The sequence below is a fragment of the Talpa europaea genome (assembly GCF_964194135.1).
Source record: "Talpa europaea genome assembly, chromosome: 5".
Taxonomy (NCBI): Eukaryota; Metazoa; Chordata; class Mammalia; order Eulipotyphla; family Talpidae; genus Talpa; species Talpa europaea.
This window is the reverse complement of record NC_140071.1, coordinates 113699687-113843865: the sequence shown is the minus strand read 5'-3', so window position 1 is coordinate 113843865 and position 144179 is coordinate 113699687. Positions and strand designations below refer to the sequence as shown.

At 41.2% G+C, this 144179-nt stretch overlaps 1 protein-coding gene across 4 annotated transcripts; it reads left to right on the top strand.

The window, feature by feature from the left end:
• Positions 1-44033: 44033 nt before the first annotated feature.
• On the top strand, positions 44034-124794 carry KIT (KIT proto-oncogene, receptor tyrosine kinase; the record flags this gene model as incomplete). Of its 4 annotated transcripts, none has more annotated exons than XM_084233839.1 (21): positions 44034-44109; positions 80639-80908; positions 83589-83870; positions 85151-85287; positions 89812-89980; positions 94069-94258; positions 96849-96964; positions 109817-109931; positions 111631-111812; positions 112935-113041; positions 113131-113257; positions 113561-113665; positions 113744-113854; positions 115148-115298; positions 117149-117237; positions 117961-118088; positions 119460-119582; positions 122843-122954; positions 123070-123169; positions 123490-123595; positions 124666-124794. In XM_084233839.1, the coding sequence occupies 21 exons, from the start codon at positions 44034-44036 to the stop codon at positions 124792-124794; spliced, it is 2925 nt and encodes a 974-aa protein (XP_084089965.1). The 4 variants fall into 4 exon arrangements, with proteins under 4 accessions (XP_084089965.1, XP_084089964.1, XP_084089963.1 ...); XM_084233838.1 differs by having other exon boundaries at positions 117146-117237; XM_084233837.1 differs by having other exon boundaries at positions 111631-111824.
• Positions 124795-144179: the final 19385 nt, after the last annotated feature.

Here is a 144179-nt window from a genome sequence, read left to right as displayed (position 1 = left end):
ATTATCCTCTGCTCTCTGAATCCATGACTGAGAACTAGTGTCAGCCTTAAAAAAATAATGAGCAGGGAGTTTTCCAAGTTAGAAGACTGCTGTAATTCTCCCAATTTTCAGAAGACGTGCATTTTAGTAAGACAAGCATTTATTCATTGTCAACTGCAAGAGCTCTACATGCAGTGAGAACAAAGAAAATACTTTCTTGCCATTCTCCCACCTCCCCTGAATCAAAAGCTCCAGTCACAAATCTTACAGTTTTTCCAAACACATGACACTGTTTTATACCTCAGTACCTTTGCACCTGCTATTCCATGTTTAGTTTTAAAATTTGTGATTGTCTTTCCCTAATGGAGTGTTAATGCCAATCAGGGGAGGCTTAGAAAAGTGTTTGATGCTTGGTAGGTACACAATAAATATGCACTGAAAGAATGATTCTGTTCCTTATGTTTGGAATACACTTGCCCCCTTCACTGCCTGCAGAGGGCCTAACAGCTTTCAAGACTCAGCTTTTGCATTTTCTCCTGACAAATATTCCTGATTCTATCTGCTTCCCACCTCTCCTAAATCACTGTTGTGTGGATCCTTTGGAATTTGTCAAGGATCCTCTAGGATTATACTTGTCCTGCCATCTGTAATGGAGTCTATATAAAACTATCCTCGCTAGGAAACCATAGCCACAGAGGGCAGGGGACCTGAAATGCTGACTGACGGCCCAGTTCCTACCATAGGGACAGCCACTGGGTAACCTTCATAATGAATGTTTAGAAAAACAGAAAGGGGAGCACCGGTTCCACCAGGAGGTTGGAGAAGGTGGGATCAGAGGAGGATTTCCAGGAGGAGGAAGGTTGGCAGAAGAGAGATTGGAGAAGAGTCTTCCAGGGAGAAACAAGGACAATTCCAAGAAAGAAAAAGACACTCCAAGGTCTATTCTTGTGTCTCTTGAGAAAAGTGCTACTGGACTGGACAACTTGAGTCCAAAAAGTGGGAGTCTGTAGGGTGACGCATTGCCTACAGAGCCTCCCATGTTCTCACCTAGTGCCAACAGCTGTCCCCAGCAGGCCCAGGCATCACAGCCTGGGTCAGGAGAATGGAACAAGAATATGCAAATTGCAATTCCAGTGGCAGTTCTGCCTGCAAGCAATTTCTGAGACCACACAATAGAAGTTTTCAAATAGATGGTTCCAAGTAGCCACAGTGTAATGAGATCAAGATTCCAAGACTGCCAGCATGTAGCACTACAGGAAAAATATTGCTGATGGCAGGCTCATGAATCCATTTGCATAAAACTTATGAACCCAAAAGCACACACTCCCCAGGCAGCAAAAGTCTAAAAGACTTCTCCCCGTTGTTTGTTTTCCCTGGACGGTGGCAGCCGACTGGGCACATGAACCTTAGTGGTAAGAGATTTCTCTAAAGCTGAAGGAGGCTGCTTGCAATGGATTCCAAAATATGTGAGTGCATTCATTCAGACATTCCTTTATTGCTGTGTTGTAGTAAATAAAGCCTTTATTCTGTTTTATAACCCTTAAATCTCTGCATACCAATGGAGGACACACCCTGAGCACCCCACCTTCATATATACCCTCCCACCCAGGCACAAACATTCACAGGGAGGAACCCCAGAAATGCAGAGCGTGCACCCACCCACGTCTTAACCAGGCTGCTATGTGTTTTCTGAATTACTCCTTCTCCTGGCTGATCTTTAAGTTCACAAGGATATGGCTCTAGTTCATTTAGAGGAAACACACCCTAACCGGGTCAGGGGAACTTTTTTACAGGTAAATTGAGAGAGTTGAATTATATGAAGTCTAAAGTCCCTTCAAACATCTAGAACTCTCAGTTTTCTTATATCCCCTCCCTCCATGCTTCTGAACCTTACAACATGGCACACAGTCCAGCAGAGAGTAGGTGTGGATTTATTGTGCAAGGGCCCTCCTAGTCCTTGAGAGCACAGGCTTTTCAGCAGCTTAGAGTGCCCCAAGCCTTGGCTTTCATGGGTGCCAGCTGCTACTCTATTCATTGAGCTGAATAATATGAAATGAATGGAAATCCCACTCTGGTAATACCCTTGGTGGGGTGTATTAGCGTCAATGTGTCACCATTGCCCCTTGATTTGACTGACTGATGGTGAAGACTAGAGGGATCCAGTGTTAAGGTGGGGTCACATTTATGGACCTCAGAAGTGGTTAGGGAAATTTTTGGCTCTAGTTGGGGGATGGGAACTCTGAGGGTGAATTGGGACTTGCAGAAGGTGAGAAGACCTGCAGAGCAGAGGAAGGAGCCTGGGAGGGCAGAGAGGATCATGAGAACCTGAACTTGGCATCTCCTGTGTCAGAGTGCAATCCCGCCTGGCCCAAAGTGAGAGCATGACTGAAAATCCCTTGGCCTCCTAGGGGCCAGAACAGGGGTGGGATAGCCAAAAGCCTACAAGGACTATGGCACAGTCATGTGAACCTTGTTCCTCAGTGTTGACAAGCAAGTGGGAAGAGAAGGAAATGCCTTACACAGTGGTACCTGTTCCAGTTGACTGTTGACTTTAGTGCCAAGGGGCTCACCTTTGCAAGGTCTCACATTTTATGTGAAACTTGCATGTTTTAAATATTAGCAACTAAATCAAATTGAGAATATTGTGCATGTCAAAAACAACGCCTGGGTGGCTGAGATTTTGGACCTCCAGGGGGATGTGTGCATGAGGCCAGAGTGATCAGACATTTCACTGGTTGTGGGTCAAGAGAGCGTGGCCTGGGGAAGGGGTCTGGGGACCCTCAGACAGTCCTTGAAAGGAAGACAGGTCCTAAGGCTCAAAATACCCAGAAGTGAGGAAGATTAAGAATTTCGGGAATGGGGCCTCCCTGGTGTCATAATGGGTTAAGACGTAATCTATGAAGCTGTTCTCAGTCTCTGCAGCACAAGTTGGATCCCTGGCTGGTCTGGGAGCAACCCACATGGCACAGCAGACCTCTCCTGTCTCGCCCGCTGCTCCCCTCAGCAGTGTATTTCAGTCCGTCTGCCTGTTCTGCTCCCCACTCTGTCTCTGGTGAATCCTCTCACCCCACCCCCACAACTCTGGCCTGTACCCCAGCTCTTGTATGTATAAATAAATAAATCTTTAAAAAAAAAAGAATATCGGGAATAATGGAAAGGCTTGGCTTCCTCAGGAAGGTTGTATGGTTGGGGTCCAGGGACATGGGTTTCCCAGGATATATATTCCTGTGGCCAAGACTGGTATGCCACGAGCCACTCAGGAAACAAACAAGCAAGCAACCTCCCTTCTTCTGGAATACACAAGCTTAGAAGAAATTGCTCCTGGTTTATACCAGAAAAGGGAAATGAGGTCAGAAAAAGGTGAGAATAAATCAAAATACTGAGTTATAGGGAGAGCCAACCTACCTATTTCAGAATTGCAATGTGTTTGAAGCTTTCAGGAGACCAGAGTAAAAACCACAGGCCTGTTTAGTAAGTCTTGATTACAAGTAATTCATGCCCTGATATTACAGGCAATTCAAGTCCCTCTCACTGTAGTTCAAGATGTGTGTCCTTTAAATGGTGGGCTGAAGATGCTGTGTTATCATGAATTGGGGAGGTATATTACAGGTGAAGTGGTACTGGGAAAGCAATACATCTTAGTACCCACTCTGCACCAGGCCCTGCATATATGACCATGCTTTTGCTGCTCACAGCATCCTTATGAGACAGGTAGTCTTTATCATCACCATTTTACAAATGAGGAAACTGAGGCACAAAGTGGAATGTGACTTATCCAATGTAGAGAGCTAAAAAAAAAAAAATAGAAGAACTGGAATTGAAGCCAGTTCAATATAATAATAATAGCAGCTAGCAGCTAATACTTCTTTTCTTCTCCCAGGGAGTTTGTGTGCCCTCTGAGTTTGACCTTCCACTATTAACTCCAGTCTGGCTACAGAGAATTGTGAAGATGAAATGAGATGGTTGTGTAGGCATTTTCCCCACCGAGATACCAATAAATGCAATTAATAGTTGTTGTTATTAACAGAGGTAACTGGATCTAGCATTCAGAAGGCTCTAGTGACTGTTGGGGTGTTAGGCAGGAGGGGGGATGGGACAGATTGCAGGGGACTGAGAAGAGACTGGGACATGAAAAAGAGGAATCACAATTGCAGACTCATCTATGGAAAAGTTTGTCATTTTAAGTTCAGCCTTAAAATAGTTGACTTGCTTCCCCGGTGGCACAAGTGGTTAAGTCTCAGCACTATGAAGCTATCCGCAGCCTCTGCAGCATGAGTTCAATCCCCAGCCAGCAAGCTGACCCACATGGCACAGCAGACCTCTCCAGTCTCACCCGCTGCTCCCCTCAGCAGTGTATTTCAGTAGATCAGCCCGTTCTGCTCCCCACTCTGTCTCTGGTGAATCCTCTCACCTCTCTGCACCTCTAGCTTAACACCAGCTCTTATATACATTCATAAATAAATCCTTAAAAAGAAAGTGACTTATGACTTCTGTGTATTGAATTGTATACCCTACCCCTGAAATTCCTATTTTGAAGGCTTGAACTACAAGGTGTGTGCTATTTGGAGGTGAGTCTTTTGGGAGGTGATGATGTGAAGGCAGATCCCTCTTAATGGGATTAATATTCTCATAAGAGAATATTAATCACTGGAGGACACAGCAAGAAGAACGACTACAAGCCAGGTCAAGGGTCCTCACCAAAAAATGAATCTGCTGGTATCACGATCTTGAGCATTTCAGCTTCCAGGACTGTAAGAAAAAACTGTGTTTTGTTTAAGTCATCCAGATGTTGGTGTTTTTTCATAACATTATGAGCAACTAAGAGAATGACTCTTAGTGAAAGAGGAGCTGCCAAAGGAAAGGGATGCTGATAAAGAAGAGTCCCCAGGCCCTAGAAGGAAGGGCATCAGGAGCCCAGATGAAAAGCTCAGTCTTAGAAAAGGACAGGATGCTCTTCCCCTGAAATGGGAGGAAGCAGAATAGAAGAGGTGGAAGTCTCTGATATATTTTGATATAGAAGGAAGAAAATTGAGACACTAAAGCTTGACTTAATCCTTATGAAAGTGGACCAGTATGAGCGCTGACAGTGAGGAGAGGAGAGGTCCTGAGGCTGGAGCAGAATGGGAAGGGGCGGGCACATGGATCTACAGCTATAGTGAGGACACAGCCTAACTGCTGTATCCTCTTCCACACATTCCAAGGTACAAATCTTACAGATGTGATACTTGTCAGAATTTTGTCCAATTTGGACAAAAAATAGTCCTACCAACTAGGCCTGCATAACAGTACCAAAGAGCATCTTAAAGTAGAACTGAAATTAGACTGAGTGACTATGCACTGAATTTTACCAGAACTGGCTGACTCTCTAGCACATAGAACCATCCAGAGAACCAGGGAGGACATTGGCAAGGGACCATAGTGGTAAACCAAAGGATTGTAAGATCTTATGGCAAAGGTGGGAAGGTAGATGTTGGGATGGGAGCAACTCTTTCTCCTGTCCTGATTCAAAGTGAAAAAGATTTAACATATACCCAATGATTTCTCAAAATGTATTCCCCATGGTCAAACAAACTTAGGAGGATTGCATATTATATTTTCCACAGAATTTATATTACAAGTCAGCTCTGAGAAGTTCTGCAGTAAAGAAACTGTCAAATAATGAAAATGCGTTTTAATATAACTGCTTTCTTCAACAACAGTACAAGTAGTTGGAAGGAATCCTTCAGTAATCTACTAAGGATTGGGATGCTATTGGGTCTGTAAGGGACCTGCTTAAAAAACAATGGATGGTCCCTAAATGCCCTCTATAGCCAGTGGGGCCAGCTATGTATAGGGCTTTTGATTATAATATGCAGGCGTGGGGTCGACATGAAAATTTTATGGACAATGAAGAAGCAGCAGAATGTGAATAAGGGAAGGACGAAGAGGACTTCCGTGTATTCCTGGAAAAAGGAGATCTTTGAAAAGAATTCTATTTAATAAGGTTATTTAAGCTAGCTTGCTATGGGTGGGAGGGACCAAACTTTAGTTTCCCAAAATAACTTCAACAAAAACTGAAAAAAATAAAATCACAAAATGGTTGTAGGTCACTGAAGTTTCTTTTTTTTAAAAGATTATTTATGTATGCATACAAGAACTGGGGTACAGACCATAGGTGTGGGGGTTGGTGGTGGTGAGAGGATTCACCAGAGACAGAGTAGGGAACAGAACAGGCAGACTGACTGAAACACACTGCTGAGGGGAGCAGCGGGTGAGTCAGGAGAGGTCTGCTGTGCCATGTGGGTTACCTCCTTGGCCAGGGATTGAACTCGTGCTGCAGAGGCTGCGGACAGCTTCGTAGTGCAGTGACTTAACCCCTTGCGCCACTACGGAGGCCCCATTGAAGTTTCTTGTGGAAACTGGTGGACTCATGCTGAGCTTGTTTCTTGTGGGAGATGGTGCAGGGACTGAGTCGCGCTAGGCATGGAGCTGAGATGGCATCAGCATATGCCATCGGTGGTGGGGGGTTCTGTCTAACCAGGTTATATCTGTTCAAACCAGTATTTATCAAACTAACTAAGTTGTCCAAGAACCTGCTTTCTTTCTTTATAATGCCTATTAACATCCCAGAACTAGTATTCCTCAGATCCAAATTCGGGAACACCCGGGTCTTACTCATTCACTAGTCACATAATCTGACTAAAGCAGAGAGCTTGAGAAAGTTCTTAATTTGACTTCTGATAGAAATAACCAAGGATGATATTTAAAATACCTAACAAGTCCAGCATGATTCCAATAAATGAGAGTGGATAAGTGTCAATTCAGAGCATTCAAGCTGAATATCAGCCCTACACAGTCCGGCTCTCTTCTTAAACTATGTTTAATTCTGGCACTGAAATTTACACTCATCTCTTAATAGAACTGGAAGGAGTTTGGGGCACTTTATTCTTCAATACCCTCCTGTACAGAAGAGAAAAATATATGACTGGCCATTGGCATGGTATAATGAAACCCCAGCCCAGTAAAGGTGAGGCATACCCCCATTTACTCTCAAATGCAATGTATAAATTTCTGTTAGACTGAAATCATCAGAGGCTGCTATCTTCATTCTTGTCCCCTTACCTACTTAGCATCTGTCTGGGCTCTGTAGTTGGGCATAAATGCAGTGTTTCAGGAAAAGACCTTGGTAGTTGGAGATTGCTTGCGTGTGGAAGAAGGAAGTCTTGGGGCTTGTGTTAGTTTGCACAGGATAGGCTATGGTAATAAATAGACCCAGCCTAGTTATGGCTCAACAGAACACAAGCTTATTTTTCACTCATATGACAGTCCAGTGAGGCTCCTGTCCTGGGGAGTAGAAAGGACGGGAGTTTTCAGTTTAGGAATCCAGGTGGATGGCAGTTCTGCTACCTCTGGCTTGTAACTTCTCAGGCTGCTCAGGGGGTGGCCAGCTCAGTGTGGGGTGGAGGAAGAAGCTTATGAACCAGACTGGAAGCGAAACACATCACCTCTGACTTCTGCTCTGTTCCCACTGGCTAGAACTCAGTGGGATGGCCACAAGAAAGGCTGGGAAATGAAGCTCAGCTGTAAAACAAGAAGGAAGAAAGTCATTCGATAAATAGATCCTTTGATCCTCACCATCCCATGAATTTATGAAGCAATGGATTTAAGACATCAGCCTCTCCATCTGTAACTGTTGAATAAAATGGAAAGAAATCACAATTGGGTTCATTGGTATCTATCTGTATTTTTCACTTCCTAATGTTCTGGTAGCCTGGTTTGTATTTAGGATCAAAACTGGAAAAACATGATGTTAAAATTTAGAGAGCTTCTTCAAAACATTATAGGCTCCAATAGTCCCTCTCTCCCTTCTATTCTATAAATGAATTTTAAAAGCTGGATACTAGAAAGATCACTGTTCTGACAGGAGATTTGGGTTCCAACCCTTCCACTTCCTAGTTTATGACCTAGGGCAAGACAATTAACCTCTTGGAATCCCAGTGTCCCTAATTGGAAATTAAAAATGCAAATATCAGCTCCAAAACATCTGGTCCCAGAAAGTATGTGTCTCCTCCATCTTTTCCCAAATACATTCACATTAGGATCTTTCTTGGAGGATTCATTTCAAGGGTGAATTGGCATTGCTCACACAGGTTAGCCAGTGCTCTGTTTGGGGGCCAGGGTTGGGGGCTGGGGGAAATGAAGGCTAACTCAAAGAGGCCATCAAAGCGTCACACTTGAATAGGGCCATTTCAGAGAGTCATCTATCTCTCCTTGAAAGTTAATAGAAAGAGACTTTTTTCTATAAACAGTGTTTTTTTTTTTTTTGCCATATCCAAGTCACTGGTAGTCTATCTAAATTTATACTCATTTTGTGTTTGAGTCAGTTCCTAAAATAAGGTATAGTATAGGGCATAGACTTGGAGAACAAATTATGCACAGAAAAATCAGTGAAACTGTTGACATATCATGGACTTGGGAAATACTTTTATTTTCTGAAATATGGCAAGTCTCAGAATAAATTATTTTGCACTAGTCGCTATCAGTGATTTTTTCTTTGTATTAAGAATATAGCACTGATTTAATAGGACACGAATAAAAACTTTAAACATTATTTCCATACCCTCAACTATCCTAGTGGGAATTGAAAGGAAAGGGTATGAAAAGGTTGTTGTACTAGTGCGGTTTTTTTTTTTTTTCAAGAGATTCTAAGAATTATGTTAATAATGCAATTTTTCCTGGACAAAGTGATATCCCAAATGTCTCAACTTAATAAATAAAAAACACTGAGGCCAGAAGAGGTATGTTCACAGCTTGTCAAATATTATATACAGAAAAGCCGTAATATAGATTCAGATTTCCTGGCTTTCATCCTGTAATTTCAGATTCATTTATTCCTCCACACACTCATTTATTCACACATTCTTTCATTCATTCAGTGCATATTATGGACACAGCAGTGATAGGGGCTGTGAAGGATACCAAAGAAATGAAAACAATTCCTGGAGTCAAAGAGCATAATGTAGTGGAAGAAGCAAAACCAACACAGCAAAAGCACACAGCAACAAAAAAGGTCCCAGGAGCCTCTCTGGTGGTACAGGGGTTAAAGACAGGGGCTATCAAGTGATCAGCAGCCTCTGTAGCACGAGTTCGATCCCCCACTGGCCAGGGAGCTGACCCACATGGCGCAGCAGACCTCTCCTGTCTCACCTGCTACTCCCCTTAGCAGTGTATTTCAGTAAATCTGCCTGTTCTGTTCCCCACTCTCTGGTGAATCTTCTCACCCCTCACACTGTTATAGGACAGGGAGAGGGGCAGCACAAACCCCGCAAACCTGCCTATTCTAAATGGGTTCTGCCATCCGCCGCATCAACACAAAACATAGGAGACTTTAATGGGAAGGAACTTTAATTAGGAAACAATACAGGAAAGGCAAAGTATCTAGTTTCTAAATCAAGCACCCAAAGTTACCCGTCCCCTCGTGGGTAAAAGTCCATCCATATGGGAATGGCCCAGAGCAAGGCCCCAAAGCCTGCCACAAGTCTAAAGCATCTTCCAGTGGGGACCCACAGAAAAGGGCCAGAAACAACCAGACAAGCCCAGAAGGAAAAGAGCAAAATCAACATCAAGATAAAAGCTGCCATTGTCACCTCCCCACGGGTCTCACCCACATCTGTGTCACCCAGTCCACGACCAAAAGACAAGCGCAATTTCTTCACATGTCTCTAGGCTCCACATGCCTCGTCCAGGTCTCCTGGCTCCATCCTGCTTCCTTCCTCAGTCTCTTCTGCAGCTTCTCCTCTTCCTGCTCAGCTCCACCCTCCCTTGGGTGGGGCAGGGAACCTCCCCCTTTCCTGGAGACCACCCTGTTACAACACCTCTGGCTTATACCCCAGCACTTGTATGCATAAATAAATAAATTAAAAAAAAAAAAAAAAAACAGGTCCCAGTGATTTGGTGGCTGGCTCTGATCTGAGAGGTGCTTTAAGAGCTCGGAGGTGGGTTTCCTGCAGGGTGAGGTCTGTCAAGGGAAGTTTTACAAAAGTGGAACTTGATCTCAGAAATGAAGACTGGTGGTGCAAGGGGTTAAGATGCAACCTATGAAGCTATCCACAACCACTGAAGTACGAGTCCAATCCCCGGCCAGGGAGCTACCCACATGGCACAGCAGTCCTGTGCCAGCAGTCCTGTACCCACATGGCACAGCCAGTCCTGTCCTGGCTCACCTGCTACTCCCCTCAGCAGTGTAATTCAGTAGATCTGCCTGTTCTGTTCCCTACTCTGTCTCTCACACCCCGCACCTCTGGCCTGTACCCCAATTCTTTTTTTTTAATTTTTTAAAGATTTGTTTATTTATTTATACAAGAACCGGGGTACAGGCCAGATGTGTGGGAGGGTGAGAGGATTCACCAGAGATAGAGCAGGGAACAGAACAGGCAGACTGACTGAACTACACTGCTGAGGGGAGCAGCAGGTGAGACAGGAGAGGTCTGACTCGCCATGTGGCTATCTTGCCAGCCGGGATCAAACCTGTGCTGCAGAGGCTGTGGACAGATTCAAAGTGCAGCGCTCAACTGCCTGTGCCACCAGGGGAGGCCCTGTACCCCAGTTCTTGTATGCAAAAATAAGTAAATCTTTCAAAAAAAAAAAAAAGAAATGAAGACAATTTGTTTCTTTTTTAATTGGGGAGGGGGGAGAAGGGGAAGGGTTAGACTTGACAAACAGGAAAGTTATGAGAAATACAGTAAGAAGACAAAAACAAATACAGTGTATATTACATGACAGTGGATATTGGTTTGACTAATGAACATTTCTTTTGTGAGAGAATCAGGGAACAAAGGTTGAGGAAGAGAAAGAAAACCTAGAAGGGTAAAGAAGACGAGGGCCTTTTGCAGATATACTTTATTGACACTCAGAATCCCTTCCCGTTGCCTCTTTGTATATATTGTTCTGTAGAAGCTAGAAAGCAATAAATGACATTTCCCAGACATTTCCTCTTACCTTGAAAGAGGGGTTGTGGGTGTTAATTGGGTTCCACCAGCAGGGCCAGCTTCCGGGCATGTAATCTGTGCAGTTGCATAGGCCCTTCACTCAGAGGGGCGCCAAGTTTGGGTAAATGCTCTGCTATCGTACTCTTGAAATTTTGAATAATTTCAGTTTTGAATTTGTGTTTTGGCAGTGAAGTGCAATGGAGCAACGGAGCCTGAGCATGAGCAGAGAAGATACATACTCTGTGGATGTCCACGGCTGTTTCGGGCTGCCTCATCCCCATGTTGCTTTAGGGGTGTCCCGTGAGCTCTGAATCTGGTAAGCCTACACTGTGTGGGGGTACATTTCCCCCTTCTCCAATCCCCTCACAAGCTCTGTGCTATGTTCTGTCTATGTCTGTGTTTTCTGCATATGTCATATACACAATTCAAAACTATGACACAGGATGTTACAAGTGTCACTCAAATGGCCCCAGGAGGCCATTTGAGACAGATCTTACTTGGAACACAAAAGAAGCATCAAAGTATCCTCATCCTATCTTTCCTTACTTGTTTTTTGCTTCTGTATAATTAGCCCACCACTTATGCTGAAAAGGAAAACAAGGAAGGAACCGTGGAGAGAGGGCAACTGACATAACCCGTTTTCTGTCCTTCCTTATCAGTCAGCTAAAGGCACAGTCTATGGCAGAATGCAAGCCTTTCACAAAGAGGAATAAAAACAGTTGAGTTAGTTGTGTGCAGTGTTTTCTTTGTTCTGATAAGAACAAAATACATATGCATGTACAAGCTACAAGCTACGAATTGTGCGATTTTGGTGATTCTACATGCAAATTAAATGCTGTTATATTTGTATTTGAAACTGACATTGCACAATGTAAAATGAATGGTAAAACTTATGCTAATAATTTAAATTTTTAACTTTTTCATACTGAGAAAGATATTAAATAAAATGCACCACAAGTTGAGAAAAAAACTATGGGAAAAAAGCTTCGTATTTTCATAGTGTTTGCAATGTTTTCCCATCTTTTTGAACAAAGCATGCAGAATTTTCATTTTCACTCAGCCCCACACACTATGTAGCAGGTCCTATTTTGATTCCCCAATTGGATCCCCTTGAGTAGTACGTAGAAGGCAAAAATGATTTGGACACCATTTGCTTTATCCCCACTGCATTCTTCAACTTAATTGCTACTGCCTGTGGCCAGAAGAGGTTCACAGGTTATGTTACTTTTATCAGAAGATGAAGATAGGGCCTCCCTGATGGCGCCAGTGGTTAAGCATCAGCACTGTGAAGCTATCTGCAGCTACTGCAGCATGAGTTGGGTGCTCCCCACCCCCTGCAAGGGAGGTGACCCACATGGCGCAGCAGACCTCTCCTGTCTCACCTGCTGTTCCCCGCAGCAGTGTACTTTGGTCAATCTGCCTGTTCTGCTTCCCACTATGTCTCTGGTGAATCCTCTCACACCACCTCCCACTCTCCACCTCCTACCCACCACCCCCGCACCTCTGGCCTACACCCCAGCTCTTGTATGCATAAATAAATCAATCTTTTTTTTTTTAAAGGAGATAAAGATAGTGGGACTCCTAGAATAAAGATTTAACTTAATTGTGGGTAAGAGTCCATTGTATATATATAAAATGATTAGTAAAACATGCTAAGTTAAATTTTTATTTAAATAAAAACTTTTTATTTAATAAAAACTACTTCTATATTTAAAATTAAAAAACTTATATGCCCTTTACCCACTCTTCCATGGACAGGCACCTAGGTTGTTTCCATATCTGGAGTACTACTCAGCTATGAAAAAAGATGAAGTCTTGCCATTTGGGAAGACATGGACAGACCTTGAGGGGATACTGCTAAGTGAAATAACTCAGATGGACTCACTACTCTCATAGTTAGAAGATAAAGAAACAACATAAAACAAAATCAAAAAGAAACGCTTAGATTCTGACAACAGTATGGTGGTTACCAGAGGAAAATGGGATGGAAGTGGGTAAAACAGGTAAAGGGGGTCAATTGTGTGGTGGGTAATGGAAATGAGACTTTTGGAGGTGATCACAACGTAGTGCGTACAGATGTTAAATTTTAATCTTTAGACACTAAACTTAACTTGTGGGGTTCCTTTTATTTCACAGGTAATTTGGGGGTTTGAGCCTACTTGTATCTTTGAATTAGTTTTTATTGAGGTAATACTTTCATACAATTTATCATTTCAAACAATGTGTGATTTTTAAAATTGAGGTATAATCACATACCCTAAAATTCACCTTTTCAAAGTGTACAGTTGAGTAGTTTTTAACATACCCACAAGGTTACACAACTACCAACACCAGTTCCAGAATATTTTAATTACTCCAAAAGGAAACCCTGTAGCTTTTAATGATCACTTCATTTCTCCGCCCCTCAAGGCCCTGGCAACCACTAATTTTCTTTCTGTCTCTGTGGATTTGTCTATTCTGGATATTTCATATAAGTGGAATGTTAGAACGTGTGATCTTTTATGTCTGGCTTCTTTCACTCAGCCTGGTGTTTCCAAGGCTCATCCCTGCAGGTCTCTGTACTTCTGTGCTGGCCATATAAATTGTCTATTGTAGGGATGTGCCATATATCATCTATTTATTTATAATTTTATATATCATTTTATTATAGGATCAATTTTTAGATATTATCTATGTGATGATGTGTCACTTGGGCATCTCTACCATACCTTTTCTATCTTCCTTTCTCTCACTGTAGTTCCACTGACAAGCTTTGGTTAAATCAATGTTAAGCAATTAGATTATTGTGACCATAATCATAAAAGTGTTCACTGCTGAGCCAAGAATTATATTACTGCTTTTGCTGTTCTTCCTGAATTTTTTTTTTAAAGATTTATTTATTTATTTATTTATTTATTTATTTATTTACTTATTTATTTATTTAATTATTTATTTATACAAGCACTGGGCACAGTCAGAAGCACAGGGAGGGTGAGAGAATTCACCAGAGCCAGAGCCGGGAACAGAACAGGCAGACTGACGAAGTACACTGCTGAGGGGAGCAGCGGGCAGCAGGAGAGGTCTGCGCACCATGTGGGACCCTCGCCCAGTGGCCAGGGATCGAACCAGCGCTGCAGAGACTGCGGGCAGCTTCTCAACCCAGCGCTCAACCGCTGCGCCACTGGGGAGGCCCTGTTCTTCCTGAATTCTATATGCTGGATCACCAAGGGCCTATGCCTTGGGTCACTTCTTTTCTCTATTATATTCACTCCCTGGTCATCCCCCTCATTTTCAATATTATCCAGTGCTGTGACTCCCATATTTTTGTTGCCAGCCTTGTTTTCACTTGAATTCCAGACTTGTATCGTCCACTCTGGCTGACATTTCCACTTGGATGTCCAGCAGGCACCACATACTTAACTTGTCTGAAAGAGAACCTTAAGTTCCTCTCCTCTGGAACCAAGCCTCTCAGTAAATGGTACTTCCATCCTTCCAGTTGACTAGGTCCCAAACCTTGGAATTATCCCTGTCTCTTCTTTTCACCCTTTTATACTCTACATCCAATCTACAGAAAATTCGGTCAACTCGACCATTCAAATATACCCCAAAGCAATCACTTCTCATTACCTCTTCTCCTACCATCCCAAGTCCAGGACACCATTATCTCTCACCTGCACTCCCTCAATAACCCACCACCATACTTGTCCCCCTACAGTTAATTGTTCTGCTCCCACAGCAGCCAGATTGTCCTTTCAAAACATGAGTCACACCAGGTCTCCCTTCTCAAATCTCTCCAATTTTTTTTTAAAGATTTATTTATTTATTTACACAAGCACTGGGTACAGTCAGAAGCGCAGGAGGGTGAGAAAATTCACCAGAGCCAGAGCGGGGAACAGAACAGGCAGACTGATGAAATACACTGCTGAGGGAAGCAGCGGGCGGCAGGAGAGGTCTGTGTGTCATGTGGGACCCTTGCTGGCAGCCAGGAATCGAATCCGTGCTGCAGAGGCTGCGGGCAGCTTCACAGCCCAGCGCTTAACCACTGCACCACTAGGGGAGGCCCTCAAATCTCTCCAATGTTTTCCCATTTCTCTCAAAAAGAGTACTGTAAGATCTTGCTCTGCAATGGCTTTGCTTTCATGTCTTTCCACTTCCCTCTAGTCTGTTCCATCAACATGGGCTTCCTGCCATACTTGGAATCCTTTAAGTTCATCCCAACCTCAGGTCATTTGCACTTACTGCTTCCTCACCCAGAGGCATGGCCATTCCCTTATTTCTCTATTGTCTCACTTGCTCTAATGTCACCTCATTGGAGTGATGTGCCTGACCAGCCTGTCTAAATCAGCACCCTCTACACTCTCTACACTATGACTCTACACTCTTTTTCTTATTTTATTTCTCCTCATAGCATTTATTGTCACCTGACATATTATGTATTTATTTATAGCTGCTGTCTTCCCCTAGCCAACTGTATTATTATATCGCCAGTATCTCGACTATGTCTGAAACACCCTAAGCACTCAATAAATATTTAATGACATTGAATTAATAAAAAAAAACAGTCTCTAAATGCATGGATTCAATCTATAGGAAGAATTTGGAAGCAGAATTTTTTCCTCCATATTAAAAATTCTATGTAGCTTCCACTCATAAATGCCTCCTTTATTGGTAGAACATTATGTTTAAGTCCCCTTCTCTTCTGCTAGAATGAAACTCCTCAGAGGAATTCTCAGTGTCTGGCACAGAGGTGATCATCAATAAAATGTAGGACTGTAAGCTCTTAGGGTTATACAGAACTGCTGGGCGTAACTGCTCATTAAGGCAACATGTTGCTCATCCCTCAGATTTATTTAGAAGTCAACTAAATACATCTAAGATATACCCATGCTTCCATTCACTCATTTCACATGCTTGTATTGAGCACCTTCTTTGTGAAAAGTTTCTAGACCCTAAGTACTTTCTATTGTCTCTAAACTACCCACTCTAACCTTACTGATGTAAAATACGTTTCTTGTTCTGACCTCGGTGGAACTGGGAAACAGCTGGGTACCAGCATCTGTCTAATCATTCTCCATCCCTTGGTAACAATTAAGACATGCCAGGATGCTCTTTGCTGATGCCTCTCAAATTTAAAACAGAGACACAGGGTATTCAAAATAAAGGGCCTTGACATTTAGAGAATTGTCCCTCTTTATTGAGCCTGAGAAAAATGCCTGGTTGTTGACTTTCAGGGTCGGGCTTAGGCTGGTCATACTTCCATTGGGCTCGTGTTTGGCTTGGTGGATTGATTTCCACAGACACATTTTCATAGTGTTATAGGACAGGGAGAGGGGCAGCCCAAACCCCGCAAACCTGCCTATTTTACATGGGTTCTGCCATCCGCCGCATCAACACAAAACATAGGAGACTTTAATGGGAAGGAACTTTAATACAACTAGGAAACAATACAGGTAAGGCAAAGAGTCTAGTTTCTAAATGAAGCATCCAGAGTTACCCGTCCCCTCGTGGGTAAAAGTCCATCCAAATGGGATTGGCCCAGAGCAAGGCCCCAAAGCCTGCTACAAGTCTAAAGCATCTTCCAGTGGGGACCCACAGAAAAGGGTCACAAACAACTGGACAAGCCCGGAAGGAAAAGAGCAAAATCAACATCAAGATAAAAGCTGCCATTGTCACCTCCCCACGGGTCTCACCCACATCTGTGTCACCCAGTCCACGACCAAAAGACAAGCACAGTTTCTTTACGTGTCTCTAGGCTCCATGCGCCTCCTCCAGGTCTCCTTGCTCCATCCTGCTTCCTTCCTCAGTCTCTTCTTCTGCCTCTCTTCTCTTCCTGTTCAGCTCCACCCTCCCTTGGGTGGGGCAGGGAACCTCCCCCTTTCCTGGGGACCACCCTGTTACAATAGGTCATCTCACCAGGAGGAACCCATGTTTTTGGGAGCAAAGTGTGGTAGTGTAATAAAAGAACACTAATATTTTATGTATGGAATTTGAGTTCTATTACTCATCTGCGATAGAGCAATTTATACCATATGGGGGGAGGGGGAAGAGATGAAACCAAATTGGAAGCGAAGCCCCTAAGTAATACACAATGGGGCTGTTTTGGAGTCTTTGGAATGGTATGCCCATTGGGGTTCACTCTAAATATTCTTCCAAACTTCTTGCTTTAGTTGGAATGAAAAGGTGTCCTTGGAGTGAGTTTCCTGAAACTCTGCTCACTGTGTTATGTAAATAAACCTGTTTATAATAAAGTCTTTTGGGGGCCTTCTACTGGGGAGCCTTGTTTTCAGGCCAGAGGTCAAGCAGAAAGGCAATTACCAACCAATGGTATTGTTTGGCAACAATTATTCACTGTTTTGTTAGCATTATTTTTATCTCCTGTAAGTAGAGCACTTGCTGGATAAAGGTAGGCTTTACCTGAAGAGATGAGGCAAAAAAAAAAAAAAAAAATCATTCTTTAACAAAGGAAATTGAACCAATTCTTAGCTCCCGAGAGGGGAGTCTTTAAGCAGCAAGCTCTCCAATTGTATTTTCAAATGATTCAGCTTGTACAGACCACTATGTACGCACACTCTTGCACACAATTTAAGTTACACTCAGCTTCCTGGTTTATTTCATTTGGTTTTTTTTTTTTTTTTTTGCCTCCTGCCATGTTTGGAGCTATTGTTAGAGGATTCTTTAGCCTCCCACCCCTGGCAAGTGGGACTTGAGTAGGGGGGAAGTGGGTTCATCTGCCTGGAAAGGTGAATTGGGATTTCAGGATATAAAACGGACAGGGCTCTGATTCCTATCAGGTGCATTTGCCTGTGAAGTGACCCATTCAACTGTAATGAGGTAGAGTTACTGCCTGTGGCTAGGGAGCTCTAGGTGGGGTAGAGGTGGGGGTGGGTCTGCTTCTGGGTTAAACTAGGGCTTCTTTTGTTTTCCTCTGGGAGGTTGACAGAATCCTCCAGAAACTTGCTGGTGGCTGTTTCACCTGCCAAGTGATTCTGCCCTTGGGCAGCTCTGGGCTGTGCACACAGGGACGGCTCAGGACACATAGTTTGTTATTTAACTGGTACTACTTTCCTGCAGATATGCACAACCTTTCCTTAAAATCCTTCTTTCTCCTTGGCCTCATCCCTAGAAGTTACTCCCTTTTGCTCTTCTTAAGCTATTTTAAGAACCCTGTGTTTATTATCTTAACTTCCTAGTTTTTGCCCTGCTCCCTATTTTACCCTTAAATCCCAGATCAGAGTTTCCTACCCACAGGTGCCTCCATTTCTGCTTATTTCCTCTTAGCAAGGGTGTAAGCAGATTTGGGTGTCTACTGGATTGAGTCCCTCAAAGCATGTGTGCAAACTCACCCATGTTTGGTTTTGATGGAGACAAGTTATCATAAACTGATTTTAAAAAAAGGAAAATTGCAGGGAGTTAAGTCACAGGTGACTGCAAATTTCTGTCTTAATTCTACCACCAACTCCGTGACCTTGAGTTTCTAAGACTTATCATAAGTACAGAGAAGCTCACATAACTTCCCAGAGCTATTTTAAGCAATTGACTAAATAATAAAGCGATTACAAATCATTTTGTAAATGCAAAGCTTTGTATACACTAAGTAATTCTTCTACGTGACCTAGTAAATGACTGGATTGCAAGGTGAGAAGACCAACTGTTTTTCCCTCTATTCTAATGAGAGCTGACATATATTAAGCCTCTGCTATGATATGAGCCAGGAGTTCACAACGATGACCTCATTTAATTTCCCAACAACCCAAAGTGGTCAATATTTTTCTTTTCTCCAATTTAGAGATGAAGACACTGAGGTACAAAGGAGTTAAATAGCTTCCCAAATTCTTGGAGCCAGAACCAGGATATGGACTTCTACAATTAATCTTTACTATTGCCCTTATCAATTCTGATATAATGCCCACCTGTATCTAGAGGTTTCTCAAACCACTGCAGAATAGTCTGGTAATCCTGTTTCATAAAATTGCCAGTCCCTCAGCTGAAATAATAACAAATAATTAACACTTATTGAACAATTACTGTGGGCAGATACACATATTAAACTGTCAAATTCTGATATCCACTCTATAAAGTTGGTACTAATTATTCCCAGCTTATGAATAAAAAACAGAGATGTTAAGAAGTAAGTCCACGGGCCTCCCTGGTGGCCTACTTTCAGCACTACAAATGCCATGGCGTGAGTTTGATCTCTGGCCAGGGAGCTGACCCACATGGCACAGCAGACTTCTCCTGTCTTGCCCAAGGCTCCCCTCAGCAGTGTATTTCAGTAGATCTGCCTGTTCTGCTCCTACTTTTTCTCTGGAGAATCCTCTCACCCCTGCCTCCACCCTGTGCCTCTGGCCTATGCCCCCAGTTCTACACAAAAATAAATAAAATCTAAAAAAGAAAGAAGTCTATGGTCACACAGTTGCAAATGGCAGAGGCTGCATTTGAATCCTGAGCTGTCTGGGTTCAGAGTTGATAGTCTTTATCAATAAGTAGACTAATCAGTGACTGCCAATGCACACAGTGTATAAATCCTGTTAGACTCACGGAGCAGACTTGGCCAGTAAATGACGTGATCTTGGACCACAGTTTTTTCATCTGTAAGATGGGTGCTGTCTGCGACCCTGCCCACTCTGTAATTCTGTACTTTAACAGGTCTGCAGTTTGTAATAGGAGACTGGACAACAGTCACTGCAACTTTAGGAACAAGGGTAAACAAACTTTCAAGTTTTAGGAATTTGAAGAGGCAAGAAATCTACACAGTTTGGGTTTTTTTATTCAGGAACCCAGGGAAGCTGGAATCCAAAGTTGCTTGTGAGATTTCTAGGAGGTAAAGCTGATCCTCCAGAGTATGGTATTTTGATTCTAGGGCAAGTGAAAGCTGGTGTAGAGTATAGCAATTGGGAATAGATTTGGGGGGTTGTCTAGAGAAGGTAGGTGTGGGGTAAGTGAATTAATCAGGCTTTTTATGCCACTAGCCTCTGTGGCTATCACCCATGTTAATGCAGAAGGCACTTGGGAGCATGCATGTGGGGCACATGTGCCTGATCGTGGACATCTGGAGTATGGGTGTGCACTCATGTATAAGTGTGCATACCTGAACCTAGAAGCCAGGGCTAGAAGGTCGGAGTCACTTGGACTTTAGCTGTGAGGGAATGAGCTGCGTGATTACAGAAGAGGCGATACAAGAGAGGACACCAGAGAGAGCCCAGAGAAAGAGCATAAAAGATTTGTTTTGCCCGTCTGCCTTGCCAGCCTCTGGTTTGCCACTACACAGGCCCTCACCTCTACTGCAGAGAGGGCTCCAGGACTCTCCTTTACGCATCTGCTCAAATCGATAGTGAACCTGACCTGTGCTTGCTGGCACTACAGTAGAAATACGGTTGAAAGAAAAAATTACAGTTGCTACTCTTTTTTGTGAATTTGGACATTACCTTAGGAAGGGACTTGAAAGGCAAGTCTAATGGTAATGGACCTGATATTGGGAAAGCAAGAAAAGTCACACTTTAAACATTCTTTAAATGCAAGTCTAATGATAAGAGTAACCAAGAGCATAAGGCCTTTGGGATGGGACAGATTTAGGTTTGCATCCAACTTCTGCCACTTTTCAGTCTGTGATCCAAAGTGTCTTAATTTTCTCCTTTGTAAAACGGAGTTCATACTAACACTGATGAGAGACTCAATACCTCAATGCTTCTTTCCAACAGGCCAGGATCTCTTCCTACTCCCACCCCAAATCAAAAAAAGTTAAACCCTCATTAACTTTAGCAGTGTTGATAAGCTTTGATCTTAAAGAGGAATAAAGATGTCATATTTGCTCCTATATTTCCTTTCAAGTTGCGTTAGACTTCTCAGAGAGCTTGACCTTGATCTCTGAGACAAAGGGACGGGAATAATGTGCTGCAAAGCAAGCAGACAGCCAGTTAGAGATCAGCTTCTCTCCAGGCACATGCAGTGTCTTTTTCTCTGAATTGCACCTAAGAACTTGTCTTACAAATCTTTTGTTTGTTTACATTATGACTTTTTTTTAATTTTTCAGTGATCAAACTTAGAGAAAGTATGACATCAGAGGTTGTAAAGTCAGATTGTATATTACTATACTGAGAAATGATAACACGGTAGTTTTCCAGGAGTTAGTTTCTTATTTCATCACAGGAGAAATGAAACTAAACTGACAACTAGCTTAAATAATTAAATAAAGTCCACCGAGGGTGGTTGATTGATTCATCAATGGTGAACTAAAACCAAACTGTCATTCAGATAGTTTTTTCTCTCTTAGGTAAAATTGCCTGATGGCAAATTAGTCTGTGGCAAAAATGTTCTGGGTTAAAACATTTACAGTGAAACGATTATAGTAGATACTGTCAGAAATCAGAAATGGGTTTGCCAGGCAGTGCTTCTTCCACAGGAGTCATTTCTGTGCTTTTTGACTCAGGTTTTAGGTTACTGTTATCTCTGTTTCTATCTTTTTTTTTAAGATTTATTTATTTATGCATACAAAAACTGGGGTGTAGGCCAGAGGCATGGGGGGGTGAGAGGATTCACCAGAGACAGAGTAGGGAACAGAACAGGCAGACAGACTGAAATACACTATGGAGGGGAGCAGCGGGCGAGCCAGGAGAGGTCTGCTGCACCATGTGGGTCACCTCCCTGTCTGAGGATCAAACTCATGCTGCAGTGGCTGTGGATAGCTTCCCAGTGCTGAGACTTAACCCCTTGCACCACTAGGGAGGCCCCTCTGCTTCTATCTTCACATCACTGATGCTGACCCTCCATCTCCTTACATAAAGTTCCATGTGATTACATTGGACCCCTCTGGATAACCCAGGCTGGTCTCCCATCTCAAGATCCATAATTTAATCATACCTGCACCAATCTTTTTGTCATGTAAGGAAACGAATACTCTGGTTTGGGATCAGGGTCTCATCTTTGTGGGCAAACCACTATTATCAGCCTACCACACTCCTTAAGCTTCAGTATCCAGAAACTGGATTTATATTCTTAATAACTCTGTGACTTCAGCCAACTCATTTCTCTTTAAGTCTTGCTGTCTACACCTGTAAAGTAGAAGTAGCAATATTTCATTTATTTCCTTTAGGGCATCAAAGGGTATTCCATATGAGATGAGGACTGATAGCATTAGTGTGCAGATTGAATGGCACCTCAGGTCCCCCAAACTTGCACGCTCTAAAGGGCCATCTGCTGCATAAAGGCAAAGTATATTCTTCGTGTGTAAGACCTTTAATAAAAAAAAGATCTTTAATAGGATTAGTGTGCATAGAGAGAGAAGAGGAGAAAGGATAATTACTTTTTCAATGAAACACCAAAAGCTACCTATCCCCTGTGCATAAATGCCCAGCCAAACAGTGTTGACCCAAAGTGGGCCACTGAGGCCAAAAACTCGCCATACATCTAAGGCACCTTTGGGTGGGGAACCACAGGAAAGAGGAAGAAGGCACCAGGTAAATCATTGTCAGTCTCCCCATGGGTCTCTCACCATCTCTTCCAAGTGTCTCTACATGTCTGACTCCATGTGTGTCCTTGCACGTCTCCCAACGCCCTGGTGCAAGTCCACAGGTGAGAAACAAGCGTGCCCTCCTTTATTTGCCCCACGTGTCTTCCTGCTTGTGTGTTCTTGTGTCTCTGCAAGCGTCTGTCCGCCAAGTCTACTCCAAGTCTCCCCTAGCTTCTCACCCCTCAGTTTTACCCTTCATTAGGGAACATGGAGATCCCGCTCTGTAACAATAGGAGTAATCTACAAAGCGGGGTGCCTACCCTGGCATATGGACAAAGTAAATGTTAGTTCCTCTCCCCTTTCCCCAGCACATGATGAAAGGCATTAGGAGAGAGCACTGGGACTCTTGGCAGCTGTTGCAGGCTGAATTCCTGGGTAAACAGTCTCTGAGGTTGAGATTTCTGTATAGGAATTTTCTGGGAAGTGGTCTTAGGATAAACACCTGTAGGGGTATGCAGGGAGCTTGATGGGGCAGAGGGAGAAAGTAGGTTTTGATGAAGAAGCCACAAAAACCTCAACCTAGCCAACAGGGAACTCAGAATTGACTCGGGTTAGGGTGAAGGGCTGAGCTTTTCCACCCTTGCCTCCATTACGTGTGGGCTGCCCAGGTCAAGGTGGCTCTCTCCCAGTAAAGATCTGCCTGGTCAACACTTCCCAGCAACCAAACACTTCCAGTAGGTGGGGGAATGCAAGCCTCACTCCTGCAGCAGGATCTGGGGAGGCCCCTGGTGTCCACTAGACCAGGGGCTCACACTTTTTGTCTGCCTGACAAGAGAAAACAAAAGGGAAGAATCCTAGTAGGCTATATAGTTCACAGGCTTAGGGGCTCAGAGCTTGCATGCTCCACAAGGTAACCATGATTTCAAACTTCAAATCTCACACTCTTCCCTGTTGTGTGATTTAAGGATGTCACTTAACCCCTCTGTGTCTCAGTTTCCTCATCTCTAAATTAGGGGTAATAGTATTCATTCTTTAGCATTGTGATAAGAACTAAATGGTTAATAAAATGTAGAATTCTTAGCACAGTGCATGATAGCTGGTGGGCCCCCTCCGTGTTAGATTTTGTGGTAAACACTATTCTCACGACCCCTTTTGACCCAAATCTTTATCCTTTTGGCTCAAAACCATGAAAAAGACATGAAAGGTGGAAAAGACATGAAAGAATCTTACAAGAATACCTATCATGACTTAGATATTAGGAAAGTGGGGGGGTGAGTTGTGGGGGGGACAGGGCTTAGAGGGAGAGGGGGATTAACAGTATTCATGAGGAGCCTTATCTAACACTGGAGCCAGGCTGCCTAAGTGAGGCTCCACTGGCTGGAGAAACTCGTAGGGTCACTGTGAGAACTGCATGAGATAATGCAAGCAAAGCTCTTAGGACACTGCCTGACATGTAATAGGCGCTATCTGTGTTTGCTATTATTCTTATACTACAGCTTATCAACAAAGGCAACATAGAGGGAAGAAGCCCTGGATTCAAATCTCGAAGATTTCCCCACTTAACCCACTTGGGACATCAGACTGAATTCCCACAGTTGGTTACATACCCTGTGTCATCAATTACCAGGTTAACCCTTTTCTGGCACCGATTACCTGAATGATGAGTTTAATCGTTCACCTTTTTGACAGGGTGGTTTTGTTTAGTTTGAAGTGGGACTGGGTGGAGAAAAGAGGGCTAGGAAAAATGATTCTGAGATCGGCTACAGGGATTGGTGTCCTCTGAGAATTCCTGGCCTCCATTCAAGGCAAAGTAAAGTATGGTAAGGTAGACTGAACTCTGCATTTTATGACCTTATCTTGATTTTTTTTCCACCTGCAAAGATAGAACTTAAGGAATTTTAAACATCCCAATGCATAAAAATCCACCTCTTTGTTTTATAGTAGATGATCTGCAATTTCTATCCCCCCAGCCTAAACCCATGCTGGGAAGGCATGCCAGAATGTATTCGAATAAACAAGATTAGAATAAAGTAGCTCTACATCACTTGAATTGGGACACAGAGAGAACATTCTCCTTGCAGAGGGCCCAGGCTCGTGGCGGAGAGCTCCTGCCCATTCCCTATACCCCTCTTCATGGCTGCCCCCACCCCCATCAAGTTGGAGAGACATCAGATATTTACTCTGATTTGCCTTTTCACATGTTCTTGATTTTCAAGTCCGGTTTGTTGGGAATACTGACCCACTGGAGCCAGGCTGGCTTCCCTGGCTTCCTAGCACATGGAGTAAAATAATAAATCAGCCGCAGGAATCCCAAGTCACAGAGCAAGTCAGTTTGTAGACTCCTTTAAACTTTCTCCAAGATTAACTCCTCATTACTTTTATTTGGTTAAGAGTTGCAGTGAAGTTTCCTCTGCAACTATGGTATCAGATATTTTTCTCTTTCAGCAAAGAAGCAATAAAACAAAAGTGCAAAGTATTTTGATAAGAAGGGCCCGTTGTGATGTTTGTATCTTTCAGTCCAAAGAACTCTTAGTGACCCAAGTTTTTGGCATTAAGGGAGATACTTAGCAGACAGGATCATGCCCCTGATTTTTATCTTTGTGGACTTAAACTCGGTGAAAGTTGGTTCACAGAGATATCATTACTAGACCAGAATGGACCGTCTGTTTCCCGCGCTGACTTTTCATATCAGAAGGCACAGTTGACTTTAAACCTTGTGATTTTTACTTTCCAGGGGGAAAAAAAATAATGGACAAACAGAAAAAGTCATAGGACTTGAGGAGAAATCCCCCCAATAACATATATCTGAAAACTGTGTCTTTCCTTTATCGCCAATACCACTCTCCCAGGGCACTCAGCTATTATTGCTAGCTGAGACTACCACTTATAGTGGCTTCCTAGTTGATCTCCTAGTGTCAATGCTTGTGCAACCTCTGTGTGTTTTGCACACACAGTGGCCAAGTTCATTTTCAAAAAGTGTAAATCAGATGATGTCACAAACTATCAGAAACTCTGTCATCACTTCCCTTGCACTTAGAATAAACCTTAAGTTCTTACTGCGGGTACATGGCTCTGTTTGTCCCTCCAGGCTCAACCCACTAGCCTCTGACCCCACAACATTTCAACTACTTAAGCAAGCTCTTTCAGTTCTCAGGACCTTTGCACATGATATTTACTCTATTTAGAAATTCTCCCTCAACCCTATCCCCTTGTAGGGTAAGTAAAAATATCAGGCTTTTTGGGCCTCCCCTGGTGGTGCAGTGGTTGAGCGCTGGGCTGCGAAGCTGCCCGCAGTCTCTGCAGCGCCGGTTCGATCCCCGGCTGCCAGCGAGGGTCCCTCATGGCGCACAGACCTCTCCTGCTGCGCCCGCTGCTTCCCCTCAGCAGTGTACTTCGTCAGTCTGGCTGTTCTGTTCCCCACTCTGGCTCTGGTGAATTCTCTCACCCTCCTGTGCTTCTGACTGTACCCAGTGCTTGTATAAATAAATAAATAAATCTTTAAAAAAAAATTAATGTCTTTAAAAAAAAAAAATATCAGGCTTTTCTGCACTCCCACCATTAGATTAAATGCATGCCTGATGGCAGACACCTGGGGAAGTGTGTGGGCATGCATAGGTGGGTGCACCTGGGCTGAGATGGGGCTTATAAGGGTGGTGTCGCAGAAAGCAACAGAGAGGAGAGAAGAGAGAAAAAGCAGCACCACAGAGAAGCAGAGATCATGAGAACACCAGAGAGCCCAAGAAGAGTGAAGATTTTCAGGGGGCTGGGAGGCTGCAAGCCTCCCAGCACCCCTACCTGCCATGTACCTGGTAAAATGTCAATAAAACCCTGAAAAAGCCACTGAGGGCTCCAGGAATTTCCCTTTACCCATCTGTATAAGGTCATAGAAAACCTGACCTGTGCCTTCCTGCCACTACACCCCTTTTTCCAAGTGACTCCCTTTCTTCTTTTGTTTTTTTCATACCAAAGTTTACATGTCACTTCCTCAAGCACAACTTTCCTCACTATTCTGTTTAAACTAGGCTTTTCATTTACATCATTAGTCCCCATGTTGGGCTTTATATTGCATTTATCAAGATTTGTCATTATTTTTAATCGCTATTATTTATTTTTCTTTTCCTGATTTCTTTTCTGTTTCTTGTGTTAGAATGTAGAGGGTTAAAATTGTCCTTTTCTTGTTCACCCTATATTCTCTCTGGCTAGTAAGGAACTTGGAACAAGTAGGGATTCAACAAATATCTGTTGAATGATAAAATTCTTGTTTTGATAGGGGGCTTTAAATATGCTTGTATTTTCTGGGAAGTTGTCCGTTTTTAAAGTTTTAACATTAATAAGTTCTATTTGACATGTTAAATTGTCTGTTAAAATCATTGAGTTCTAAATTCCATTGCAATACATCCATCCCCAAATTCCTCAAGTTCTGTTGTCTCAACCTTTGTGAATTCCGTGACTACGCTGTGAGGATTTAATCTTTATTTTGTCTGCTTTGTTCACTCCTGTATCTTCAGGATCTATAACAATGCTTGGCTCATAGACCCTGGTACTATACATGTACACATAAAGTTGATGTTATATATGTACTTTTGTCACATGAAAGCTATCCAGGGTGAAATTCCTAAGCTGATTTTGCATTAAGACAGTAAATTCACAGAGCAGTGGTTTTTATAATATAGGCTTTGCAAGCTGACAATACATTAGCTAGAAGTGTCTCATAAAAGTAGATTGTTTCACCTGGGTAGTATTTGAAATTATTTTTAATCAGTTTCCTATATTTAAAGTTTGAGATTTTAGAATTCCTGACACCAACTTTTCTTGACAAGTCAAATTTCCTCTGCCGCATAGCACATGGACTGAAACTGGTGACAGCTGCCACTTTTGGAGGTGCATGTGCTTGCCGCTTGCCTTTGTAACGGTTTGTATTGACAGGGATCCTGCCCCACTACAAGTATCCTGAAAATAATAATGGGGGATTCTTAAACTGAGTAATAGAGAATTTCATCAGAAAATCTATCAGAAATGAAAAACCAACTCAGGGAATATTTGTGCAAGATGAGATAGAGTTAGGCCTGATTAGTCCTTCAGAGATTTGTTGAAAGCTCTGCAAGTGGTGCACAAGGTAGTGGTTGGAATAGAAATTATTTACCCTCGAGAGCTTCTATGTTGTTAAATTCTGGGCATGGAGTATGAAGCTAAACTGATTTCTTCCTCTTAGGACCAAGCTAATTCAGCTGATAAAAATTATTCAAGGACACCATGCCCTCAACTTCCAGAAAAGAGAGGAAACAAAAAAGGCATTATTTAAACCTGTTACTGGGTTTAAAGTTAGACTTGAAAGTTAGCAAGCAAGTAGCATTTGGAGAAAATGAGTCAAAATGCTTATTCTAGCAATTGATGATGAGGTGGCAGCCACTGAGCACCAAGACTATCTTCACCATCATAACCACGACCATCATCACATCATCATGACCATCATCACATCATCATGATCATCACAACCCTCCCAATCATCACCACTGGTCAATTCTGAGTTTAAATCTGGGCATTTGAAAACAAGTTCCAAATCATGTTAGCAACTGTTTGAACTAGACATAAAGAGGCTCAAGTTACCTTTGACTGGGAAATACTTTGGCCAAGTTGGCGACACAGTCAAAAATAGCAAGTGGTATATGAGACCTAGAAATGAGTTATTGGTCTAAGTAAGTGTAGGCTGATTTCAAAGTAATTAAGTTTATTATAAGCATTTGGCTTTTAGAATTTTTTTTTGCCTCTATTCCCTTACTGTTTTGGTCACTTGTCGAAAAATAGGACTGATGAGAGTAAAAACATCCAAGTACTGCAGAGTATGATTTAGCCTAGCAATTAGATACATTTTTACAAGTGCTACTAATTGTCCCTTAAAATAAACTGGAATGCTATGAAAATGGATGTTGCAGTCTAAAATTACTCATCTATTTTGAAATTTAATTCATAGCTTCCACTTAAATGTTTACAGATTATAGTAAAAAAAATAAGAGCTATTAAAATTGCAAAATGTTTAAGTATAATTTATGAGGAATTTATCATTCATGATTTAATTAAGTAGTTCATTGCAGCTGTTCAGGTTCAATCCTGAGCAAAAATATCTTGTACCCAGCAGTATTATTGAAAACCAAAAGTTTTACCACAAGAGGGTAAGCTTTTCTTTTTTCCTCTAAAAGTGTGAGAAACTCTTGGAAATTGAAAAAGAAAACTTTTAAACCATGGAAAAAACTAAATGTAGTCACTCACTGGAAGAGTATATTAGTCCATATTCAAAGACCATACATTTGGATTGAAATTAATCTGGAATTACTTAGCTGATTCATATGGACTCCCTAGCTTAGCTTTAGAATCATTGATTATTGCATCATTGAGCTAATTAAGAATATATAGGTCCCTGGAGCTTCAGATTGCTTTGCTCTCGGTGGAAACCTGGAAATCTAAGATTGGTAAGGTTGCTCAGGTGTATCTGATAATCAGCCCCATTAGGATGCACTTGTCTAGTTCCAGAGGATTTGAGAGCCATTAGAGGGACCTGAAATGGATCCTTCATCCTGGTGTCCTTCAAACCTAAGCGGGCCTGGGACTCGTGGTCTGAACCAGGCCTCCGTCCTCCAGGTTGCTTTGATCTTACCTGTCAATTGTCTCAGATTCAATTGCCTGATCAGAAGTGAAAGATTTTAAGGGGTGTGGCAATCAGAAGATTAGGGTTGTGGTCATCTATTTGCTTAAAGCAGGAGAGTGAAATCTACCTTACCAGCGATAAAATGAAGGAGGTAAAGAAATGGTCCTTAAGCCACACACACCCCTGTGGCTCCAGACAGCATCCAGCCTACAGACGCATTTTCATTAGACCTACGTGATGTTTGAAAATGAATGTCAAACAGCTTTCCAATAAGGTGTCCCTGCAAAAATTTAAATTTTCAGCCTCCCTTGGAAAGTTGGAAATTCTGGCAACAGTGGGCCTCTCATTCTTACCTAGCAACTGTCACCTGGGTAGACAAATTTATTCCTTTTAAAAGGGCCACAATCTCTTAGTTCAAACAGTAGCCACCATTTTTACCCACCAGCCTGCTCCTCCATTTGTGTTTTCTGCTCCATGCCTGGAGCTAATGACTCTTGCCCTAAGGTCATTTTCAAAGCGAACACCTCAGATTCTCTAGATTGCATCTTAGGTGTGGGCCCTTTGACCACCTGTGACCTGACCAGCTTCTCAGTCATGGCTTGTTCCTTCTTAAGGAAATGCCAGGAAAGGCATTTCTGCTGTTCTTCTTTTTCAAGGCAGAAGGAGTCTTCAAGAAAGAAGCAGGAGAGTAGGAACCTGTAGGATTATGGTGGCTGCTTTTCCAGAAAGGATCCAAAGAACTAAAAGTTCTCTGTTTACAAATTCCTAAGTACAATATACCCAAGTGGGCCATAATTAGGCCAAATGTTTGTCCCACTGGTTATGTGCAGTTCCACCAAGAGTAAAGACATTACTAAATTGCAAGTTTTTTTGCAAATTATAGTGAAAATTGTATAACACTGAGTCCAAAATCCTTGAGCCAGCATAATAGTTACTGTATGAGCGGAATCATGGAAAGGAAGTGGCTTTTCTGGGAAAATAAAAAGTGGGAAAAATTCCTTCAGCTTTCTCAGAAGCATCTTCAGCCTAAAGGTGGGAACATTGGGGTCGTGGGACTTTAATGTTTGGGATGCTTGAATCTGTGAATTACTCAGATCTCACAATCACTGGGACTGACTTATTCGAGATATATTTTCAACACCAGTGCTACCTAACATCCTTCAAAGTATGCCAAAAGTAAAGAGTGGCCAGTGTAGGTATCATGTTCAGCTACCTACTGCAAATTGGTACCAAAAGCACCCTCCTGTGATCACTGTATTTGATTCAAATCAAACATTTCTTGGTCCCCAGTTATGTTCCAAAAGATAGAGAAAATTTAAGCCCAGAAGTCAGTGGATATTGCATATTTTCTAGGCAAGTGTCAGTAAGACTCCAGTGTTTTAAAGGAGTCTACCATTGAGAAACGGATAACAGCTAAAGGAACAGGAGGGTTCGTTGTAGTTGGGGCTGGAAGGATGGCTAGAGTTGGATGGTGAAATAACAAGGAGCATTTAGGCAAAGGGCCTGATGATAGCAACAAGTACAGACCCCTGAGTGATCTTCTCTGGCTGGCAGTGGGGCTTCCAGTGAGGACTGGAAATAAAAAGGGTGAGAATTGGCTAGAAATGAGGATTCTCAGTCAAACTGAGAAGGTCTTGAATGCCAAGGCTAAGGCCCTGGAAACATTTCGTAGATAACAGTGAGAGTCAGTGAAGCTTTTTGAGATAGGCTTGGGAATGATCATCTTTTGCTTTTAGAAAAATAACTCTCCCCGCATCATGCAGCAAAGATTGGAGAAGAGGGTGTGGGACAGAGTCAAAGTTATTTTGAGCTTTCTAAGATGGGTTTGTTATTCTGCTTTAAATCTGAAAGATAAAATTTCTATTAATTTATGCTTTGCGCGTGATTTAATGTTATATTAATGTCGAAGCTGAGTAAGAGCCCTCCCAGTAAACTGAATTATTAAAGTATATCATTTTATTCTAACTTACTCCTTCATTAAAAAGTAGTAGAAGTGAAAACAAAAAACACAGTTCAACTATTTAAGGATTCCCTCCTCCTCTTTATGAATTTCCTAGGGTATTTTCTTCTTTCTCCCTCTTTCCCTGTATTCAAGCCATTTTGCAGTACCTTCGGAGCAGTACTCTGCAGTTGGGGTGTTGAAGCAGCGAGCCAATGTTTCACATACGGTTTGGATGTCTGAATGATCCTTAATATCCCTGACTTTTTTTTTTTGCTATAGATAGCTGAGTGCCGTTGAGACATATGGAATGGAAACTATCAAGTAAAATGTGGTAAGAAGCCAATAAACAATAAATCTGATTAAGTCAAGAAGCAGGAATGATAAAGAAGTAGAGCCCACTGAGAAGGGAAGAAAACATACACACATACTAATGTATCTAGCCTGTTTTATATTGGTCCATTATATATGGAACCTATTTCAGCCTCATGGAAAATGGATGATTTTCAATAGAGTCCACCATCGACAGGCCTTTGGGGACTTTGAAGGGAAAAGAAAGCCCTTATGTGTAAAATACAATTACAACCATGTGAAATATCTTATTGCTGGGTCTGATATTATTGCACTGCACTGGTCGACATACTTAAATGTTCAATTCTCTTAAAATGTTCAATTTAAAATATGGAAAATGACAGCTGATAAGGTATATAAGGCTATTTCATGAATTTCACATAACTTAGGACACATTCTGCCCACTGATATGCATGAATGAGAAAAAAATTTCATGGAATGTGGAAAGGCTGAATTTATGATTTCATTATTTTACTAATACTTTTATTATTTTGGAGAACTATTCACCAACTGCTTTACAAAAATTGTTAGTCAATTTTACTAATTATAAATCAATGTTATGTATATAAGAACAATACAATTTCAGGCTATTTTTGTTGGAAACATGGTAAAAGCAGTAGTTCACTCAGAGTTAACATTCTGAGCATGGAGAAGCAGAGCTGAAGTCCCCTACCCCCATGTTACTGGAGGGTATTGGATCCGAGGGCCCTATGACAACAATTCTCTGTCAGGCAATCATAAAATCCACGGCTAATCCATGCATATCTGCTTCTTTCCCACTACTATGCCAAGGTCAAGAACTCCAGACTCAGACAGGCTTAGATTGGAAAGTTTCTCTGCTGCTGACTAGTATGTGGTTACAACAGGCTGCCAAGTCTTTCGATGCCTCAGTTTCCTTGCCTATAAAATGGAGACACAAACCACCTAACACTGTTTTGAGCTCTGAATGAGATAATCCACTTAAAGCCAATTTACCAACTATGGTGGTCTGGACATTTGAGGCTGGGTAATTCTTTGCTGTGGAGGATTGTCCTGTGCACAGGAGGACATTGGGCTGTGTCCTGGCCCCAACTCACTGCTCCCCTAACCCCTTGTCTCATATGGCCAGGCATTGCCAGATGCACCCTCTCCTTCCCTCCCCTCCACCAATAATTTTAGTAAAGTACTTGGTGCACAGTAAGTGCTCAAAATATAATGGCTATTCTTATTGTTTTGGTGCTGCCATAAAGGAGCAGGACGTGCACTTGTGAAATCTCTTTGTTTCTTTCCTTGGCCTTCGTGAAAATGTGCAGACAAATGGTCAAAGGCAGGGAGTTGGAAAGGATGCGCCACAACTGTGTAATCAGCTCCTGACAGTTAAACGTAGTGATTTTCTTTTTTAATTCCACTAAGGAGAAGAAGGTGACCCAACCCTTGGATCCTCCCTGATATTTTCCAGATTTTACCAGGCTCTGCAGATGCCCGAGTAAAGAGAATGTTGTCACTTTATCAAGCCTGCTGTATGAGAAGAGGGAAAAAAGATAACATGGTTAAATCACTTGCATGCTATTATACTAGTTGCGCTCTGGTGAGCCAAGCAGTCACCGAATGTAATTTCCGTGTATTTCTTCACCTCTCACCTTCCCACCATCACTATTACTTAACCCACTGACCCAGATAGCTGCTTATTAACATTTAATACATGTTGAAGTGTTAGTGAGCTTTGAACAAAACATGAAGTTTCGGGCTTGCTTTTAGCTCTTTGCCCTTGAACCATTCCATGAGTAATTCTTTAAAGCTTGCTCTGCCATTACTATCACCATGGTATGCATTTTCCTTAAGATAAAAATGATCAATTTACAAAAAGCATTTGCCTCTCTCATGCACGCAAGCTTTCATTCATTTAATGAATGTTTATGAGCTTCCAAGATGCTGGATATTCTATTTTTTTTAAGAATTATTTATTTATGCATACAAGAACTGGGGTACAGGCCAGAGGTGTTGGGGGGAGGGTGAGAGGATTCACCAAAGACAGAGTAGGGAACAGAACAGGCAGGCAGACTGAAATACTCTGCTGAGGGGAGCAGCAGGTGAGTCAGGAGAGGTCTGCTGCACTGTGTGGGTAGCTCCCTGGTTGGGGATTGAACTCATGCTGCAATGGCTGCGGATAGCTTCATAGGTTGCATTTTAACCCCTTGCGTCACCAGGGAGTCCTGATGCTGGACATTTTATACCAGGGAGGTCCTGCCAAGCGGGCATGGTGTAGTTTTCTAGTTGCCTTGGGTGGAGGGAGGTGGGGGTGGAGGGACCCTAGGAGACACAGTCGATAACAGTGACAAGTGCTAAGATAAAGGTGTTAGCCATCACACCAGTTGAGACAAATTGCGGGGCCCCAACTCAGCTCTCAGGGGTACAAATGTCACCTCCATTTAAAAACAAATGACCTGAAAATTATCCCCACTACCCTCTCCTACCAAATGAATGAATACATGCATACCTGTGCACATCCATCCATCCATAAAGTCACACTGAGAAAAATACAAAATTCAATCAAGGGGAAACCTAGAAGTTTGTGACAAATGAAGTGTATACCCCTGCATATGCAAAATGTGAAAGTATTTGAGGATAGGAATGTTAATTTGATATAAATATGTATTAATTCCTTCTAAGTTCATGCCAGAAAATATCTGAGGTAGCTAAATTTGGCAAATAGAAACTTAAGTTGTTTTTTTAAATTATAAAAGTAATATGTGAACACATATAAATAAAAGCTGAAACAGTACAGAAGAGGAAGAGGTGGATTCCCCACCTGCCTTCCCATCCCTAAGTCCACCTTCCTCATCACAGATGAACAGTTGACAGCTTGCTACATATCCTTTCAGGGACAGAGTTATATCTTAGATAGAACCGTATAAAGTTGTTTTTGTTGGCCAAAAATAGTTAAATTATCAGCAATTTCCTATGATTCAACCTACTATTTAGCGCGATTTGAATCATCCTATACATATTATTCTGACTTCCTCTTTTTAACAATATATCTTTAGATTCTGAGAACAAATAGAGATGAATTTTATTTCTTTGGCATGTGAATCTCTAAAAGTATTATTAAAAAATAATTTTGAGACGAGAAATAAATGCTGCAGAGATGGGGCGATGCTGACGATGGGAGAGCTGCTGAAAAAAATGACTCATTAATGCTACCATTTGCAAAATAAACCAGGTTGCCTGAGGTCAGCCTGTCCAGAAGGCCTGCTTTTTTCCATGGGCCCAGTGTACATGGTTTAGATGCTTTTCAGCTTGCAGACAAAAGACTGTCCCCATCTCCTTCTCTGTGTGGGCTGGCTCTTGCTGCCTCATGTAATTTACCTTTCAGCCACCCAGCGCTCGCTGACTGCACTGTGCAGGGCTCCAGGCTGTCTGGGAGAGAGGCTGGCTGGCTCCAAGACCCACAGGCCAGAGTCTGCAACTCAGACTAAGTTTTTGTGTTAACAACAAATGTTAACTTATTTTCTGATGACTGCCGGAGTCTTAGGACAGTACCTGATCTGCCAAGATAATTGTCTAGTATAATTTTTCATGATTGTTATTTTTCATAATAATGCCCTTGGAGGACAATTTGAATGGAAAGCAGCCCTGGATTTACGGTCAGAAAATGTGCCTTTAAATGTCTGCTCCACTGTTTATTAAACTGACAGACTTCGGCTAAATCACTTCACTGAACCACAATTAGTTTGAATCACTATAAATTTTAATAAAACATATCCATCTCTCATTGGGTACTTACAATAGAGGTACTGCTCTTACCACTTGACATCTATTAACTTATGTAATTGTCAGCATAGCCCTATGACAGGTTTGTGATTTCTACTCTTGCCCCATTTTACAGATAAGGAAAACTGAGGTGCCCAGGACAAACAAGTTCACATAGGTGGGCAGTAAGAGGAATGAAAACAGGAAGCACATATGCTTGAAGAAAGTTAAAGAAATGAGTGGTTTTAGCATTTCTTCTTGATCACAAGAATTGGTGATTTTTTTTTTCCCTAAGCATTGGCCCAAGTTAGAAAATCATAAAACCTGAGTTGGGTGGAAACTCAGAGATTGTTAAGGGCAAACTTCTCACTTAAAATGAGAAAGAACCTGGACTTAGAGCATTTAAGGGTCTTGAGCAAGATTGTTGCTGAGCAAGCTGGGACAAGGGTATTTCTGCAAAATGCCCTCAGTTATTTCCATGGTTTTTCTATATTGCAAACAATTTTTTAAAAACATGTTTATTGTGGAGAAAGTTCAACATCTACAGCAGTGTAATGGAGTGCCATGTCTCACCACCCAGTTTCAAGAGTCGTCAACCTCTTGGCCAATCTAGCTCAACTATATTCCCACCCACTCCCCAGCCCGGTACCCACTGGGGATTTTTATAAGGGAAACTCAGACATCATCCGTTGCCTCTAAACAATAAGAATTCTTCTTAACATTAGCACAATGCTATCACTACACCTTTAAAATAACAACAGTGCTTAATATCAAATAGCCTGACAGGGTTCCAATTGTTCCTGATAGGCACACTTTTTTTTTTTCCCTTGGTTTGCTGAAAGACACAGTTCAAAGACAGTTCCTACCCTTTGGCTCTGAACAGTCAAGTAAAAGGTTGAAAACCTACTATTAACTTGGAAAATCATGTGCAAGCAGCATAGTGTAGGGGTTTGCTTCACAGGCTGCTTGGCTCCTAAACTGACCTCGACCACTTACTAAGCAGGTGTCCTTAAAGAAGTCCATCACCTCTCTGTGCCCTCCCCTTGTCTATAAGATGGAGCTGGTCATAGACTGAGCTCAAATGGTTGCTTGGAGAAGAAATGCAATCATACAGGCAGACACTTAGATCAGCACATGAAACATCATAATTACTCAATAAATATTTGCTATTACGATTATTCCCGACATGCTTATGACCCATTAATAAGTCTTAAAGGCACTTTATAGTAGAAAGGTGGGAAGTTCTGGTTAGTAGGACACAAATAATAATGCATAATAATTATTATGTGTTATTGTGCTATTATTGTAATAACGATAGTGATTTTGGCCAGGATTTATTTTTTTACTTGCAAGTCAATTAAGATTGTTGACTTTGTCAATTTCAGTGAATGTACAAGTGATTTTGCACTCATTCTTGTTCTCTCTCCTTCCTTCCCTTTTTTTCTCTCCCCCTCCCTTTCTCTATCATGTCCTCTCCCCCCTCCTACTCACACTGATCCCAAGCTGATTTAAGAAGGATTCAATTCCTGTAGCCACATCTCCAAGCCATTTCTTTGCTAAAGGGCCTGAGGGATAGAAGGGTTCTGATTTCTAATTGAAATGGGGTACCAGCAGAGAGGTTACAATAATCGCTATACTCAGGAGAACCATTCATCCTGAATTGCCTGGTTTAAACCTGTTGTCCCCAATCAGGTATAAATGGACGATAAATTACATGATCACACTACCTATGCCCAGGTATGTTTCAAACTTAACATCAGGTATATTTTGAAAAGCTTACATTTTGGAGCCAAATGACCTCCCTTTGTCTCCCTTTTCCTTCACTTCCTAAGCTCCTTCCCAACACATACACACCCTGCCCCACATCTCCACAGTTCCTTTAACCACTGGAGGCCTGAGGACAAACTTTGACTACAGCCTGTTGGTGGGAATGGTTTACGCTACTGCAGTGTTGTGAGAAGGAGGGTCACGCACGCCAATATTGCTTTCCTTTCCACATTGGAGACAGATTTTATCCATCAAGAATGAGGGATGGTTTCTTAATCTGAGATCACTTAGCTGCAAATTTTAAGAATCGAATGTAAAAAGGTGAAAAGTTCCTACGAGATGGATGGATTTGGGCTTACACAAATTCATGACAATATTACTTGTAAAAAAAAAGAAGTTGGATTTCTTGGAGCAAAACAAATCCTAACAAAATAAAAATCACAAGAAAAAGCACCCAGATGCGTAATTTGTCAGTAATTCCATTTGCAGACTTGCAGTGCCCGCTAAGGCTTTGTTTGGGGCAGGCCCTTCAGTGACATGGATCCATAATTAAGAAACAGCACATTTTCCTCAAAGAATGCATTGTATTATTTAGTGAGCAGGCTATGACAAGCTTACAAATAATTTCAAATGAAGACAATGAAAGATAAATGACTTAAGAAACATCCAAACCATGTTCTGTGGAGATTTAGGCGACACGAATATGACTCCGAAGTTTAGAAGTACTCCAATTCTGGGAAGTAGAGGATTTAGATAAGAGGCCCTATCAAGGTATTTATTTATTTTTGTCCAGTGCCTCAGGCATAGGAAGTTCTCCCAAGAGTTCGTGATGATGACAATGTAATCTTTAAGTGTTGGATTTTAAATACTGAAATATATATCTATCTGCAGTGTTTTTAATGACCTGGCACACTTACTCCATTTCTCACCAACTTGCCCCTTATACTTTCTAGTACTCTTTCCTTCATCTTTGGGTTTAAATTCGGTTTTCTTTTCACTCATGCTGCCCAACTAGATCTTCAAAATTTCCTCTTCTGGGGACTCCCTGGTGGCGCAAGGGGTTAATATGCAACCTATGAAGCTGTCCGCAGCCACTGCAGCACAAGTTTGATCCCCCAGCTGGCCAGGGAGCTACCCACATGGCGCAGCAGACCTCTCCTGTCTCGCCTGCTGCTCCCCTCAGCAATATATTTCAGTCTGCCTGTTTTGTTCCCCACTTTGTCTCTGGTGAATCCTCTTACTCCCCCCACACCTCTGGCCTATACCCCAGCTCTTGTATGCATAAATAAATTAAAAAAAACCCCAAAATTTCCTCTTCTGGTGCTTTCACCTCAACTTATAAGCTGCTCACAGCTCCCCCATCTCCTTGATCTCTTGCTCTATCTCCCCCTTCTTAGGTCATTAGATTTCTCAAAATTTGTTAAGGAATAAATGGTTGGATCCATCTCTTCATTTATGTGTTGCTTAATTCACTTCTCTGTTGCTTAGTTTCTAGCCCCACAAACTCTGTGATTGCGTGCGTGTGTGTGTGTGTGTGTGTGTGTGTGTTTGTGTTTAGTCACCAAAGACTTCTAGGTTAACTAGGGAAGTGAGCTATCTCTTAAGCACATCTGCCTGCTGAGGGTTCCAATCAATCCTGGTGCAAATTTTGGGCAAGTTATTTAATTTCAGCAAATTTTGGGCAAGTTATTTAATTTCAGCATGCCTCAGTTTCCTTTACTGTCAAGTGGGGAGATAGAGTACCAACTTGGGGGAGAAGACTGAATGAGTTCCTGTATATAAAGAATTTAGAATTGTGCTAGGAGCTGTTGGCTCTTATTCTGATTACAAACTCCAATCAATGCTTTTCTGTGCTTATCTATTTATTTGACCTCCCTAAGAGATAGGAGGATACTTTTCCTGAAAGTCTACTTTCACCATAGCCCTCTCTTGTTTGCCTTTCTGACCCCTGCTTATCGGGATCCTTGGTGGATCCTCTTTTCCTGCTTATCCTTTAATGAAGATGTTTCCCAAGGTGCTGACCTCAGCCCCCTGCTTTCCTCGTGGTGAACACTCTCTGGAGTGACCTCATCCACTTCCCTGTCTCCCCGCCCTAAGTTGAGCTCCAGGCTTGTATATCTAGCTCTGAAGTCCATGAACACCTCAAACCCAAGAGGCTCCACTCCAAATTCTTCACCTCCCATCACAAATTTACACTCATGTCTTGCTGAAGGGAAGCACATTGAGGCTCATGCCAGATTAGGAGGAGCATCCCAGACTTCTACCCACTCACTTTCCATAACACTACTGTGGTGAAGGCCCACTGAGTCCACTGGGCAACCCTCTTACTCATCACTCTTATTCTCAACTCCATGAACTTAAGTGGAGTCACCACTGTGCCTATGAATCATTGTGTCAGACCCCTTACTATTTTCTTTTGACCTCAAGGTTGACCTCTTTTAAATTATCCTTCTCTGAGCTTCTCCACTATCTTTCCAAAATGTAAATCTTATTAAAGCTTAAAATCCTTTAGTGACTTTTCAAAGCTCAGTGGATGAAGTTCACATTTCTTGCCATCTCTGGTACTTTTCTATTGCTGTGGTCTTCCCCTCTCCCAACACACTTCAGACCCTAACTCCCCTCCCCATACGGCACTACTTGTGGTTCTTCACATGCTGTCTCATGCCCCAGGCCCTTTGCATAGATGCTTCCTACTGCTTAAACATCCTCCTCTTGCTGCTTTGCTGTCCTCTCCTCCTGATTCTTCAGATTCTAATTACCACCTCTTGGGGTGCCTTATGGGATCACTATACAATGTGATTTCAGTGCTCCTCTGTGTTCAAACTTCACCCTGTAGTTGGCTCAGTTGGCGTGCCTGGGCCAATTGAATCTCTGAGCCTCTATGGACCTCTCTTCTTTTACTGTAAATCCCAGGGAGGCAGCATCTGTGTCTTCTCTAACTTTGCTCTCCTGGAACCAAGTGTTGCACATCCAGCACATAGATGATTTTCAATAAATACTGAATGGAAGCTTAAATCAAGAGCATATATTCCCTTCTTTCATCCCCACAAACTGTGAGGTGGTTGCTGTTAGTATAACATCCACCAATAAGGATTATCTATTCATTTCTTCCAGTTTATGGGAAAAAGACTCACACATATTTACTGAAAAAACAAGGTCAATTAAGTAGCAAACTTTGGACTATGCCCTTGCTGTACTCATTCTGCTTCTAGGAATTTTTCCTAAATAAATAATTAGAGGCAGTTTTGTCCACCAAGATTTTCATCGCCAGCTAATTTGACAGTAAAAACAACAACAATAACAACAAAAACCTGGGAAGAAAATAGAGAAATGATCAAATATCCAGAATTAAGGTACATATATACAAATGAACATTATACAGCCGTAGGGCACAGTGCAGGTTTTCTGATCCAGCAGACCAGGTAAAGGAGGAGTCAGAGTCCTCAGTGGCTTTTGCAGGTCTTTTATTGGGGTTTAGCGGGTACATGGCAGGCAGGGGTGCTGTCTTCACTCTGTCTGCGTTCTCCGGCGTTTTCTCGCAGACTTGCTTCTTTGCTCTCTCGTGGTTCTCTCTCTCTGGGCTTCTGCTGGCGTCCCCGTGACGCGACGCCGCCCTTATAAACTCAGTCTCTCAGCCCAGGTGTCCCCACTCCAGGTGCCCATCAGGCATGCATTCAGGACCACAGGCTTCCCTCATCTATCCTAATGGCGGGAGGGCAGAAAAGCCTGATACTTTTTACCTTACAACAGCCATTATACATTGTATTTGCAAATAATTTTTAATGATCTGGGGACAATGTTTATTATGAGTGAAAAAATAGGATAGAAAACTAGCAAATATAAAAATCTTTACAATATAAAACTTTACAATAAGCAGAAAAAAAGATTTGAAAGAAATATCAAAATGAACTCTATAGTAATTATATGTTGGGTGATTTGTGTTTTGTTCTTTTTCTAAATTACCTATAATAAGCACGTTTACTTTTACGATCAGAAATATAAACATTTTTCAAGTTAGAGATTTGGTAGACGTGAGATTGTTGTGATTATTTTGTTCTACTTGGGCAGTATCATCCCCCTCCTTCTGGTAAGAATATCTCAATTTTTCTTTTCATTGGGGACATATTCCTCCCCAGTCTTAGTCCTTGTGGTGCAGATGGTGTATATCCCCACAACCTGACTCTGGGTATGTCACCCAGAGCTGGCTGACATCATACTCCCTCTGTTGATGGCTGGTTCTGGACGGGCATGTGACTTACAGCAGGTAGGTACTTTTACAGTGGGTGGTCATGGGGGCAGAAAAGTTCTGCTTACATTGGCACTAATGGGCAGGATAGGAAAGCAATACAGGAAAGTATTGCCAGAAGCATGGAGATGGAGAAAAATTCTTGTGTACACACACACACACACACACACCACCTTCAAGTCCTGATGACTTTGAGTTCTGGATCTAGGAATGTCTGGAATAATATCCCACTTATAAGAGCTAATAGACTGAAGATTTCTTCTTTGGCTTAAGTCATTTTCAGCTGGGTTTCTACAAGCTGCCATCAAGAGTCCTCCCTAATACAGTGAGGAAAATGATAAAATATATAAATTCTAATTCATGAAAGCTTCCGGGACTATCACAAAACAGTACAGAACTGGCCCTGTACATCTCACCTAAGATAGTAAACATTTTCGTCACTGTAAATGTTTCAATGGACGTGTTCTATAACGTAATTCATTCCTGTGGCTGTTTATTCATAGCACCCTCTGTCTGCCTCCTTAGAGCATAGAGCTGGCAGGGGTATCACTAAAAATAACTAATAACCCTAAGGACACAAGAACTGCAGGATCTCTGCTATGCCTGGCATTAAATCTTTTATAGCAGGTCTGAGATTTGGGTAGCTCAGGAAGGGGCTAAAGGAGCACATGGGTATTCAGGGGAGTGGCTGTTTTCCAATCAATGCAGAATGATTTCAATATTCTACCAGCCAATGTGGCCACCCTGGTATGTACTAACTGAATACATGCCCTGTCAACAGATATCATAGTTTTTTACTTGGGTGTCTGTCTTCCCTCCTGGACTACAGATTTTCCTAGGCTGGAACTTCTTCGTCTTACTGATTTTTGTAGGTCTTGTGCCTACCTAGGTGCTCAATAAATTTTTGTTGAATGATGAACATGAATGACAGCCTGACATTGTATAATTTCCTATTCTGTTTTTTTTTTTTCCTGATAGAGGTTTCCTGCCTAGAATTAAATTGCAATATGTTCTCTTTTCACCCTCTCTTCTGAAGACTTATTATCCTCTCCAATATCAGTTGATTGAAGAAGAAAATTGTAAATTTTCTCTCTGGCATAATGTTGATATTTTAACTCATAGTGGTTTTTTTCCCTCACTACAAAATGGGTTTTAGAAATAAATCAAGATCACAAGAAATTTATGATTGCTTTGAGTGGTATCTTTTATCTCTGTCCTCCTGAGAATAAGATGTGGTCCAATTGCTCAGAGATGCTTGAATTTCAGTTCTCCCATTGCTGCATGACTTGAACCATTAGAGAGCACATGGAGGTGGGGGGGGGGGTGAGTGTAGGCTCCACTACAAGGATTGTGGCAGGGCTCACATCTGTCCATCAACAATAGTACTCCCAGGGCCTGAGAGCTCCTCCTTGCTTCACAGTAGACTTTAAATAAATGCTTGTTGGAGAAATAAATTTAAAGAGAGGCAAGCACACATGCTGATCTAGCAGTAATAATTATTAAGTGATTAGCTTTAAGAATCATTTTTCTCAAACCAACGTTAGGTCCTATCAACATCACACAGGAGAATTTTTAATAGTAAATAAGATGGGGCGGGTAACTGATTTATTATAAATTTTGGCTGAATCTTTAGAGTCCAGGTGTATCTAAATTATTCCATCAATTTTTCTGAGGGGCATATTCCATTTCATTTCTTAAGCTTTCTGGTTTATTGAGATACACAGGGAAAGGTCAAAATACCCGAGGTCAGTCTTAAAATGACTGGGTCTCCTCTCTATTAGCTGTGAGATCTTGGGCCACCTTGAGAACTAAAATACTATTTCTACTCTGCCCTACCTACTTCACAAAGCTGTTCTTGTGAGTCTAAAATAATATTCGGTGTGGGGAGAAATTATAAAACCCTATATAGATGCTGTTGTTACCTTGGGTAAAGCACTTCCCAGGCAGTGAAACCTGGATAGGTTCCAGAATCATTTTGCTATTATTTTGCTCCTCATACAGCCTAGGGCAGCTAAGACGAACACAGGAACCCCCACCACGGCTTGAACTGTCTGTCCTCTGCTAGAGAGGCACAGAAACCATAAAGTGAAGGGGGCGGGGGGAAGCGCCCAGAAAGCTTGGCACAATGATTTAGACACAAGTGTGTTGAAAAACCTAGGCTCCCAGAGCAAACTTCTGAAACCCATCCCTCCCTACTCCAAACCCCCAATTTGCATAAAAGTCTCAGCAGGGGCTCGCTGGGCGGAGGCCTCGCCGACCAATAGAAACCAACTGTGTTATTACAGGTTGAAGAGCAGGTGTAGAAACTGAGCATAAAGAATTGCCTACACCCGGGCTCAGCCTTTTACCGCGGCGCCAGCTGGGTCCCCCTCAACTAACAAGAATGGAGAAGAACGTCAGGGTCCAATTCCTAGCCCTCCGTCCCCCAACTTTCCGTCCCTCCACCTCCTCCACCACCCGCGGGGTCCAGCCTGCTCCCCCCCGGGCGTGCTCGCGGAGCGGGCGGCGGACCTTCATTGTCTGGGAGCACCTGCCAGGTGGCGGGCCCGTGCCCTAGTGTGCGCGGGTGCCCGGCTTCACAAAGCGCGCGGGCAGCACCACCCTCGTCCCGGAGCCGCCCCCGGCGAACCCACCACCCCACCGGGGAGAAGCGGTGGAGAGGTGCAGGGGCTCCGGGGTCGCGAGCTGCGGGCGAGGGTCGGCGAGCCCCCCCCTTCCCTGCAGGCTCCGCAGCCCCGGGAGTAGCCCGTCGAAGGAGCAGGGGTCAGACGCCGCCCGCAGAGAGCGAGACCCGGGCGGGGAGAGGGAGGGGAGAGGCGTGGAGGGGCGCCGAGAAGGGGCGTGGCCGGCGCGCAGGGGGAGGGCGCTGGGAGGAGGGGCTGCAGCTCGGCGCTCGCGGCTCTGGGGGCTCGGCTTTGCCGCGCGCGGTGCACTTGGGCGAAAGCTGGAACGTGGAACGGAGCTCGGATCTCAGCGCAGCCACCGCGATGAGAGGCGCTCGCGGCGCCTGGGATTTTCTCGGCGTCCTGCTCTTCCTGCGCCTCCTGCTCGGCGTCCAGACAGGTGGGAGAGCGTGACGGGCGCTCGGGCCGCGCTCCCGGGTGCAGCCTGTGTCCCCGCGGGCTCGCACACGCCGGGGTGTGTCCGGAGCGGTGGTGCTGGCCTCCCGCGCCCGTGCGTTTCAGCCTCCGGGAAGATTCGAGGCGTCCCCGCGACCCTCGTGCGCCCTGCCCGGCTCACCTGCGCCAGGAGCCCCCGGCTGCTATTTCGGGGTGGAGGGCGCTGAGCTAGGGGTCTTCCCGGGGTGAGGGCAGTGGAGGATCTTAGGCGTGAGCAAGACGCAGGCTGCGGGTGCCGGGTTGCCTGCGAGTTTGGGGTTGCTTTTGCAGAGGGTGCCTGCGGGCAGAGGCGGCGATCGGGGTTTAGCAACCCGAGCGTTATCTGGGAAGCTCGGCCGTGGGAAGCTCGGCCGCTGCTGCCTTTTGTTAAAAGTTGCGCTCGTGTGACCGACACCCCGGAGGACCCGCGCACCGGGGCTCGGCGCGCGGAGGGTAAAGTTGGAGAGCCTTTTCTTTGCTCTGCGGTTGCTGCTTTGCAACCGCGGCCGCTCTTTGTGCCCCTGAGCTGGGGACTGACCCGCTGCCGTCTCTGCTCGAGGCGCCATCCGTGGCTGGAGTCAAAGGCTGCGGCTCCCCCAGCTCCCCTGGTTATGCTTTTCCATGCAGAGCCACGGCGTGCGGCTCTGGGGCTGGACCCCCAAACCTGGAGGTGGTGGCGACAGAACAACTTGGCCAAGGCGTGTGGAAAGCGGCCGCTAGGTTGCAGACTTTTTGCTTTTGTAAATCCCGTGCCAGAGGCTCGCCCCTCCGCCGAGGTGCTGTTTCTTTCCTGCCACGCGCCTCCGAGCGGCTGGTGCCTGCGTTGGCCGCTTGCTCCCCTGGGGGACGCAGGCACCGCGCGCGGGGACTTTGAGGTCCCCGACCCCGGCACCTCCTGCGCGCAGCCTGGATGCCCCGCTAGGCCGTCCGGGGTCTGCAGACCCTTCGAATCGGTGCCAAGGACCTGTAATCCCAGGTCCCTCTTTATCTTTGGGTATTTTGAAATCCACAACACCCCCACTCCCCCTGGTGAGATCTCTGTACTTGGCTGCCGAGGTCGGGGGTGATAGGAGTGGTGGAACTTTCTGCAGCTCTTTCTTGGATATTTAAGCAGTTGTGAAAATCCTGTTCTATCTGCGCGGGAACTTGGGTCTTGGGGGGAGGATTTGCAGACTTCTGGGCCCTCTCGGTCAGTTTCCTACCCCTTCTTGAGCGTGTGCGGGTCACCCCGCGAAGTCCTAAAGCCCCGCTCTCGCCCATGTTTTTAACAAACACACACACACACAACCCCCTTGAGGGGCTTCCTGATGATGTAAGGATAGAAAGTGAATCCGAATTGGATTTCAAGGTCTGGAAAGGAAGCACCGCAGTGAACTATTGTGGGACTTAGGACAAGTGGTCAGTTTTCACAGAAAGTCTCAAGAGGGCAGCCACCCCCCTCCGGGTCTCCGAAGGTATTGTCAGGGCTTTCCTGTTGGGGGGGGGGTGGGGGGCAGCAGGAGGCCTTGCTTCTGGACCCTGGTGAGTGTCAAATTCCTTGTGGGATTTGACTGAGCTTCAGTGACACCTTTGGTACCTACTTGGCGGTTTTTAATTTCAGTTAAGGTATGTCAACCCACCTGGGTAGAGAGCACGCTATTTCCCTTTTTAAAAAAGAAATGAATCAATCACTTCCTTATCATCATGATTATTCTGCTCCATCCAGTAAATTTCTAGCAAAGGGAATTTTAAGGTCTGGCTCCTGGGGGGAAGTGTGGTGTAGTGACTGACAGCGCCTTGTCCTGCCCTCCTGGTCTTCCTTTCTCAGCCATTGATTAGCTGTGTGTCCTTGGGTAGTCACTTAAATATGGGGGAGCCCTATTTCCTTAAGAGGAAAATTAGGCAGCTGTCTTTTGAAGGATTCCTTGGGTCCAAAATTTTCCTCTTTTTGAGTTCGGAGTGCAAACTATACTTTTTCTGAACATTTTCTCAGTTTCTGTCCACTGTCCTCCGTGCTCATATCTCACTGGTCTGCCCTTGCCAAAGCATGGACATATATGGTTTATGCCACCACCTTCTTCTCCATCCACACAATTTCACCTACAATTTTCCTTTTGAGAACTAGGAGGTGCCAGTTCTTCAGGGATACCTTCCTCTCCCTCCCCCTTTCCCCCCCAGTGTTTACAACTTCTGTGCCCAGCAGGATGAACTTACAAGCCCAGCAGGATGAACTTACAAGGAATAGTGAATCATACATTCCCCGTATTCCTGCAAGTGTGAGGCTAGAGTTATCCTCAGCAGCTGGACACAACATTCTGGATTATCCTGTTGGAAATATGATGGTCTTATAAAGGAGCCAAGATAATTCCTTGATAGCCATTCTGATTTTTCCACCCCTCCACATATTTGTCATTCTCAGTCTTTGTAAGTCATGCACGCTGTGCTATCACCACGTTTGCTAACATGCCTAAAATTACATATTATGTGTGTTGTACGTTGTCGTTTTGCTTTCCTGGAAATTGCACCAGGATGGGGTCTCAGCCTCATATTTCCAGTCCTTTCAACAGGCCTTGGTAGTATTGTTACTATGGTTCATTCCTACCATTTTATAGCTGGAGAAACTACTAAGAGTAAGTTACTTTCCCAAAATAATCCGTGGTGAAGCCTGGCATTGGCCCCCACATGCCCAACTGTATATCCATTCACACGATTTGGCAAAATTGCTTGTAAAGGGAGATTCGTTTGGAAATGTTTAGTGAATGCATAATATATGCCAGGTATGGTAGGAAGTTTTGGGAATAGAACATAGCTATTTGGGTGAGAAAAAAATAAACCAAAACCTAACCTTGCTTACCTTGTGATATCTGAGTTAGAGTGTTCTCAATTTGAGGTAAGTAGTTACTGAGGAGAGTCATTAAATTACACCTTCCCTGGAGGTGCAGAGGCACTTGACCTTGTGGTAGAAGGCTTTAGGTGTTAGCTGTACCATTCCAGTTAGTTCCTCAGAAATAAAGATAAGCCAGTTCTAAATTCAACTGTCTCTAAGTCAGTTGAAAATTTCCATCCCCCACTCCATAAGATAAAAATGGGTCTTAGCATCACTAGATACTTGCGGCATGCTTGTGAAAGAGAACATCCCCACCCCCAGTAGTGGGAAATACAATTGGCCATTTACCCTCCCCGAGCTGGATGAGCTATAATGACAGTTAACCACGCAAACCTTTCTTCTCCCCCAAACAAATTCTTGTAGGAATGTGCCAAGTGTATCGTGGGCTTCCCTTGGAGTGTGTTTATGTACAGATGTTGGGCTGATAGATTTTGTTGCTGTTGTTGACAGCCAGAAGTTGACCTGAGGATTTTGACTCATTTCCTCAAGCTTCCCTGGCTGATTAAAGGACACCGGGAAATGAACTGTGCTGTCCTGAGCCGAGTTCTTGAGGGCGGACAATACCAGGGATCCCTCAAAGCCAGCGTTCAAGACCACAGCAGAATTTTCTTCTGAATGAATTTTAGTTTAATGGTTAAAGACTAGGACTTGGGACTTTATTTTGCTGCCTTCATGGTGTGATAACTTTAAGAAAACAGAAAGATATTGGAAGGAATCTTAGGCAAAGTTTTCCATGCAGTTTCTAGAACTTGAGTAGATACTTTATGACTGCACATCCAGAGTGAAGAGGGTCAGGCAAGTCCAGTGCAAATCCTTGTTGAAAGGATTTGTGAGTAAGCCTGATGAGCAGCCGTGATTTCTAACAATTTGGGACATGAGACAGTTCATCTTTGACTTACGACTTTTTTTTTTAAAGATTTATTTATTGGGCCTCCCTGTGTCGCAGCGGTTGAGCGCTGGGCTGAGAAGCTCCCCTCAGCCTCTGCAGCACCAGTTCGATCCCCGACCCCCAGCGAGGGTCCCACATGGCGCACAGATCTCTCCTGCCGCCCGCTGGCTGCTCCCCCAGCAGTGTACTTGTCAGTCTGCCTGTTCTGGCCCCTGCTCTAGCTCTGGTGAATTCTCTCACCCTCCTGCGCTTCTGACTGTACTCAGTGCTTGTATATAAATCTTTTTTTTTAAATTTATTTATTCATGCATACAAGAGTTGGGGTACAGGCCAGAGGTGCGGGAGGGTGAGAGGATTCACCAGAGACAGAGTGGGGAACAGAACAGGCAGACTGACTGAAATACACTTCTGAGGGGAGCAGCGGGCGAGACAGGAGAGGTCTGCTGCACCTTGTGGGTTGCTCCTTGGCCGGGGATCGAACTCATGCTGCAGAGGCTGCGGACAGCTTCATAGGTTTCTTCAGGGAGGCCCTGACTTATGACTCTTAATAAGAGAAGTTTGTAAACTGATTATCCAGTACGTGTTTTGTTTGGCCCTTAAGCATTTTAGAAAACAGGTAACATTGAATAATCTGGAGAATTTATGTCAGGATCTAGGTATCTGGTCAGTTTCAATGGCATCTGTGCTCTTCAGGTTGCTCTGGGCAATACCCTCACCTCTGCCAGGCTTCAGTAGGATGGCATTTAACCTTGGGCCTGGTGCATGCAGGTGGAACCACTAAGGTACCTAGTGGAAGGAGCACAGGCCGAAGGCGTGGAGGACAGACAGCCTTATAATGGCCAGCTGCCTCCATGGTTAACAGCTTTGTGTCTTTGGAGTTGCCTAACCTTGCTGAGTTTCACTTTTTCATCCTAGCTTTGCTATTCGCTAGCTGTGTGTTTCTGGACACATTGCTTAATCACTCTGCGCCAGTAAATGTGTTGCTACATATAATGTTTTTAGTATGGTGCTGCCTGGCACATTCAGTACAAATTTGATACTTGTCAGCCATAGTTATCTATAAAATAAGGATTATTATTATCCCTAAAATGGGAATAATGCCTACTCTAATATGCTTGCCTGAAAAACTAGAAAAAGCTTGTTATAAAGTTTCTTGGCCCAGGGCCTGAGATGGGATAAGCAGCTACAATTGAGAAAACTCAAGAGTATGTAGAATTGGACTATTTCTCTTTATAATTCTTGCATGCAAGTACCAATAAGTGCTAACTTGACAGTCTCTAAAATCAAATAAATTTTTTTTCTTGAGTTTTAAATAGCCTTTGATAGAACTGTTTGGGAATCTCTAGTCTTAGAGATTGAACAGATCGTGGACCTTTTTTTTTCCCCAGGAGAAAAAAAATCTCAGATGACTTCTCCAACAAAAACATTTATACCTGCTAATTTTTCCATTTATCTTGTGCTTCAGCCTTCATGCTTACATTTTGGTCATGACACATTTTTGTTAAATATCTTCCAGTGCATACCTTTCTGACAGCTAGGTTTTCAACATTTTTGCAGAATTTAAAGTTTAAGAGAAATTGTTATTCAGGGCACGAGGCATCAGAGTTAAGAGCTTGGGTTCTGAAATTGGCAATCTGGGTTTTCCTCCAGTTCTGCCACTTGCCGGGTATGTGGGCTGAAGCAAGATCCTTTATCCTGTCCTCCTGCTTCATTTCCTCGTCTGTAAAATGGGGATGGTGGCATAGGGCTCCTGGGAGGCGTGAGTGCATAACATTGCCCACGCAGGCAGCATGCTTGGCACTTGTTCCTCACCGTGGACTCCACAATAAGGCTGGTTTTATGTTCCTCTTGCAGTATTTTCTCTTAGGAGAAAATTCAAAAGTGCTTTGCAACTTGATTATATGGATTTTCTTTGGGTTTTAAGATATTTACACATTTAATGTCTTAATTTTTTAAAAGTCCATGGCTAGTGGTAACGCATACTTTTCTATCCAGTTCTCCATTTGACTTTATTCTTAGTCTGTTTCTAGGTTACTGAAGATTTCTGTATAAAATTTTAGAAGGGGGCCTCCCTGGTGGCGCATGGGGGTGAGCACAGCGCTGTGAGGCTATCCGCGGCCCTTGATTTTGATTCCTGGCCAGCCTGGGGAGCAACCCACATGGCGCGGCAGACCTCTCCTGTCTCGCCCACTGTTCCCCTCAGCAGTGTGTTTTGATGCATCTGCCTGTTATTCTCCCTTCTCTTTCTGATGAATCTTCCCCCCCGATCCTGCGACTCTGGCCTGTACCCCACTTCTTAAAAAAATTTAGAAAGGGGAAAGTCTACAATTAGCCATTTTTTTTCAGGTGACTAAGGATTGAAGGTCCATGAACCTATTAACTTATGAAGCTGCATTGAAAGCTTCATTGGGTGGGAGTGGCAGGGTGGGGGGGGCACATTTCCATGACTGTCTTTCCTGGGAGTGAGGGGCTAAGCTGAACTTGGCCATTGCCACAGGTTGGACACGCAGCAGTGCTCAGTAAAGGCTAAGCTAAACTTGGCCATTGCCACAGGCTGAACACGAAGCAGTGCTCAGTAAACACTGGCTTAACATCGCTCCTCTTCTGCAGTGCTTAACACCAAACTTGAACATCGTAAGTGCTCAGTAAACATTTCAGGTTCAGTTTAGTAAGGGTTTGCCCGTCCCACCCTGTTTTGGTCCTTGCAGGGATTACAAGTAGGAGCTGGGGGTGGGGGGTAGCAGCAGGATGGGCACAGAGCAGGTTTTCTATGACTCCATGCAGATGTCCTGGAGCCCTCAGTGGCTTTTTCAGGATTTTATTTTTACCAGGTACATGCAAGGCAGGGGTACCAGGGGGGCTGGGAGACCTCCCAGCCCCCAGTGAATCTTCACTCTGTCAGCTCTCTGGGGTTCTCTCATGGTTTCGTTCTCTCTCTCTGCTCTCTTCTCCTGGTTGTTCCCTTCTGGTGGTCTCCTGGTGTCCGGTGATACCACCCTTATAGACCCAGTCTCAACCCAGGTGTAACCCACGTACGTATGTCCACATCCCACTCCAGGTGCCCACTGTCAGGCGTGCATTCAGGACCGCAGGGATCCATCATTAATCCTAATGGCGGGAGGGCAGAAAAGCCTGACATTTACCCTACAGGTGGGATAAGAGAACAGCCACCATCTTAAAAGCAGAATTTGATGTCATAAGAAATGCAAGGTGCTTGCGCAGGACTTTATTTTTTTTAAAGATTTATTTTTATACAAAAACTGGGGTACAGGCCAAATGCACAGGAGGGTGAGAGGATTCACCAGAGACAGAGCAGGGAGCAAAACAGGCAGACTGATCGAAGTGCACTGCTGAGGGGAGCAGCGGGCGAGACAGGCGAGGTCTGCCGCACCATGTGGGATTCTCGCCAGCCAGCCGGGATCGAACCCTCACTGCAGAAGTTGTGGACAACTTCACAATGCGGCGCTCAACCACCTGCGCCACCAGGGAGGCCCTTGTGCAGAACTTTAAAGGAGAGGTGTTTCTTGCTGGGCAGGTGATAGGGATCAGGGATCAATAAAAATGGCCATTGGAGGTAATATTTGAAATTAATTTCTGCACCTTAAAAGAGGTTATGTCTGTAGTTGAGGCTTCAGTTGGAAAAAAAACTTAAACAGGGAACAGGATATTTAAAATCTTATTTGAGGATTGCCACACCTTTCATTTGGTGTGATGGCTGGGGATGCACGGGTAGGGGTTTAGAGGAGTAGGGGGAAGAATTGGAGGGGAATGATACTCTGATTAGCCTCCAGGAGCATTGCAAGGAGGGGATATTTAGTGTTGTGTTTGGTTCAAATGAAAAAAGCTTTGAAGTCAAGGCTGGGGTGGACTTGACCCGGCAGTGGCTCTGCAGACCTGTTTGCAAGTCCAGAGCTGCTGGTGAACCATTCCATCCAGTTAAGCACATTCCGCAAACCGCCCCCAAAGCTTGGACACCCCTTTGCTGTGGGCAGCCAGAACTGAGAGAAGGATATGGTGTGTTTAAATTTTAGCAAAATATACATGACATAAAATTTATCATTCCAACGAATTTTCAGTCACATTGCTGGACACCGATGGTTGCTTCCACCATTGTATTCCCAGGACACTTTTCGTTTCATGAAATTTAAACTCTATACCCATTCAATACTAACTCCCTATTTCTACCTTCCCCTGCCCTGGCCACCACCATTCTTTCTGTCTTTATACACTTGACTGTAGGGACATCTTCACGGAAGTGGAGGCATACAATGTTTGTGATTTTGTGACGGCCTTATTTCATTTAGCATGTCTACAAGGTTGATCCCTATGGTAGCTATGTCAGAATGTCTTTGCTTTTTAAGGAAGGAAATGTGTGTGTGTGTCTGCATGTGTTAATGTGTAGGTGGATATAGATACCACCTTTTGTTTATTCACTCATCTTCCGGTGGATACTTGGGTTGCTTCCACTTGTTGGCAGTTGTGAATAATGCTCTGAATATTGGTACAGATAATCTCAGAACATTTTGGGGTGTGAGGGTGTTCTTCAATCTCATGGCTGAGAGATGTTGGTGGGGAGCTGGGCAAGCGAGAATCTGGCAGGCTCTTTGGACGGGCCCTGGACGGACTGAGGTCCTGGCTGTTAGGGTGCTTGCTCTGGAAATTATCAAGAGAGAACACCTAAGAGATTTCATTCACTTGACAGATTTATTTCTGAGCACCTTTGATATGTCAGGTTCTGATGAGATTTGGGAAGGGGAACAGGAGTTATGTGGATATTGCTAATTGGGAGAACTGGTGATGTTATGGAATTAACAGAAATAAAGTCAGAGGCGGAGAAGCCCATTTTGAGGGAGAGAATATGATGTTAGAGAACATGATTGTTTTGGGCTTTACTTGAATCTCAATTTCATAGACATGATGGTGGATTTAAATGAGATTCTGCATAGAGTCCATCTACCTAAGAAATACAACTAAACCCCACCTGTCACAGCCCATAACTGTAATATTATGGTCAGATTGGGGGATTATAAAGAAATGTGTATTAACTGTCAGTCATATAATCAAAAGTAAATGTTTACGAAAAGATAATCCTGCATTCTCAACATTAGGCCATTTTTAAAGTATGTTTATTGGCTTTCTTAGCGAGCCAGGTGGGCATGTTGGGTATAGATGATTAAAGCTTGGGAAATAGGCCCTTTGAAGGCAACTTAAAGAAATTGAATTTATTAAGCCCGGAGAAGATAAGGTGAAGGAAGCTTTCATGAATGACAATCTTCAAATATTTGTAGTATGTGAGTGTAGAATGGACAGAATGAGAGTAGTGTAAATTGCCCCAGAAGGAAATTAAGATTTTTTTTAGGGAATATTCTTTGATGGTAAGGGTTGGCAAAGACTTTATTGCATTACCAGCACTACTTCTAGGGATTTCACTGCAGGTATGAGGAAAGTCAAATAATTGTCATTTTGAAATGGTTAGGTCCTGCCCAACTCAATTGGTTTATGACCCTTTCAGGGCCTGTCTGAAATCCTTTCTAAATAAAATAACCAGTCGTTTTTCATTCCTCTCTGCCTTGGCTGTGGGTAAAGTGTTTCTCATAAAAGCTGGGTAGACTAACATGATTCACGAGTCTTTTCACAATTTTTGGCTATATTGAAAATAACGAATAAAGAACCCACAGCCTAAAAGTTGGGTTGTTGATCTTTTGGGGGGAGGGGGTGTGGGAGGGGGTCTAACCGCAGAAGGAATGGTGTTATCACATTGCTTAAGCTGAGTGCTAAATATAAGAAAAACAGAAGGAAGCTCAAGGTCTAGAGAAATCCATAATCAATCATCATTAGCCCTGACCTCAGAATGATCGTGCTCTGTCATTGCCCAACTGACTGACATTTTGAGACCCAGTGAGCACACTGTCTGTAGGCTGAAAGATTGGAAAGGACGGAGGAAGTTCTTTTCCCTTGATTACTCAGGGGTAGATTGTTAAGTCTGCGGTTTACCCACCACCCTAACTTCCCTTCCCAGATGTCCTTTCCCTTTGGCCACTTCATAGTCATGGCTCAATATGGCACGCATTAGAGCAGCCAGAAGTCCATTGGTAAAAAGGAACTTGCTCCCATATGATCCAGCATTCCACTCCTAGGTATTTACCCAAATGACACAAACATTAATTCCAAAGGGCACCTGCACCCCTATGTTTATAGCAGCACTATTTACAATAGCTAAGCTGTGGAAACAACCCAAATGCCCCAAAATAGATGACTGGATCAAGAAGATGTGGTACATATACACCATGGAATATTACTCAGCACTCAAAAAAGATAAACACATGCAGTTTGCAGCAACATGGATGGAGCTAGACGGGATCATGCTCAGTGAAGTAAGTCAGAGAGAAAAAGAAAAATACCGGATGGTCTCACTCATAGCAGGAATTTAGAAAACCTAAATAAGGGACCAAGAAAAAGACTAATTAATACAAAGTAAAAATCAGCAAGCAACAAGCAACTATAAACCAGAGACACACTACGGGGGGAAGGGGGTATGGAGAGGAAGGATTAGGGTCAAAACAATGGGGGGGGTGCAATTGTATGGGGAATATAACCAAAATGAAAATGCATACATTGTGCAAAAAATGAAAAATGATGTAAGAATTATATAAAATAAAATATTATAAAAAAAGGAACTTGCAATTCAATAGCTGCTGGTTAATAACGCCATTTTACCTGTCAGGTTGAGATGTGCGATAATGTCCGAGTTGTGAGCCCTGCCTGTGAAGAGCCTAGGGTGCTTGGGAAGATAAGTGCTGGGTAGATTGGAAAGTAACAAATCTGCAGTAAGTTTCAAATAACAGTCCTGCTCCAGAAGCTAGAGGGGTAGGTATCACTTCTTACAGGCGTATATCCAAGGAGAAAGATACATGAGTTAACTCTTTGGAGAGTAGGACGGGACTAGGTCAAGGTGTGAACAGTGAGTGAAAGCTAAGGGCTAGCATTAGCCAAAAGGCTGCCCTAGAAAGTGTTGCTGTGAAGACGAGCTAAAGATGAGATATCAGACACTTTTACAGCTGGAGGACATGGAGCAAAATCTCTATGACCCGAGCAGACGGGGTAAAGAGAAGTCCTGGAGCCCTTGGTGGCTTTTGCAGGCTATTATTGGGATTTACCAGGTACACAGCAGGCAGAGGTGCCGGGGGGGCTGGCAGGCCTCCCAGCCCCCAGCAAGTCTTCAATTTTTCTGGGCTTTCCGGCCTTCTCTCATGGTTCTCCTTCTGCTTCTCTTTTTCTGTTCTCATGGTACTGCTTCTCTGCTCTTCTGTTCGTTCTCCTGGCGTCCCTGTGATGCTGCCCTTACAGGCTCAGTCCTTCAGCCCAGGTGTACCCACTGACGTATGCCCACACCCTACTCCAGGTGCCCACCATCAGGCATGTATTCAGGACCGCAGGGATCCATCATCAATCCTAATGGCAGGAAGGCAGAAAAGCCTGATACCATTTTCACTTACCCTACACTAGGGCACCTGGATTTTCTTCAGTAGTCGCAGTGTTTCCTGCAATGCCATATGTGACGAGATTTTTGGAAGCGTAATCTGGTGAAGTAGCTGCTGATTCAGAAAAATGACTTTAAAGAACAGGCAAGTACACATCTCACCTTTGCATGTGTTACATATATTTACAATGCAGCCCAGAGTAGCCCCCCCCCCCCAGGTGTGCTTTTAATCCCAAGGCTAATTATCCTCTCCACCTTCTAAACTCCAGCCAAGAACACAGATTTTATAGACTTTAACATCTGATGGTATCAATCGATGCTCCTTGAGTCTTTGCTTATGGAAAGGTTTTAAATATTTAGTGAGATGATAAGCTGCAGTCTGCATATCCCTCCTTTTTTATCAGTTCATTCATAAAAACAGCAACAAACAACTCCCCAAAACCTCGGTAAGGGTCCTGTGTGGCTTAGGACATCTTAAGAGTCTGCCTAGGTTCCCCAGTCCTGCTTGAGAAGGTTATTAGAAGGTAACTGGGAGCTGGGAGCTTGGGAGGAGGTGACAGAGGAGACAGAAGTCTGTCACTTAAGGAAAGGCTGTGAGGGATGCTTTGCTGGGGATTCCTTGTCCTTTGACCCAGTGGGAAAAAGATGAGAAAAAACTGAGACAACCTTACTCCTTTACTTGTATCTTTAAGTTCTTAGTGAGATGAAACTTCCGTTGGGCTTACCCCGCTTGACCTGGGTTATTTCAAAGTGTATTATAAAATTCTTCAAAACAATCATAGGCTGCCAGTAATTTAAATATAATAGCAGACTCTTCGGCAGAGGAATTGCTTAGCAGAGTTAGAACAAAGGAGGGCGTTATCACAAAGAACTTTGGAATTATTTGGTGTCTCTTTTTATTGGAAGTATTTATAGAAAGGGATATAATGTAGGTTTGGTTTCTGGGAAAAACATTTACTGGCAGTTATAGAAGTGTGGAAGGTAGCTGGTGGCTTGACTATCTGTTATTCTACTTGGCTAGTGCATGTTTAAAAAAAATGCTCAAAATTTGAGAATTAATCTACTTGGAAAGTCGTGACACAATTTTGAGTTTGCAAAATGTTTTAAATGCAGCTCCACCTTCATTTTCACAATGTAGATTTCCTTTTTAATGGCTGACATCAAGAGAATGACCATTGTGAAGGTTTTCATTTTAAGAAAAGTCTTGGTAAAACACCGTGTGGACTGGTCTTGTCACTGTTAAATTAACCAGGATTTTTAATCCAAACTTTGCCATTAAAATAGCCACCTGAAAATGGTTGATTAGGATGTTTAAACATTTTTCTGCTTATTTTAGTATAGTTAGTCTATTTATTGCAGGGAAATTGTAGACAAGTTTCTAGCTCAACCAAAATGCATCACTTACATGGAAAAAAAAAAACAACTTCTTGTGCTTTTTAAAATAAACTAGCATATGTGGAAGGGTTTATGAATTTTTTAGTAGATCTGAATGTGTAGCCTAATTTACATTCCAGCATTTTCAAGGGATACTACTTCAAACAATCACCTTAGTTCCAGAATGACTGCTTCCTAAAGCGCGGGTGGCCAAGGAGTGACTGCCGCAAGAGCTAAGGTGAGGTGCCTGCTGCCAAGGGAGGAGAATCCAAAACAGGCTGGAAGCTTCTCTTTCCACCTGGGACACCTGAATAGCAGCTCCGGCAGGCCGTAAAGCTGTCGTGCTTCAGCTTTACAGCTTCATTCTGGGGTCCTTTCCAGTGTCTAGTAAACTGACCCTATACCAGGATTTCACAGATTTGGAAGTTTGGGGCAGAGAGGTGGGGTGAGGAGACTAGCAGTGAACACATCTGGCAAAAATTCTGGTCCTCTTGGATTTTATGTTCTAGTGAATTTTCTCTTTCCAATTCATACCCAAAAATAGCCCAGAAAGAAAAGAAGTGTAGGGCCTCTCATAGAAAGCAGCTTAATTTAGGTTTGTTTCAGTTCCGTATTATGGTCAATTAAGGAAGGAGGCAGAGAAAGTAAGGGTTTCTCAGAGGGTCAGGGGCCTGGGCTCCCAGAGTAGGGGAGGTCAGAGGCAGCAAACCCCAGCACAGGGAGGGGCTAGAGGGGGCAGGGGGAGGGGCTGGGGCAGGGGCACAGTCAGTAGGAGCTTGTTGAGATGTCTGTCCCTGGAGTCCTACCTGCCATCCGTCCCACCCTCCTCAGGGCTGAGTACTCACTGCTGTTCAGCTTTTCATGGCTCCCATCTTTGGAACTCCAGCACTTCTTGAGCAGGTGTCCCCATAAAGAACTTACCAAAGGGGTTGACAAAGTGTGTGCAGTGCCAGAGAACACAGACAGGTGTCTTCACTTCCAAGACTCTGGGGGAGCCTTCCATGTGCCAAGGTGCTTCGTCCTTCTGTAGGTTGGAACCGTTTTTCTTAAAAGGTACCAGAATGCTTTTTCACAGTTGAGAGAGATGCTTCAGGGGCCAGGCTGAATGAATGCTTCTCAGTATGTCTCTGAGGACTGGGGGTTCTGCACCTCTTTCAGATTCTTTCCTTTTTCTTGTTAAAATCTGCCCATCTTTAGCTTTAACAGTAACATGTTGGACAAAGTGCATTGAACCACCATCAGACCGTGCGGCCTTTCAGTTCTGTTACTGCAGCTGACCTGGGCTGGGTGCCAACAGGTTGACTTCATCAGACTCTCGCATTTTAGCTTGGAGGGGGGGGTCATTCAGAGGTCTAGGAAGTAATAAACTCTCCAGTTTCAAGGGAGCCTGCAACTCCCCCAAAAGTTCACTGACGTTGAATTATTTTTGACTGGAAAGTTTCTTCTCTGTCAGTTGTCAGGCATGAGTTAGGACTCCTGTTACCTTTGGTATTAGTAGTGTTGATGGATAGGAAGGAATCCCAGATGGAGACCCTAAGGACAGAAAGAGGTATCCCCTCACCACGAGTTATGGGCAAAAAAATGTCCCTAGTGACCACAGCGTTGGCTTTAGGCATTAACTTCCTTGACTGGTAGGATGTCAGTTATTAATTTGGATGAAATTACCAGCTTCATGTATAAGGCCGTGTAGGCACTTAAGCAATTGCTCAGTGACTTTAATTGCCCCAGGTTTGAGTAAAGACTAGTGATTTTAAGCGGTGGGACTCTTTTTATCCAAAATAATCATCTTTGGTTAGCACCAATTGGGTCCAGCGAGAATTTCAGGGTCTACATTGAAATACACCCTCTTTAAGTTTGCTATCATTTGACCTGGGGATGAGTAAAACAGAATAATAGAGGACTTTTGGCTCTACATTGGTTCATTGGAAAACTTATTAGCAGCCATTTTCTTTCAAATGGAGGAACTGAGCCTCACATTAACTTTAAATATTGATTTATTTTTTGTTTGAGTAATTGACTGAACCTTTTAGACAAGAGAATAGCATGATGAACTCTCACGCGTTTGTCATCCAGATTTAACTTATCAGAAACCTCTACCTAATTAGTCTTCTATGTTGAAGCCTGTCTCAAGCCTCACAGAATTCCATCTGGAAATATTTTCAATATGGAACTAAAATATGGACTCCCTTCCCTAAACATAAATGAGACCAGTGTGTCACCCCTCCAAATTAATAGGACTCCACAGTATCATTGAGTAGCCAGTAGTCACATTCCCCCTATTGAAAATAAATACACGTATGCAAAAATACATACTGTTTTTAAAATTCAAACAAGATCCATTATTATAATTGATTAATATCCTTTTTGACATTTCTTATTTGTAGGTCCTAGCCCCCCCCCCCCCATCACTGAAGAAACTGCATATTTGTCTTGTGCGATGTTTTACAGTCTGAATTCTGTTGATTTGCATTCCTGCTGTGGTGGTTAACATGTTCTCCTTTCTCTGTATTTCCTGTAAAATAGTGATTTAGAGATTTGATCCTATTTAGGTATCTTTTTTTGCTTATTTAACAAGACTGTTTCATGGATATTGTGTTGTGTTATTCTCCTTGCTTTCCATTATTTTGGTGTGCCTTTGGATACTTGCAAAGATTTGTGCTTTTTTATTCTAATCATTGTCTTTATACTGATAGCTTTATATAGTACACTGGGCTTGCTCTTTCTGGGGGCTATTTTCTGTGGGTTTCCTATTAAACCTGAGAATAGCCTGTTAATTTCCTTCCCCCGCCCCCTCTATGTTGGGATATGAAGTGATATCCTTTTTATTCCCTTACTATCTAAAGGCAATCAGCAATCATACTCTACTTTTGAGATGCTCCTGCCTCCCCTAATTGTTCTGATAGCTGTATTAAAATGACTCTATCAGAGCACATAGCAATCACATACTCTTTGTTTCCACCATTGGTCTTAATTCTACAAGTAGCCATTAATTTCAGGCTTGCCACTAGTCTTTCTGTCCTGTTTGTCCTGATATTTTGGTTTTCTGAAACTATTCCTTTAATAGATGCATCAGCAAGCACTTGTGGGAAGTACTTCCTGATAACAATTTGTAGTTTTTATACTTAAAAATTAGGTTAGTTGGTATAAAAAATCCGTGGCTCATCTTTCCTTTGCTTGAGTATTTTTAATATTTGACATAGTGCCTTTTGCCAGGATGTGTTGTCACAGTCTGATGATAGTCTGACTTTCTTTCTCTGATATTTAACCTGGTATATTGCCAGGATGTCCAAAGGGATGTTTTTTAACTTTGTTCTTTGAAGTTAAGTAGCTGTAAAATGTTGCTTACACTGCATTTTTTTTTTTTTTTGAAAATGATAAACCACTTTAATATGTAATTTCCCAGTAAAACTTTCTTGTAGTATAATTTCTGCTATGTGTTCTATTTCTCTTTGGCTTTAGGAACTCTCATTGTGTGTGTTAGATCTTCTTTGCCTGTCTTCTGTATCCATCACTTTCTCTCATTTCCTTTAATGTCTACATAACTTGTTTGAATTTTAAAAATGTCTTCCTTTCCATGTTCTAATTCTTCTATGAAACTTTCATTTGTTCTTGTACTCTTTATTTTCCTCTCATTTCAGAAATGATTTTTTTACTCTCACTTATTTGTTCTTGAGATCTTTACCTCTAAGTCTTCATTTATTCAATCAAGTCATTCCTGTGTTTAAAAAATTCTGATTTATCACTCTTTTAAGCTTCTTTTATGTATTTAATTTCCCCTGTCTCCTTTTGAAATATTAGGTCTTAGTTTTCATTTGCTTTGTCTCTTTCTGGCATGATGTTACTATCTGTATTGGGGATGTCATTCTGTTATTATTTTTTTTTTCTTTAAATAACCAATTGGAATGCAATTCTGATTCCTTTCTGTTTTTCACTATGAGTTTTCCTATACTTTTATTAGGACCAGTATAACCTTTCTAACTTCACAGTTCTAGAGTACTTTGGTTGTTTTCATGAAGTGCTAAAAAAAATACTCTCTCCATTCAGCCCTATATCTGAACACCCTCCCTTTCTTTTGCTCCTATTTTGCACCTCTGATTAACCCCAATAGTTTCTTCTAAGTATAGAGCTTTGTCCTAGTTTTCAGTTCATAGCAATTATCTCTCCCCCACCCCAGAACATTAGGCATACATGGGTCACAATCCCTTATGCACTCACTAGTGAAATTGGAACCAGAAAGTTCTCTCAGTTCTGTGGGCATTCTCAGAATGACCCCCAGTGCTTTGTGGTGAGTCCCTAATGGCAGTTCTTGTATCTGTTGGTAGTTTGCCCCCACTTCCTCAAATATAGGGTTTGTGGGGATACCTTATCACCCGGTTTTGTTGCAAATGGTGTCGTTGGGTTTTTGCTTCTGCTCTGTTTGCCTGTTTTAATGGTTGGGGTGACTGAATAATTATGCTGCCACCATCACCATGTTGCCAGAATCAATGTGGATTTTTAAACAAAAATTGGTAGATTTCAGGTCTACTAAATTGGGACCAAAGTAGCTAAGTCTTGAAACATTCCAACATTCCAAATCATTGGTGGCTGCCCTTAAAAATAATTTCCTTCCAATAAAAGAGAAAAGTTAGTGATCATAACTAACCAGAATTGAATAGCTTTCTAATTGTCATGTTTATAACAAAAATGTAATGGGTACAATGATCTGAGTACCAAAAAGCTAATATCTGAACTGTTTTTGAGGAAAATATGTTAAAAGTCACAACTTTTGCCATTATTTGTTTGGTATAAAATTTCTTGTGTTCTGAAGAAGATACTGCCATCTTAGAGTTTTGAAAGCATTAAACCACATTTACACGTTTAATACTATCTAATAAAGATAAAATCATTACCTAATTAGTTATATTTTTCTCTTGCAATGAAAAATTTGCATATCTCTAATTATAGTCATTTGAAAAAAATGCTGCCAGGGCTTGACATAATATTAATTTAGATTTCCAAAAATACTAAATTTCCTCCCTCTAAATTGAGTTTCCTCCAGTTGGCCCTCGATTTAAATTGCATACTAAAAGGTTACAATTTTAGAATTGGCCTCCCCCCTTCTCCTTTTAGGGATAGCCATAATTCTAATGCCACATAAGGAACAGTGTAAAGTGTAAACCTTTCTCAATGGACGTATTGGAAACTTATTTTTTAATTCTGGGAAATAGAACAAGATCACTTTCAGACGTTTCCTCTTGTTTTCTACAAAGACATTGAGAAAAAAGCATTTCAAACACAAGTCTGGTCATAAAGAATCCTTGCACCAGGAAAACAGGCTTAATGTGTTGCTCTAAGTGAGTGTCACCCAAGAAAAATTAAGGGAAAAGTGAACAGTCATTAAGCAAATTGACCAGCAAGTGTTCTGATGAATATTGCAACAAATTTGAATAAACTAATTTTGTCCATTAGTATGCTTTTAGACCAATATGATTGTTTGGGTTTAATTATTTTTTATTTTGTTTATTCAAATGTAGAATGGCAATAGAATTTACTATTGCAGCAATTATCTGATTAGCAATTTGGAAAATTGGTGAATGGTATCTGATTTTGCACCAAGAAGAGTCTAGTATTGATGGAACTGTGTGCAAAGACAGTCTAAGGAGAAGCCTGTGCTGCGTGCTGCTTCTCACCCACTGTGAATGAATGGCAGCTCAGAGGCCCTTACAGGATTAGCATGGGTTGTGGACAAGGGTTCCGGGCCTCAGATGCAGTGCACCAGATTGAGGTCTGATGTGCTGCAGAAGTTGTATTTGCCACCCAATGTCACTATTCTGGAGTCCTGTAGCTGTGACTGGTAAATTCTGCAACATTTCCCACTTCTAAAGCTGGGGGATTTGAGAAATCTGTGCCCGAGTGGCTGCCAAAGCTTGTCAGGGGGACCCAGTGCGAGGCCGATTTCTAGGTGTAAAAGCCAGGCAGATTTGCTCACTCAAGAAAATCTGTTTTTGCTGGTTTGCTTTGAATTCCAAGATACAGCTACTGGTGAAATTTTTTTGCTGCACTAATGCTGTGAATTTTTCTGGTCACTGACTGTCTTGGGGCTGGTGGCGAGAAGAGAAGAAGTGACTTTCTAAATGTGGCCCTGGACGTGCAGCCCAACATCACCTGGGACTTGTCGGAGATGCAAACTCTCCAGCCCCAGCCCAGATCCTTTGAGTTGGAAACTCTTGAGAGCAGGACCAAGAAATCTTTTTTAATAAGACCTCCAGCTGATTCTGGTACCTACTTTAAGTTGGGGAACCATTGGTCTCTGGGATATAAAATTTATCACTGAATTAGAGTAGGATTGTTAAAAAGTTGAAGCTCTGTTGTGGGCTCTTGAATGTGAGACTGGGGGGTGATTCTCAGTTCTCTTTCGAGTTTCGAGTTTTGGTTAGTCCAGACAGGAAAACAGACAACTGAGTACCTTAGGGCTATGCCTCAGTAGAAGCTGCAAGGGACCTTCAGAAAATGTGCAGGTGCTGGAGGAGAGGGTAGAGGGGACCAGGCAAGGCTCCTCTTGAGAGGTGGTGGATTTAGTTTGTTTTAGTTATTTTATTTTTTAATTTTTTTTATTGATTTAACATTGTTTTACCAAAGAGAGGTGAATTTTGAAAGGACATGTATGATCATGTCCCTCTCCCATTAAAACCTTACAGAAAGGCTTTCTAGACTTCACAGAATAAGGTCTGTTTGCATAGATCCTGGCCAAGGCCCCCAGTATCTCCCTTTGATCTCTACGCAGACACATTCCTGCCTCACCTTTGCTCTCGCTGACTTTTTTACTCCTTTTAAAAGTGTTCTGCCCCTCCACCTGCGGCCCCTGCAGAATCTCAGCCCACTGCCAGGTGCACCAGATTCTCCCTGGTAGCTCAAATGCATTTCTAACCCCAGCTCACATGTTTCCTTTGCAATCCTTTTTGACCTTCCAAGGTAGGTCGGGTCAGCTCTTATTGTACATGCAGTTCATATTCATCACATTGTAATTATGTAATTGTATAATTATTGGTTTATTGCTCACGGGTGCAGCTAAATATAAATTCCATGTGGGGGAGAGACCTTGGCTTGTTCAAGGCTCCAAGGTCCCAGCCCATAGCAAACATTCAGTAAATATTTCTGGATGAGTGAATGGGGGTGGGGTACAGTGCCCATCTTTATCCCTAAGATATGTGGACTGGTTAATGTATCCAATTTTGGTAGGACCAGCTAGTCCTACCCCTGGAAAGGCAAGTGTCTTGCATAGCAGCAGCAGAATCTCATAACTTTCTTCTAAGATTGCGTCTGGCCTATGGACTCGCAGGAGAAGTTCTGGAGTATTACTCTTCCAGGTATATGAGAAACAAGCGCAGGCTTCTGATCTTGGAGACATGAAGCATACATGAGCCCCAAGTCAGCAAACCAGAGTGGGGAAGGTGAAGTTTTCAGGGAAATGACTGCTGTCACCTCTCCCCTCAAGGCTTCTAAGACGAGCTGCCTACTTTACTCAACAAAGTTGATGTTGGGGACCATATTTCTTTCCACAGCCAAATCTACTTAATAGTAGAATAGAGGCGCGCTCCTTGTCCTTATTTTAGTCACCTTTGCCTTGCTCTGGATAAAGCTAGAGAAGATGAACAAGTAGGACTCACCTCCCAGAAGTGGGGGTGGGGTGATTTGTCTCAAATCAGCTAAGTGAGCTAATACTTAATTGGATTGCCACTTGCACATGTGCACATTTTCTAAGAATACACATATTTTGAGAGTGAGGGTTCAGGTGTTTTTCCAAAGATGGAGATGTTAAGATGTGAAGATGCTGATGTGCTTATAGGATCTTCCTTTTGACAGAGGATCTGATCATCTGTTGACAGTTTGCAAATTAATCATTTTTTTTAATGTATGGGGCTCAACATACTTTATCTGTTGCAAACTCCTGTTAGATTAAGTGTGAATATAATAAACATAATATGTTTGGGAACAGAAGTCACAAGATTTCTCACTCATTATCAATAGCTGTGATTGACTAAGAGTGTTGATGGTATGAAAGGCTATAATTTTATGTTCTGGTGCTTATATCTTTTATCAGATGCCAGTTTCTCTCATAACTTCATCTGCTCCCTTTTCCCCTCTCTGCCCCATTGTAGCTCTAATGCTTCCTCTCCTCTCTTACCTTCCTCTGTTCTGTCAAGCGCAGTAATTACAGTAGTGCTGGTAACAGGACCTTTCACTGAGGTATGTCTAGGATATGAAGATGATGTAAAAATCCTGAAATATTTAATTCCCACTTAGCAGATGTCAGAATGGAGGCTTCTCAAGGTCAAGTCATTTCCCCAAAGACTCACATAGCTTGGGTCAGAATCTGCTTTTCTCACTGCAAATTCCAGACCCTTTTTTCAGTACATTCTTGACATGTCATTTGCTTGCCCCAGTTCAGACAGTGTCATCTCCAGTCCCTGGGATTGCCTTAGACCTTAAAATATTGCTGATCTTTTTTTTTTTTTTTAATTCCTTTTTCAAACTGACTAGAAGTTGTAAGGTTACTACAAAGAACTCCAAGCTACCCTTCACCTATATCGATTGTTAACATCTTGCCACTTTTATTGTCTATATGTATACATATTATTTTTTTGGTACCATTTGAGAGTAAGTTGCTGATCTTCCCTCTGAAAGGAACCTCAGCCTTGTATTTTCTGAGACCATTAAGGTTACCCAGAGTGTCTTCTGCTCTTAATCCAAGAGGGTGGGGGCTGGGGCTGGGGGCTTTCCTTTACTCCAGGGTAGGGCCTTGCCCCAAGGGGAGATCCTCTATCCTCAATCTTAGCCGTAGTCCTTTAGATGCAAATCAGACCTGAAAACTATTCCCTACCTTCCTAGAAATCGGGGCTTCCTCTCTAGTACCAAAAAGATAGAACCTTCTCTATGGCAAGGTAACACAAAGGCAAATAAAAAAAGAAGCTTCCTACATCTATTCTGTGGAAGGGGGTGGGATTTTCCCCACCTTGTTATCCAAAGCCACAGCTAAACTGTTTCTGCTCCCTGCTAATAAGTCTGTCTGCAAGACAGTTATCTCTGGCAACTGCCTTAGATAAAATTCCTTTAAAAAAAATTAATACTTTTGTTTTTTACTTCCTTTGGTATAAACTAGCCCTGTGGCTATAAAATGGTATTTTGAAAGTGAAAACAGAAGGAAAAAAAACTTCTGTCTGCTTTGTGTATGGGGTAGAGGGGAAAGTATAATTTTTCTTACCTGACAGGTCCACTAAAAGTGGGATTTAGATTATATTCATTAATAAAATAAAATAAATACGGTGACCTACCGTTATGGGTGAAATTAGTTTATGTATCTGTTTAAACCAAGTATAATTTCTAGCATTTTTCAGAGCCAGAAAACCAAAGAGGGTTTTCCAAAATGTAGATCACATTTGAAGATAGGGGTTTAAAAACTGCCTCCAGAAAATATCCCAAATGTCAGGATGAATGACTAAACAATGAGGTGGTATGTGCATGCACTGGAATATTATTCACTCTTGAAAAGGAAGGAATGTCTGATACCTGCTACAACATGGATGATCCTTGGAGACATCATTATATTGAGTTAAATAAACAAGACACCAGGGCACAAATGTTATAGAATCCACATACATGAGGTTGCTGGCAGCAGTCAAATTTATAAAGACAGAAAGTAGAAGGGTGGTTTTGAGGGGCATCTTAATGCCACTTGACTGCACAATTAAAATGGTTTAAATGGTAAATTTTATGTTATATATATTTCACCACCATAAAATTATTTTTTAAGTATTTTTTTTATTTTTAAAGATTTATTTTTTTATTTATACAAGAACCAGGGTACAGGCCAGATGCGCGGGAGGGTGAGAGGATTCACCAGAGACAGAGCAGGGAACGGAACAGGCAGACGGAAGAAATACACTGCTGAGGGGAGCAGCAGGCATGACAGGAGAGGTCTGCTCACCATGTGGGTTGCTCTGAGGCCTGCGGGGATCGAACCGGCACTGTAGAGGCTGCGAACAGCTCACAGCACTACGCTCAGTCGCCTGTGCCACCAGCGAGGCCCCCATAAAACAAATTTTTAAATACTCTTGTGGGCATGTATGTAAATGTTGACCTGCCATGCCCCCCTGACTGTTACTTTTTTATGTCATTAGCATTAGATACTTTAAAATTAGAACTAAAGCTTATGCTAATTTTAGTTTTTACTATTTTCATTTGCTCTTATCCCAATTTCTCTACCATCCTCCACCCCCAGCCTAGGAAAGGACATTTTGAGTTTCCTGAACTAATTCTCAGCTTCCTTGAAGGAAGCAATGCTATGGTGACTGGTTGGTGTTGGAACACTCTGCACTCACATTCACCCACATGTCATCCCATGTGCCCAGGACATTGTCATGTGAAGGCAGTTTACTCCCAACAGGTCCTTCTGTACCATCTCAGAAGGATCCAGCTTTACCCTCTGGCTCTGGAGCTTGTAGCCAGGATGCCCTGCTCACACAGGGTGCCTCCTTTGTACTTGCTGGGTCTTGGGGTCAAGCTGACCTTACAGTAGTGTGGCTGACCTTTTTCCTTAGCACAACTGCCTAGCCATGCTCTGCTTGTCCTGTTCTCTCTTACTTTGTTCATTTGTTCCTTAAGTTAAGGAAGTTAATGTTGAAGGAAGTCAGAGGCTCCCCAACCCCCACTCTCCAAACTTCACAGATGGTGAGGGTCTTGTTCTGGTGTTTATTGGATTCAAATTCTTAGTGCTGCTTATCTGGTTTAGATTTCAATAAGTGCTTTCCAGAACTCAAAACACGGAAATCTACATATTTACAGCAGGAGCTTTACTGGGCTATTGGGAAAAACCCACTGGAAATGAGAAAGTTCCTCTTTTCTGCTGCAGGGATGGATCCTAATATATTGTGCTTGTCAAATCCGGACCTTATCAGATTCCCCATAGACCAACTTTATGATGTCGGAGAAAGGTTTCCTCTCCTCATGTACGTATCTTTGTCTGAGATCAAAAGGGGAAGTCCTGCTTCCTCAAACACAGGGTTGTATTTTTCTTAGGATGAGTGGGTAGGAAATATAATAAGTAGTCCTTGCTGCTGGATGTATGTAGATCTGGGTGAAATTTTGCAAAACGATAAGCTGAGAAGTGTCCTGTTTTTAGTTGAATAGACATGTCCTTCCATACTTACTGTTTATTGAATAAGATGTAGGAGCTTAGGTTAAAGCCCATGTTTAGGACATTATTCTAATTCTGTGTTCAAACAGTATTTAAAAACCAAATTAGGTGATTTGTTATTTCTATCAGAAGAGAGTCATTGCTATTCATTCTTGTCACTAACAGTTGAGTTACCTTTTCATGCTTAGCCCCTGGATCGTTATAAGAGGGGTTTCTTTATCTTGACTCTCTTATGGTTTTAAGTTTTTCATTTTAGATTCTGGAATTCTCAAGCTTTAGATGACCTTTTTATAGCTTTTCAGAAGAGAAAACCAAGACTTAGAGAACATAAGAGACTTACCTAAGATTTCAAATCTAGACTCACCATTATAATTTTTCCTTCAGTTTCTTCTTTAACTGCTTAAGAACAAAAATAAACATTTTATCTGAAACATACAAATATTAAGTATCTTAGCAGACACCCAACATTTAGTAATTTTTTCTCTTCTCCATTTCCTGAGAAAAGCTTTGACAGATGTTTTATCTTGAAAAGGCATTTATTGGAGGTTTGAATCTTTGCTGCCAGGTCCTCTTAGTGGGTTACCTTAGAAGTATGCAGAAATTAAACATCTCCTTGATCTTGGCTGAGCTTTTCAAAAGCAAAAGCAGCCTGAGGGCATCTCTTCTTGCCACCAGATGGCATGCTTGTGAATCTGGATTCAGGGGGAGGAACAAGTCGAGAGGGTCCAGCTAAGGGAATGTCCCAGCGGGCTGTGCAGGGGCCATGATTTAGAGAATGAGGCTGCGTGATTTTCCCAGGGATCACAATAACAGCTGAAAAGCAGAAAATGCAAATGTTACAGGAAAGGTGTGATCAGCACAAATGATTTTTTAGGGTTGGGTTATTCACATGGTTAAGGCAGAAAACATGAAGGGCTGTCTTGGCCTGCAGAAAACCTTTCAGTAGCAGAGGCAGGAAGGGCCCAAGCCACAGGTGAATCCACCCGGGCTGGAAGCCCACAGAGAGTGAGTGGGTGCGAAGGTGGCCCAGCCTGAACCTGCCTCTCCAGGGAAGGGGCCCTTGTGTGGAGGGATGTCTCTTCCTAACACCATGGGGCCTGGTAGACTGCTCTTCCTTGGGTGTCCATCTGCTAGCGTGCAACCAAGGGTCATTCAGGGACCCCCAAACAAAACGGAGTGTGTGCCCAGAAGGCGTCCGCCCTTCTGTGGGCATAAAGACAAAGGAGGCTTTGATCAAATTAATGTGCATAGAGAGAAGAGGATATTTTTCAGAATAAATCACCCCAGTTACCCATCCCCTCCTGAATAAATGCCCAGCCAACAGGGTCAGCCTGAAGCAGGGTACCTGAGACCCAAAAGCTTGCCACAAGTCTAAGGCACCTTCCAGTACTAGAAAGCAGTTCTGAAGCAGGTCCCAGGAAGCTGGGGCAAAAGGTCTTTGAAACAAGGTGTTTAAAATAATGTTTTTGCCCCGCTTTGGTGCACCTTCCAAATGCATTCCTCTTCCCCTGAGGTCAGCCAGCAGAGCCTAGGAGCCTCAGGTAGGGCTTTATAAGGTGTCCTCTTCTGCTGGCCGCTCCTACCCTGACCCCTTCCGCTATGTTTCCCCTGATCCATTCCTCTGGATCAGGGATACTTTCTCCCAACTCCTTTTCTTCATGTTCTGGGAGCACCTGTGCATACCATTCTGCCATTAGCCACTGTCCTCTTCCCCCACTCCAAGGACTCCTCCCACCCCTGACTCCCAAAACAGCCCCCCCTACTCCACCATGGACCCTGAGATTGTTGCCCCGAACCAACAACATAGGCTGCCAAGGGTCCTTTTCTCTCACATGCGAGACCTCAGTACCATGGGCCCACCCTCTGGCATGGGTGGGTGGTGGTGAATTTGGGGTAGGACTAGCTAGGATGGTGGTGATTCTAGCGTGCAGCCAGGCTTTTGAATGAGTGATGAGAGTTACTAGACTCTGTCCCTCCCTGCTAGTGTTGGGGACCAGTCCCTTGTGTAGAAAGCTCAGGGGCTGCTTCTCCATCCATTTTTGTTACTGGACTGCTACCATGTCTCCAAGGGGCTGGTGTCCATCTAGAAGGCCCTCTGCACCATCTACTCTGGATTCCTGCTTCTCTTGACCAATCGAGTCACTGCCATTGTTACAGGGCAACCCCTCTATGATATGGGTTGCCTGACTGTGCGTCCTCACCCGTGCACTTAAAAGGGACTTATAAGAATACTCAACTTCAGGCACACATAAAAAGGTTAATAAAGGGTTTACTTACAAAAGAAGGGGAAATGAAAAAATGAATACCTCAGGGAAAAGAGAGAGAGATAAATTCGTGAATGCGTCCTACCAATTCTGCTCAGCTGGAATCTATAGCACACTGAGGGCTGGTGAAAAACCAAGAGACCCCCTGACACCCTCCCCTACCCAGCCCACACATCTGGTTAGATACCAAACTTGGCTGCTTAACTCCACCCTCAGTTCCCAGCAATCCTCCCTTCGGTGATGATGATATTATGGGATTGTAGTTCTTGGTGTCTTGATCTCTTGGGGCTGGGGTGGAGGTGGAGTCTATAAAACCTATTTGGAGTTTGTTCAGACATCTTTTCCCCCTAACGCCATCACTAGTTCACTCCAGCCACTCAGGACCTCGTTATTTCCTTGTTAGCCTCTCTATTCTTTGTACTCTGCTCCCCCCATGGATGATTTCATGGACACACCTACTACTACCCACAAGGTGCTGGTGAGACCCCAGAGTGTGTCTGTGACCCTCACTTTCCTGTCTCCCCTCCAATCCCAGGATCTTCCTGCTGCCGCCTTGGGTCCAGATGCCTCTCAATCTAATTTTTCTCTTTTGTGTTGCCACCCCATCTCCACATCATATAACGTCATAGCAAGGGTGTCTGCTCTCCTTCCTCTTCCATTCTTCACTGCCCAGATCACCTGTCGGAGGAAGCCCAAGACAGGTGCCCAGACTAGCCTATCTGGAGACCCAGGATCCACTTACTACAAATGCCCACCTCCTTTCTGCCCCTCCACCTCTGGCTTATGCTCATCAGCTCTTGACTGATTCTAGCTGTCCTGTAGTCCTATTCCTAGATCTTAATGACCAACTGTCCTTTTGGCTCTGTCCTTTAGTGTTTCCAGGAGGATTTCCCCTAAATTACATCCTAGCTCCCCCCACCTGGGCAGGCTCACCCCTTTACTGTCTAAAGAGGCCCTTTTTGCTCATCCTGCCCCTGATGCTGTGGGAATCCTGAATAATTTCATAACTGCTAAGTCTGCACTGCACTGCCTGGTCCTGTTGGCCCTATGACTTCTGATTGTGTGGCTCCCTCGCTGTACCCCAGAGGCGCACACTGTTCCACAAGAGGTCTAGAAATGCTTTTCTCTGGCCCTTTGTCTTGCTGGTGTCCACCCTCTTGCTTCATTGTGTGATAATTTTCTGAGTGAATCTATCTTCCCCACTGGCCTGCAGCCCCTGCTTTGTATTCAGGGTCCTCAGCCCCACCCAGGCCAAATGGTAGGAGCTCAATTACCATTTCATCAGGGAAGACACGTTTCAGAAGTGCTTGTTTTGTTAAGGATCCATCTTTCTCTGCCACTAATTACAAAGGCCCCAGCTTTTCTCTGTCCTTGGGTTTCCTTCTATCAATTAGTTCTTAATCTTTAGACCAACATGGAAATAGACTTAAGAAGCTGCTTTTTAAAAAAAGCTGTGCTGCAGTGAAGTCTTTGTGATTTTGTGATTTTAAACTGACTTTGAAATGGCTGATCATTTTACAACGGTATATCACTATCACTTGGAACTGTCACAATATTGAAACAGATTCTGAATTATCAATAACATCCTGTACCTAATGTAGTCTCAGGAGCTGCTGCATACTTAGAAAATTTCTTTCATTTTTAAAAGCGAAATAAAAATTTGCATTGTACCAGGGAATGATTTTTTTCAAGCCTCAGACACAGGGGTATTGCAGTAAAATATTAAAAAGACAGGAGATCATGTGGCGTACCCACTGTTTAGCGCATGTATATACCTGAGTAGATCTTAACTCTGAGTTCTACCCTGACAAGTACTTGAATCTCTATATATCACAGGTTAAAGATCTATTTGAACTCTCTCTTGCCTGGAAAGCCTTTGGAAATAGCAGGATTGTGAATCTGGATTATTTTCCATTTAGAGTTGTCCTCAAACTTGTCTGTGGAAATGCTTGCAAAGGTTGAAGTGAGGGATTTGGGTGGTATGTTTGGGAGCATGTAGTTGTAAGGTAGTTCAGTTTCTTGGAAATCTTATGTTTTCCCCTCGAAGGAGCATTTGATTTTATATAATAAAAAGTAAAGGAATGTTTAAAATTATTACAGGGCAGGGAGAGGGGTACCCCAAACCTGCCCACTCTAAATAGGTTCTGCCATCTGCTGCGTCAAGACAAAACATACTCTAGTGTGTAAGACATTTAATGGAAAGGAACTTTAATATAATTAGTGTGTAACAAAGAAAAGACAAAGAATATAGTTTCCAAATCAAGCACTGGAAGTTACCAGTTACCTATCCCCTCAAGGGGTAAATGTTCAGCCAAACCGGGTTGGCCCAGAGCAGGGCCACCAAGGCCCGAAAGCCTGCCACACGTCTAAGGCACCTCCTGGTGGGGACCTACAGGAAAGGGGCACAAGGGGCCCAGCACGTGTGGGACAGAAGGAGCAAAATCAAGATAAATGCCACCATTGTTAACCTCCCCACGGGTCTCTCACCCACGTCTGTTTCAACCAGTCCAGGAGCAAAAACCCAAGTGCAGCTTCTTCACATGTCTCTGCTCCATGTGCCTCCTCCAGGCCTCTTTCCAGCTCTCCATCCTTTCTCCTTCCTTCCTTCCTCAGGGCCCTCTTCAGGTTATTCTCTCTGCTCAGCTCCACCGTCCCTTGGGTGGGGCAGGGAAACTGGAACCTCCGCATTTCCTGGGGACCACCCTGTTACAAAATGATTTGTCATTGAATGAAATCTACCTTTGAGAAGATTTGTGAGCAAACATCCTAGATCAGAGAAGCACTGCCCTTTCTCAAATTATGTTCCACTATCCTACACTATAGTGTGTTACCCCTTCAGCACGCACTTACTGAGCATGCTCTGTATTCCTGGTGCTTGCTGAGCCATTGGGGCCCATGATGGATACAGACCTTGTTTGCAATTCTTTGAGCTTGTAGCTTGGGGAGTGGGTGTTGAGGGTCCTCATAAGGCTAGTTTCTCCTGATTCCCCACGCACCATCATACTTTGAGAACTCTGCCTTTCCCCTTCCTTGGTGGAACAGACACAAACATGAGCATGTGGACACACAGAGTCACCTGGCTCCATTTGGGGCCTTCCCTATAGACTTTGTCATCATCTTTGAGTCCTAGGACATGGTCATAAACTTGCTATTTTTATTTCATTTGCACTGCATTTGTTTCTTACACAAGACCGAGCTCCCCATTATCATTTAGTTCATTTTTATATTAATAGTTATGCAAAAGATGCATGTTTTTATTGGTGACAGTGGCATGTCTCCCAGTAGGATGCGGCCATCCTAGGATCCTCTCTTGCATGGCTTCCTCCAAATCGTGGGTGATCCAAGCTGAATTGTCCATCTCTCTGACACTGGGCAAGAGGATTTTTGAGGACTTGAACAATGTCACAGAGCTCATCCTCTTCCCCTACTTTATTCTATTTCCAGTATCTATTTGTTTTTAAAACCTCCTGGGTGTTGTGGGCAATTGCTAGGATCCTTCCATCTTGGTTTTTCTCCAGTTTATTCCCATGGGGATATAAAAGTATGTCAGATACAGTATGATATAATCATTAGCGTTTTTGTTATGAATTATGGTTAAACAAACAGTATGTGAACCAAAGAGTAGTTGCGCTACAATGTGGATGGAGGCTACTCTGCGTTACAGCTCTTTCTGCTCTACTTCCCCAAAACTAGAATAGGCTTCTCTGCGTGGGTTTTCTTCCCCACTATTTATTTTGCTTGGTTCCTTATATTTGTGTTCAAAGGAGAAAAAGTTTTGAAATGACTTCCTTTCTTTTAACCCTGGCTATAAATCCAGTCTTTGCAGCTTTAGGCACTTGTCTACAGGAGGATTTTCCAGACTCTTGGTTGCTGTAAAGGTTGACATGATCCCGCTACTACTGGTTATTTGGGGAGCATGCTGTGCTCAGCACGTCGACTCCCACTTACACAGGTCATTGAGAACCCTCCACAATATAAGCCCAATCTGGACTCTCAATTAGTCTTTTAATTGACAGGTCACAAACCATACAGGTATACCTTGAATATTTTCTTTTCTCAAAAAAAAGAAAGAAAGAAAAAAGATGGACAGCTACTTTTTTCTACTTTTTTTTTTTTTTTTTTGATGGAAAGCAAAACCTTTTCTCTGAGTTTGGGTTGACTGGCGGAAATCCTCAGGGGAGGTCTTAGCTGCCATCCTTGACACACACACACACACACACACACACACACACACACCCCACTCCAAAGGCAAGGTCTGCAATTTCTAATTTCAGTTTCTTAAATGTAGTGTTTGTGAAACAACCAGAAAGCAGAATCCCCTTATGTGTTTGTGAATTGGAGGTCCTCCTTGAATTTTCTCATGTTTCAACCATATTTAATTTGACAGTTTTTTTGATTGACCCACCCTTATAAAGTTTTTAGTTTTCAGAGACCCAGTTGCTCTGCCCTAGTGAGGAACACTCTAGTTAGTCAATTTTCATAACATGTATTTAATTTATGTATCCGTATCAAGACCAACTTCCCCCAAAACAAGGTTTGAGAAAACCAGATGACTCAGTGGTGTGAGTATAAGACAGAGATATATTAGAGAAGAACCTAGTGGTCTTGAGCATTCAGTCTCCTAAAGGCAACAGTTATTGTGGCTTCAAACTTCTCTGGACAGCCCCTAGTTTCACGTTAGGATTTTTGGTGCAAAAGCGATATCCATTTGAGTGGGCATCATACTTCGAATTTTGAACCAGGGCACTCTGTTTTCCACTTTTAGTACAGTTTTCAATAAATTACAGGATATAGTCAACATTTAATTATGTGATGGACTTTGTGTTTGATGATTTTGTCCAGCTTTGTAGGGTAATATAAGTGATCTGGGCATATTAAAAGCAGGTGAGGCTAAGTTATGATGCTGGGTACATTAGGTTATTAAATACATTTTTGATTTTTGATAGTTTGTGAGATGTAACTATGTAACCCCTTTATAAGTAGAGAAAGGTCTGAATATAGATTATTCAGACAGGAAGGTTAAAAGACCTACTATGGATGCCAACTTCGTAGAAGGTAGTAAGAGAGATAGGAATGAAGTACAACTGTGTGGAATAAAAAATAATAGTGACCGTAATTAATATTTTAAATATTGCGATTTAAGACAAGTTGCAGGGCTCACAGAGGCTAATGCTAGAGCTTAGAATGGCCACATAAGAGCTAGGGGAGCTCAGAAAGTTTGAGGCTTCACCTGGATCCTGAAGAGTTGATTTTCAAAAAAGTTTTAGTGTTTTTTCAATTGTGCAAGACATACATCATATAAAATGTGCCCAGTTCAGTGCTGTCAAGCAGCTTCATAACTTGAGCAACTGTCACCATTGTCCATTTCCAGAATTAAGGAAAAAAATCCCAAACAGAAGTTCTGTACCTATGAAACAGTAATTCTCCATTCTTCTCTTCCCCAGGCCTTGGAAATCTCTATTCTACATTCTGTCTCTGCACCTCAAATAATTGCAATCATGCTGTATTTATCCCTTTGTGTTTGGCTTATTTCACTTCATGTAATATTTTCAAGTCTTGACCATGTTGTAGTATAGGTAGAATTTATAGTCATGCATTGCTTAATGACAGGGGTGTATTCAAAGAAGTACATCATTGTGTGAACGTCCTAGAGTGTAACTGCACAAACTTACCTAGTCTAACCTGTACTCCCACGATCATATATGTGTCAGTAAGTGGCACCACTGTATACCACATTTTGTTTATTCATTTATCTGTGGATGGGCACTTGGGTGGTTTCTACCTTGTGGCTACTATGAATAATGTTGCTATGAATGTGGGTATAAAAGTATCTGCTTGAGCCCTAGCTTTGACTTTTAGGCATGGTTGAATTTTATGCTTGTAAAAGAGGTTATTTAGGGTATGTTGACATTCATCTTAAAATATTGCTAAAATCTTGCATTCTTGACTACTCATCATGTCTCTTGCCTCCCTTATTTATGCTTTTTGAGAGCAAGGACTGCCTTCTAGGTTCAGCACTCAGCAAGTTACCTGGGATGAATATTTGCTGAATAGTCGTAGGATTTGTATCGTTAAGCCATCTTTCACTATAGTAGTTGGTCCCAGAGTGATAGAATTTGCTGTCTTTTTCGTTGTTTGTGGCTCATTAATTAATGTGTTCAGTGAATATATAATAATTCTTAATATTAGCCTTAGCCCAACATTATTAAGGAAGTTCATTTGCTAAAGCAAAAGCCCTGATATAGCTAAAATCCAGTTCAACAAACATTTGTTGAGAACTTGCAATGTAGGAAACACATTTCAAAATGTGTAATTTCAGAGCAATTTCAAAGCTCACTTGAGATACTTTATTGGTAGTGCATTACACACACACACACACACACATACATCTACACCTTTAACATGAATCTCTAGTTTTGTTTTTTTTTTTCCCCATTGTGAGAACAGCATAATAACAGTCAAGACAGTTTAGAAAAAAGAGAACAAAGATTACCCACAGTCCCACTGTAATATAAGCTCTATTTTCATCTCATAGTGTGAGTTTGGGAGTTGAACTTATAAATAATTTATTTTGAAACTAAAACCCGAAATACATCTGGTGGTAATTATTTTTTTTTAATTTATGTTTTGAAACTCATACTAAGAGTAAAGGTCAAATTAATGATCTCAAATTTGGAGGCTTTTTTTTTGAGGTATATAGAGCAGTTTTAATGGATGATTTAAGCCACTCTCTTCTTAGTGGAGCAATGAAATTAGCATCTCTCCCCTCTTTTGGGGATATATTAGTGGACCGTTGACATGTTAAAGGGATTGGGTGTTTAGAACCTGTAGGTCCTTCAAACTTTTGTAAGGTCAGAGATTGAAGGGAATATGTTTATGACCATGCTGAAGGGAAACCTTCCTCTAAGGATTCTCAGAAGCCAGAGGAGGTGTGTTCTAGGCTTGAACATGAGTACCAGCCAAATGTGTGATGGGGTTGGACATGTTGGTGAGTTAGTGAAGATTGTGACTGGGGTGGTTAGGGAATGAATGGCACCCACAAAAACTGAGCTTTCCATATGAGAAGGAGGTGAGTTGGTAGATACACACCTAGGTGTCTCCTGGGGGCACAGACAGAAAGATGGGGCTAGCAAGGAATCAAGAATGTGTGCAGGAACCTCATCTAGCCAGCCTGAGTCTGCTTGGAGAGACAGGAAATGTCCAGAAAGGAATCTTATGAAAGCTCTTTTTAAGTTGTATGTGATGATGGCACTAGCCGCTGCTACCTGTTTGGGTTTTTTAGTCTGGCAGAGGGGTTATTGAAAAGGTGGGATTTTGGGGCCTCTCTGGTGGTATAAGGAGTTAAGTGTCAGGGTTATGAAGCAATCCACAACTACTGCAGCGCGAGTTCTATCCTGGGCCAGGGAGCTACCCACATGGTGCAGCAGACCTCTCCGGACTCGCCTGCTGCTCCCTTCAGCAGTGCATTTCAGTGGATATCTGCCTGTTCTGTTCCCTACTCTGTCTCTGGTGAATCCTCTCACCCCCCACACCTCTGGTCTGTACCCCAGTTCTTGTATGCATAAATAAATCTTTGGAAAAAAAAAAGGTGGGATTTTAGGCCACAGGGCCTCAGGTTGTTAAGTATAGTGAGTTGGGGTTGGGGTAATTAACCATTGGTAGCATGGTGGGAGAGGATGGTATTTTTTCTATGAGGTGGCAAAATGCTATCTGGTGAGGGGCTACAGAAGTAATTTGTGGAAGGGATTTGCTGCCAAGAAAGGAGAAGTAGGGCAGGGACCCATTTGGAAACTAATGGAACCCTTAGAGAGGCTAATTGGAGAGGTGAGAAGAGGTTGTTTTGAATTGTGTCTAATATGTATTATGTGTTTTGCATGTGCCCAAGCATGGTTGTAAGTGCTTTATATAACAGCTTTAGGAAATAGATGCCATTGTGATCCCTAGGAGACTAGAGCAGAACTGATGCGTAACTTGCCTGAGATCACAAACCTAGTAAGTTGCAAAGCTGTAAGGTACCTGTTGACAGTCTCAGTTTAAGAGTCAAGCTCTTAACTTACATGCTCTATTGCTTTACTCTAATAGCTAGCATTTATTGAAAACCGCGCAGTCCTATGTTAAACTTATTGCATTTGATTCTCATAAGAACTCTTAAGAGGAAGATATTTTTATTTTCATTTTCCAGATGTGGAAACTTGGAGACAGAGAGGTTGAGTGTCCTGCCTTAGGTCACACAGCTGGGGCATGCTTACATTAGCATGCTATATTTCCAGAGGCAGGCATTATTTATTATTCACACTGTAATATCTACATATACCCTTCAATTCCACTCCTGAGAAAATTGAACTGATTAAATATATTGCAAGGTAATTTTTGTGTGTGTGAAATATTAATATAGGATCAGATAATCAAGGCAAAGGTGTGGAGACCAAAGGAGGGACAGACTTACTACCAGTCTTGGAGGAGGCTTCCCATCAAGGGGATGTAGAAAAGATGTTTAACAAAATCAAATACGAGAAAGGAAGGGAAGAGGCTAAAGAGGCAACCCATCAGAAGTGAGTTCAAAGAGAAAGTGGGTAGGTCCTAGAGCAGACCCTGAAGGAGAGCAAAGTGGATGAATCAAAGTCCCCAAATTTGGTTAAGAAGAGACCATGGAAAATACAAGAGTATAATTTAATTCAGGGGTAATTTCTATGTGCTCCAAGGTTAAAGGCCACAAGCATACACTTCTCTTGGATAATGCTAGTCCCCGACCCTTGGTTTCAATTTCCGCTGTTTCAATTAAATCAGGCAAGTTTCAAATGGGTATGAACAGCAGTCTCTCTCTCTGACTCCCTCATCGTCTTGAGGTGAGAAGTGGCACCTGGAAGCAGGTCTCCAGCCTCTCCTGTCTCAATCCCTTACTGATCCTGTCTCCACTCTCCACCCCAGTTATCTGGAACTTTCCTGGCATTGTTTACTCCTGCTGCGCTGGGATCTGCTGCTCTTTGACTGTCACCTGCCCCTTTTCCCACCCAGCTTGGATGGTGGTTACTCCTCCTTTATAACTCACATCACTTTATCTCTATATATGTGTGTGGAGGGGGCACAGTCTTCATGTAGGGGTATCATGTGCATTTTCTCCATGATCCTGCTGCAGTGGTTGTTGAAAATCTTCTAGGGAGTTCTGTTGTATTGTTGCCTCAGGTCCTTGACGTCTTTCTCCCTTACCCAGGTCATCATGTGTGAGCCACCCCCTCACCCTTTTTTTTCACTGCATTATAACCTATGACTATTAATGTATTTTTTCCTCTAATAGTATATTGCATTTTTCTCAATAGTCTCAAATTCTAAGTGTAGGTTCTTATTGCCTCTGCCTGCCTGAGACCATAGCTTTTCTGACTTCACTGATTTCCTGACTCTGTTTGATCTATGGTATCTTGCGTGCATGTCATTTTTTCTACTGAAACGTATAGTGTCTACATGATCTCTAATGATACATGTCTGTCTTCTTTTTAGCCTCATCTGATACTGTTAAGGTTCAGCCCTCTTCTTTTTCATTCCCGTAAAGCTATATCTTAGAGCTATGTTTTACTTATTCTGACACTCAAGCAGTATGTTCTTTAAGCTCTGGAGTGTGTGTAAAGAACACATGTCACACTTACTTAGACTTTGCCCCAGCACCTAGCACGATTCTTTTACAGATCATAATTAATGAACAGTTATTTGCATTCATGCAACAGATGCATGTATGAGTGAATGAATTGGCTGTTGTGAATTTCCTAAGCTTCATGTTTCATATTCAGAGCCTAAAGTTTGCATCTTTAAACTAGTTTCCTGTCTAGGAAACCTATCTAGGCATTAGGTTGATCAAGCTGCAACCAAAACATATGACATGAAATATCTTTTAGTCTGAGCTTAAAATAGGAGTGTCTTTTTCTGCCTTGCTTGAAATTTTGTAAATGGTCCTCCTTTGATGAGCATTGTCTTTTAAGTATAATTACATAGAGATAAGTGAATTCACAAAGCTTTCAGAAAAAGCCAAGCTGTGTCATGGTCATGTAAATATTGCCTGAAGGATGGTCGGCCAGTAGTTTCTTTTCCTAGTGTGAGATTTTGTTTCTGTTGATTCTAAGGGAGGTGTCAGTATCATTGCATAGGCTCATATTCGGTAAAGAAACTTGACCCAATTGTTTGTTTAACCTAGAGAAGCCTATGGCATCCAGCATATGCTGGCTTGCACACCACGTGTGACCTAGAGGATTAATTGAAGATTGCAGAAGATAACTTGATTTCCAGATGAACTTGGGAAACTTTACACAGAACCCTCTTTCTAACCATAAATAGCAGGGCAGCTTTGTCCTATTTTTATTGTAGCATACACAGAAGATGGAAATCAATATTGGAAGAAATGCTTTATTTTGCCAAGGAAAAAAAATCATACTCAACACTGTTCTCATTTTTCTTGGCAGGCTCTTCTCAACCATCTGTGAGTCCAGAGGAACTGTCTCCTCCATCCATCTATCCAGCAAAATCAGAGTTAATAGTCAGTGTTGGCGATGAGATTAAACTGCTCTGCAGCGATCCTGGGCTTGTCAAATGGACTTTTGAGTCCGTGGATACTTTGACTGAGAAAACACACAATGAATGGATCGTGGAGAAGGCAGAGGCCATCAATACAGGCACTTACACGTGCACCAATGAAGGCGGCTTAAGCAGTTCCATTCATGTGTTTGTTAGAGGTAAATGCTTGACTTTTCTTTCTTACTAGCCTATAGAGAACTTGGTGTTTTGATTTTAACTATGAATAACATTTTGATGACTAAGTCATAGATAAACTTTTATTAGCTTGATCTAAAAAGCCTAAATTTCTTTCTGTTGTTGGTTTCCCCTTAACTTCAGCTAAAGGTCTGTGAGGCTACAATCCTCTTCCTAATGAAATTACAATATGGTTAGCCCATTTGTCCCAGTGCCCTGAGTAAACCCTGAGAATAAATTAGGCCCTTTGGGAGAGCCGTATTTTAATGCCTGGAGATCCCAGATACTCCCACTTAGTAAAAACACTTCAGGGAACTAAAGGCCTCTAAAGGCCTCAGCAAACCAACACTTCAAAAGAATTGACCCACTTTCAAGAAGTAAATTCCAGAAAAATAACTCAGTCAGCTAAACGCCCCATGCCCTTCCTAGGTCTTAATAGATGTCAGTTGATTCATTAAAAAAAAAATTGTGGCCTCTTAGAAACAAAAGAAAAAATGACAGAGTTCTGTACCTCATTTCCTAGGATGAGTTCAGAGATTCGTCTATGTTTGTGCAGTTACATATTTGTCGAAAGGAGGTTTGCTGGAGGCAAGGGTTGGGAAGGAGTAGTGTTTTGTTGATGTGAAAACTGAAGTACTTAAACCTTAAGTGACATAATCAAATTATAGGAGGAGAGAAATAGTCCCCGTTCTAGTACTGGGTGAGTGTCTAGACTGGGTGATCATTGAGACAGACCCGAGGAGAAGCCTCATTTGTGTGTGGAAAGAAAAATGAATGAAAGTATTCATTTGACCAACTTCAAGAGTCTCACTTTTGGATAAGCCAGCCAGCTCTTTTATAATTTTTAGGGAGACAAAATTGTGCAAATTCTAGCTCTGTCAAGGAGTTAATAAAGTTGATTTGTGTTCATCCTAAAAAGCTTGCCATGAAATTGACTGTTTCTTCTCCCTTTATTTGGCATCCTTTCCTACGTGGGTAGCAGAAAAGAAATGTGCATTGATAAGCCATAGTTTAGCCTCTGGGGATGGTTCCATAATTGTTGAGTTAACCTGTGTGCTCTTCTTTGACATTCAAGGAGTGCTCCATAATTTCCAGGTGATAATGAAGCATCATTCTGCTTATTTAATAGGATGGGTAGACAACTGGAAAAGTAGGGAAAACTGCTGATTAGCCAAATCGGTCTCACTGAGCTCATGAATTTTCTTTATAAGGGATGTCGTTGTCAGCAACTTAGAACACTTCTTTATTACTAAGTTAAAATGTTTGGATATCTTAGTAATCTATATAACAACAATTAGGGGAATTGAGGCATTAGAAGAGCTCGATAGGCTCAAGCAACTGAGAAAAAGTAGATGAAAAAATAACCAGTGATGACCCCAGACCCATAGTTCAGTCATCAGGTCATTTATTTGCAAAATAAGCTAGTAAGGTTGGGAGGTACATAATGCGTTTTGGGAAACTTTCAAAATTGTTCTATTAAATGAGTATATTTTAGTGACGTTAAATTCATTTTTGTGGGACATCGATTTCTAGATACAAAGGACAATTAAACAATTTTTAATATAATCCATTAGTCCAGCCATTTATCTTTATTATCTTTATTCAGTAGAGGGTGGTAGCATATTGTATGTACTGGATAAGCTTTTTATCTTTGCTTATATGAGGTCCCAGTCCACCTGAGTCTCTCCCAGTCCATGCCCGGTGTCCTGACATAATTATTAATAATACTCACAATGATCCTTGTTTGGACAATAAAGTATTTACCACAACATTCCTGAAACTCATAAGCCTCCTTCGTGTATTTGAAACTGTTTTGATTTCCAGAGTTTTAGCTATACCTATTTCTCAAGGACTATGGATAGAGTGAGACCCACATGTTATCTGTACAGGGTAGTGAGAGTTTTCTAGATGATATCCTGAAGCTGAAAGATGCTGGAGACTGGGAACTCTGGAAAGGGGTGCACACGAGGGGCAGGGGAAGAACACTTGTCCCTGACCCTAATAGGTATCATCAGTCTGGCTTATTCAGTGCTTCTGCTGTAGAAAAAGAGCGACTATTGTAATAAAATATTCTCAGTTTTAAGAGCTTGAATTGTTTCATCAGTCAGACGTGGGTCTGAGTTCCGCCCAGCCCTTTCCAGACCCGGTCACTTCATGAGAGTCATTTTTTTAAAACTTTAGTTTCAAAATCTATAAAATATTGGTTATGATATGGCCTTCCCTTGTATGGGAAAGAAGACAAGGATACCCTGGTCCACTGTCCTCTGACAGATCCAGAGGTGAAGGATCACTCCCTCACAGGCTGTGAGGGGAAGCCCCTTCCGAAAGGCTTGCTTGGTCTTTGTTGCTGACCCCAAGGCTGGCATCACCATCAGAAATGTGAGACGCGAGTGCCCATCCCATGGGGGTGTTTTTAGGATCAAATGAAATAAAGTGTGTAAGAGTCTAAGCTTAGGCCTGAAACATGGAAAGTGGAATATTAACTCTTACCTGTTAGTTTTATTTAGTTAATTCTGCTCTGGCTTGCAAAGAAGAAAGACAATAGCCTCTTGGGCCACTAGAGCTTATTGTTATGAAAGGGAACATTTTAGATTGTTTAAAAAAATCTTTCCAGTGTCTGTGACCAGCCCTTCAAACTGCTAATTTTTGATATGCTTATTATAGACCCTGCAAAGCTTTTCCTCACTGACGTTTCCTTGTATGGGAAAGAAGACAAGGATACCCTGGTCCGCTGTCCTCTGACAGACCCAGAGGTGAAGGATTACTCCCTCAGGGGCTGTGAGGGGAAGTCCCTTCCGAAAGGCTTGGTCTTTGTCGCTGACCCCAAGGCTGGCATCACCATCAGAAACGTGAGACGCGAGTATCATCGGCTCTGCCTGCGCTGCTCTGCTGAACGGGAGGGCAAGCTAGAGCTGTCGGAGAAATTCACTCTGAAAGTGAGGGCAGGTACGGGCCTCCCTTACTTTCTCCTGGGGCTCAGAGAATCTCATGACCTAAAAATTTCTCTCTTCTCATCCATCCCTGTTAGCATTGTCGATCAGGCAGCTGGCTCTTCATCAGTTCCTCAGGGTCAAAATAAAGTCAGCCACTTGTGGGTTCTTGATTTCACAACCCCAACCCCAGGACACCAGCCCGTGGTGGTCTCCAGCTAAATGTATCTGTCAAAGATTCAGTGGAGTGGGGAGAATGGTAGAGCCACTGACTTCAGGATGCCTCAAAGCACCTTAATTGCACAAACGTTCTTCCCTGAGAAACTAAAGACAACTTCAGTTACTTCCTAAAAGGTTTCCCTGGAAGGATGAGCATACAAATTTTTCACTCCTTGATTTACTATTGATATGTGAACTGACTTGCTCCTCAGCTATTTAATTTTAATACATTCTCAAACTCTTCCCAATCTGAGAAGGACAGTGCCCCCTGACTTGTTGGAACATACCAACTGGACCTTGTAATGATGGTATTATGTCAAGTCTTCTGGAAGATGCCTAGATTTTGCATCTCAGAGGGTATCCTATTCAATACCAGTTGGCATTTAAACAGTTGAATAGTTTTCATTCAGTTTTTGACAGAGTATGCTGATTGAAAATCAGGAAATTTTGATTCTTTGAAACCTGGGATTTTCAGGAACAAAGTATTTTTACAGCATAGGCGAGATGCCTGTTTGGTTAAAGGATATAACTAGCTATAGGTCACATCTTTATGAGACCTGGGAGTTTCTATAAGAGGAAACCACTTTACTACGCCAGGACTTCTACCTATTTCAAGACAGCATTGACCAAAGGGGCCTAGGGGGAGAGCACAGTGGACTGGTGGAGACTGTGGGGATTTGGTGGTAGGAGAGCTTCAGTAACCACACCTGAGGGGAGAAATCCTGTACTGCCAACATATAATTAACAAGGGTGTGAAACAATGGTACTTCATTAAAAAGGTAGTAAAAAAGTAAAGCCTGAAATAAATTTTAAAAAGTATTGTCCAGAAGTATTATAATTGCTAAGTAAATGCTTCTGTCTTTTCCACTCAATATTAATGAATTTACTTGAAGGCTGCATGACTTAATTTCGGGTATCTTCAGCTAGGCAAGTAATACAGATTGGTTAATAATCTACCTTATGTTTTATTTAAAAGATGATAAAATCAACTGCAATTTGAGGAAAAATGGTTAAGTTAAAATTTCACGCCATAATAGAACAAATTACTTGAAGGCTGCATGTCTTTTTTTTTTCTAGCCATCAGAGCTGTACCAGTTGTATCTGTGTCCAAGGCAAGCCATCTTCTTAGGGAAGGGGAAGAATTTAGTGTGACGTGCACTATTAAAGATGTGTCTAGTTCTGTGGACTCAATGTGGATAAAGGAAAACAGTCAGGTGCGTGAATTATTACTTTTATTTTTCTCAATATGCTGCTATCTCTATGGTGGGACATTTTAAGGTTTTTCTTTAAAAGAATCTGTTAAGTGTCCTAGGGGATGGCTCTGCTGGTGTGTTGGTCCAGGAGGGCTGAGATGCATTTTCCCCCATTTTATAACACTCTGTGTATGTACTTGTATACATTCATGACTAGTAACAGATCATTGTCATTTTGTAAAGTTATTTTGAGAAAATTGAGGAGAGTACATGAGACTATATTACTGCTTGTGCTGTTTCTTTAAATGACTTCAGTGTGGAAATTAAAAAAAAAAAAGGTTAACTGCATAAATACCTAATTTTTAAAGCTATTATCCATACTATTCAGGCTTGATTATTTAAAATATTGAGAAAAGTTGCTGACTTTTCCTCCTTCCATAGTTATAAAGAATAGATGGTTTTAGATATTAATCAGAAAGTTCTTTCCTTCCCCACAAAATGGCCTGTTCATTTGAGAGATAGGTTTCTCTTTGTATGGATGTGATTTCCTCCTTGGGGGCTGGTTAACTGAGATCAAGTTGCTAATGGTTTTCTATTTGTTTTGGTCACTATTACTAAAATAGTTTTTTTTTTTTTCCCTCTCGATTTTATTTTTGCATATAAGAACTGGGGTAGAGGACCTCCCTGGTGGCCCAGCGGTAGAGCTCTGGGTTGTGAAGCTGCCCGCAGCCTCTACAGCACCGGTTCAATCCCAGCCATTGGGCAAGGGTCCCACATGGTGCGCAGACCTCTCCTGCCGCCCGCTGCTCCCCTCAGCAGTGTACTTCAATCCTTCTGCCTGTTCTGCTCCCTGCTCTGGCTCTTGTGAATTCTCTCACCCTCCCTGCGCTTCTGACTGTACCCAGTGCTTGTATAAATAAATAAATAAATCTTAAAAAAAAAAAAGAACTGGGGTACAGGCCAGAGGTGTGGGTGGTGAGAGGATTCACCAGAGACAGAGTGGGGAACAGAACAGGCAGACTGTCTGAAACATGCTGCTGAGGGGAGCAGTAGGCAAGTCCGAGAGGTCTGCTGCGCCATGTGGGTTAGCTCCCTGGTCGAGCATCGAACTCGTGCTGCAGTGGCTACAGATAGCTTCACAGGTTGCATCTTAACCCCTCATGCCACCAGGGAGGCCCCCTAAAATAGTTATCTTTAATCTGAAACATTTGGACATGTTTAGGTTCTTATTGATTTAACAATGTTTAGGTATGTTAAAAGTAAACATTTAACATGTTTAGGTTCTTATTCATGTATCTGCTGTATGATATCTACCATGTTAGACATAGCCTAAAATTAAATAAATTTTAGCCACTTATATTTGAAGTTTTTTCCCTCCCTCTAAATGTAGTCATTAATTACAAAGTCTTTAAAATGTCTATTTTTCCTAATATTTTGCTTTAAAATTTCCATTGAATTTCAGTTTTCAGTAATTATTGTTTGAATAATCTTGACCATCCTAGTTAATTAGCTATCACAATGGTTTGTCCTCAGTACACATATATCCATTATACTGGAACAAAGAAATTCTATATTTCTCCCCACCCCACCCCTGCATCTTCCTAAAACATGCCCCATTTTCAACATTGGCAATTTCAGGCCAATTTAAAGTATTCTTTGTTAAAGCAAGTAACCATGGTGATTAGCATAATGCAAAGCATTATCATGGTATTCATGTAGGCATGTGATGGATGATACCTTGCTAAATGAAGCATGCCATTGACTAGGAGAATGGATTATACTATAGGCTTGTTCTTTTAAGCCAATGGAAACCAAGAAAAACAAGTTTTAATTTTATATCATAGAATATTATAATAACAATAGTTAATGTGTAGATTTCTGACTAACTACAGAACACAGTCTTTACCAGTTGGCTTTCTATAATCCCTTGATTTTAGAGGAGAGAACAGTTTCAACTGTGTATGTATTTGAACAGCTGTATAACTCAAAAATTAGCCTTTTTGAGATGAGAAATTAAATTGCCTCAGGCAGTTTCGTTCTGAACCATTTTTCCCAGGAGCCCTGCATGCCATTCCCAATTAATCCATTGGCACTGGTAGATAAACCCTTGGTGTTGGGAACTCTTTGGGGAAATCCCGTGTGCACCTCCAAGGGTTAAGGAAAACCAAATCAGGTGCAAACAATATGTAATGTGTGACTTGCAGATGGGGCTCTTGGCTCCTTGCCAAGGTTCATCTATGAATCTTTTACTGATATCCTTTGGCTTAATTTGAACTACTTAGCACTGTTAGCACCATTAAATCATTTCAAAAATCCAGTGTTGGATTCCAACCATTTGCAATAGTTTAACTCACAATGAAATTTAAGATAAAATGAGTGTTTTTAGTTTTTGCAATTGTTTGTTTAAAACATGAGAATCTTGGAGTGTAGTCAACCCTTAGAAATCTTGGCTAGTTTTTCTAATGCTTTTAATTATGCTCTTTGATGGTATCTTAAATTATGGTCTTTGGGTTTGGGTGTTAATATTGCATCACTTGAACCAAACTATTCTTTCTGGTGCTGACATGTTTAGCCTCTAATGAGATTCTTGGTGTCTTGTAAGAACTAGAAGATACCAAGTATTGTAAGTGTAGAATATGGCATGTTATCTGTACCTTGTTACTTTACCTTTGTAGAGGAGAAGTCTGGGACAGGATGGAGTAGGAGAGGCCAGAGAAAATGTTACTTCTTGCCATCTCATCATCTTAATAATTGATCTGCCACACTGAAATGGCAGATTTCTACCAGTTACTAGAAGAATCTCTTAGAAGGAGGTTAGCGTCAAATCTATATAGTACTTCGAACCAGAAATTCCTTTAAAGGTTTTGTTTCTTCATCCTCTCTTAGAAACAATAGCTGAGACTAGTGGAGACCTTGAGTTTTCACAGTTAAATAGGCTTCTCTCCCTTTTATTTTGAAATACTCAATTCTGGCAGTCAGCTTGCTTTATAAAATTTTTTTCAAAAATCTAATAACAGAACAAAAAGTTCTAATTCCACAGTTGCATATAGTATTGCTGCAATAGAAATATTATGTGAACCCCCTATGTAATTTAAATTCTGGGGGGGCACATTACAAAGAGTAAAGTAAAATTGATTTTCATGCTGTATTTTATTTGACCCAGTATTGCCTGAATATTATTTTTCTTGAAATTAGCATAAAGTTAATGTGACTTTGTATTTTTTTCATATTAAATCTTAAATCTGGGGCATATTTTATATTTAAAAAACAAATTTTTTGGACCACTGTGTTTTAAGTACTAAGGGTCACATGTAACTTGTCCTTATAATTGCTTTGTAGTCTGCCCTTTTTTTTTTTTCATATTTATTTCCTCTCTGCCCACATGCATATATATTATCATATGGTTTTCAAATTTTTACATTCATAATTTTGAATTACCTGGCATTCTGAGTTTCACTGCAATAAACATCTGGGAACTTTTGTTTTTTTATTATTTCCTTGAGATAAATTTGCTGGTTGATCAGAGGGAATGGACATACTGCCAAGTTACATTCCAGAAGAATTGTTCTGATTTACAACATTGTCAGAATAATCTAAGCTAATAGGTTCACCATGGCCTGGCTGTCAAACCAGTCTTGATTTCATTTCATGTTAATATCAGTTCCTATTTACTTCCTTTTTTAGGTTTTTTATTTTTTCATTGTAATAGAAATGTGTAATAGGAATAGGAATGTAAATCTGTATTTCACTTACAGAAAAATTTGGAAGATACAGAAATCTATTTGCTATTCCCTTGAATTTTTTCTAAAAACAACTGCAGTTCCTGTCATTTTTTTCTCCTGATGTGTTCCATACTAGAAATCTCTCCCTGTCTTATCTGTAGACAAGTAAGGGTGGGATTACAATATCACCATGATAGACAAATTCACAACCTTTTCTCTTTAGCTCATGCTTACTGGGGCTTAATCTTATATGTCTCATCTACTTTGGACTCCTTCAATAGTAGCCAAAATTCTGCTGGGTGAAGACTACAGGATGGATTTCTAAGTTATCGACATTGTGATTATACTTTTATTCATGACAATAATATAACCATTAATAAAATAGAATGTGTTTTCTTCCAATCACTGGGATACAGAATAAAAAATTATGTAACAGGAGCTGTTGATATGACCTAAGTATGCTGACTCAGAAAAAGTCAGTATTCTATATTTTTTCTATAATAACCGGAAGTTTAGCTTGATTAAAAAAAAATGTAGTGCTGCAAGAGCTTAGAATTATGTATGCTGTGGTTATTAAGAAATGAATTTTCATGTTTTTCCTCCAATCATTAATAATGACTATCTTTCAATATAATCCTGTAATATGAAGTGTTCCAGTGACAGACTTGTCATGATGCTTTATTATTCTTACTTAAGTAGTGTATAATGAATGCTAATATGAAGAAGTTAATTGCTGCTATTTTTAATTTATCTAGGAAAGATCCTGAATATAAATTTTATGGTAATCTTTGATTTTTTTTTTCTCCCTTTCTGAAACCAACAGACTAAAACACAGGTAAAGAGTAATAGCAGGCATCACGGTGACTTTGACTTCCAACGTAAAGAAAGGTTGACTATCAGCTCAGCAAGAGTTAACGATTCTGGAGTGTTCATGTGTTATGCCAATAATACTTTTGGATCAGCAAATGTCACAACAACCTTGGAAGTAGTAGGTAAATATCTCTATTAGAATGTATAAATTACTGGCAGTAGTGAAAGAAGAAATTACTAGATAGTTTCCTTTTTATGTAAATGGAATGTTGAACAGATTCTTAGAAATTTTATTATCACCAAATGAATGAACGGCTGGATGAAAATTATCCTTGTAGCCTCTTCCAAGTAGAGCGCAAAATTCTACCAATTTACTAAAGGTAAGTGGAAAGCTGTAACTGAAGTTGTTCAAACCTATCATTCCCTCTGCTACTTTCCCTCTCCTCTCCATCAAACAAATAAAATGTAAATTGAGCTTTTTCAAAAATTCTAGTCCTTGCCGAATGACTTGAATTTGAAAGTGGCCGTAGACTTTTCTCTTTGGGAAATGCAGATCCTTAGAGACTAAAGTATTTCTCTGAATCACTTGGTGTTGCACATCAGCTTTTTTGGTTTATCGTTTTACCAGTGCATGGATCTAGGTCATTTGTAGCCAGGAAGGCTGAATTGGACTTCTCTGCCCCAACATATGCCTCCTCTCCCTGGCCCTACCTTACCCTATCTCCAACTTTAAAGGTCAGAACATAGACTTTCAGGAAGAGTTCCCTGGAGCATAAACTGGAACATGGGAACCTGTGCCCCATCTGGTATCCACACTGGCTTAGCCTTTCTTCCCTTCCCCCAAAATCTCACCAAATGTTTATTTTCCAAATAGCTATTTAAAGAGAGCAGAGTATAGTGAAGTACTAGCTGGCTTTGGTTTACTGAAAATATTTTTAAAGTATTTCACTTATACACTATTTAGTATTGTTTGAAGTTAGTCTGTTTTCTTGTCTTCTTAATGTAACCATGTACTTTGTGCTTGATGTTGATTAAGCACTTGCAGGGTGGTAAAATTTTTCATCATGAACAATAATAAAACGATGCGATATTTATTTTCATCTCTCTTTCCCACCATATATTTCTTCAGTAATTCATGTGGCAACGTTAGAGGTCTGTAATTTATCCCACAAAAATCCCATATAATTTTAGTGTTTCTGCCCATGTTGTAATGGAGAGGATCTCACCAGACTGAACGTGGAAAAGACATTTTACTTGCAATTATAGAGTCATCCCAGAGAAAGAATACTACTCCATCCCTAAACATGATTGTGAACCATTTATTAATTTGAATAGAAGGCTATGCTTTTAAAATATTAAACTCCATAAGTGCTAATTTGCTAAGTTGATTAGGGAGCATGTTGATATATCAGCTTCAGCTCCAGAAAGCAATTAGTAAGGATGTTTTGAGCATATTGTTGTATGTAATCAGATTTTTAAAATGCATTCATCAATTTCCAAGAATATAACTGTGTAACTGGAAAGATGTGAGGTGGTGAAACCTGAATCTGGTTTTGTGTTGTTTCAGGAGATACAATGGGACAAGAACAGGAAGGAACAAAGAGAACAGTCATTTCTCTTGGGGTCAGGCACAGGTTTTGGGTGTGACACGGATTGGTGGGGACAACAAGGCTTAGGGATGGCTGCAGCCTGGTTTTGAATTGGGGTTCTGCCACTTAACTTTCAAATGCATCTGAACTAAACTTGGCCTGCATTTTCTCTTCTGAGAAGCACAGCCTCTAACTCCCAAGGCTGGGGAAAGGAGAAAAGGCAATAGATTTGATAGAAGTGCCTCGCATGGTGTTTGCATTTGATTAGAAGTTAATGTGTCACCAATTTCTTAATGCAAATGTACATTAATGTTATAACTATCTGGATGGAGTTCTTTGATACTAAGAATTCTTAGACTTAATGAATGTGAAGACATAAAGTGGCCATTGAGCAAAGTATATGGTTTATAGAAAACTCAGGAGGAACTTAAAATGAGTAATTTATACATGGTGATTTGAGAGAATTAATACAGTGCAAATATTATTGTCTGTAGGATCTTAATATTTTGCATTGTGTGATATCTTTAAATTTATGACCTTGAGAACTTAAAAATTTTATGTAGCATTCAGATGAAATATTTATTCCTCAGAATTAACCTAAATTATGCAAAGAATGGCAAAGGGGATCATTTATAACTTAGATATTATAGTGAGGTGGTTTCCACCTCCATTTTCCATTTGAATGATTTTTCATTCTCACCTGAAAAATCCATTTTCAATTGGTACACAGGTCAGTTGGAGTCCATTTTTATTCTGAATCTATAGGAAACCAAAGGGTAGTAATATGGTCATTGACAGTCTCACATGAGACTTTAATGCATTTAGCTACTTAGTGCCAAAGACAATGCATGCTGATTTTAAATTTTAAAGTTAATTTTTTAATTTTCAGAAATAAGTGGAAGAATAAAATTAAAATTCTTCCACAATCCCACTAACTTGATATAATAATTGTAAGATTTGGAATATTGCTTATTTCATATGCAACAGAATTTTCGTTATCCATACAGTGTTATTGTCACTCTCTCTCAATCTCTTTGTCTCTGAAAATGTATAGAGACTCTAGGGTCAGCTATAGTAAGAAGAGACCAGCCTTGACTTCTCAAAGACCTGTACCCATATCTACTCTCTGCCATTCAGTAGCTAGCTATATGACTTTCCTGGACTTGATTTTGTTCATCTATGAATTAGGAGTTTTATTTTTCACTATTGTCATAAGATTAATTATTCTCATAATTATTAAATAAGCTAAAATACTTAGGGCAATTCTTGGCATATAGTAAGCGCTGCATAAATAGGGCTGTTAAGAATATATTGGCAATTATTTTATGATGTCCTTTCTTATATTATTATAGCTGCTTCTTAAGGGTACTTTGTTTATGTAAACAGTTCTCTGATTTCTCATTTTTTTAAATGAACGTTCTCTTATAAATAGTACTTCTTTTTGAAGCTGTCTCACCAAAAAAAGTTCCCAAGTGGAAATTACAGGGGTAAATTGAAGAACAGATCACTTAAGAGAATCTATGTCACTAAATGCTTTCTAAAAGAGTGGTGCCGGTTTACAGTATGGCATTCAACGGGCTATTTACCGCACTTGTAAAATTGTTGAGTCTATTTCAAATTGGTTTGATTATTACTATTCTATAAGATGGATATATTTTACTTTTTAAGTCTTATTGAAGTGTTGCAATTGTTTGTAAGTGAAAAGTGATGCCTTATTTTAGTTATTAAAGCATTTTTCCTATATTTTCATGTCCTCTTTTTCCTATAAACTAATTTTGTTACATAGTCATTTAAAAATATTTATATATTCAGATTTTTCTTTTATGATGCTTCTGTTGCTTCCAAATGCCCAGAACACTGCCTGCCTTTTTATAGAAGTTTGATAGGAGTCAAGTGTGTTAGTTAAAAATACGGTTTGATTATTAAAAAGCTATCCTTCATTCATCTGTGATACATGATATAATAAGAAGAACTAAGTTTATTTTTCTTCAAATACTTCATGACATTCAATGTTAAAAAAATATTTTTGTGTAAAAGAACTGGGGTGCAGGCCAAAGGTGTGGGGGGTGGGTGTTGAGATAATTTACTGGAGAAAGAATAGGGAACAGAACAGGTGGATCTCCTAAAATACACTGCTGAGGGGAGCAGCAAGCAAGCGAGGAGGGGTCTGCTGTGCCATATGGGTTAGCCGCCTGGCCAGGGATCGAACTCAGGCCGTCACAGAGGACCTTGGCAGTGGTAGTGCTGAGACTTAATTAACCTGTAGGCCACTAGGGAGGCCCCAACATTTTTTCATTGAGCATTAGAGCCCCCCTCCTTCCTGATTTATGACATCTTATCACACACACAATTACATTAGGTCTGGATATGGTCCAAATATTTTTTTTTTAACATAATGACCCTCTAGACTAATAGTTCTAAAAGACCTGTAAGATTCCGATAGATTTTTAATACACAGTGATGGGAGAGTAAGCATTTCAATTATGTGTGCTCTCAGTTCATGACAGTGATTTTGTAAGAACAAAATAGAATGTAAAATGGCTAGTTAAAATTCTTTAATTTGTCATTGCCAATTAATACTGGGGATCAGTCAATTATCTTTGTAACGTAAAGATGAAGTCCTGATTTTTGTCAGGTCATGTGGATAATGGATTCCTTCTGTTTTATTCTGTTATGATTAGATAAAGGATTCATTAATATCTTCCCTATGATGAATACTACAATATTTGTAAATGATGGAGAAAATGTGGATCTGATTGTTGAGTATGATGCATACCCCAAACCTGAACGCCAGCTGTGGATCTATATGAACAGAACCTCCACTGATAAGTGGGAAGATTACCCCAAGTCTGAGAATGACAGTAATATCAGGTAAGTAAACAGCCCTTACTGGAGATTGCACATTTTCCCCTCCTGTCACTTGGCTTTCCACATCTTGTTCCGTAACCCATAAATAAATGTGAGCAAACACCTGCTTTCGAAGGAAGTTTGGGGCTGAGTCTTCATCCCATGTTTCATATTCTTATATAAGAGCCCACAAAACAGTGTGTGCCTGAGTTTTCTGAGGGAGGCTAGTTTCCCTGGTTCTGAGGACAGTTCAAAGCAATAACTTGCGTATACTTGGGACACATTAAAGAATTCTCTTCCAAGAAAGAGGAAAGCATCTTCAATCATTTTTTTTAAAACTACAAGAAGACTAAGAATCATTAAGTAGCTTTGGGCCAGGCAATGAACCCATGTCTTTTACATCATATCTCTCATTTGATCCTCAGAACATTTGTGGTAGAAATAGTCACAATAGTAACCCTTTATGTAAGTGCATGTGTTTTTTTCTGCCCTGCAGGAAGGACCTGACACGTTAACTAATTTTAGTCCTCACAAACTTTATGAGTAGATGATCTTATTTCTCTCATATTTCCATGAATAGGGAACTGAGACATTTCTGAGCTATATAGTTTGACTCAGATCACATAGCTGATAAGAATAGGTGCCCATATAGAGTTGGTCTGTTTTTCCATTCAGAAGCCATTACTGGTTGTAAGAATGTGGTGCGAGATGGTGGTGTCCTTGGCTCAGGTCTGAGGGTTGAAGATAGACTTGGAGGGTGTCCAGGTGATGGGGGTTGGAGAGAGGGAAGCACTGAAGATGTCCCAGCTAGCTGGCTGGTGAGAGGCAGCAGCTTTCAAGGAGAGAGAGAGAGAGAGAGAGGGAAGAGCCAGGGCAAAGGCAGTGTGTTCAGCTTGGGCTTTGTGGAAGTTGAGGCTGCCTGGGGGGATCTTCACTGGAGATGTTCAGGTGGGAGGCCTCCTAAGTCAGGTTCCATAGAGGCAGGAATTCTTAGGCAAGGGCTTCATAAGGGAGAAAAGAGCTGCAGGGGGAGAATTAGGTGGTGAGGGGAAAGAAAAGGGAGAGGATGTAGGTAAAGTGAGGCAGAGCGACGGTCTGATCCTAGGATGCTTGAAGCTTTGGTCCCTCTCAGAGGTCCCACTCACTGACTGCAGGCCAGGCGGTGCCCTCAACTTCCTAGTGGGTCTTAGTGCCCAAGGGCAAGATTGGGAGAAGGTTGCAGGTATGAGTCATTGCTAACTGCACCCAAGAGGCATGGGGGATGCGTGGGCATGTGATCTTGTTTTAGTGGCTGGGGCACAGAAGCCTGGACTAGAGTTGATGATCTGAAAGTAGCAGGCAAACAGCAAGTAGTTGTGGTGACAGTGGATTGCCAGGGAAGCTGCTCAGCCAGTTGCCATGCTTGTGGTCAGTTGTGTGGGCTAAGAGCTGCCCAGGGACTCCATCCACACCAGAGCCCGTGTCAGCAACTCCCCTGATGGTGGACTGTGCTGGTCTGCTTGGCCACCTCTGGCAGCCCTGCAGTACAACAGAAGCTCCATGGCAAATACTGCAGGTCCTTGAATAATGTCATTTTGTTAAGTAGAATCAATTCCAGCCAGGACCTTGTCTATACGTCAGTGTCACATGCTCCCCATGACAGAACCAAAAGACCTGGTTTTGTCCAGGTCTTCTGGTTTCCTCCCGCAGCCCAGATATGTCCACGTTAGATTTGTTGGTGTGTCTCAGCTGTCCTAGTCTTAGTGATGTGTGTTTGTGTGTGTGAGACAGAGAGAGTCAGAGCAGGGTGTTCTGCCCAAGGCTGGATCCTGGCTTGTGCCCTGAGCTGCTGGGATAGTCTGGCCACCTGCGATCCTGAGCTGGAAAAAGCAGCTTGGGAAATGAATTAAGCTTAATATTAGGTTGCTTAATATTATATGTGTTTGGGTTTCTACTTAGAAAGAAGTCTGGTGATGTTTTTATGGCCAGAAATCTGCCACAGAAGCTAGACTCTTAGTTCTATCAATTAGTCTATGGTGAAATCAGTTTCATGATCAGTCATTTCACCAAAAGCCAGTTTTTGAAGATCCTCTTGGATGTCATTCAGTGAGGACTTAGAACTGAACTGCCAAAGACACGAGGAAGTAGCAGGGGCGGAAGGAAAACCAGAGGCCGTGGCGTGGCGAGAAGGAAGCAAGGGCAAAAGTATTGACCTTGTTGCCAGGGCCCTGAAGTATCTGCCTGGAGACAGCCTGAAGGTAGATGGCTGCCAGTCTTGTCCTGGCCAGAGGAGTGTTGCTAAAGCAAAGCAGGGCAGGTGATTCGGGGCTTGGTGAGCGGAGCATGAATGAACGGCTGTGGGCAGAGCAGACTGTGGCCCAGGGGAGATAATAGCTGCACTCGCCATGAGGTTGCCTTTGTACTTAGACAGGCTTTCCCCACACACCTTCCCACACGACAGACATTTGTCCCAAATTAAATATGTGTGTGTTTGTTAATGTGGATCTTATTAATACTAAATTGACTCATTTTTCCCCAAACAGGTGGGTATTTCCAGATATAGAAACTGTGAACAAGACACCACTCTGAGGGAGGCTGTCTGTGGGTGATTGATTTTTTTGTCCTTTTTTTGTAGATATGTCAGTGAACTTCACCTGACCAGATTAAAAGGGAGCGAAGGAGGCACTTACACATTTCTAGCATCCAATTCCGATGTCAATTCTTCCGTGACATTTAATGTTTACGTGAACAGTGAGTAAAACAAATAGCTCTTTATCTTTCTATTTTTTATTGTTTTAAGTTGTGGCTCGTGTTTGTAACAGCTGCAGAACTGAGCTCATTGTGTGCTATGTAAATAATGTCTCATGATAATTTTGACCTTAACAAAGACCCTGTGGTTTGGTGGTTGGAAGAACATATAAGAAAACCAATTCCTTGACCTACATTTCACTGACCACATGACTTTGTAGACATGGCTCACATTCTGGGTGCTGCCTTTGAAGTAAACAGGGGAGCCCTTAAAGTTAAAAATAACAGTTGTTTGAGGGAAAGTGTATTATTATTGATTGTTAAAATGAGTACCCAGAGGTTGCACAGCAGCTGGATTGTCATGGTGGGTGAGAGAAGAGATGCTATCAATCCCTTACATGATTTCTTCGTACGATGCTTTCTCTTCGGGGTTGTGACATTTGTGTTTAGATTGTTTTCCCAGTAAGATGAAAGTGATATTCGCTCACTGGGTCCCTAGTGGGCACCATATGGGAGCAGGTGGTTTGGGGTGGAAAGATGGTTGTGAGCTTGGGAACCTGAGCACTCTCGAGTCCTCTATGATTGTGGCCGACACCCCTGCAGCGTCTTAGAGAAATGTCTCTGCTTGGAGATTGAAGCCAAGGGCAGATGCCACCACCTAGAACTTGTGAGACATGCAGGGCTTCCTCCCGGCTCTTCTTTGGGGCCTACCTGCATCTCCAAGGATGAGCGGTAGCACCACCCAGGCCACTCTGGCCTGCAGGCCTCCAAAGATAGGGAATGCCAAAGGGAGTAATTCCCAGAAGTGGCCATCAGCATTAGCTATCCTGGCTGAATGGGGGAGGAGGAGATAGCCTGGAACATTTTCTAGAGAGCAACTTCCTGTGCTGAGCACAGAGCAGGTGTGGGCCTCAGGAGGGGCCATGAGAGCAAAGGGCGGGGGAGTGCCAGGTCCTCCCCCTCCAGGTGCTTACTTATGGTAGGAGTGCTTTTCCATCTTCATCTCATCCCTGCTGCAGCTCAGCAGTGTGGTGGGGTGGCTAGTGAGGTTCATTTCTAAATGAAGGCAAGAAACAGCTAGTAGGCTTTTGATTGCTAATCTGGAGTCTTGACTATACCCACATTTGAAAAATTGTGTTTCCTGAGCAAGGTGTTAATATGTTTGGATAAAGAGCTTGTCTGTGCTGTTAAACATTTGTCTTAACTCTAGGCCTTATAAGGATCCTGATATGCTAATAGGTATCTTTCCTCCCCAGGAGGGTGCTGTGGGATGGAGATTTTGTCCCAACTTTGTTTGACCACAGAACTCTCCTTTCCCGATGGAATTATGTTAATTAATATCTCAATTCCTCTGAACAGTTTTGATTATTTGGTATCTCATTGGCTTGCAATTGAAATAGCTCTAGATTAATTCAAATGTTAATCAGAGGAGCTTAGTGTATTACACATGGGTAAAATTACCTGCTTCTGAAAAATCTTAATATTCTAGTAATTTTAGAGATGACTGCAGCTAAATCAATATCCTTGCACACTTAATAGGCACAACATCCATATAGAACTTTGTTTTGGTTGCTCTGGGGCAGAGCTTCTCAAAGTATCTATGATAAAGGATCTTACTCTTTTTCTCTTTCTTTACATAGATACACACACACACATGCACAGATAAACATATCTATACAGATATCCTGAATGTTTTCTGGATCAATGCTTCTTGTAAAATCCAGAGATATATAATTACAAGTATGCTCTATTATTATATCAACAGATATAAAAATTACTCTGCCACATTCCTCCTCCTAAATGTTCGCTCTCACTTTCTATACTTCCCTCCTGTTCACCAGTAACCCCAGATCACAGGCCTGACCTTCTCCTCAGCCTCCCCGATGAGAAGCTCAGCACTGGGACTTGTGTAAAATTTAGTGCTGTTTGAGTCTCTCTTTCCCTAGCTCAAGACAAAGGCAAATTAAGGATTGTCTCTCTTCCCCTTTTTCATTTCCATTTGTCAGCCTGTGGTCTGCCATTTTCATGAGTCATTGACCTTAGAAGGACATTCTGAAGCCACCCTTACTTCTCTGGGTGACAAAATTGCTCTAATTTTACTTACCGAGCTTATGTGTCATCGACAGGCTTATTATGAACCTGTGCTGGTGAAATCACGAAATCATGCCTGTGTGATACCAGAGAGGAAATGGCATTAACCAGTGATGCTTTCCTGGCTCCCTGTTGGTGCAGGAGGAGTTTTCTAGGGCATGGGTTGCACATCCCTACCCAGCTGTGTGCACTCCTGGGCAGAGGCGTGGCGGTGTACTCTCTGCCCTCTTAGGTTAAGCTCCTCAGGAAGTCTTCTCATTGATGTCACTTTGCTACAAACACTAAACTGACTAACTGCATTTATTTCACTTACCTAACACATTGGATTATTTGATCTCTGAATGCTTTGACAGAGAAAGCGTTTTTCTGTGAAGATTTAAAACCTTGTGTCTTGTGAAAGCTGTCCCAATTGCTCTTCAGATATAGAGTTAGTTAATTTCATTGTTGATTTTATTATTCAATTGAAAAAAAAATCTAGTTAACACACTTATGGGGCAAGATGCTTTTATGTTAAATTTTAAAATCACAAGCTAAAAATAAACTTAAAATCTAAACTGGGAGGAGTTGTGTCCATTTTGACATACGATTTTAGCTGAGCAAAATATATATCTAGATCTGCAGTATGGTTTATTCTGTAATAAGCTTAGCCCCCAGGATGAAAAGATTTGTGCTCTGCAAAAATTAGAATGAATAAAAATCAGAATAATAAATGAGTAGTATTAATGCAGAAATTCAGGCTACTTTCACTTAGTGACATGATGCATAATTGCTTAATAGATTCAGCTGTGAGAAATGTTCATGAAAATCCTTGATTTCTGGACAGTTAAATGTTTGGTGGTTGAAAAAAGTATTTTGAAAATTCCACAAATTTTGAGAAAGTGAGACAGGGAGAAGGGGATCCAATTAGTTATGTGGGTTGCTTTTAAAAAGTTATGTTCCGTCAGTCTTTTTAATAGAAAAATATGTAACAGTTAAGCTTGAAAATGTTTTAATACTGTTTGTTTAACTCTTCAGCTAAATCATTATTTAAATTTTTTTTCAGTTGACTCAGTCATATTAAAGGTGGTTTATAATGGCCAAGACCTATCACGTGTCTGACATTTCTTAATAGAAGGTCTAGCATAAACTGTTGTTTTTGTTAATTAAGCAAAACACAAAAGTCAGTGTTTCTTTGCATTGAACTTGCATTATTATAATTATTCTTGAATTGCTTATCAAAGAGGGTTTGCTTATCAAAACCAGATTGATTGTTCCAAAAAGAATATTGATATACTTTGATGAAAACAACTATTTGTTTACCCTGAAGTCAAAACTTGGAAAACGGAGTTCCAAAAATGATAAAACATCCCACTTATAGACACCACTCTTTCTAAAACTTTGGAGATATTAGAAAATGTGATATCACCCAAGTGCAATAGATAGCATGTGATACTTCTTAAGAAACCTGTGGTCTCTTTGGTTACAATAAACACCTCACAGTAAGATTTTTACCAGATGCAAGAGAAATAATAGGCTAAACATGAATTTAACCCTAATATTCCACTTGGCTCTTTTCTCTTTCCACTGAATGTTCCTAGAATTAATTTTGAAACTCCAGGGGACTTAAATGTTAATCAGTAATGTAAATATTTTGTAAGTTTATCTTGGCTTATAATTTCAAATATCCCATGTGAATTCTGAAATAATTTACATAATTGTGGAAAGAAATTATGATTGACATGATGAATCAGTTGTTTTTCAAACTTCTGGAATGATACAGTAGCCTCCCCCCCACCCCCTTAGCTTTATTGATGCATAACTAACAAATTTTATGATATTTAATGTGTACAACATGATAATTTGACATATGTATACTTTGTGAAAGGAGTCCCTCAGTGAATTAGTGTTAATTAACACATCTACCACATCACCTCCTCCCCCCTCTTGTTTTGTGAGAACATTTAAGTTCCACTTAGCAATTTTCCATTATATGCTACAGTAGTTTCAACTATACTCACCTTGCTATATATGAGATCCTTTAACTTTATTCATCTTACGTACTGAAAGCTCGTACTTTTTTTTTTTTTAACAAACTCTATTTCTTCTCTGCCCCCACCAACCCTGGCAAGCACTTTTCTACTGCTTCTGTTTCTTTGAGTTTGATTTTTAAAAAAAGATTTCATATATAAGCAATAGCATGCAGTATTTGTCTTCTATCTGCCATTATTTCATTTAGCATAATACCCTTAAGTTTCATTCACATTGTTGCAAATGACAGGATTTCCTTTTTGAAGGATAAATAGTATTCCTATTTGTGTGTGTGTGCGCGTGTGCTCGTGTGTGTGTGTGTGTGTGTGTGTGTACCACATTGTTTTGATCCACTTATTCATTGATAAGCATCTTTAGGTTGAGTGTTGTTGCTGTGAACACTGTGGTATAGATATCTCTTCAAGATACTGTTTTCACAGACAAATGCAAAATGAAACAAAATAAACCCTTGATCTGACTGCACAGCTGATGCTACCATCCGGGAGCGTAGAGCAAAGCAAGGAGGGACTATAATGGAGGGATATTGGGGCTTTGGTGGTGGTCGTGGTGTGATAAACATTTGTGGAGATGTACACCTATACCCCCAAAACACAGTGTTGTAAACCAAGGTTACCTCAATATACATAATTTAAAAAAAGAAATGGTTTTATTTCCTTTGGATCTATACCCAGAAGTGGAATTGCTGGATCATATGGAAGTGCTATTTTTAATTTCTTGAACAGAAGCTCCATACTGTTTACCATAGGGTGCTCCAGTCTGCATTCCACCAACAGTGCCGGGGCTTCCCTTTTCTCCACCTCCTCACCAGCATTAGTTATTTTTTTGTCTTTTTGACAAAGACATCCTAATAGGTATGGATGACATTGTGGTTTTGTTTTGCTAATAGCCTTTAAATGACACTTTAAAATGTTATCTGATAGTATTTCCAGATCAGTATTATGGATTTAAAATTGGTGGCATGGCCTCCCTGGTGGCGCAGGGGTTAAAGCCAGCGTTATCAAGTTATCGCCAGCCACTGCAGCACGAGTTCCATCACCTGCCAGCCAGGGAGCAACCCACATGGCACAGCAGACCTCTCTGTCTCACCCACTGTTCCCCTTAGCAGCATATTTCAGTACATCTGCCTGTTCTGCTCCCCACTCAATCTCTGGTGAATCCTCTTACCCCTCCAACCCACGTCTGGCCTACACCCCAGTTCTTGTATGTATAAATAAATAAATAAATCTTAAACAAAATAAAATTGGTGGCAGATGATACCTAGGGTCATAAATAGATCTCTCTAATCTTAAAGGTTACCCTTCAATGACAAACCTACAGTCGAGTGAGGGGACCGTGGCACTCAGGTGGTGGTAACAGAAGGCAGGCAGGGCAAGTAGAGTGTAGAACCCAAGGGTTCACCTGCATTACTGGGTTTACATGGAATGAACACAACATTTTTAAACTAGAAGGGCTCTCCAGATGCCTGCTGAACCTCACCAAATTAACTCTCCAAAGTCACCAATTTCACTCCGTTTATGGTAGAGTGTTAACAGGGGTTGAAACAATTTAAGGAAGTACTAAATAATGAGTTATTTCTAAATCACTGCATCATATAATTAACATCCTGTCTGGTGTGAGCAATTATTTATAGATCATACAGTATATTAAAATCAGTCAAAGTAATAAATCGCCTAGAATGAAGCCTGTTGATGAGAATGTTTCCTTCTCACCACATTTGCAAAATCTGCGCTGCCTTTTACGTATCTTTGGTCATAGATCAATTCAGTTACAGATCGCTAAACCCTCCTTCTAAGGAGAGGCCTCTGTGAGCACAGCACCCTGTAAGTAAAGCACAAGGCCAGTCCCCAACTTGCCAAAGGTGAGGGTAGACCTGTCAGGATAGCCACACAGTGGATGGCTTTGGATGGGCTGTCAGCCAGCCATCTGGATCACCCACCCAGCTGGAGGTCTCAGAGCCTTTTTCCATAAAATAATAACAGCAGCCTGCCTACAGGGACTGCTTCTTTTGGGACTTTGTGTCTATGCTTCTCATGACCCTCATGAAGCAAGAAAATGAAGTTATAAGAATTTTGCCTATTTGGAAGGTGGAGATATTTTTCTACTTTGAAAGATAAGATCTTTTAAACATTTGGGTTTCCAAACCATACTTAAGTTGGAAGTTAGAAGTTTTAAAACTTAACTGCTAGCACCCTTATCTACTGAGTTTGTTTAAAAGCCTTGACTTTTAGGGGGATGTGTGTGTGTTTTTGAACCTAATGTGTACTCCTATATTAAACTATTGGAATTTTAAAATTGTAAATAAAGCTAGTGTTCCTTTCTGATTTATTTACTTGCTTTTGCGCATTTGCTGTATGGCTACCATAGTAACTGGAACCTACCTTGATTTTGCAAATAAGTATATAAGTTTTTTAAATTACAACAATTTTTCTTATAAAATCATGACAGAACAGGCTAGGAAAGCTGGAAACTATAAATGAGCAAATAAAAGAATCAAACTAATTTTAATGGTACCTTATAAAATTAATGATAATTTTATAGGTTGCTTTTGCAAAGAGATCCCTTACTGTCTACTTTTTGGACCATTTTTAAGACTTTTTAAACAAAAGTGAGGTTCTATTGTTTTGTAAATGTGTCTCTTGTTGCTGAACAACAAATATATAGTGAGCATCTTCTACAACATCATTTGGGTGTCTCAGTGCATGGATAGTTCATAATTTCTTTAACCCATTTCATACAATTTTGAAATAGTAGGGAGTACCAGGGACTCTGAAGTGATGTGACTGGGTTTTCAAAGAGACTCATCAAATAATTGCTTCAAGTTTGTAATTATCTTGTTTAATCTCAAGTGAGGGGCCTTGCCTACGTGCTGGAAGTCAGTAAGGGTATCGCTATTGTTATCTTTCACGCTGCTGCGTCTTGAACATATGTCACCGCACTGCGTTGGCTTTCAGAGCTGTTCCAGAAGAAGAATTATTTTCAGATCATCTTAGTGTGGTGCTTAATCTCCATAAAAATAGCTGCTAGTCTTTTTACCTAGGTCTTTTTATAGGTAATGTGTGTTCATTCGTGACATCTGACAGTGTCTGAACTTTGTTTTTATTTTCTTTTCCTGAACTTGAAATGAGTTGCTGGGGAGTGATGAGTGTTGTTTTTGATGTGACACTTTAATATCTCCTTCTCCTTAGGAAGAGGATCTCTGTGGATCCAAACATTGTTATAGACTTTCTTTTTAAACTTTATATGTCAGAATTAATTTATTTTTAATTGGAAGTCACTTTTCTAATAGGAAGCCATTCTAAAATTTGTTCTCTAAGCTCAGTTTTATGAAATTGGAAGAAAATGAGGGTATCTTGGCAATCTGTTTTTAAGATTGAATTTGATTCTCTTTTAGTCTGAAAAAAATTTAGAACTAAACAGTCTCATTCCCACCCTGACCCCACCCCTCAGTGTTGCTATCATGCCCCTTCAGGAGGTTGGTCTGGTGGTGTGAGGTTTACTTGGGGATTTTGTTTGAATGCTGAACCTATTAGAGAACAAGGTAACCTCTCTGACTTGTTGGATGCTTCGTTGCCCTTATTGGTATGGTCTGGTCATTTTTTCATGCTCCTGGTAGAAAAGCAGGAGAAGTAGGTTGAATTTTGTATGTAACATGTACACTTCTCCAAGAATTGACTCTGAACATGGAACATAACTTTTCTAAAAACAGTACGAATCATCACATTTATATGAGTAGAACTTCTACTCTGTGGAAATTTCCTTTCCAGTTGAGCCACCTGTGTTTTTACATCAAATTAACCCCCTTCATTTACAGATGTATACAGGGTCATCTGTAATTTAGTGGAAATTTAAATTAATCCAAGAATAGGTACATAATTTTTCACTGGGCTTTGTGTCAATAACCCTTCTCCTCCACTTCTGAATTATGTGACAAAATGAATTCACTCCTTTTACAGAGTAGAAAAATAGCATTTTCTCACATGCTGCTCCCTGGGCAGCCAGCGGAGCCATACCATGGCGTGTGAGCACAGCCTCCCTCTCCCTTCCTGCGTCTGGGTCACACAGCAGCGGTGTGTGTGTCAACTGAGCTCCATGATTTGGTGGAGGGAGGCTCTCTTCAAATGGTTTCATCAGTGTTTTAAACTTAATCTCAGGGTTGGGTGATATTTTTGATGGCTGTTTAGAATAGGAATTGGCAAACTGAATTTCAGTGTCCATTACTAAAGTTTTAGCAGAACAGACATTTGTTTACATATCTGTAGCTGCATTTCTGGTATAATGGCAAAACTGAGACCTGATGTCTCTTGCAAATATTTACTATCTCACCCTTTGCAGTAAACATTTGCTTGCCCCTAGTTTAGGACATTACTTCATTAGGAGAATTTTCTTTTTCTATCATAGACACTCTGTTAAAGATAATCTGGGCATAGGAGACTGTAGTTGGAGTTAGATTTCATTTGTTAAACAAGCTTATATCCAGCTGCCTGCCATCAGTTTCTATCTTTAAGAATGCAAAATATATTTTCAGATTATGTATTCCAGTAATATTCATTTTATGAGCAAGAGTTATCTTGAGTTATTTTTATACTCCTGTTTGCACTGACTGAAGTTCCTTTATCATTATCCTTTATCATTAGGATATTATGGTGGGAATGTAGATTTACCGGCCCAAACCCAGCATGGTGACAAATTGCTGCAAAGCATCCCTGTCTCGCCATTAAACAGCAGCAGACCTACAATCATAAAAATAAACTCATCCTTATGCTCCCTCTTCATTTCATCTTTTACTCTGTGAAGACTTAAGTCTGTGCTCTTTGCTGACTATAGAGTGTGGGCAAATGTGTAGTTGTAGCAGGAGCTGGTAGAGCAGAGCTGTATTCGAATATGCTGCCCTACCAGTTACTTGTGTATCTGCTTCCACCCCCACCCCAGCTCTTGTTATCTGTACTGTGCTCTTAAAAATTCATTTTGTTCTTTTCTCCCATATGGACCTGATGGTGGTGAAAAGGAATATTTTTTAAGATTGCTTATCTGTGGGGTAAATCAGTGAGTGAGTGGTAATAGATGCTCAGCAGTTACAAACATTCTGATATCTGCCTAAAAGCTGATTAGTGTTGTTGCTCAGGTCCATGATACTTTGAAAAGGAAAGGGCTGTTTTTTAATCTCTCCAGGAAATACATAACTTATACATCTCTTTGGCTTATCTAAACCTCCAACTTGGGAGGAATTAGGGAATGTGTCACTAGTATACTGTTGACTGCAGAATATCTGAGAAACCACAGCTCAGATTTAGCCTGGAGAATGGCAGAGAGTTGTGTATCTTTAAAGCAAAATGTATATTTAATGCCTACACCGTGCATTGAGGCACTTACAAAATGCAGATGAGCCCAGATTTTCATTTTTAGGAATCAGATTTATACCTAGCTCATTCTTTATGCATTAAACATTTCCAAAGCACAACTTGCCATGTACAGCCCAAACTGTACTCATGGCACTTTGCCTTTTCAAAATGTCTCTCATTACATCATTAGGGATAGGGCTGGGTTTAGGATGAGGCAAGACAGGTGCCTGGGGCACAGCATTGACAGAGGTGCTTGCTCTTGGTGCCAGCCTGTATTTGCAAGACCCTGAGGGATGGGTACCTTCTTAAATTTCATGACGTAGGTGCTTTCCTTGCCTCACCTTTGACCTTAAAGTATTCCTTAAAGTTATGCTTGAAAAGCACATGCTAGGTCAGATCCTCAATTTACTGACCCCCTTGGGGTGAGACCCAGGAATCTGCATTTTAACTTCCTGTCAGTCCTTTGAATGTACATTGGAGTTTGAGGACTCTCTGAGCTTGGTTGGCCAACCTCTAAGGCCCAAGAGGACGAAAGCTACTCAGCTACCCTGAGGTTACCACCCGCCTAGGATAGTAGCTTTAAAAATCTGCCTAATTAACGGGCACACAGGAACAAGTAGGCCAGACAGACTGCTCCACTTGCCAGCCCTGGCCATTGTATAACTGTGCCCAGGTGTCAGGCTGGAAGGCTTGGATCCTAGAGCACTTATAACCAAAGCTGAGTATAACTGATTATGTAATTTTGAGCAGTTCCAATTTTTATAATTAAAAAATGTTTTATTAGATTCATTATTAGCTAACAGGTTCATTGTTAAAAAATTTAGAACCTAAATAAGAGAATAAAAATAGAAACTATCCATAACCCTACTACCTAGAAATAACCATTGTTAACCTCTTAAGGTATCCTTTCAGTCCCCACCCCCCTTTTTTCCTATGGAAAGTCCACTCAATATCCATCATGTGACATTCAGAAGGACAAATGACAAAAGGAATTTTGATGGGAAGAGGTCTGTCTTGTGGCCTTGATTCCTTTGAGTCCTATGCAGTTAACCTTGCCATCAATGTACGCAAACCCTCCACCTCCTCATTAATCTCAGTATGAAAAAAGAAGAATTCGCATGGGCAGGTGTATGTGTGGATGTCTTATCTCAAGGTCCGCTATGGCAGAACTACTGGAAATCACACCCTGCACACAAAGTCAGCATTTTCTGTTCTCTTCGGTCTTTTCTGGAGACTGGCTGAATTGCTATGGAATCGACATCTTTTGTTCCTTTGGGGAACTTCATGATTCAGCAGCTCTTACTGTGTGTCTGCTAGGATTCAGGTCACTCAGTGGGATGAGGCTCCTGCCGTGAGAAAACACAGTCTGATGGTGGAAGCAGACCAGGATGTGGCATAGAATATCAGGTACTCTTTAATTGTTGCAGGAATAGTGAGGAAAGAGACCTTGGCTTTGCAGAACTGAGGATAGTTGGAAAAAGAGGTGACACTTGGATTGAGTCCAGAGAGACCCCCCTTCTGGTGCCTGTGGTCTCCTGCAAATCTCATTCTCCTGAAGTTCCACTGTTTTTTGTGTTATGCCCTACTTTTCAGCCTGATTACACAGTTGCCCATGATAATTAAATGAAACTTGCCAGATGGATGCCTTTGCAAGATGATGGCTCGTCTTCTTGCTCTATTTGTAAAAGCTGGCATTAGATCCAAACTCTCAAGGATGCCCCTACCTTGAGATTGCTTTAGAGTGTCACTCTTTTGTGTGTATTAGCCAAATAGACTGTCCATCAGCAGGGCCAGGTTGAGTGACAGGTGGGTGTGCCATGCATGCGGACACTGATCCCTGCCAGGCCTTTTTGTCTGCAAGGAGATGAGGTGCTGGGGGATTGTTCCACAAAGATGTCATTTATCACTGTTACCTTCCTTCGAGGAAATAAGCTTCCCAAGCCTCCGATCTGTCAGTCTTTCCTTCTCACCACATATGTTTTTCCTATCAATGGCAACATAATTAATGTCAAATTCCTGATGCATCGGGTTAACACACATTATCACACCATCTTAAAGGAGCAATTTTTAGATCATCAAAGAGCATATTTAGAACAGCAAATATAATGAACTTTAATCTACTAACAAATTGGATTAACCAAGGAGCATGGGTATTCTGATTACAAAAGAAAAACTGAGTCATTAATAATCATTAATAAGTTTACTGCTTTGTTTCTATGGGTTTTCTTGGTTTTTTGTGTGCTCCATCTCATTTCTTTGTCACAACACTGTAATGAAATGAGTACTGTTACTATCCCATTTTACACGAGGAGGCTTCATGTGGAGGGCAGAGAGCCCATGACTGTTGGAGCATTCCCATTTAGGGCCTCCTGTGGTCTGTGCTCAGGCTTGGCACTCTCCATACTGTACCAGCAACACAGAGCGAGCACCTCACCATCCCAGTCATCAGCAGCTCGCCTTCTTCATTCTCAAAGGGCTAGACTCCTTCAAATATGTTACCAATTGCACCTGAACTCAGAAACTCATCTTCCTTTGACTTAGAGACAATCTCAAGAATTTGCAATGCTTTGGGTCACCCCTGATTGAATATTAGTTGACTGTTGTAGTTACACAGAAATGATAATTTAGAGCCATTCCTGATAATACAATTAATTGTTCAGTGATTATACTCGGGTTTATGTATGTGTGTGTGTGTGTGTGTATGTATGTATATGTATATACACACACATATATGCATAAACCTCTTGGGCTGGTTTTCCCTTCTAATTTTCTGTTCATATTTTACATTTGAAATACAAATTTGGAGTTAATCCTTTGTTGTATTTTACTCTTATGTTTTGGCTTCTCTGTAAATTGGATGATTCAGCCTTTTATCTGTATCACTTCTTTGTCCTACCCCCCCCCCAAAAAAAAAGAGAAAATTCCTGAGAGTAAGAGTTCTCTTTTTCTGTAACTCCTACTTTTATATATTTCAGTCTTCACAGTAACTTGAAATTCCTAAGTTCTGGTAATATGAAATCCTGGGTCAGAAATCCCTAAACAGTTTGGTCTCCTAAAGTCTTGATTGCAAACAGCCTTTACAGATCCCTGATCCCTGGGAACAGAAGACTCACCAGGTGGAAGCTCCACCTCGGCCATCCCTGGAGGGAGGTCTCAGAGACCCTACTTCTGCCAGGCGCATGGTCCATGTGGGGTCTGGCAGGTCTAACTACCGAAGCCTTTGACCTTCACATGTGCCTTTAATCTTCCCTTCATCCCTGGGTTCAGATTCTCCACTTTGAACATGTTCCCTCAGGGTCCTCGTCAACCTCAGGAAAGTTCTAAGGGTTTGAAGAGGAGTGGATCATGGTGAGGTTGCTCAGCAGTCTGACATATGGCCTCTTCTCTTCTCCTGCAGCAAAACCAGTAATTCTGACTCGTGACAGGCTCGTGAATGGCATGCTCCAGTGTGTGGCAGAAGGATTCCCTGAGCCCACAATAGATTGGTATTTTTGTCCAGGAACTGAGCAGAGGTGAGACCATTATTTTGTGTGCTACTCAAAATGCAACAGGGGAGGACTGCAATTCAGTTGCATGTCAACTGTGTTTTCAGATTTCTTTTAAAAAAGCTTTGTTTTGGTTAATATTTTTTCTATCCACGTCATTTTTTAGAGGACATAATTGCTGCCTTTTCTGTGGTAGACATTAATTTTGTTTGCTGAAAAATGATCACTGAATGACTTCTCTATTTTGGTGGTTATCTTTTAGGATTTGTCATGGCAATTTCTAGCCTGCAGGTAGATAAAGCAATTTTCCAGGACAGAATAATTAGATTTCTATTCTATACACAGGAGGTAATGTGTGTGGGAAATGTGGCAGTAGTTACCATGAAAAAATTACCTCAGAAGTTAATTGCCAAGTTACCAAAAAGTAATGATCATGCAATTACAACATACATATGGTGCTTGTAAGCTGCATGTTTTAAAAAGGTTTGCTTGCTGATTAGTGCCCAACCCCTGAAAGGAACACATCTGGCACCTTGCTTTCCTCTCCCTCACAATCCTCACTTAAGCCTTAAATTGTCCTTCTGCATTACCTGAAGATGAAAATGGGGTCAGCGTCGCTATTGTTATCCATCAAATGCTATTTTATGCTCTGGCTTTAAAAGCCCAGTGTACATCACAATTGAATAGTCAGGATAATAATAGAAATTTTATTTTTCACAGAATAGACCTTTTTATCACAACAAGTTGGAAGAGGTTACATGGGATTGCGGTTTTCAGCTCAATTTTGGAATGTTTTCTTTGGGGAATAATAGGAAGGGTTCAAGACCCCTCGAAAGTGTATGCATAGTGGAAGCAACCCCAGTAGTTACAGCTATTCATTCAGCAAATATTTACAGAGCCACCAGTGTACACTGACACTGGTCTAGCGAGCAGAGCACCCCCAGTCCTCATGTGGAGAGTTCCTGCTCCGATGGGTGGGGACAGAGCACAAACCAACCAACCACTTTAGGCAGGTGTTAGCACTAAGGAGAAAAAAATAAAGCAGTGCCTAGGAAACCACTAGGCATGAGGTGAAGGAGAAGGGAGCATTTGAAATAGTCACTGGGCCTGACTCCTGATGACTTTTGCCACCGGTTGGTACGACCATGTGTTGCAACCTGTATATCCTTCCACAGAACCTGAAGCCACAGGGACTCACTACTTCTAGGGTTCTGACAATTGCCTGTCCCCATCCTTGTAGGCTTTAATGCTTTTCTCTTACACGCTCTTCCTTTTCAGCCCTTTATACAGCCTTTTATAATTGGTTTATTTACAAGGGTCTACTCATTGTCGGGATATGTGCCAGCCATCTTATTTAATTCAGTTCTAATCCTTTCAATAATCCTCCAAGATAAGTATTGCCAGACGAGTATTCCGTTCCAATTTCACAGCTGTAAGACTCAAGTCCTGCAGACTTCGACTTGTCAGAAACCAATAGAACAGGAGTTTGAGTTGGGATTCAAACCCACATCTCACTCCAAACCACCTTTCCATATGTCTTCTCTTCCATCATGCTTTTCAGCCTCCCTCTGCCATAGAAATTTTCATTCCTCGCCAGACTCTCAGTTGTAAAAGGATATTTCTGATTATGAAACTCTGACTTACTGTTTAAGGGATGTTAAATCCAAGGTATTTCATTTGTTTATTTTCCTCAAGTAAGTCTGGGTTGTTGTTTTCTTCCCCCTAGATGTTCTGTTCCTGTTGGGCAAGTGGATGTGCATATACAAAACTCGTCAGTGTCACAATTTGGAAAGCTAGTGGTTCAAAGTTCCATCAGTGATAGTGCCTTCAAGCACAACGGCACAGTCGAATGTAGGGCTCACAATGATGTGGGCGAGAGTTCCGCCTTTTTTAACTTTGCATTTAAAGGTAACAACAAAGGTATATTTCTTTTTAATCCAATTTAAGGGGATGTTTAGTCTCTGCCTACCATATCAATCATGACTTTAAGCCCATTCCATCACTGGCCATGCCATTTCTGGTAATACCTGCATTGCATCGTACTGTCCTCAAATTCACTAAGTATCATTCTGTACCAGTTTGTGAATAAACTTTACGCAGTAATTTTAACCATGTGCTGTATTTATTTTGTGTGTTTGTATGTTGTAATTCTAATTACTTCCCTGAAAAAGGAATAGAGAAAGCCACCAGTGGAATATGCTTACCTTATATGCAAACCAAATTAAGAAGATTTTAAAAAATCTAAATTCAATTAAAAAATTTTAGTTATTAGAACTCTATTAGCACATTGGCAGACACTGTCAGAAAGGTACCACTGTCTTTTGTGAAGTCATGTTAGTGAGCTATTTCTTTAGCACCTTTAAATTTTGATTCCTGAGTGACTAGCCCTCCTAACATAAGTTCAGTGAAACTTGTGTATGAATTGATGAATTACTATGAAGTTGGAAGACAAAGAAACCAGGCACCCACATTCATAGAACTCAGTTTTTGTTTTTTTGAATTGGCAAAGATGAGTGCCAAAAAGTGGTGTATTTTCAGTTTGTGAGTAATGAGAGGAAGAATCTTACATTGTTCATCATCAGAGGTGCTTTTTCAGACAGGGCAATGAAAAGAATGCCTTAAAAAAATGCTTTCATGCTCACAGTAGAACCTTTAGAAAATACAGGAAAGTATAAAGAAGAATATACAAATACACATGAAGGAAACTTCTTAGGGGTATCTAAGGCAGGAATTTGATGAAAGGGCAAACGTCATTTACATGCTTCTCCTCATTGACACACAGAATAAAGTTATTCTGATACTATCGAAATCTCAACTTCACTTCCATACTAATCTGGCTAAAAGTTATTATTTTAAAAGATTCCTTTGAATGGCAAAAGTAAGGTAATAAAGGAGCTGAGATGCCACTTACATGACTTTAAATCCTGCCGTGGGCTGCAAGATGGGAGGTGGGTGGACCTGGACTTGGGTGAGTGTGTTGAAGAGCCAACCCTGGCAATAATGTGCTTCTACGTTCCTCTTTCATTTTAGAACAACTCCAGCCCCACACCCTGTTCACACCTTTGCTGATTGGTTTTGTGATTGCAGCTGGTATGATGTGCATCATAGTGATGATTCTTACCTACAAATATTTACAGGTAAACCATTTATTTGTTTTCTGCCTCGAGTGCTGTAGTGACTGAAACATTAATCATTAAAAGGTGATCTATTTTCCTCCCCTCCCCAGAAACCCATGTATGAAGTACAGTGGAAGGTTGTTGAGGAGATAAATGGAAACAACTATGTTTACATAGACCCAATGCAGCTTCCTTATGATCACAAATGGGAGTTTCCCAGAAACAGACTGAGTTTTGGTCAGTATGAAACAGGGGCTTTCCGTATAACCTTTTTGTCTATGCATAATAATGGCTTTGGCAACCCTAAAAGCTTCCTCTGTTTTTTTTTTTTTCCACCTGAAAAAATAAGTGTTTTCTGTGAAATCTCACCATCATTGATAGATTTGGCATTTAAGTTATTTTTTGGCATTCGATAGAAAGACTTAAGGGAAACGTATCTAGGCATTTGTCTTTAATACCTTTGTTGACTTTTGCAATTACACAAATGGACCTTCGGTCCCACCACCACCATTTCGCTGATTGTGGTCTTCCTCTCTGCAGGGAAAACCTTGGGTGCTGGCGCCTTCGGAAAAGTTGTTGAAGCCACTGCTTATGGCCTCATAAAGTCAGATGCTGCCATGACTGTCGCCGTGAAGATGCTCAAGCGTAAGTTTCTGCAGCCCCCACGCGCTCACATCAGCTTGCCAGACTTGCATTGTTCTAAAATGATGTTTCTGATTTTAGCAAGTGCCCATTTAACGGAACGGGAAGCCCTCATGTCTGAACTCAAAGTCTTGAGTTACCTTGGGAACCATATGAATATCGTGAATCTTCTGGGCGCATGCACCGTCGGAGGTAAGGCCACAACCCCATTGCCTTTTATTATCTGTCAGATTATCAAAGGGGGGGACATTTTAATATAACATTGACAATGCTTCATTATAAATGCCTGGCAAGATTTTTACCCAGGAGGGGTAAAGTAAATCAAAGGCTCCTCGTGAAGCTTCATGTTAGTATAGCATTGAAATCATCAACTCTCTTGTTTATCCCTTGCAAGATTTTTATTGTTACCTCTTGCTAGTACCTCCCCCCACAACAAAACAAAACTGTTGTTCTTACGAATATATATGTGGTTTTAGCATCATGAGGTGGGACCTCCAGAACATAGGCTAGTTACTTACAGAGCATGTCTCTTTGACAGTGTTGACCTCTTGAATATCTCAGGAATATCTTCTCTTGTCCACAAAGTTACCCTTTTTCTAGTTTTGCTGGATCATATTTAGTCACTGATGGGTCACTCTTCATCTTCATACTATAATCAAAAACAGGCTTCTAAGCCTACCAGTCCTCAAATATTCAACAAATGAGGCAAACTCTTCTCTTGCTTAAAATGTACACTTGCAGATCTGAAACATTAGTCACTCCTCCCATCATGGACTTCATGCTGTTTCCAGAAAGCATATTTATCCAGAGGGATGAAGAGGTTATCAAATGATCTGTTCCTCGACATTTCAGAGAGATCGAAAGCCAGAGGACAGCTTTATGTAGTTTTGTAAAATCACCCTCCTAAATGTTGCTTCACCATGTCATGAATGGTTCATGAGCAATTTCTGTCCAGGTTCTGACTTCAGTTGCTTGTTATAACACCAATGAAATTTTCAACTGGTTGTGCTCAGAGCGCAGGTTATGCCCTGTGATTTCAGGTTTTCACCCCTTTCCAGTCCTGTCTCAGCTGGCTGTTCCGTGTGGTTGGTGCTTCTATCATGTCTCGATTTGTGTTCTACACCATTTCCATAATACGTTACGAAGAGGGTGTGAAACCACACTGTAAACAGAAGTAAATCAAAGCTCCTCGTGAAGCTTCATGTTAGTATAGCATTGAAATCATCAACTCTCCTGTAAAACCAGCAGTCATGCCTGGCCCCAATATAAATACCACTTAGAAATGCAAGTAAAGGGAGCCAGCTTGTTTGGTTGTCCTGCACTGAGCTGCTTTTTGCTGAGCCATGTTAATAGAGAGAATTGCATTGATCCTAAGTGGGCTTCTATCCAGAATGTTAATGGCCACGCTCACCCTTAGGGATTTGCCAGGAGGCAGGATTATCTATGGAGCTCACCTCTTTCTCACCTTTTCTTATATGCTTATAGGGCCCACCCTGGTCATTACAGAATATTGTTGCTATGGTGATCTTTTGAATTTTTTGAGAAGAAAACGTGATTCATTTATTTGCTCAAAGCAGGAAGATCACACAGAAGCAGCACTTTATAAGAACCTTCTGCATTCAAAGGAGTCTTCGTGGTAAGACTGATTTACATAAATAGTCAGCTGTTGACAGGCAGTTCATGGGGTCATAAGGGGTTGTAATCAAGGCTGATTCTTTAAAAAATGAACCAGGGTACACTGAGGTACAAAATCAGAATTATTAAATCATTTAAATGTGATTAACAGTTTCTAGATTCAAATAGTGTTTTTAAGGATTCAATTAAACTTAAGATTTTTGATGTTTTTTTCTAATTCCACCTTGAGTATTTTTCTGGGCTTTAGTTCTATTCAGTTGAACAAATTCCGTACGTGTTTCTTTTGTCATGCCTCTGTTCTTGCATGTTATTGCACTTACACTGTTGAGCTCAGTACTATATGCATCTTTACAGTGAGACACTGTTTATTAGAGAAAATAGGAAATCCTGTCAAGCTGTCACTGGAAATTCCTTTAAAACCTTGAACAGAGTGGCAAAGAGCTCTGAACATTTCTCTGCACATAGGTTTCTCACGATCTACCTCTGAATTATTTCTCTTCCTTGCCTTTTTTCAGATAACTCATCATGTTATAAAAAGTCACAATTACTCTCTAGTACATTAAAAAAATATCGGTGACTTTTCATCTCTTTGATCACTGGTATTCTGAATTTCAATGATGCTTAAAGAGCTTCACGTTCCTTTAAAATGTATTAGTCAAGTTTACAACCACAATAGATTTTTTTTTTCCTCTGCCATGCTTACCTGTTCTTTCCTGATGTTGCTCGGATCTACCACTTAAGATTTTCTAGATTCATCCAACCCAACAGAAAGCATACTCATCAGGCCCAATTCTTTATACTTTATACTTCTACAACTGTGTGGTGGATTTCTCCTCTGTTTATTCTTTGGCAAGACTGTGCCTCCCAAACTTAGCTCCAGGCCCTCCAGGAAAACTCACTAAATATTATTGATGGGAAATTATATCTTAAAGTCCTTTTCTGTAGCTCTAGCTAAAGTTTTAAATCTCAGGTGAAACTTCTTAATTTATGTTTTAATCTTATGAATTTGAGTAGTGTCTAGTGGTAGTAAAATACAGTATAAACCACTACCTTTCATTAGTTTCTCCAGCTCATATGCTCTTTATATAAATAAATGCATCATTTTGTTGTTGTTTTCTCCCCCTCCGAAATCTTGGCCCCATATATAGTTTTAATTTTCTGAAATAATGGCCTGAGTTGTTCAATCCTGTGTGGTATGCTTTGTGCTTTGGGATCCCATATGGGATTGGAACCACCAGCATACTCTGAAGGAGATTGTTGTCATGGTGTTTCTATGCTAATCAGAAGCAGGAAGTACTAGAAATCTTGAAGACACTCCAGCCAAATGTTGCAGATTCAAGAGGTCCAGATGGTTCAGAAAATCATCCAAATTATTGGTGTTTATCTGAACCAAACTTGATTTTTTTTTTAATCTTTCTTCCATCAGTCACTATATGTTAAAAGATCTCTGCCTTCCCCCATAGCACCTCTACGAAGATCTTGTTCTTTGAGTCTTCCTTGTCTCTTTCATCTTGTCTCTTGGGGCTAATTTAGAGGGTTTGAAGTAACATGGGATAATGTTTTTGCCTCTTTGATTTCCGATTAAATCCCTGGTGTCAAAAGATGATAAAATTTAACCTGACTCCCATCTCTGACTAAACACAAAAAAAAAGGCCATCTAATTCCCAGGGATTGAATTCTAATGTTGACTATTAAAAACTCAAAGCATATTGAACAAGATTTTCTCATCCATAGTTGGCAGCAATTTTTTTCAGATAAAATCAGCCTATTGGGAGTGGGTAGCTAGAGCCTGCCCCTATTTCTCCCCCCATATCCCATTTTGTTCAATCATGGTTTCACCTCTCCCAGCAGTGACAGTACTAATGAATACATGGACATGAAACCCGGAGTTTCTTATGTTGTACCAACCAAGGCAGACCAAAGAAGATCTGCAAGAGTAGGTGGGTATCTGGCAAGCAATAAAAAACTTCCTTTACAGAGGATATCTCATACTTCTGTGGAATATGACACCATCTCTGGAGTAACTCCTTATCCTTTTAGTAGGGGCCAGTGCCAGTGGCAATTAAAGGGTGCAAATGATTATTTGAGGCCAGAATATGTGTGGCTGAATCCAAACATCTTACTGCAAATATGAAAATATATGCATATCAAATATATACCTTACATTTAAAAAAATAAGATTTTTAAAAAAGATTTATTTTTATACAAGAGCTGGGGTACAGAACAGAGGCGTGGGAGGGTGAAAGGATTCACCAGAGACAGAGCGGGGAGCAGAACAGGCAGATGGACCAAAAGCACTGCTGAGAGGCTCTGTGGGCACGATAGGAGAGGTCTGCCATGCCATGTGGGTATCTCTCTGGCTGGCTGGGAATCAAACCCATGCTGAAGAGGCTGCAGACTGCGCCACCGGAGAGGCCTGAGATTTTTTTTGTCTTGATCCACCTTCTCTCCTAAAGATTTTGTACCCTAATCCAAGATTTTGAATATTGAGATTCAACACCTATCTGTCCTCAATTTTGGGGAAGTGATTTGCCTTCCAGTTCACAACAACTCATTCATTGCTAGTCTTTGGTATTATTGTTGTTGTCATTGTTTTTTTGTTGTTTTTTTTCTTTTCCTCGCCTTTAAGTTTTTAATTGCTAAGAAAATCCTCCTTCTTCCAGGCTCATATGTAGAAAGAGATGTGACTCCTGCCATCATGGAAGATGATGAGTTGGCCCTGGACCTGGAAGACTTGCTGAGTTTTTCTTACCAGGTGGCAAAAGGCATGGCATTCCTCGCCTCAAAGAATGTAAGTGGGGGTGATTTTCTATAAAGACTGTTTCTTTAAAAATAAATAAAAATGGAGCATTTTAGAGCCATGGTTAGAATGCAGGGTATCATTTTGAAGTATGGTAACCAAAAGCAAAGGGAATTTAGTTTCTTCATGTTCCAACTGCTGTCTCTTTGGAATTTCTATTCTCATTTATAAACTTCTTTAAAGTGTAAGCCTGTCTAAATGAGCTTTCTATGAATTTTTTTTTATAGGCCATGAATTCATTTCAAACATTTAGCTTTTTAGGATATAGGAGCTTCTCTTTAAAAAATAGAGAATAATTTTATCTATCAGCAAAAGGAGGAGAGAGCTCAAGTAGTTGCAATGCTTGGTGAAGCATATGCTTGGGTCTCATTGAAGTTAGACCCCAAATACTGTATGTATGATTTATGAAGTTTGGGAGAATAAGGCATCAACAAGAATAGTAAACATTTTGGAGAAAGATGGAGATGGGAAGAGAATCATGTTACCAGAACAAGGAGCATGGTCTCTGGAAGGTGAGAGGAATTCCCTAGGAAAAGGAACTATAGAATAGAATGAGGGGGGCTATCCCTCATGGCCTAGGGGTTAAGTCTCAGAGCTATCACCACCGAGGCCTGAATTTGAACCCTGACCAGGGAGCTAACACACATATGGCACAGCAGACCTCTCCTATCTCTCCGGCTGCTTCCCTTAGCAGTGTATTTCATTAGTTCTGCTTGTTCTGCTCCCCACTCTGTCTCTGGTGAATCCTCTCACACACACACACCCCTCCCTGTTCCTCCAGGCTACACCCCAGTTCTTCTGTGCATAAATAAATAAATCTTAGAAAAAGATACTAGAATGAGTTACAGATCCTATCCTTAAGTGTCATTGGTGACATTTCCAAATAATTACAAACTTAAGGAGGATAGAGCGTGTCTGAAATAAAGAGCTTCTTCCCTCTGTCTTTGGGAGATGTCAAGTTGAAGTTGCAAAGACATTTTGGAAACGTAATAAAAGAACTTTCAAAGAGAAGCATGCAAAATAAGCTTCAGTTTAAAAAATATGATACAACTGTTATAATGTATTTCCCTATAAAGGAAAGAAGTCCTGAGAAGAGAAAAAAGCATTTACTCAAGTTGGTTTTGAAAGTGATTATAGTAATTAAAGTCCTAAGGATATATGAAACACAAATTTTGAATATCATTCAAGGCATAATTTAAATATTTATTTTTAGTGCACCAAATAGTTTAAATGTAAAGAAGAAGTTTTGGATTTTTATAACATAAGCAGCACTCTAGTGCTAAACATAGCTTCCACTCTTTAGAATATATAAAATAAATATAAATGATTTTCTTTTCTTCCCCTCCCCCTCTTCCCTAAAAGTGTATTCACAGAGACTTGGCTGCCAGAAACATCCTCCTTACTCATGGGCGAATCACAAAAATTTGTGATTTTGGTCTAGCCAGAGACATCAAGAATGATTCTAATTACGTGGTCAAAGGAAATGTGAGTAGTACACTCTGTTTGACAGTCCAGCAAAGGGTTTTAGTTTCAAGTTTTTATAGAAATTTTATTTTAATGATTTTTATAATGCAAATCCTACCTTTGGGAGCTCATGCATTTTAGCAGTCAAATTAAGTGTACTTCAGCCAAATTTGCATGGTATGCTGAACATTACTACAACTAACATTCCGATAATAGAATTCCTAATTCTAATTGTGTAATTATGGGGCATGTGAAGGAAACAGAAATAGCCTTAATTTTCATTATAGCCTGAGAATAGCAATGAACTTGATTTTGCTCAAGTGAAACAAATGTGGTCCTGAAGGTCACCACAGGAGAATTTTATTGTGCGATTGACATGCTCTGTGAAAAAGATGAAAATCTAAGATAATGTTCAGAATTAGGTATCTGGAATGCTGGATCTTATAATCGATAGAGCTTATTAAATAGGTTCATAAACAATAACTGGTTTCTAACAACACAGTGATTTTATTTCAAAGTGCTTTATTGCATTACCAATTTTCATTGTATCATCAAAACCAACCTTTGACATTGGAATGCAAAAGTTGCAGACACTGAGGCAACAGTAAATTTTAGTGCCTTTTCTCACTGTGACCTATGACATAGGTCAGCAGAGGTGAAACCAGAGCCCATGATTTTCAAGCAGGATTCCATTAGTAAGGGAAGCCAGAGTCCTATATATAAATTCTCCAATATCTATTTCCATGGGTTCATTTCAACATTTCAGATATGCTCCTGGAGATGGCAGTTTGTGTCTCCTATGGATAATGGAATGTTTTCTCCATCATTATGGCATTTATGAGTAAACTGTACTTGACTTTGGTTTTGTGGAAATATTGTTGGGTTTACCTCTTGATCAAAAAGTGCATTTTTATTAAATCTCTTCTGAAGCTTAATTTCATGATGAGGAGTATTACTCAAATCTAATACTCTCCATCTCAATGTACTACTCAAGGAAGAATGAAAGGTGGTTCTTTATAGGTGTCTCTTCCTGGTTATTAAGGGCAAGAGGAAGAGGTCATGGCTTCTGGGCTTAACCTTGCTGAGATTGAATCTGGCTTCATCATTTAGTGGCTGTGTAATATTTGACAAGATCACCTAACCTCTGAACCTTGGTTTTTCTCCTCTTGGGAATACTACTATCAGCTGCTTTGTAAAGTTGTTGTGAGGATTAAGTGAATTAATGTGTGAAGTCATTAAAGCAGTGTCTGGCACCTTGCAGTGAATACTTACATGGCATTGTAAGTATTCTGACCATTCTTTATAGCTGTCTTATGCTGCAGGTTCTTAATAACTTGCTGTCGAGTTAGTGACCTAGTTGGAGTGGACAAGGGTGAGTTAGGCACCATCAGTCTTCCAGATTGTGGACTCCAGCTCAAGTCCTTTCTGCTGACTTTACAGAGAGCACTTATAGGAGGCTGCTGGTGATGGAGAATTTATAGAATGGGTTAAAAACAAGAATAGGCAACATGTTACTTCTCCTAAACATATATTGTAGTCACATGAAATTTCTTTGCTGTATTGAATACTCTGAAAGTTCATGCATTTCTGAGGTTTTTAGTCGTTTGTTGCCACAGTCCCTTTCATAATCTGGTGAAGCCCACAGATCTCTTTGAGAACACTGCTTTAAATGTATAAAATAAAATGCATACAATTATCAATAAATTAAAGGGAGATATAAAAATATTAAGAAATAAATTTGTGATATGTCCATACATGTGCTGCTTGGTTACACAGGTGACATAGTCTAATTGTGTGTCTCAGAGCGACTTAATGTCAAAGTGGTGATGAATGTAAACCGTAACATGATAGAGCTGTGGTTACTGTTGGTGACAACCTCAAGTTACTGTTCCTGAGCTTTTGTCACCTTCATTCCTGGATTAAGGAAATGCTCAATTTCATTTGAAAGTTAGCAAAAGCAATAATTTATTTTTTCCTCCTAAGTTCACAGGTCCTTGAATTTCAGCACACCCATACATCTCAGATTGAAAACCTTTATAGGAAGGATCTTTAGCACAGAATCTGGGAAAAGATATTGGAAGGCTTTTTTTCCTACTGACTGAAATAACTTTGAGACAAGAAAAATTGTCTTCCCAGTTTTCAATCCTAAATGGATTAGGAAAGGATTGATTTAGCTTTTTAAGGTCGATTAAGAAGCAGAAATCCAGAATGTCTCTAGGAGGAACAGTCACAGAAAGTTTGGTTCAACTGTAACAACAAGAATTCAGCATGACAAGTACAGCTGTTAAATTTCAGCCCCTAATGTGCCACTCAGCACCTTGGAATAGTCGTAATCATCACAAGTCACTAGACTGTTTGAGTGCAATTTTTCAGGTATTAATCAGGCAGTCTGCATTAGACACTTTCTACCCACATTATCTCATTTAACCTACAAATAACTCATGAGACTTGAATTATTATCTTTGTGTTATCGAACAGAAACCCAAGGTTTAATTACAGTAATGCCATTAGTAAGGGATGTTACTCATATTGCACTGGAAGGGATTGTTTGGGTTACATATAACAGAAAGCCCAGAAGAAAAGTAAAAAGTGTGGGAGTAGCGGTCCAGGCCAGCCCAGAGGTCCCATGAAGTACTTAGGGCCCAAATCTTTCTGCCTGGCTCTTTTTTACCATCCCTCATCTTCATGATCTGAGATACTCTATAGAGTGCCGGCATATCCAGAAGGCAGGAGGGAAGAAAGGGCGAGAAGGAAGGAGGCTAAGGGCACATGCCAGCTATGTTTGCAGGAGCTTTTCCTAAAGTTGCCCTGTAGCACTTAACGACCAAAACCGAGTCACGTGGCTGGCTGCACTGGAGTAGTGAATGTCATCTTATTGTGGAAAGCCGTGTTTCTGTTATTTAGTGGAATGGAGAAAATGTATTCAGTGGTAATGAACAGATTTCTTTGTTACTCAAAAAAGACCAATGGTGGAGCCAGAATGAGAGCCCATGTCTGTCTGTGATGTCTGTGCTCTGAACCTCCATGCTGTCCTGACTCGCTGTCCCCATCTTTAACGTGGAGCAGTATACTTGTGAGCCATGTGGCAGAGGCAGTGGGGGCACCTGAGGTCCTATAGGTAAAAGGTATTTTTACTTTTTCAGATAGCAGTTAAGTTCTCACTCCCACCTCCAGCCAGAGCAACATCTGTAGGAATATTTTTTGTTCTGTTCTGGGTTTTTTTTCTTTTTCTTTTTTGAACTTCTTAATTATTAAGCTGGCTCTGTCTGCTTTCTCTGTAGGCTCGGCTACCTGTGAAGTGGATGGCACCAGAAAGCATTTTTAACTGTGTGTACACATTTGAAAGTGATGTCTGGTCCTACGGGATTTTTCTGTGGGAGCTGTTCTCTTTAGGTAAGAAGATCCTTGCAAAGGGCACCTTGACTAGATTCAGCATCTTCTTAAAAGGTTTTGCCAATGCCCTGCTTGCTTATGATGAACACTGATTTGCAAACTGTTTGTGCCTCAGGAAGCAGCCCCTACCCTGGAATGCCAGTCGATTCTAAGTTCTATAAGATGATCAAGGAAGGTTTCCGGATGCTGAGCCCTGAGCATGCACCTGCTGAAATGTAAGGGCCAAGCCATTTTCCTTCACAGGATGTTTCCCCTTTTATTTTTCAGTTTAAAGATAGAAACCCAGATGTTGAGGGTTTTTGTTGGCACCATTTGAAATGTCACTTGGTTCCTTTTTATGACACCCTGGTCATTTATGTAGCTTATTTTCATGAAATACAGAATATTTCGTAAGAGCGGTGTTTAATTGTGTGCACCCATTATTCAGATGTTCAGTTGCCATGGGGAAAAAAGCATGAATTGCCTTTGAAATCATTGTACCTGAGGACAGGTCAAAGGCAGCGAGGAGTTGCAGTAAACAATGCTTGTTTTCTAGGTATGACATAATGAAGACTTGCTGGGATGCTGATCCCCTAAAGAGGCCAACATTCAAGCAGATCGTTCAGCTCATTGAGAAGCAGATTTCAGACAGCACTAACCATGTGAGTACACTTAGCCTGTCCCTTCTCTTGTTTCCAGGTGTGGAAACTCTTACTCTCAGACCCTGACAGCGAGGATTATGCAACCCACCCTCTCCCTCTTCTTCCTACCCAATCCCCCTGTTCTGAATCAAAGAAGGATGTGGCATGAGGGCTTGCACGCAGAAGTGTGGAAATAGAAGTTTCCACAAGGATTTTCTCTGCTTCCTCTCCCACCCCAAATGCTGGTCATGTTCCTTTGTACATGTCAGGCCATTCAGCTTTGGGAGGGTTGGGGTGAGGTGAACTAGAATAAAAGCATAGAAAAGACAGCTTGTTACTGCAGTGAAATAAGCCTTCTGCTCAAACAAGCATAGCCAGAAAATGGCAGAGAGCTGTCATGCCCACAGCCATGTGGAATGAAAAGTTGTTTGAAGTTGGGAGCTCCTTCCCTGTGAATTGGGACGGGGGAGTCAAAACTCATATCCATTATTTCCTTTCCTGCTTTTAAGTAATTAGTGATCCTTGCTTTGATTCAGACTTTTTTTAACTGCTAGGCTCCCCCACCCCCATCCCTACCACCCTGGATTGTATACTTAGAATAATCCTTTCTTTTCCAAGAGTAAACTACTGATACCTTGGGGTTAAAACTTGCTCTTTTGGGTGTCAACACATATTTCAAATTGAGCAGCATTTTCCATCAGGTGCTTGATTCTCAGCTGAAGACCCTGGAAGAGCCAGAATTTCTAAACAAATTGCATCAGTGGTTGGGTTTTAGTTGCTAGAGAGACTTATAAGCCTTTAAAATAGGCTTGATAGTATTTGTTGCCAGATAGGTTCCATCAGCAAAATACATTTTTAATTTGCTGTCACTTCTTAGGTGGTAATCAGGCCCTAGGGGGAGCAAGTGGTAAAACAAAATTTGTACATTCTTTTGTCAAGATGACTTGGTTAGGGATTGCAAAGTTCTTGTAAACCTCTCCTGTTTAAGAGTCCTCATCCGTCATTTGCAATTCTGAAGCTGTAAATGGGTTCTTTGCCACCCCATTTGCTGTAGAGAAAGGGTGTATTGACCATGAACTTGTTTTCCTCAGGCTTACTCCAACTTACTGAACTGCAGCCCCAAGCCAGAGCACCCCGTGGTGGACCACTCCGTGCGGATCAATTCTGTGGGCAGCAGCGCATCTTCTACCCAGCCTCTGCTCGTGCACGAAGATGTCTGAAGTGGAGCGAGTGTCTGGGGAGTCTCCCATCAAGAATGATCCCCACTCTTTCATTTTCTATGATGGTTATTGTTTTCCTTCGACTTGCATCCTACTCCAGGGTAGTGGACGCCCCCAGTAATCCTGTCCTATGAGCACACTTTAGTGACCAATGACTTTTGTCATCTGGCGCCACCCCATTGCAAAGGTCCGAAATGCATATATTCCCAATAGTAAAGGGGGCTACCTTTAATGAAAAAAACCTAACTTGGAGAAGCAGGGGCTAGACACTCTGAATCCTTTCCAAGTCTTCTCCAGTTTCTGCTCAAAGAGTGTGGTTGATAGTTTGAATACATGGCAGTAGTCACCTTCGGCTTTAGCAAACATCCATGAGGTAGAAAATAGAACATTATTAGAACAATGGACAGAAGTCTATGACTATCTGGGCTTCAGAAATTTAGTATTTCATGCTGGGGACAAGACATAGGTCATGAGAAATTGCTCCTCCAGCATGAAGACTTGCTGCTATGCATGAGCCTTTGTACTACTAACCTGGTTTCTCATTAATTTGCTGTTAGGGAGCTGAATTGGAGAGAAAGTCCCCCCAGGCAGCATTTGTATATACTCATCTATACATTGTATGTGTTCATGTATTTGAGGGGGGGGCGATCTCACAAGGAGTGGTTTCTGGATACTACCGTGGCTTAAGTCTGCTGTGTGTAGAAATAGATAAGAGCCAGATAAGTTTGAAGGAAACAGTTAATTTTTTTTTTTTTTAAAGAAAAAACCTCCAAGCACAATATCTCCTTTTGTAGCCAATGAACTCACTCTGTAGATTATCCAGAACAAGCCTACCAGCTTCCAATGGCATTGTGCTCCATGGGTTTGATGCCATTTGAAAAGTTACTGATTTACTGCATGACTCCAGCAGGAGTGAGAAACGTGCTGTCTTAGTTGGAATTCTTCTGTAGCAGGAAATAAGATTTAGATTCAGCCTCCTCTGCAGGCGTGTCCTGGACACCGGGCCAGTATCTATGTAGGTGTGTATGTGTGCACGTGTGTGTATGCTTGTAGACAAAGGTTTGGGGGGCTATTCTTGCCCTAAGCCCAAGAAATCCTTTAGTACCCAAGAAGCTTGGCTTTCATCATCAGTACTGCTCTTGTTTCTCTTTACCTAGCTGTCTAGAGAAGCAAACCAAAAGCTTACATAGAGGCATGTGAGAGGCAAAGTGCATAAGTACCTATTTATTTGCAATCCGCCTGCACCTACAGCGCTCTGTTATTTATACTCAACATACTGTACCAGTTCCTTAGGCTTTATTAATGCTACTCTCCCATGGAAAGTTATTTAAATTTTACCCTTTAGGCTGTAGCCTGGATATTATTCTTGGAGTTTACTATTTTTCTTTTTCCTTTTTTTTTTTTCTTGTCCTCATCACTGCCCAATAATAAGGGGACCATGTGTACATGGCAGAGTTGGTATGTTGTCTTGCAAGATTCAGGTATGTCGCCTTCACGGTTTTCCCCTCCAAGGTCCCTTAGACTGCATTTAGAGAACTGTGGCCATTCATCCGAAAGTAACCATTTGCACTGGAGTTCTATGCTCTCGCACCTTCCAAAGGTAACAGGTTTTGGTGTTTCGTTGTCACATAAGAGATTGTCATTGTTTGCCATACTTCGAAAACTTCCTTTGCTTTTCTATTTGATTAGAGTAAAAAAAAAGTGGTTGTTACTTGTAGATGTCTAGGTACTTCAGGGGCACTTCTAGAGTTTTGTCTTGGATATTCTTGAAAGTTTATATTTTTATAATTTTTTTTACATCAGGTGTTCCTTTGCTGTGGCTTAATGTTTGAAATTATTTTGTGGCTTTTTTTTTGTAAATATTGAAATGTAGCAATAATGTCTTTTGAATATTCCCAAGCCCACAAGTCCTTGAAAATATTTTTTATATATACAGTAACTTTATGTGTAAATATGTAAGCTGTGCAAGTTTAAAGGATGTTTGTGTTCCATGTGTGGTTTTTTTTTCCCTGATATGTTGCTCAATTGTTGACAGTTCTGAAGAATTCTAATAAAAATGTAAATATATAAATCAAATGGATTTTTGATTATTTCATACTTAATGAAATTAACTTTGGAGTGTTAAAGTGACATTAGAAAGTCATGTGCCTGGGTGCATGAGACATACAAAACACAGTTACATGCTAATATACTTGAACATTCAATAGCCATTTGTTAAGATTATAATATATTCTGTATTTTCTGATTTTATTCTTACAACCTATGTTTTCCATTTTAATTGGAAACTAAATACAGGAAACTTTACTTATATAGATAACATTGAGAATTCTACACACTGTTATGGAGATGGGTAGGTTGATTCATCTGAAATGACCACTTTTGTGGGCAAAATAATGGTCAAATAGCAATTTCGTGTAGTTCAATCAAGCATAACTGGCATGTGTCCACTTGATGAATGTCTGAAAATTAAAATGTGCATTTAAGTAAATCACAAGGTTGACATGAGGCATCCCAAGAAAGCACTTTGTATTCTCTTTGACTTGGATTTTGAAGAGAGGCTATTTCACTGGGAGCTGTTTATGCTCTACCCTTCAATCCTGCCCCACTTGCTTCTGGAACTGATTTCAGTTCTATACCTGTCTTGGAAGGAGGTGACTTGTGCTGGTTCATTCAGTGTTGTGTGTGGCTAAGGCATCCTCTATTGTCAGGTGGTATCATCCAGATCAGAACCTCCACAGAGCCCGAGATCTTCCAGCTTGAAGCAAAGAACCACCCAAAGCCATGTGATCTAAGAATGTGTTAGGCACCCAGCACTGTCAGTTTTGGTTTCCTTTATCGACATGGCATCTAGGAAAAGAAAGGGGCAAAAGTGACCTGTAGTCAAAAGAAATCCTTTAAAATCAGGAGGAAATTGTGTGGTCAGGAATACGTCACTAGTTAGTGAAAAACAGACCCACATTTTAGTCAGGTGATTTCCATGAATTTATTACAGACAGGAATGAATGCTAATTGACCACAAAACAAAGAAGTCCTTTCTTTCTGAACATTTGTAATGTCAGCCTTTTTCATGTGTGTGAAATCTTGAGTTAGAAGCAATTCAAGGCCCCCGTATTTTTACAACAGATCTTGAAGGACATTTCATTATAATAATGATGAGAAAGGTCATGATTCCTTAAACATTGTCTCACTTAAAGTTTCCAAGAATATTTCTCTCACTAGTCCAGCTTGTAATAGCAAAGTTGTGTTGGGCTTTGTGTCCAGACTCAAACGGGACTTAAATCAGTGCCAGCACTGTCTTCACATCCTGTTGTGTGCTTTTGGGCAAATTAACTCTTGAAATCTGAATTTCCTTAATCTGAGTATCTACCTCAATAGATTCATACGAAGCTGCCAAGACTACCTGTTCACATGCCTAATGCATAAATGGTGCTCAAAATGCAAACTTGTCATGGCTAATTATGCTTATTAGGAAGGAAGTAGATGCTCCTGCCACAGCATAACTCACTGTTACTCCATTTAGAATTATGCAGAAAAAAACAGGTTTCTATTGTCTTTTTTATCTATGCAAACACTATTGTGCTAGTTTGCTATGAAATTGACTTTAGTCTACCAATGACCCAAGTCTGTAAGATGTGCTCTTGATACAGAGAAATGTCCACTTTAAGCCAGGAATTTAAGGTTCCAGCCTATCTTCTGGGTTTCTCTTCCATTATCATAGGTCCTTGAATATGTCCTATGTTATTCTGATTCCATTCTCACTTCTTGTCTGTTCTCTCCCACAAACTCTTACCTTTCAACACTGGGAAAATAATATCCATTGAAGTTACCGCTGTATTCCCATAGCACTCCATACTAATTACTGCACTTACTCTCTATTCTGCCTTGGACTCTTCATTATTTTGGTTCTTATCTCCTCCACACCCAGATTATACCTAAACTTGAAATCATTAACAAAATCTATATGTGCTGAATTCACTGGCTTCACTGGTCAGCAGGTACTTGTTAGAATAATTATCCAGAAACTCTGAGGTTAAACTCCTTGAGAGGTTATAAGACAATAAGACTTTGTAACACAGGGAACCAGAATTTGACCCCAGATCTGAGTGTCTCTGATGTCTCAGTGATGACAAACACCTGGTCTTCCTGTGCTGGTTTCTCCCCCATCATGTTCATGCAGACCTTACTCATCCACCATAGCTTCTTTTCTTTTTTTTTTTTTTTTTTGACCTAAGAATGAAAATTATTTATTTCAAAGAATTTAATATTTAAAAATGTTCATATTGCTCATACTTTGGGATTTAAATTATTGTACCCTTATACTTGAATCTCTACCTTTATATACTATATTACTTCCCCATTGTTTCTGTAACAAATTGCCAGACATATTGGTTCATAACACCATAAATTATCTTACAATCAGGTAAGAAGTCCAACACCAGTCCCAAAACATAGCATTTCTTTGATCCAGTTTGCATCATCATAGCTCTGGAATTATGTAAAATAAAATATTAAAAAAAATACCAGACAGGAGTGAGAGTGTGACATCATAACAAATAACCGAGAAATATAACAAAATTAAAAATATAAACCATTTGAAAAATTCAGCACTTTCATGACTAAACTCAAATAATTAATAGAGACAGATCAATGAATTATGACAACAAAATGGAAGATTTTCCCAATATGTAGAATATGAACATGACTGTATTGAGATTAATGTAGGAAATTCTGTGTAGAAAACCTTTATTTACAAATGATAAAATGGAGAATTTTGAAAGTAAATTTTTATTTTACATAGCTTATTTTTTATGGAGCCAAGATGCTTTAGAAGTCTCTTTTTCAGGAAACTCAGACAAGTCAGTTGGTGTTATCCTAAGGAAGAACCTGGTCCCTTTAAATGGTTACCATGTTTTAAGGTTTAGGAGGCATACCGGTTCTCCATCTCAGACGCTCCTGACACTTCTAGCAAGTGGTTTGTGATTGGTTAATTAATACTTTTTCAATGAATAATAACAAAAATTTTCCGTCAGGAGTAAGGAACAGCCATCTCGAAGGAAATGCATCTAGGAAAGACAGAGTGGATGTTTTATACATATCACCTTACCTAATCCTCAAAACAACACTAGATGCCCCTCAATAGCTGAATGGATAAAGATGTGGCATATATATGTACATATATATGTATATATATGTACTTCTCAGTTGTAAAAAAAATGAACTCTTGCCAATTGAGACAACATGGATAGAACATGAGTGTATTATGCTAAGTGAAATAAACAGAAAAATACCATTTAATTTCACTCACATGGAATATAAAGAAACAAACCATATGAACAAAATAAAACAAACTCTTGAATACAGAGACTGGATCATGGTTACCAGAGGGGAAGGAGTTGGAAGTGGGGTGAATTGTATGGTGGTGAAGGAAACTAGACTTTTGGTGGTGATCAGTATATCTAATTATAGTGCTGTGCACCTGCAGGTTATATAATGTTATAAACCAATTTTATTTCAATCAACATTTATTAAAGCAATAATACAGGGAGGTGGTTATCTCCAGGTGAAAAATATTTTGCTTCTGACTGGCTCCCTCTTGCCTTATTAGCTTTCCTGGCTCTAAGCAGTGGAGTTGAGAGGCAAGTCTCTAGCCTGTTTCACCTCTGAATACTGGAATTGTAGATAGTAGTTCATCCATCTAGTAGGTATATGACCCAGCCCTTTATTGTCCTCTTCTGGACTCTGGATGACCTGTAGCCATTTTATGTTACCTTCAAAAATATAAGAAAAGATAAAACAAATCACTTTGTTCCTTATTACCAATTTCATGAAATGGTGGTAAGAATGAATGGTGACTGAAACAAAAATAAAGGTGCACTTATCTGTTGATTTCTGACTTTGCAGAGGGCACTGGGTCTGAAGTGTAGAGAGGGCAAATCAAGAACTTTAGATCAGTGAGTGAGTAGGTGAAAATACCACCTTTCCTTTGCTGGAACATTTGTTATTGTTGGTTATCAATTAACAAGCTTTTACCCATATGTCCCTTCACTGTGGATTCCACTTAGTTAAATGCAGCTTTTAGGATGTTGGTTCTTCTGTGAGGGGTTCAACCTCACAAGGGCTGGGTCCTCAGGCTTAATACTCCTAGTTGAAAGATGTTTTTGAGTGACTCGCCTATGTGTCTCCATCCATGATTGGCTTTGAAGAGTGTGTGCTTTTTTAAGCACATCAGCAGGACCATAGTGTGTTTTATCAGACTGACCTTTTTCTCTGTGGTCTGTGGCTTATCAGCCTTTCTTGTTCTATAGCAAATGAAGAATGAGGACAGGCAAAAGGACATTTTTATGGCTGCTTGTCCCAAGATGTGAACAGGCATTGGGGGCAGCTGGAAATATTTGTGTCCAAGCAACAGGCTATCTGGCCTGAGTGCCAAACCTCCCTTATCTGGCATCATTTGCCTCTAATCAAGACACATTTTACTCTTGTGGAATGCCTGGTATAAAACCCTGGAATGGGTGAACTGTCTTTCTCCACTGCTTAGATCCAGATATTCCAGTTGATGATCTATGATGTGAAAACAGTTTTCATTTGGTGACTAATCAATTAACAACTACATGGAGTGGCTTTATTGTGAAGGACACAGAAACCTCAAACAGGCGCAATGAAAAACAATGCTTTAGGGGCCTCCCCAGTGGCACAGCGGTTGAGCGCTGGGTTGCAAGCTGCCCGCAGCCTCTGAAGCACCGATTTGATCCCCGGCTGCCTGGCGAGGGTCCCCCATGGCACGCAGACCTCTCCTGCTGCCCGCTGCCCACCGCTCTGGCTCTGGTGAATCCTCTCACCCTCCCGCGCTTCTGACTGTAGCCAGTGCTTGCATAAACAAATAAATAAATCTTTTAAAAAAAAAAAAAGAAAAGAAAAACAACGCTGTAGTTAATTAGTTCTGTCTGCCTGGATAGGGTATGGGAAATGCTTTATGTATGCTAATTATAATATAGCTTCCTTGTATAGTTCTTATTGCCATCTAAATGCTTTGTGTACATCAGCTAATCTGAACCTCTCAATATATAACCATAGGTAATAGCTATTATTTTCTAGAGGAGGAAACTAAGGCAGAGAGAGGTCAAGTAACTTGATCAAAGTCACACAGCTAGTAAAGGTCATGGCAGGAAGTCTAGCAAGAGTTTGGTTCTGAACTGCCATGTCAAACTATGTCTTTTTGTATTATTTTTCCATTTCAATCAAGATAGATGACCTGAGGCTGCTTGGTTAGGCCAAGACCTTTGTTTACCTACCAAGACTATAAGTAGGTAGGTGCCTTCTTCACCACGATACTTACTAGACATGAGTGCCATGGGTTCCTGTTGCGCACCTTTACTCCCAGACTGACAAGGATTTAGGTTCTTGAATCTAGTAAAACGAGATGCCTTTTTCGGACAGAAAAATGTTCTCTGGATGAGTAGGAGCTCAGAGCACATGTGGGTGACATTTCAACCCAGATCTCTACAGTGTGTGATGCCAAAGGGTGGCATTATCTAATGGTATCGTATCAGACACTTCAAGTCCACTACTTGCCTTTCCTGTGTACTATTTACCACTAAGATGACCCCTCCTTTTTTTTTAAACCACTTATTAAGTGCTAAGCACTTAACTGGCATTAATTCATCTTATCCTCCTAATAGCCTTCTATGGTAGGAGCTCATATGCCTTATTACAGATGAGAAAAACAAGACTCAGGGAGATAAAGTAAATTTTTCCTAACTCCAAAATCTCTCTCTATGGAATCAAAAATTTTTAACTATGTGGGGGTTGTTGCTGCTAATCCTCAAGTTAAATTAAAATTCTAATAAAGCAGATTGGCAATGGGGTACCTGCAAGTCTACTACCAGGGTCTCAATGCTTTCCCACAGCCACCCTATACTCTCTGGTCCTTTGGGGGCCATTTATGGGGGCACACTGGAAAGTCCCCTGCAATTTTGTGAATTAAAGTCTCATCCCACCTTTTGGTGTGGTTGACTATGAGTAATGTCTCCCCTTGCTGGAAGACTTCCTGTCTCGGGGCACTTGGGGGCATTCCCCAGCCACTTAAACCCAGACTCCCCTTTTGACTCAACAAGAGGAATAGGAAGGAAGTCACCTTCCTTGGTTGTATGTTTTCCAGACTTCCCCAGCATCAACTCTGCAGTTTTCAAATTTCTTTTTAATTTGTATATAATATATTTTTCAATATATATGTGTATTTTTAAAGATTTATTTATGCATACAAGAACTGGGGTACAGGTCAGAGGTGCAGGTGTGAGAAAATTCACCAGAGACAGAGTGGGGAACAGAACAGGCAGATTGACTGAAATACTGCTGAGAGGAGCAGTGGGCGAGACAGGATAGGTCTGCTACTCCAAGTGGGTAGCTCCCAGGCTGGCTGGGGATCAAACTCATGTTGCAGAGGCTGCAGATAGGTTCATAGTGCTGCATCTTAACCCCTTGCACCACCAGGGGGGCCCTATTTTTGAATATACTTTGAAAAGCTTTGCTCAACTGTTACTCTTCAGTAACCAATATTTCTTTTGACATGGATATATAGGGATATATATGCATGTATATAGAGCTCCCATTATTTAAAGAAATGAGATCATGATATATTTTACAACTTTCATTTTTAACCTCCAAAGTACCGGTATTATCACATCACTCTAGATCACCACATATAATTAAACTTACATTTTCCTATAATATGCACATACCAAAACCCTGATGTTTTCAGATAAATGTCACATTGGCTACTAGAAGTCTAAGACAGACCTTATAGTTTGGTTCTAACTCTAATAAATTTCAAAGATATCTTGCATTTATTTATTTATTTGGTTTAAAATCTAAGTCAGGGAAAATATGTGACAATAGATTTTAGTCTGTTTATTAAAATTAGATGATCCATAAGAGGGCCTAGAGTTGTGCCAGGCAATGTGCATGGACTCAAAAAGTTAGTGGAATCTGAAAGTATAATATCCTTTAAAGGGCTGGGAAAGTAGAAGGAATATTAGTGTGTCTTGATTGATTTTTATTCAGTGTATTTTAAAAGTACTTCTTAGCTTTTCTTAGATGTCTAAAGGAAATTGGAAGAAAAGAAGTTATTTTCCAATCAAACGTATGCTTCTACAGTTAGGTTGCTTATGATTAAAATAAAGCCAAACCACACCAGGGTAACATTAGATATTCACTGTTCAGATAACAATAGGTTATCACTTTCTCTTTGAACTGCTCTCCAATGATTGCAACTCTCCTACCACCAAGAATGTCAATCCTTACCCCTGTTTGGACTGATTAGTAAAGTATTAGCCTGTTCTTAACCGACAATGAAAATAGCTACACTCCAGGTACTTGTCAGGCAGTATAACCTCCAACGCCCTGACATTCAGAATCCATCAAAAGCCTGGTTGATGGAAACAATGCTTGTGCACAATTGTCTAAAGAATAATCAGTTCATCTCCCATCTCCTTTGAAATTCAAGTTCTATCCCTGAACACAAGAAAGTCGTGTGCATAAACTGGGCTATATTTTACCATAAACCAGAAATGCTTTTGCTGAATTGTGCTTTAGGGTATTCCATCAGCTTCCACCTTAGATTAAGGAAATTGTAAAAAGAACAAACATTATTGGAATCAATGTTGTTTGGAGTTGAGAAGGCTTTGAATTTAAATCCCAGTTCGATTATCTATTAGCTGTAAGACTTTAGAAGAGTCATATACTTTCTCTGAGCCTCAATTTCTTGACCTGTTAATATAAATGAAGCAGTTCCTAGTTCATAGACTGTTTGCAAAATTAAATGAGATAATGCATGTTAAGTCCCACCACCCCAGTACTGGATCCGTGGTCACGCTTGAGCGACCATTCTTACCTTGTGTCTGCCAGGCCCTACATGAATCATATAGAATGATTTCTAGAGCCACAGAATGAGAATAAGTTATTCTCTAGTTTGCCTACCCACCTGGACTCGTACCAGCCAAGTTGTGTGCTTACCAAAGTCATTGTTTCATTCCCAAACACATTTATACTGCTTGAACTCATGATAACATATTTTACATTGAATTGTTCCCCAAAAAGCACTGGAATTATTTCAATAAAAGTCAAGGGGACTATTTAGAAACATTTTATAAAGGTGAGTGATGAAGAAAATTTACTGTTGGCGTATACGTGTATAACAACTATTTTAAAAATGGGGAAAAGACTATAAAAGTCCTAGAAAAAAATGCACACTTGAAATACTTCTCTGATTATCTAATTTCACACTCCAATTTAAATGAACTCAAAGATCAATCATAGGAGGAAAATGGCATCATATCTCAAATCAGAGGATTCAGAATCAAAGCAAGGGCATTGCCCTATATGAAAAGATTGGGAAATGAATGTATAGTCAGAGGATTAATTAAATGAGGTATAAGATACCTCTGTATCATAATGTTTTTATAAATAATTCCATCCACTTTAACCAGAGATGTTTATTTTTTTGTTTTTGACCAATCAGTGAGTTACTGTGTCCATATCTCAATATTATCATTAATAATATTTTTAGGCTCCATGAAAGACATCTGAACATATGTTGCTTTTCCATGAAATGGAATATTTTGGTTTAATGGGTTTTATGAATCAAATAATTATTTTTTTCCCTTTGTAGTCACTCCTAGAAAGATTATGACTGAATTAAGGATCTACCTCTTGCCAATGGAGATAATCTGATGATAGGCATTTATACCAACCTCATGCCTGGCTACTTATTTCTTCCTCATTTCATTTTCCCTTACTTTTTTTAAGATTTGTTATTTCATGTAATTTCATGTATTACTCAAGGTACAGTTGTAAAATCCACAAAGTCGGACTATTTCAAACAGAGAGGGAATGATAGAGTGGATTAGGTTCTTTCAGCATAGTTTATAAGAGCCAGAAGTGTGGACTTTAGACTGATCATACAAGAAAGACTCCCTAAAAGCACTGCTGGATTGACCTGCTGAAGGAGTTGCTGCCTCTGGTACAGCCAAGAAATGAAAATCAAGAGGTTACCACTGGGATTGTGGACTTCAAAAGCTCACCACAGAGCTGCAGCAGGCATGAGGAAACTGCTAACGCTGAGGTCACTGCAAATGCTTTTCACACCTTGATGCTAAGAGTTAAGTGAGGGAACACTGCTGCAGAAAAAAATATAACTTCCATGCCTGTGTTTGCCAAAGGCAATAGCTGAAGTAGGAGGGGAAAGATCACTTCCATCTCACTTCCACATTTGCAGCCTCATACAAGTACTTCCAGCAGGTGGAATCTGATTCAAAGCCACAACCCTGGCCACAGAAGAGTCCAGTGCTGCAAATCAAACCAGAGGAGGGCTTCAGGGATCACCCAGGCCAATTTACAAGCCTATGCTTGAAGTGCTTTTATGAGTCACCATAAATCCTTTTTGATACAAATATAGGGGTATCTAATTACAAAAATACTTCCATCTCTTTACCTCCTTAAAATTAAAAGTATCAAGTTCTCCCATGATATCATAGCCAATATACTTTTCTTTCTGAGAAAAAGCTTGGGAGTAATTCTTTGCGGAAAGAACGGAAGGTTCACACTTACTAGATGATAGTTGAGTTATTCTGCCTCTTACTAACTGAGGGACACTAAACCACTCTAGACATGGTTTTTTCACAGATAACATGAGAAAGCTGTAACACCTACCCTAACTACTAGAACTATCTTGCAGAGATTAAGGAAGATAATATTGAGGCATATTTTGCTTCATCAAACTATGATTAAGATCTCAGCACTTTGTCTTTAAAAGACCTGTCACATTTACTTATTTTAATCAAATTTATCTGCTCTATATTCCATCCCACCATACTGGCCAGAGATTAATTTTAAGTTCTCTCTCTCTCTCTCTCTCTCTCTCTCTCTCTCTCTCTCTCTCTCACACACACACACAGTATGTGAGATGATGAATGTGCCAATTAACTCAATAGCAGGCATACTTTCACAATATACAGTAAGTCCTCATTTAACATAGTTGTGGTTAGGTTCCTGGAAACTTCTACCTTAAGTAAAAAAAACAATGGTGATATTGATAACAAGAAGGGAGATAAGAATAATGTTATTTCCTTCAACCTTGAATTGGATTTTTTTTCTCATGAATGTTATAGTGAAACAATGTTGAACAAATCAATGTTATTTGAGAACCTGCTATAAATGGGTGTCAAACTATCACACTTTACATATGAAATACATTCAATTTCACTTCTCAATTATACTGCAGTAAAGCTGAAAAATGCCTTATCTGAAGATGCATGGTTCCTTGAAGTCAGGCATTTCTGGTACTTTCTGTGCCCTGTGAGTCTCAGGGAGGCTCCTCAATTAATCCCCATCCTCCTGGCAGGTCCCCACTTGCCTCCTCACCCCTCTGGGAAAACCTAGCATAAAACCTTCTCTGAACCTAGACTTTAGAACATGAGGATTACAAAAGGTGGGACACTCTCTTCTGCTTGTCACATAAATTAATTGCTCAACAAATTATACCTCCACTTCTGAAAGACTTTTTTGCCCTGTTAAATGTTGTACAAGTTATAGGAAGGAAACTCAGGGTTTCATTCTTTGTCTCTTCTGGCCTTAGGCTGTCCTATCAAGCAACAACATTTTAGCTGAAGGCTTCAGAGAGCCCTGAAATCTACACTAGAAAATGCATAGCCCCATTTTCACCATTGTTTTTCCAGCAGACTCATATTTATTACAAATAACGGAAGAAGGTACAATGGAGGGGCCCTTCTTCAGATCTGTCTAATCCCATCTATCTGCTGCTCAGTGGTTAGGTGACCTCTGTGAGGGCTGGATTCACCATCTTTGATATGAGATGGTCATGATAGATCAGTGGTTTTCAAATTACTCAGCAAGTATAAGGATGGGGTGAGTGAGACATTGAGTCCCCATTCTTGCTTAACCAGAGCTACCTGACATTTATCTGGTTTATGCATCTGGTTAGAAGAAAGAAAGAGTTCTGCTGCTCAGAGGAAGAAAAAGGTTTTAGAAACCACTTGATTGGTATATCTCTAGGGTCCGTGATGTTGTGACTGCAACTAAGACTGCTGAGAGCGGGCGATGACCTTTTTCTTGCTTGTTGTTCTAACAAGGACTTCTCGACGTGAGTAACAATCCCTGGGGCCTTCATCCTCAGCACATACACCATTCGGGTAGTGTGTGGCTCCTTGAGAAAACTACTCGTGTAATGCCTGCCACCCTGGCACTCAATTTCCCTGCTTTATTTTTCCCTCTAATCTTGCCTTGGGCTACACCAGCTTGAGGTAGATGAGTCAAGACACAGACAGGCAACAGTATAGTTTCTCTCTTGGCTAGATTAACCGGACTTTAATGTTTTCCAGTTAGCTGTAGGGGTCGTACAGGCCACAGTGCAGGTTTTCTGATCCAGCAGACCAGGTAAAGGGAGGAGTCAGAGTCCTCAGTGGCTTTTCAGGCTTTTATTGGGATTTACCAGGTACATGGCAGGTAGGGGTGCTGGAGGCCCGGGAGGCCTGCCAGCCTCCCAAGTATTCACTGGGGGCTCTCCGGCCTTCTCTCACTTTCTCTCTGCTCTTCTCATGGCTCTGCTTCTCTCTCGGCTTCTCTGCTCCTGCTGCTTCTCTTCTCTTGGCTTCTGCTGGTGTCCCCGTGACGCCTCCCTTAAAAGCCCAGTCTTAGCCCAGGTGAATCCCATCTACCTATGCCCACACCCTATTCCAGGTGCCCGCCATCAGGCATGCATTCAGGACCACAGGGTTCTGTCATCTATCCTAATGGCAGGAGGGCAGAAAAACCTGATACTTTTTACCTTACCGTATACTAGCTAAGTGAAGTCTACAGTTCTAGAATCCAAAATACTGGCTCCAAATTTCCAGCAGATGACACTAATTAACCCATCAAGCAATCATCTATTCCCTAATCTTCCATCCAGTAAACATTTTCTGAGTTTCTGCTCTCCTCTTTAAGAGGCACAGAGCTAGGTGCCAGACAAGTAATGATAAATAAGGTATACGCATACCCTTAAGAAAAGTGTGGGCTCCTGGGGGAGGCCCATCATCTATATGTCATTTATTACAGTGGGATGGGGCAATGCAATGTCTCAGGAGCAGAGAGAGTGGAACAATTAGCTTTGCCTGGGGAGTTGGAAGACAATTGGTTCCTGGACTATAGTAGCAGCTCAATAAATGCCCTCTCTCCATCCTTCTCCTCCAGTCTGCCCCTCCTCCCCTTGCCCTCTCTTTTCAGCCTGCCCAGGTTTGCTCTTTTCTGCCTCTCTTTCTCCCCTCCTAATTTCCCCCCATCCCTGTCCCTCTTCGCTTTGCTCCCCTCCCCCAACCAAACTGGCCCTATAAATATTTTCTCCAGGGCCTCTCCTGGTGGCGCAGGCTGTTGAGCGCCGTGCTGTGAAGCTGCCCGCAGCCTCTGCAGGGCCTGTTAGATCCTGGCCAGCTGGGGAGGGTCCCACATGGCGCAGCAGACCTCTCCTATCTCGCCCGCTGCTCCCTTCAGCAGTGTATTTCGTCAAGTCTGCCTGTTCTGTTCTCCTCTCTGTCTCTGGTGAATCCTCTCATCCTCCCGTGCATCTGGCCTGTACCCCGATTCTTGTATAAAATAAATAAATACTTTTTTAAATAAAAATAAATATGTTGGTGGGAGTGCAAACTGGTCCAACCACTATGGAGAGCTGTGTGGAGATTTCTGGACCTACTAAACATAGAGCTTCCATATGATCCAGCAATTCCACTCCTAGGTATTTACCCAAAGGACACAGAAACATCAATTCCAAAGAGCACCTGCACCCCTATGTTTATAGCAGCACTGTTTACAATGGCCAAGCTTTGGATACAACCCAAATGCCCAAAAATAGATGACTGGATCAAGAAGATGTGGTACATATACACCATGAAATATTACTCAGCATTCAAAAAAGATAAACACATGCAATTTGCAGCAACATGGATGGCGCTGGAAGGGATCATGCTCAGCGAAATAAGCCAAAAAGAAAAAGAAAAATACCGGATGGTCTCACTCATAGCAGGAATCTAGAAAACTTAAATAAGGGACCAGGAAAATGAATAACTATAAGAAAGTGAAAATCAAAATCAACAAAAAACTATGAACCAGAGACACTCTATGAGGGGTAGGGCGCGGGAGGGGAGGGATTGGGGTCAAAATAAGGGGGTTGCAATTGTATGGGGAATATAAAAATAAAATTTATATAAAAAAATAATAAATAAATAAATAAATAAATAAGTATTTTCTCCAAAGCCTGAAAAACCAGACCCTCCTCTTCTCTGCTTCCTGCCCTTCCTCCAGCAAGCAGCACAGCACTAGGGCTAGGACAGACCAGAATGGAGAAACATGTCTTTTTGTTGTTGTTCTTGCTTCTCAGTGAAAAGTACCAGTAGGCAGCCTTTGTGCCAGCACAGCCAGGCTCTCCTGATGATATCTGTAGCTTAGGGTGATCACAGCTTTTGGCCTTCGAACTCTTCACTGTCAAACACTCTAGCTGTTTTCAGGGTTTAAATGGCAATAATCGACATGGACAGAATCACCCCTGCTGATACCCTGGAGGGAATAAAGTCTGGATCCTCAGAAAGACAAAATTCATGAGTCTGCTGCACTCAGAAATCAATGATCAGGCATGAGGAGGGAGCCCTGGAGTCAGGGCGAGTCCGCCCAGCGCCACCTACTTCTTTCATTTGTTCTGTTCTACAAGGAATTTGGGCACATGGATTATTCAAGGTCTCAGGATGCAACATTGACAAGCCAGAAAAGGTCTCTGCTCTCTTGGGATAACTTCTACTAGGGGAAGTGGGCCGTGTATATAAAAACACAAAAATACTTTTATGTACTCACAAGTGCTATAAAGGAAAGAAAATAGAATACTTAATAAAAGTATCTTGGTGGGGAAGGTTTTGCTTTAAATTTCACTCAGAAATGAAAGAAGTTCTTGGGCTCAATCTTCAACAAGGGGAAGGCACCGCATTAAGACCTGGAAAAGGGGAAGAGCCAGTGACCCCAGGAGAAGTATAGGGCCCAGGGGGGAAGGCTCAGGAAACTGGGGAAGGAAGAAGCAACCAGGACTTATATGTGTATTGTCCCTGTGTCTGCCACAGATGCTGATGGGTGATGTATCAGTAAATGAACCCATTGAAAGGTGATTTGGCACTTCACTGGACTGCTATGAACAGAGGTGGAAAGTGACCAGAGTGGGTGTGGCAGCTGGGCACTGGCAATGCTAGCACTTATGCTGCCGCCTCTGCCAGCACTGACCAGCAGACTCTTCTGCCGGAGAGTTAGCAGTCAATGCTTCTTTGGCGTGACATCTGGATAGATTGCCTGCAGCCACCAAAACTTGATTCAAATAGTAAGATGTGGGTTTATTTGATTTTTCTAAAGAAACAGATCAATTAGATATAGGGTTTTTCTATCTGTCTTTCTATGCCCTATTGAAAACAAGTCGGTCACATGATTATGAAGCTTAGAAGTCCCAAGACCTGCAGTTGGCAAGGTGGAGACCCAGGAGAGCCGATAACCCAGTGAAGTCTAAGGCTGAAGGCAGAAGATCAAAGTCCCAGCTGGAAGACAGTCAAGCAGGGAAAGGGAATTCTCCTTTATTCAATATTTGTTCTAGTAAAACTTCTAATGACAGGATGATACTTACCCAGATTGGGGAGGGCAATTGCTTTACAGATTCAAGTGCTAATCTCAAGCAGTAACACCCTTACAGATATACCCAGAATCATGATTAGCCAAGTAACTAGCCATCCTATATTCCAGGCACATTACACCAACTGACTGAGTTGTCACTTCCCTAATTTTTGGGGACAAAGAAAAGTAAGTATCCGAAGTATTCTTGAGCAAACAGTGGTGTCTACTACCCATCAAAACTCAAAAGTCAGAAAAAGACCCAAATGGAGAAAGTGGGTTCTGGATTATCAAAGAAATGATCGTTGTTCACTCTGTCCCGGCAAGAGTTAGCTTTTTATTTAAGTGCAATGGAAAGTTATCGTCAGACCTTCAACAGGAAGTGATCTGATCCTATTTATGTTTTTACAAGGTCACCCTAGCTGCAAGGTAGAGATGGGTAGTAAAAAGACTAGAAGCAGCAGGAGGCTACTGTAGGAGTGATGTTGAGAGGTAATGTTGACCAGTGTGTGTGCAGTGCAGGCCCTGAGAGATGATTATATTCAGGATTCAGTTTGGAGGCAAAATGGACAGGACTGGTTGAAGGATTTAACTGAAGAGATTAGGGAATGAAGGTAATCAGGGGTGACAAGTTAATTTACGGAAAAATTTGGTGGGTAGTGATATAAGTTATTCAGAAAGTGTGTCTGGAGGAGAAAGACACGGGGGAAAAAATCAAGAGTGTATTTATGATGTGCAAATTTTAACTTGGGAGTGATACAGGTTTAACTTGGAAGTGATATCCAAGTACAATGTAAAGAAGACGTTTGGGCATTGCAGCTGTGATTCAGGAAGAGGTCAAGGTGGGAGATTGAAATCAGCACTACGCTTTGGAGACAGGCAGCTTTGCTTTAACTTTTCCTCCTGCTAATTACTAGCTGTGTGAACTTGAGCAAGTTGTGTAATGTCTTTGAACTCAAGTATTCTCAATTATAAAAATGGGGTATATTAAGTTTCCTTGGGTTGCCTGTAACAAAATACCACAAACTGGTATCTTAAAAAAACAGACATTTATTCTCACAGGTCTGAAGTCTAGAAGTTCAAAATCAGGCAAGGCCAGGCTCCCTCTGAAGGCTGCAGGGAAGAGGTTTTCCTTTCTTCCTCGCTTCTGGGGGTTGCAGACAATGTTTGGCTTTTTGCTTTTTTTCTTTTTTTGACCTATTGCTAGTTCACGTCAGTCTTTTCCACTAACGCCATTCTCTTCTTCCCTTTCTGTGCTTCTGTGTTCAATCTCTCTCTACTTCTCTCTCTCTTTTCTTTCATCAAGACACCAGTCACTGGGTTAGGAGTTACCCTAATTCATCATGATGTCATCTTACCTTGATTACATCTGCAAAGATCCTGTTTTCCAAACAAGGTCACATTCACAGGTACCAGGCATGAGGACTTCAACATATCTTTCTGGGGGGAGAGAGGCACAGGGAAGAGACATAATTCAACCCACAAAAAAGTATAATATATATATATTTTATTGTATTATGTATGTGCTTTATAAGAAAATATTTCAACACTGCAGCATTGGTTTATAACAATGAAAATAAGTTTCAAGTGTGCAGCATTATAATTTGACATCTGCATATACAACATGATTACCACCTAAAGTCTCATTTCCGTACACAACCATACACTTGACCCCATTTGCCCAGTTCACCACCACCCTCCATCCCATCCCACCTGGTAACCATCAGTCTGTTCTGTATATCTAAGAGTTTGTTTTTGCTTTGTTTTGTGTGTTCATTTGCTTTCTTTATAATCCACATGTTTGTTTTCTTTGCCTGAGTTATTTCACTTAGCACAATACCTCTAGGTCCATCCCTGTTGTTGCAAACATCAAGGTTTTATTCTTTTTTGTGGTTGAGTATTATTGTATATGAATGCACACACACATATAGAGAGAAACATATCCATGTATATACAACACATGTAGACAGTACACATATAAATCTATATAATATAACTACATATAAATATAATTGTATGTACATAATTACATGTACATAAATAATTACATGTATTAAATGGCCTTGTCAAATTTTGACAAAATTATCTGCTAGGATTTTGGTTGGCATTTCATTGACTCTTTAGATCAATTTGTAGAGACTGGTATCTTTATAATATTGATCTTTTGGTTCAAGAAAATTGGAATAAGCCTTTAATTTATTTAGGATTTCTTTATTAACATTTTGTAAATTTTAGTATGTAGATCTTAAACAGCCTTTATTAGATTTAATCTTAGGCCTTTTATTGTTTTGATGCTATTGTAAATCATAATTGAAAAAAAATCTGCTAATTGTGACTGGTATATAAAAATGCAAATAATCTTTTATGTTGTTCTTATATTGAGCAATTTTACTAAATGAACTTATTGAGAGTAATTTATATGTAGATTTCTTGGTATGAATACAAATCACATCATCTGTAAATATTGACAGTTTTATTTCTTGACTTCCAATCTTACTTTTTGCTCCTTTTCATTACATTATTGCATTTATTACATTATATGGTCTAGGACCACCAGCATAATGTTGGATAGAAAAAATAATAGGGGTATTCTTATTTTGAGACTCATCTCAAGGTAAGTGTTCTCTAGAATTTTAGTAGTTACCTATCACCAGATTAAGAAAGTGTAGTTCTCTTTCTTCTTTGCCAGAGATTTTTTTTTT